Below are 121896 nucleotides of genomic sequence, written 5' to 3' on the forward strand. Positions count from 1 at the left end.
GTGCATGTGAGCATCACTGTGCATATATGCATGTGTCTGTGTGTGCATGTGAGCATCACTGTGTATGTGCATGTATGTGTGTGCATCTGAGCATCATTGTATGTGTGTTTGTACATGCCAGTGTGCATGTGGGCGTGCATGTGTGTATGTTTGCATGTGGGAACATGGCTGCGCGTGTATGTGCATGCGAGTGTGTGCATCTGAGCATCATTGTATGTGTGTTTGTACATGCCAGTGTGCATGTGGGCATGCATGTGACCATGATTGCATGTGCATGTGTGTATGTGGGAACATGGTTGTGTGTGTATGTGCATGTGAGTGTGTGCATGTGAGCCTCGTGTGTGTTTCTACATGCCAGTGTGCATGTGGGTGTGCATGCGACCATGATGGCATGTGCATGCATGTATGTTTGCATGTGGGAACATGGCTGCGTGTGCATGTGCATGCGAGTGTGCGCATGTGAGCCTCATCGTGTGTGTTTGTACATGCCAGTGTGCATGTGGGCGTGCATGCGACCATGATTGCATGTGCATGCATGTACGTTTGCATGTGGGAACATGGCTGCGTGTGCATGTGCATGCGAGTGTGCGCATGTGAGCCTCATCGTGTGTGTTTGTACATGCCAGTGTGCATGTGGGCGTGCATGCGACCATGATTGCATGTGCACGCGTGTGTGTTTGCATGCCGGTGTGCATGCGACCACGACTGTACGCGAACGCGACTGTGCGCACGTGCCGCGTGCCCGTCCACCTACACGGGCGTGCACCGAAACGTCTCCGTGCCCCCGCGGCCCCCGCGCGTGCAAGCCGGGCCCCCGGCCCGCGCCGCCCCGAGGCTGCCGGCGGGGCCGGGGCCGGGGCCGGGGCCGGGGCGGCCCCGCGCGCGGCTCCTCCCTTGCCACGGAGCCCCGGGCTGCGGAGAATTAAAAGAGGAAAAAAAAAAAAAAAGGCGGGGGGGGGGGGGCGGAAAAAAACCCCCAGAGAGAAAGAAAGGGAGCCTCAGCCAAGCCTCCCCCAAGGCCTCCCTCCCATTGGCTGCCCTCCCCTTTGTGTGCCAGGCAGCTGCAGCCCCAGCTCCACATTTGAATGTATATAGGGGATTGGAAGGGACCATTTCCATGGGCCATCTGTCTGGCAGCCAGCAGCAGCCGCCGCTCCCGCCGGAGCCGCCCCACGCGCACCTCCAGCGCCGAGCCGCCGCGCAACAAAGGCGCCGCAGCCGCAGCCGCAGCCGGAGCCGCAGCCGCAGCCGGCAGGATGGTACTTGTGCACGTCGGCTATCTTGTTCTTCCAGTGTTTGGCTCTGTACGAAACAGAGGTATCGCTTTATCCTTCGGGGCTCTTTATTCTGGTGTTGCAATGCACAGTGCTTGATGCTGGTGATGGGGGGGAGGGGGGGGCTGGGTTTTTTAGGGGTTTTTGGGGGCGCTTTTTGAATGCTGAATTGTCGCGTCTACTTTTTCCTTGAGGAGGAGGGTGGAAAAGACAGAGAGACAGAAACCAAGCGGTGGATGATGCGAGATCCTTTTCCTTTAACTGCCCGGATAACCAAAATCAGCTTCTTCCTTCTCCTCCCCCCACCCCAACCCCAACTCCTTGCTTTTCCACCTGACAAATCTAGATCTGGGGTTAAAAAATTAAAATTAAAATTAAAAAAAAAAAAGCAAAAAAAAAAAAATTGATGATAATAAAGCAGAGCTGTGTCCTGGTCAAGGTGCTGGAAGGATTTTTGATTTGGTGCCTCTGGACGGTAGGGAGAGAGAGATACAGAGATATCGATACATCTCTGTACGTCTGGCATCTGCTCTGTTTAACCATCGATTTGTGCTTTTAATATTTATTCCCCGGCGGAGATCGATCCCTCCGTAGCTTATCTCTGCCCTCCCCCCACTCCCTTGCGGACTGAGAGCATGTTCAGCCTTCTTAAAGCTTTTTTTGTCCCTTGCTGTTTCTTCTGTAATGGACTAAAATAGCGGTGGGATTAGCAGACTGTTTTTAGGGTGGCTTTTTTTCCTCCCCGCCATCTCTTGCTGGACAATTTCCCCCTCCCCATAATTTTTCCTCCTCTGTTGGGATTCAAACTGTTGGTAATGCTGACTCCGGAGAGCGCATCCATTCACCGCCGCGCCATGCTCCATGGTGCACTTATGGCTCAGAGACATTAGAAAAAAAAAGCATCAGCTTAATTCTTTTTTTTTTACAGAGATTTAATATGGGATGTGTATGGCCATTGCATATTTTTTTTTCCACCTTCCCTCGGTCCCACCCACCACCCTACATTCTGCTACGAACAATGGACTTGAACCTTTTTAGTTTTTGGTTGTTTTTTTCCCCCCTTTCATTCCTTCCATTTTCTTCCTCTCCCCAAATCAGGATGCATTTAGATTCATTATTAATTTGAAATCAGCTGCAATCTCCTTGCATTTCTTTTCCATGGAAATGTTTCCCCAGCCCCTCCCCCCCGGCCTATTGTTGGTCATATCCCTAGAGTCTAACAATATCGAATGTTTAACTGTATACATGCATGTATGTGCATATATATATATATGTATGTATATATATATGCATATATATATATATAATTCCCTCTTAACAGATGATAGACTGCTATAATTACCATTCAGATCTTGCCCCCGGGGACCCAGTAAATCCGAATTAAAATCTAAAACAATTTGAATCCAGATTCTGCTCTGAATTACAGGGCTGCAAATGCGGAGTAGTCCCAGGGACTGAAAAGGCACGGATGGTTTGGGATGCGCTGATTGACACCCGGGGTAACTCAGATCAGAATCTGGCCCTTCTCCCCCGCTCTTGCCCCGCCAAGTGAAAATAGATTGCCCTTTCCCGTCTGTGTCCATACAACATAGGTGGAACATGTGGCATTTCTGAGTGCAGTCTCTATTGTGATGTTGAGATGATGACATTTTGCATTTATCAAATCTTTTTTTTTTTTTTCTTCATTGTGTAGCACAGTGAATGGTCAACTTGCTGCTGTGTGCTGTAGCCCTCTGCCTCTGCATTTAGCTGTATTGTGACACCCCTCTCTTAACCATTTCCTGCATCCATCTGAGGAAGGCATTGATATTTAAGCTGCAGTATCCCCTCTCTATGGGCTGCCTGTCAATTAAAACAAAAAAAAAAGAAAGAAAGAAAGAAGGGCTTAGATTGATGAGATTTTGCTGTCACACTAATTTTTCCCCTCCTGCTCTGTAATTATCCTTTATTACTTGAGAATGTCTAGGATTTTTTTATTATATGCTAGGCATACATTAAAAATCATTAAGAATGATGGGAAGCCTGGAAGTATAATTATCCTGATTAAATCATTATGATCATTAATACCCCTGATCTTTAAATACCATTACAGGAAGCAATTTAATGTTTTCAAATTCGGATACCTTAAAATGAGTTCTAGTGGGTTAGTATTTTTTTCTTTCTCGCTCCTGCCCCTTGAAAAATTGGCGTGCTGTTTTTGACTGCCCCTTTCATTTTCCTGGCTGGTGAACACCCCCCTCCCGAGAACCGGTATAGGGGCTGGGGATGTCTGACCATTAAATCGAATCATTGAAGTGTAAGTCCTTCTGACAGAGGATACTAATGCTTAAACCTGAAGTCTAAACCACAATCTTCTTGTAAAACTATTAGGCAGACTGTAAGCTTAAATCTGTTCTTTTTAGTTTCACTGTAGTAGTATAGACAACAGGCCATTTCAGAATAGCTGTAGATAATAACAGCCATTTTTGTATCTTCATCTTGTTTAGCTAAGTACATTGCACTGTAAATTCCTGTTAAGTGGATTCATTTTGCTTTAGTTGGTGGATGCAGTATCTTGTGGTTTTTCTCCAGTTATTTAGGCAAACATGGTTTTTGCCATGTAGCAAGCAGTCGTGACTAAACAAATTGCAGTCGATCCTAGGCGAAACAAAACAACCCCCCCCCCAATTAAATTCAATGCAATTTGTCTTCATTCTGGGTCGGGGGGGGGGGAGGCTTTAAAATAGTTGGAGGATCAGATCCGTGGTCAAACGGAAGCACGAAGGAAAATGAATGTCTGCCTATTCCTCTACCCTGATTGTTAACAAGGGTTACTCAAAGGCTTTGTAATACAAAAGGGGTACTGCATCTTTGTACATTATGTGTCACACGCACTCCTGGCCAAAATTACACCACTTTCAACAGCTGGTCTCCATCTGTTTCTTTGAAAGCTGAAACATCCAGTTTGTAGAGTTGCCTGCTACACAGACTATCTAAACACTTTATTTAGTGTGTGTCAATTGGGCGCAAACATTTGATCAATTAACACACCTCCAAAGAAGTGAATCAAATGCCAATTTTAATTGAAGTATTTTTTTAAAAGAGAGAGAGAGAGAGAGAGAAAGACTACTGGCAAAATGGTTTTCCATTAAACAGGGATAACATTTTCTGCTGTGCTAAATTACTTCCTGTTCTTATTTTGTGGGTAATTTTCTGTATCAAATATCCTTTGGTTGTGTATCTTCACCTTTTTCTTGTACTAAAACTAAAGCATGGTCTGTATTTTTTTACATTACCTAGTTTCTGATGTAAATCTCTCTGTAGAGACATACCCTGCTGAAATGTAATGTGCTGTAGCCTATACATCTGCTCATTGTACGCTGCTTTTGTTCTGTTTGCCCCTCCATGGCATGGTGGGCCTTGCCTTTTTGTATTGTGTGCATGATGACATTGTTACACACAATTCCACTAATACTAATATACGACTCTCAATAAAGAAACTAGTTTTCCTATATTAACCTAGTGTGCTTTTTCTATTGCTGTTTTCCCATTTATTGTCGTATCCTGCTGTTTAGATTTTTTCCTTGCTTTCCCCATTGTAAGATTGGAGTGAATGAATTTTTCAGCACCACAGATATGGGGGCGTTTAATATTTTCTGTCCCATATCGATATCCAGCATTAGTCTGTGTATATACATTTTATAGATACACATCCTGTATTATCACTGTGACCATGTATAATTCTGTTTTCCAACAGAATGGCAAAAAACGTGTATAAATACACACACATCAATAAGGGGGAAATGTTTTATATATATATTTATATATATAAGGAGCCTGCTATTATTGCTTTCTAATTACAGTGCTACATACTGATTACAATATCATTCCGGTAACGAGCGGTACCATACCCAGATGAACGAGGGGGAAAGGCATTTTAACGGGCGAGTTTTAGCAAGGAGTAAATAACAGTGAAAAATAATTTTCCTCCTTTTTTATAAATCTGGCCTTTGGATACGACTGCTCTGCCCACCATCTGGTAGGAGAGGAATCCTAGTGCCTAGATACTACGATGACGGGCACACTATAAATACCTTAGACAGCTGGAGAGCTAGGGGAGAAAGTGTTGGAGATGCTAGTGTAACTATACTTCCTGCTTGCAGCATAGCACAGAAACTTGAAAGCCACGCTCTTTGGAATATCAGATTTGATTGAAGATGTAACTATTTGTCTAGAAACCACAGGAATGATTCATGCACAGGGCAGCACATAGGAAAGCTGAATTAGCTCCCCGCCTTCGTTAGCAGGGGTTTTTCCTGCAAGCACTATGAAATCCTAACACAGGTCACCCATCTTGCTTATCTCACTAGAGCCCCTAAAGAGAACCATTTCCCAGGAAGGAGCTACTACAAAATACATCAAAAATTGGTTATAGTGTGGTACTTTGGTGTTAACAAGTGCCAACTATAAATAAAGTCAGCACTTCCAAAAAAAAAAAAAAAAACCAGCCAAAAAAGAGGTGAAAGGCTCTCTTGCACTAATTGCATTTGAAAAGGAAGTGGTGAAAGCAGGATGGGTATTTTATTTGCTATGAGTGGAGCAAGGGTTTAGCAGTCACACCTATCCTAATTTCTGAGAGAGACAAGTAATCTTACAGTGGTCCTGTAGAAAGAGACACATTAGAAACCACCAAGTGATTAAAAGGCCCCTCCACACTTAAATGGTCATCATTTGAGGAGACTCATCATTTTGCAAGGCAATGCCTTTTCACTTTTTTTCCCCAGCCGTATCCTGAGTTTTTTCCTCCTCCATATTCCTTTTCCATGTATCTTAGTAATTGTTTGGCCATCATGTCCCTCCTGTATGACCACCAACAGTATATATTTCTTTGCTCCCCCTTCTGGATGTACTGTATGCCGTGGCCCTTTGTTCTCTGCTCGATCCTATTCCAGATTGGAAAGCTTAGCCGTGTGCTGTGACACATGTACACGTACACATATGTAACTAGGGGAGGCTGTGCTTTTCTAGCTTGCATGAAGGGAGCCCCGCATGCCTGTTGGAGCTGATCATTTGATGATGTGATTTTTCTTTTCACATGATACAATTCAGTTTTGTTTCTGGCATGGAGTTAAAACCAACCAACCAAACAAAAGAAAACACAAAACCTCATGCAAACCAAACCAACACTCCCTCCAAATCATACGTTTCCAACCCTGGCTGATCTGAAAGACGCAAGCAGCAACCCTTTTGTTCCGGGTAGTGGTTTCATCACAGCACGCATAACAAGCCACAAGATCCTCTGCTGCAAATTACTGCTAATATAGATCAAAACTGTTTGGTCAATGTATTTTGAAGATGGTTTAGTAATCTAATAATACCAAAAGCTGCTGGGTTAATGGGAACTCAAGCTAAGCAATTTATCATCTGCCATCATATTTTGACCTGTCTGGTTAGAAGCACATTCTTATAAGAGAAAACACCCCCCTCCCCTCCACCTTATTAGCAAGTAACCAAAAGGTTTTTTTGTAGTTCATAATTCATCAAATGCATCCACAATTGAATAACAAATTCCTTTGGCACCGCAATCCCGGAAACCACCTGTACAAAGAAAATCATCTTTCTCTTTCAGTGCCACAGACTTGGAAAACTTGAGACAAGTGCCATTGGGTGTGGAAACACACCCTGCTTGCTGCAGAGGGTAGGTTACTTTTGGGCATCAGGATGCACTAATGGGTTGGTTTGAATAACTTCTTCTTATGCCAGATAGGTCTGAACATGGACATAACTGGACCAGATTCCCATTCATGCCAAATCCCTTTATACTGCTCTGGTCATGTAGAAGGGTCTTAAATACATTTATATTCACTTTACAGCCTCGTTGTGCTATCAGAGAATTTCAAATGTGAATGGGGTCAATATAACTGCTTATACTGAACCTCAAACCAGGGTCATGGTATTACCACAAACTGTATTGATTTCCGGTTTCAGAAATACACGTCCTGGGCCAACTTCTGCTGTCATTTTCTCGGGTTTAACGTCAGCAAAGTATAATGAGGTTACTCTGGTTTCACACCTCCGAGAGCCGAATTGGGCCCACGGACACGTGATATTTAGCTACTAATGAATTACTTTGCAAATCAAGAAGGAAAAAGCAGCTGTGAAGAATAGGCTGAACTGTGAGATGCGTGCGGTCAAATCCAGGCCAAGACCTGACCTACCAACTGCAAGTCAAGTGGTTAAGGTTCAATCCTGCCAGGTGCTGAGTAAGTCCTGGAGAGGGCTGAGTGCTCTGTACTCTTTCGGGCTGTCACCTGAAAAAGGACATTGTGACTCAGTTTCCTGAAAGGGGATTTAGGTGCTTCATTTGAGGCACCTCAGGAAATGTCAACGGCATGCTAGTAGACGCGGCTCCTTGACGTGTTAGCTCTTTTCAGGTTAAGAAAGCCCAGTGCCTCCTACCCGTCCTGTCTCATTTAGCTGCATAATCTGCTTACACTCCTACAAATCTCTCCGTCCTCACGCTGCCCCATCCGCCCGGATGGGCCTTAGCCTGGTTCGCTGCAGCCTTCAGCCGTCCGCATGGCTGATCGGGGCTGCGTCCTGCTCTCTCCGTCACCCTCAAGAAGTGACCAGAATAATCCTGAGATTTTTTTTTGCCCATACAGCAGTTTTCTGAGAGCATAAGAGCCTCATTAGCAGGTAGGGTAAAATGTGAGTCAGAAAGTCCAAGCTGTCACATAAAAGCCTCATGTTCGTGCCAAAGAGAGCAAGCGTAACATTAAGGACCAGCTCACCTCTCATTTATTTTGGTGCGTTGGTGATGGAAAGAAGAGGAAAGCCTTCTCTTTAGCTTTACAGTGTGATAGGGTGAGGCAGGAAGACCACCTTTTACAAATGCCCTCATCTTTCCCTAGCTCTCACCCAGCCCTTGCATGCGAGGGCTCTGGAGTCGGCATGCTTTGACTTCAGGCTGGGTGGGGAGCCAGAGGAGAGAGGATCTCCAAGGCACCGTCCTTCTTGAGATCCCATGGGAACATATTTCCCAAGGCAATATAGGGCATCTTGATTGAGCAGAGAGGCTCCAGGCCTTGGTATGGCCATATGTGGATCTCCATGGTAGGGTGGCCACCGTAGAGGACAGCCCGGTTGTCCTCTGTCCTCTCTTGATACAAAACCCAATGCTTTTATGACTCTTATTTTTCCTTCAAGAGAAATGAGCTGTCTTCAAGAGAAAAATAGAGGACATAAAGGCGTCCGGTTTTGTATCAATAGAAGACAGAGGACAACCGGCCTCTCCTCTATGATGGCCACCCTACTCCATGGGCTGAGGGCTCTCCCGTCTAAAAACATAGTTTGCTGTGATCCCCAGAGGCCAGGACTATGTTGAATTCCTCACCCCATCTATATTTTCCACGGGTTTTCTTTGGGACGACGTGTGTTCAGGTGTGGACAGGCCGCGCTCCTTGTATGTACTGATTGTCGACGTGGCCCATGTACCGAGTGCGCTGTGTGCCGTTCAGATGAACAAATCAGCAGTTTAATGGTGTCATCCCCAGAAAAGCTAAGTATATAGTGTTGTTCCTCTGGGGCCTGGAGCGTGAAGGAGGTGAGAGGCCCGCACCTGGGAAGTGCTCATATATCAGAGTTGGAGGGAGCCCGGGTTGCTCAGCACCTCTGAATCCCAGACCATAAATCCTTCCCCTTCCTGTGAACTAAGCATTTCCCAGCCCTTGAGCAGTCCCCGGGCTGGTTTCAGTCACTTGGGTGCAAACAGCCCCCCTCAGTCTCAACGCTGTGGGATCCATCCTGTCCTCGGCGAGGCGTGTCCTTGGCGCACTTGCGTGAGGGCTCGGTTTGGCTCACGTGAGCTCACTGTGAGAGCCTGACCCAGTACGAGGGGGAAAAATAGTCCCTTGAGAAAAGAGAGGAAGGAAATAAGCCAGAGTCTGGATCTGGAGACCGAGATGAGTCAGCGGCTCTGTACGCTGAGCTGAGGATCACCTGTCTTCATCCAAAAGATCAACTCCTTCCGATATTGCACTAAATGAGCTGTCACAAAGAGAGCACTGACCTCCCGGGCTGTCCCGCAAGTCTGCACGTGCTTTCCTAAAAAAACCCTAAGAAAAGCCAGCTACCCTGACACGGATGCCAAGGGCAAGCTCCTGTTTCACCTATGAGCTGCCTATATGTGCCCCCAGTCCATGCTGCTCGAGTGTCTGAGTCTCCTTTAGTAACGAGCCTTCCTCACTGCCTGAAGACTAGTTCCCCACGAGTGATGATGCTGACTAGGAGGACCCACACACCTTTTGGGAGAGCAGTTTTTCAGAGACTCAATCAGGGTGGAATAGGATGATGCTTAGGCACCTTAGCAGCATGTCGGTGCCTCCGAGGTAGACTAGGATTTGGTCCCAAGTCTGTTCTTGACTGCTGTAACTCCATTGCCTTCAGTGGAGTCACTTCTGTAAGGTAAGGGCACAATCAGGCCCTACCGCCTGATTTCTGTGCTCCATATTCCTTAATCTGGTCCATGGGTCTAATTCTTCCCTGAGTGACATCTGCTGTGTTGCGTTCTGCTGATGTGAAGGGCGGGGGGAGGGGGAGTCAGTTGGCCTTGAGTAGATCACTGTAATAGGACAATGCTTTAGTGGTATAATTGCTGCAGCCTGGATCAAAAGAAGTCCACAGTGCAACATGAGTGCCTTTGTGTTCTGGGCAGCCAGGGCGATGGGGACCTGGGATAAGGTTGATTTAAGTGGGGACAAACCAGGCCAGGATTCAAAGAGTGCAAAAGCAGCCTACAGCCACTTTCTCTCCCCTCTTTACCAAGTTGCGCTGTTAGAATCACAGAAAATGAGGGCTGAAAGGGACCTCAGGAGGTCACATCTAGTCCAACCCCCTGCTCAAAGCAGGACCAGCCCCAGCTACATCATCCCAGCCAAGGCTTTGTCCACCCAGGTCTTCAAAACCTCCACGGATGGAGATTGCACCGCCTCTCTGGGTAACCTGTTCCAGTGCTTTACTACCCTCCTAGTGAGAAAGCTTTTCCTAACTCAACTTCCCTTGCTGCAACTTGAGCATCTGTCACCACTGGGAACAGTTTTGCTCCATGCTCTTTGGAAACCCCATCCCGGTAGTTGAAGGCAGCTATTAAATCCTCTCTGTCTCCTCTTCTGCAGACTAAATAAGCCCGGGTCCCTCAGCCTCTCTTCATAAGTCATGTCCCCCAACCCTCTAACTATTTTTGTTGCCCTTCACTGGACTGTCTCCAATGTGCCCACATCCTGTCGGTAGTGGGAGGCCCAAAACTGGACACAGGACTCCCGATGTGGCCTCACCGGTGCTGAACAGAGAAGAATCACTTCCCTTGCCCTGCTGTACTAGTGTAGCCCAGTATGCCATTAGCCTTCTTGGCAACAAGGACACAGCATTGGCTCATATTCAGCTTAGTATCCACCGTAACTGTTGCTGTAGGCCAAGGCAATTGTGCCCCAGCACTGACTTTGGCCCTGAACACTGATCACCAAGGAATGGCATTAGAGACCTCGTAAAGGAGGGTGTTGAATTTAGGTTGAACTTGCTCACACTGCCAGCGTATTAGGTGGATGTGACTCCACATTATAACCCGAGGACAGTCAATGGCCCTCACAAAGTTTGCATTCTTCTCAAAAGAATTAGCCTTGCAATTAGCCATTTTTGCTAGCTGGGGCTGTGCGCCAAAGCAGCAGCACACGTGTGAACCAAATTCTGATTTCAGGTACCTCCATGTAAATCCAATGACTCAGCTGAAACAAATGGCATTACCCTGTCTTTGTGGCACTATCACGGATCTCACAGAAGGAATCCCTTTTTGTAGGCAGTCCAGGACTTTATCCATCCAATGCAAGGGTGCTGGTATGTACTCTGGTTTTCTCAGGGCTGACTTGAGTTATGAGAGTTTTACCATTTAGCCCAGGGCTGTCAAGTGTACAGCCTGCATGCTGGATCCAGACCACGGAGCTGCTGTGGGCGGCCCACTGACAACTGGCAGCTGGCGGGCATAGCCAGGAGGCATGACCTGCTACAGAGTCTGGGCATGATGATCAGCAGCAGGAGGGCAAGCGAGGACACTTTATCTACCGCCACCACTGCAGCCTTTGCTTCTCAGCTGCTGGAGCTGCTGCACGGTTCACACTGGAGCTAGAGCTGCCACCACAGCTCATGGCATGTGGTGGCAGCATCAGCTCCAGCTCCAGCTCCAGCTCCAGCTCCAGCTCCAGCTCCAGCATGCAGCTTGTGGTGGGAGCCGGAGCTGCACTGTGCCCTGTGCCAGAGCCAGAGCTGCTGCCCCCAGTCCACTGCCCTGTGCCCTGGGTCAGTGCCAGAGCTGCTGCCGCATGCCCTGGACTGGAACCACACAGTTTCCCAGGTTGGATTTGGCCAGCAAGCAAGGAGCCCCCCAGTCCAGATCTGACCTGGGACACAAGGTGAGCTTGACACCTCTCATTTAGCCCCATCGCCTTTCAGTAAAGGCAGAGATCCACTTGCACTAGCAGATTCCATCAGGTGAGCTCCAAGCATTCATCATACTCCTCCTTTTCTGGCAATGTGGAAAGATGAAGGCAGTTGCTATTTGCTGGGGTGATTTTGCTTTAATGTTAAGACACAGTTCATTAAGCACCATATTCCAACACAACTCGGGCCAGGTACAGACATTATACTTTTATCGGTATATGTGATTGGAAAGGCATCTATACCTGTAACAGAACAGAAGTTCGGCACACAAAACCAGTCTATACCCATAACAGAGCAAATGTTCGGCGCACGCAGACTGGTATAAAAATGGTGGAACTCGACCTGAGATTTGCACTCCCCCGCCAGGGTGAATGTGTCCTGTTTGCTACTGATCTAAATTATGCCACTTACAAAAAATCTACATAACTTAGATCAATTCTGCCTTGGGCTTTTTGACTATCTGCATCTATCCTAGAAATGCATTTATTAGGTTACTGATAAAGGACAGAATCCAGAGACCCATGACATACATATATGCACGCACATGCGTACACATGTAAATACATATTATAAGTGTGTGCATATTATGTATCCGCACACCCCTAATATTTACAAGTATATATCTTCATTATTAACGTACCTATATGTATATTATATCTATGAACATTGGTGACGCGTAGGGGGTGCACGCGGGTGCACATATACCCTCTGAGATCGGCCGTGCACCCCCTGGAAGCTCCAGCCGTGAAACCGGAAGTGTATTTCCAGTTTTGCTGCTGGCTGGAGGACCCCCACCCCGGTCGGTGATCAGCCGCTAGATGACTCCCTGTGCCCTCCATCAGTGATCTGGTGCCCCCCCCCCCCAACTCGGGAGGCACCAGTCACCCATGTCTATGAAAGGACAGTGACTGGTGTGAATAACGATCACCCTGTCTCCTGGAACTGTCCTGGCACCATCTCTCCCTCCTAAGCTGTCAGAAGGCTCAAATCTTCTTCCTTAATAATGTGCGTGTGTGTCAATATTGATGGACGCGGGGAGACAATAGTGTCAGGGAAAGGTGCCAGACGGGCAGCCCTGGAGAACGGCGCGGGACGCGTACAGCCCAGGTAGCGGCTGCACAGACCCAGCCAGTGGGTGCGCCTGCTTTCCTGGAGGAGAAGGGAATAATTTACTACCTGTGCCCATTCAATCCTCAATCTCTGTGCTATGCTGGCCTATGTCAGGATAGGTTTTACGCTTTGGATATGAGGGACTGAAATGAGAGCCAGTAACTCATTTGATGTAGCCCACTCAGCATCTATCAGATAGCAAGAACTATCGGTTAGTAATGATCCGGGCGAGATGCCAACAGGTGACCGCGGGGAGAAGGGCTGTGTATGCTGTTACCAATTCCACCAGACATCTGGCTCCCCGGGGTGCTATAGTTTCTTCTTATTCCAAACAAATCAATGCAGAGTGTTCCCGAAAGGATTATGAAATTCACTCTGCAGTTCATGCTGCTCCGATTTAAAGTATTGCCTTCCCAACTTCTGCTTTCAAGCTTTCTCTAGGGAAATCTTGCTATGGCTGGGGAGAACACAATATTCCACTTTCTGATATTTTTTCTGATGTGTGGCCATGTCATCTTGCTTCCCCTGCTGTACCATATTATTAGGGGATATTGCATTTAACCACTCAGCCCAGAGCAGTAGGCATTTAGTAGCCCACTCTGTTTAGTATTGAATTTAAAACAATTGGAATATTTGGGCTTTAAGTGCTGAATTTAAAATATTTGGAAGTGGAAGTTTCCTTATTTCTTGGGGTCTTTTCAAATGGGCACAGGTTAGGCAGAGCTGGCAGCGGAAAAGCAATTCCTCAGGGACACGGGACATTCTCGCTGGAGAAATGTAAGTCGGATCTTACCAGGAATATGTGAACTCCCCTCCTCGGACCAACATGGCCACAAACAAAATCCCAGCTCCCCTCTATGACACCGATAGCGCTGCACGCCTGTTTAGGCAATGCAGATGACCACAGACTGATCGCTCCAGAAACCCTGAAGTCTATAGAGTCATTTATCAACACTTCAAAGTGACTTACATGAAGTACCCTTGGTATATCCTCAGCCTTTTATTTTGTTGCTGAGGATGGCTGGATGAGAGTAGCTAAGGAAGCCCTCAGCTCCTTCGCTGCACTGCTCAGGAGCCCTTCCTCGAGGGACTTCAGCTAGACTCGGAGAGGGGAGATACGAAGTCTGTCTCCCGTCCCGTTTGGTCCTTTGCCTCGCTGAGGAGGCTGCAAACAAGAGACCAAAGAAGAGTGGTTGTGGGGTGGGGGGTTGTGTGTCGTGCCCAACAAAAAGCAGACTCCCCCATTCAGTTCACCAAACAGGAAAACTCTCCGTCATGACCGACTGCATTGAAACCAGCCAGCAGCTCCAAGCAAAAAACTGTGCACGTGCTTGCTAGATCCCCAGGCCGGTCATTCCTGATTGCTTGACTTTTTGTTGATTTGAGCTTCCTTAGCCAGTGCAGCGGTCATAACTTTCTTTGTGCTCTGTGGCCCTTCTAATTGAATTTGGAAATCTTTTCTCAATTTGCTCATGAAAGCAAAACATCCTCTCTCTTGCCTGAGTCGCTCCTGCTTCTGCACCAGTCTCTGGTCCTCTCTGTAGTGTTCGAGGGCAGGCACCGAGCAAGCGCTGGTACACCTCGTTCGGTATGGACATCACGCAATGACCTATGGTCACCCCTTCTGCCTCCGCTGAGTGGGTGTCACCTATGGAGATGTGCTGGAGCCTGCCACGCTCCATATTAATTCAGATCGTGCTTGCCGGAGCGTTCTGGGGGCTTTAATCCCTACGGGCCTCCACGGATGAGGGTCGCTGCAAAACCTGCTCTGCTGCAGGTCACACGCAGCCTCTTAGCAATGGGAAAGGCAAGCCTCAGGGGGCTGAGACTGGACGCCCCTGTCATGAAATACATACAATGCACGAGTGTCCCGGGGACGTTCTGACCCCCAGCTGGGGCTCTAGGCATGAGCCCAGGCTCCCAATGCAACAGCTGAGCCTGCGATAGGGCCTTGTCACACATTACACGTAGGACACGAGAAGTGCACTTAAAATGCCAGCGTCCACGCATTCAAGCAGTAAAACACATGCTAAGTGCTACTGTACTGGAGCCCAGTTAGTGCTTTTTGCAGAGGGGTGTCTCCCGATGATATTAAGTAACATGGGTTCAGCTACGGAGCTGTTCCACCGAGACCGCGCTGGGGGCAGGTGCAGGCTGGGGGCTGAGACTGATGGTCAGTCGCTCAGACCGGACCCTGGCACAACACCAGAGCCAGCTCCGTGGGGCAGTGGCACCAACGAGCAGGGGCATTACCAGCGCTGCATCAGTGGTCTCACAAGCTGTAGGCAGGTGTTTTCTTTCTAGACCCAGCTTCTGGTGCCATGCAATTAGAAGAGAAGGCAACTAAAACAAGTCCGAGGTTTTTTATGCCAGGCTCAGGATTTTGAGGGCACTGACTCCTGCGTTTGAGTAGCTGGGGATGGTTGTACCACAGCAGCTGTTATAGAGCGGGGGTCAGGACGTGAAGTCCTCGGATTCTGCCCCTTAAGAGGGGCCAGGCAGTGAGTTTTCTTCTCCTCCCTCTACTTCTGTCCCTGCCACAGCAGGACAGAGGACAGTTTAGTGTATGAAAGTCCCGCCGCTTGCATTAGACGTGAATTCCCTAGAGCAGGAGGGTTGGCAGGGCCCTCAAGGCTCATCCGGTCCAAGCCATCAGAGCCAGCCTTGCCCTTATCTGCAGTTCACTGCTGCCACATGGGAGTCACGTGGGAGTTCTTGGAGTTCTCTGCATCTCGCACTTCCATTTTCTTCGGAGCAAAAGGAGCACTAGGGACAGCAAAAATTCCCCTTGAACCCCAGGCAAAGTCACACGAACTATCTTGGAGGCCTCTCAGCCAACGCCGGAGAGGTCCCTGCTGTAACGTGATGAACACTGCGTGTGTCGATCCACTGAAAGCAGTGGGGTCGGTGGCGCTTTCCGAGGTAGGAGTGACAGCGGGGACACACTGAAACAAGCCCCTTAGTCCAGAATCCTGTAACCCCAACTGAATCGGCTCAGTGAAACATTGCTATCCCATAGGGATGTGCTCCCAGCAAGCCTTTTGGGGTGCAGCCCTTTCAATTTTAGGGCAGCTGCAGCCCTAAAGTGGTCGCCTTGCTGTCGGCTGCTGCTCCCTAGGGAAGCCTCTGTCTCAGCTGGTAAGTGTTCATGCAGCTCCTATCACAATTGCCCTTTCTTGCTCCTAGGGACCAGGTGAATGTGGTGGGGAACCTGATTATTGGTTCTTTAAGGACATCGGTCCTTGTGATGCTTGTAAGGAGCAAACAAGACGCACGCCTGCCTGAGGGGCCGTTTATTTTGGATGAGAGGAGACAGCCACAAGGAGGAACAAGAGTAAGGTTTCCAAGAGAGAGCAGAGCATGCATGCGCATGTGCGCGTCGCAGCCAAGTAAGGTTTGTTTGGTGGGATTCTGGGCTTGCCGATACGATTGCCAGCTACACGGCTGGGAGCAGTTAGACAAGTTTCCAGGTGCAAAATGCCCTTCCTCAGCTCTGGGAAAGCCTCACGGTGTGGGTCTGCATCTTTCACAGGCCTAGCTTCTTGCACACGCCCTGGATCAATACGCTACCTCTGCAGCATGTCCCTAGTATAGTTGTGTGTGCAGTGACGGGTGGCAGCTGCCCTCATTCCAGGGAGGATTCGGTGTGCACCACCCAGGGAACAAAGGCACCGCAGTTTCCAGCTGCATCTTTCCAGGTGGATGCTCATTTTGCATTTCACATACTTTCCCTTTGTTTGCTCCATCAGTTCACCCTGCTTGTACAACATGGGCCTGATTCACTGCTGTGCCCCTGTCCAAATGGGTGACTTGTGCTACCTTTGACAGCGAGCAGAGCGTTCTCCTTTGGTGGTGGTTTAAATCCACTTGGGACCACACGAGATGCAAGGTATCAAGCTTTTTCTATTGCGAGCCTGATTCTTTTCTGATAGTCTGACAAGTAAGGGGCTGCATGGGTTAAACGCTAGTTTCAAGTCTATCCTGCCTGTAACAGATGGTAACCTGAATACAGATTCCTACCAGTGCGTGGATGGATCCTGGAATGGATGGCTTGGCCTAGGGTAGGGGAGATGGTTAGCAACTGGTAGCAGAGCTTAATAAGCCTATAACTACCAAAATGCTGGAGGAGAGGAAGAGTGGGCTGTATGTAGTGCGTGGTCAGCAGCATTCTCCAAAATTGGAAACGGTACATCCAGTGGGCAAGCTGCAGAACAGCCCAGAGACTGTAGAAGTCAGACGATGGGAGAAATGTAGTCCCATGGCACAAGGGCCATTGAAGAGGGGTGCATATGGGGTGAAGGTTTCTGGCACTCACTCGAGAGGTAGCTGCTGGTAAAGTCTGTGGGAGACACAGACTGCCTGGTGGAGGAGGCACATAATGATGAGACCAGGTCACTGATCCAGAGTGAGTTGGATCAATTTGTGTCTCCTATCCCCCACACCAGACCACCTCCCTGCTCTTTCTCTAGCAGAGACCTCTGCCTCCTGCAGCGTGACACTGCCAAGCCAGGTCCTCCCCCAGCACCATACCAGATAAACTGGGTGCAGTGAAACAACACGTGTTTTAACCTCCTAAAAGTAAGGTCAACTCTTCGAGGGGAAAAGAATACGCATTACAGTATATCGTGGCAGGCAGTGACTGTGAAAGGCCACTGTAACTAACCAAGTGAACCTGAGCTGCCAGCACGCTGCTGTAGCTAGAAGAGCTAATGTGATCTCTGGATGTATAAGGGGGGAGCATGGATCGTGATTAAGGATGTGGTATTATCTGGCGAGACGGTGACTGCAACACTTGACGTGCCAACCTTTTGAAAAGGGATGTCATAAAAACAAAGGGGCTGGAGGACTGCTTCAAGGCAGTTTTCAACATCTGGAAAACCTCTGCAAAGGGAAGGGTTGCAGTCTGGTTGGTTTACTAAAGAAAAGATCATGGGTGGTTTGGTTATGGCCTATAAGTGCTCTGTCTGGCGATAATTTGTCTGTACTAGATCTCTACCCCTTTCCCCTCAAATTAGCAAAACAAGACCCCGTGCCTCAGAGCTGAAATGAAGGATGTTTGAACAGGAAAGAAGATGCCATGCTTTAGCAGTGCGAGTCAACCATGGGTGGACGCCCCTTTGAAAAGGGATTCTTTAGTTTGACTGCAAATTGAAATTCTGTGCCTTGCCGTATGCAAGAGGTCAGGCTAGCTGCTCCCTACTCACCTCGAGGAATGGTAAAACGGTCTTGGGGAAGAATGACAAACCTTGTGTACAAGGACACATTTTTGTGCCTGTTTGGGGGGGGGGGGGTCCAAACACAAGGCACCATGTCATGAACTCAAGTGAAGACCATTGCCTTAGGTGCATTAGTGATCAGTGCTGGGTAGGAGGATATCCAACACATCTTACCACTCTGCCTTCACAAGGCAGCACCTAACAGGGGTCCGTGTATGAGACTAACTGATCAGACTTCTTGCCATCCCGCATCACTCCTGCCACTGACTTATTTTACGGCTTCAAGCAAATCAGCTGGGCCCAAAAATACATCACATTCAAGTGAAAGTGCGCTGGCAGTTCTGTGGACACAGTGTCCTATGTACGCCGCATGCATCTCGGTATTTGTGCCCACAAATCACAAGACTCACAAGACTTGTTGGTCACACTGGGTGTGTGCAAACTGGTACAGGTGCAAAAGTTTTGCTCATAATTGCATCTAGGTCACTCTTAATGACTTTGGTGAAGGGACCTATTCTGTCTTCATGCATGTCACTGAGAGCAGAGGTTGGGCCCTTGATTTCTTCTTCTTTATACAGTGCTGACTAATCAACTTCTTTGGTAATCAAAAGTACCGGAAATCACGGAACAGCCTTACCACACTGAAACACGGCTGGAGAATCCAAAGCGGCGTGGCTTGAATTTGCAAGCGACCCCTGCATACGTGTTAGATAATGTGGGCCTAGCTGCTTTGGATGAAATGTAAAGGCATCATTTAGCTACTCCGAAGGCCCTTGTGATAGAGAGAGGGAGAAGCGGGGGGAGAGAGGCGGAAGCCAAATCAAAACATCTTTCTTGATATGAACTGGCAGCCCTGCAGGAATCAAGTTCATTAGACTCTCATATGGAAAGGCCATTTGACTATTCACTCAAATGCACGGCTGACTCGATGAACTGAAGCATCTGTTTCGGGTTAGATGAGTTCTGACAAACAGCTTCCTTACATATGGGATATACAGGGGCCTTCTCTGAGCTTCCTAAGGAAACCCAGGGTTTCAGTTACCTCTAAGTGAATCCCCGAAGGGGGATTTTCCTGGTCTCCCAGAGGCAAGGGGCTGCTGACCCAGGTTAGTGTTTTCTAGCAGAATCTGCCTCCCGTTTCTATGCTGCTCCCTGTGACCTCTCCCCAAGCAGGTGATGATTTTACTTTGTGGGCCATTAACTTTGATGAAGCAGTGAGCAGAAGCTGCCTTTCCCTTGGGGGGGAAGTGCGAGGGGTGAGGCTCAAGGGAAAGCACTGAGATGTCACACCGTTTATCCCAGGGTAAAGAGCGCGGTGTTGTTTGCCTCCTGAACGGAGTGGTAGGACAAGCACATGCATTTCTGAAAAACTGGAGATGAGGCTGAGCCTTCCTTGGTCCTTGCATTCTTAAATCCGGTCTTCAAAAAGGCCTCAACTCCAAGTCCAGGTTTGTGCCTACCACCACCATCTAGCGGATGGCCCTTGAGGCCCCCTCCAACTCCATGCTTCTGTGATTTGCAGGGCTAATTTGACCCCCGACTTTGCAGGCACCGCTAGTGGCACTCAGAGCTGCTTCCCAGGTAGTAAGGCCAGGTCATTCCTGAGTCCTGAGCAAAGCTGGCATGGAAAGGAAGAGGAAAGAGTTATAGTCCTCAAGGTTTCCTGAGCTTTTCTGCTGGCATCACTGGTAGAGTTAGCTATGGAGGTCACTTCTGCCCCCACCCCTTGATGGGCCAGAAGAGCTAACCAGGCTCAGAGCAGAGGGCATGCTGCAACCTCTTTTTAGGGTATATCTTCAGTAGAGAATTGAACAATAGCTGGGGCTGAGTACAGGAGTCACCATATCCAGCTGTGAGCAGCCATATTGGAAAGCCCTATTGGAGCCCTATTTGTGTCCTTATGGACTCTTCCTTTTCTTTTTTTTGGCACTAGGACTTTTGGGATGCATCCCCTGGTTCTTCTAGTTATAGGACACTAAGCTGCTCCGGGATTGTTTCTTGTCTGTCCTTCTGGGAAGAGTCGTGGGAAGCAGCGGAGGTCTGTCAGTACTCGAATGGTTACTTGAGCAGCTCCTGCTCTGCCCATAAGCTGAGGGTAACTTGGGTTGAAAGCACGACTGCACTGTGTGTGCAGGAGAGGGCCAGGGCAACCTCTGAGCAAGAGCCTGGCCTCACTGAGCAGTAAAGACCTGACCTTGGAAGCTGGATGTCTGCGCTGTCTAGGCACAAAAGACCTGAGCAACCAGCAGGGATTTGCACCCATAGTTTCCACATATTCGGTTGCTAGCTGAAAACAGCAGGGGGGAGATTAGAGGCTTGTTTTTAAGGGATCTACATGTGCAGAAGGTGACGATTTACTCTCAGCCAAAGAAATAGCCTCCCAGGCAGGAAAAGAAAAAAGGAAACGGAAAAGGAAAAGGACGCTCAGCTGGAATCGCAGCCCAGGGTGCGTGGCTCTAGCGAGAACTAAATTTAACTCGCAGAAGCTCTAGGCATGTATTGTGCTTCTTCCTCCACTGCAATGTGAAAGGGCAGAAAAAACAGTCCAGTACGACCGGCTTTCCATTACCCAGAAACAGGAAGCGGGCGGTAAAACATTGGAGACCTGGGATCCTGCTTCTGGTGCTTGTTGACTTGCTCCGTGACCTTGACCTTCCTTTTGCTGTGCCTCAGTTTCCCAAACTGCAAGACAAACAGAGCCTCCACAGCCTGGAAAAGGGGCCCAGTGGCTAAAAGCACGTTACCCAAGTCTTTCCTCAGCTTCTTTATACTGAATGTGAGGCCAGAATTTGGCAAAGCCCAAGCTAAGGGTATTCTGGTCTCTAGGGCCAGTGGTGTGGTACGAAGGGCAGCCTGCCATGAGTACTTCCTAGCATCGTTGTGAAGGGGAAATCATGAATGTTTCGAAAGTGCTTTATGATGCGTCTGCCCATTCTTCCGTCCGTTTGTCTGCCCATCTCGTTGCCGCGGTCTCTGAGTGCTTTGGCTGGAAAGCAACGTTTGCTTAGGCTCTAAAGAAGCCAGCGCGGTTCCCTTCCCTGCGGTGGGTTTGGATACTGAATAAACCACCTCAACCTGCACTATCCAGTGTGATTCGAGCTGCAGGTTTGTTCTCTGTGCCCTTTTCAGTGTTAGTGGTGGGATTTAGTACAGCTATCTGGCTGCCAACTTTCAGCTATGGATGCTTTGGTTGAGTCCACTAAAGAAATAGGGCTGGATGTGACTGCTCAGTCCAGATCTGACCTGTCCCAGAGTTCATTTCTGTCGGTTGTTTCTGGAGTTTCCTTGGCCCCCACCTCTTCAGTGGCTGCACCTTTACCAGACATCTTACTCCAGCTGAAGGGCATAAAGGGTTCAAATAGGAGATGTTTTTGGAGCCGAAGTCCAGGGAGAAGTAGTTACAGCTAGAACAAGCCTTAGCTTCGGGTTGGAGCCATCAGAAACGCAGTCAATAAACAAGGCAATATATTCCCATCTTGGGTATAGACAGAAGGAAAAAAGATCCCATTGACTTCAAGAAAGTTACTTCGGCATACATTAGGTGATACTATAGCCTAAGACGTCTATCAAGAAGTTTGTCCAAGTGGCCATTGTCTAAAAGGGCTTTTCTGTTTACCAGAGCTTGGTGCAGAATTACAATCTCTACCTTTCTTGATCACATCCTACAAGAATCTCACCTTGCACTTGCCCCTCGTGCAGCATGTGCTGACCCCCTGTCCGGGATTCACCCTTCTCCATCTCAGCATGCACCTGAAGCTAAGCAGGGTGCCAGCATTTCAGAAGATGTCCATCTGCATCAGCAATCATTTCCCACATTCACCGAGCAGCATGCGCTCTGGCTGTCAGCTGCCTGGCAGGAGCGGGGCTGTGAAATGTGTGCATATTTTTTCCCTTGTTGTTCTTGTTGTTAAATCCACTCTTTTTTTGTTTTTTTTGGCCTGGTCTTTAATATAAATCTCTTAATTTCATTTATAAATTCACTTATAATAAGCTTTCATTAGTCATCATGTTAATGAGCCAGGGCAAGAAATTTGTCATTTGACGTCAGAAAAGAGATTAAGTGACTGTAGAGCCTTGGAGAGTAACTTCATTCGGTACTAGAATTATAGCCATTGGTTTGCAGGACTAATACTCTGTATAAGTCACTTCTGCTGCTGAGGGCATGAGTGATTATTTTATATATTTGGATGAAAGTAAGAGCATTTTAAAATCATGAATGGTGTTAGATTTCCTGCAAACTCTGCAGTATTATGAATCACTAGTCTATAAAAGTGTTGCCACCAACTGGCTCTGATTTTCATCACCATGCTGTGCATGGGCTAGATTCTGTCACGTTGCTGTCACTGAGCTGTGCTTTCCTCCACGAGGAGCTTAATTGAAATCAATAGGTTCATTCTCAGGGCAAGGTACTACTTGATGTCAGCAGTGATACTGGGATTCGTCTTCCATGTGTGTTAGGTTGATTGTGGCAAAGGCCATATCCACAGTTCCCACTGGGATCAAGAGGAATAGAGGGCCCTGGGCACCTTGCAGAGTTGGTATTTTGAGGCCTGATGTTGCCCTGGTGGGAATAGTGGGATTTTTTTGCTGTGAACGTCTTCAAAGCGAGAAGGATGATCTTCTACCTGAGCAGGCTTTGGGGGACTTCCCTCAGAAACAGGTTACTTGGGCACCAATGATGCAAGGCAGAAATGTGTTAGTTGTGTAGCAGTAAGGCCAGAAGTTTTATCTATTAGCACAGTTATTTATGATGCTCCATATAACTGCAGGGGTTGAGGTAAGGAAAAGTGTTGTTTGCTGAGCAGGGACATGCATGTGTAGCCTATGGACTGTTTTGTTTGCACGTTAAGCCTTTGATTGCAAGAGAAACCCTACTTTTGAAATGTCACATGGGAGCTTGGTGGCCTGAGCTCTTCTATGAAGACACGGCGGGGGCTGCAGTGGTACAAACCTTTTATGGTGCCCTTGTAATGGCCTGGTGAAACCACAAGTAGGAAAGAGGGTGTTCAGAGTCCATGCTCTACTGACACCGTGGTCTCTAGTGAATCTGTAAAATAGTACATTTTTGCTGTGCCATGGCACCCAGTATAGTAAATTTGGATTAGGAACTGGCTGTCAGAGCTCAGTGAAGTCAGAGGGAGAGTCTGAGCCAGGATGTAGTAACACCTGCATGGGCTAGGTACAGACAGTCAAAAAGCCTGAGGCTGGATCGATTCAGTCTTTGCAGATTCATCTAAACTGCACAGATTAAATTGAAACAGATGTGAACAGATATTTACCTTTGATTCAGGAAATGCAACCACATGCCTGCACTGGCTCAGGCCAGAAGCCAGGGGTGCTGCAGCAGGGTTCTCTGGCTGTGTGTTCACTTCCTCTTCCTGCTGCCCCTGAGATCTCTGGGATTTGCAGTCCAGACTTACAGTAGCAGGACTCTGCAGGGATGCTCATCACTTCCTCTTTCTGCTTCCAGGTGCTTCTGGGATTTGTAGTTCACAGTCACAGCCAGCAGTAAGTTTCACTAAGTTTAGCATGGCAGAGCAGCTCTGTACTTGGGGAAAGGTGGGTTGAACCCCCCTCCCTGGCCCAAACCCTAGCCAGGGTTTGCCTGTGGGGGGGAAGTCTCTACTTTCCCTCCCTGCCCCACAACCCTTCTCTGCTGGAGCATACAGTGTAGCCTAGCCCAGGGCTGGAAAACATGCTAGGGGACTATGATTTAACTTGAACCAGGAAGGAGTCTGGGACAGAAGTTTCATAAACCGGTTTGACCCAAATCAGTCTGATACATTCAACCAGGTTTATTTTAAACCAGTTTCAGCCATTTTGAAATTGGTTTATGTGCACTGAGCTTCTGCTCTGTTACAGGTTTAAACCAGTTTCTGATCACTTAAACCAGTTGATGTGTAACTTCTGTCACTAGCTGTAGTGTTTAGTGTATGGGAAGGTTTAGTGTAACCATGTGAAAAGTGCATGGAGAGGGAACTACATGTGAGATGTTTTGGGGCATGTCTCTGTATCCAGAAGGGTTGTTTGCCTGCCCCAAGCAAGAGTAGTGCTTAAAGTCTGTTGCTATGTCCTATGTTGGAGTGTACCGGAGTTGGGGTTGGGGATTTGGGAGGCCTGGGTTTCAGGCTCTTTCACTGGCTTGGTGGATAACCATGGAGAAGTCACTCTGCATGTCTCTCTCAGGGCCGACAGAGGTAAACAGCTGGGTGGAAGTGAGGGAATAGTCCTATTAAAAAACATGAGCATGCAATGAATCCCATAGGTGCTCTGTCAAAAGAGGAGGGGAGAACTAGGGGGTGCATGTGTTTCAAGAACAGGCAGCACTTACAAAAGGGGAAACAGGTGCTACATGATCCACCAAGTGAGTTATTCCAATCAGCCGTTTCCAAAGTATAACACAGCTGACCAAGATCAGCTACTGCGCAGCAACTGGCATCCTGAGCCCTGCCCTCCCCATGGGCACCCCATGCCCCTTTCTTCCAGCCCTCTGAGCAGTTGCCTCTGCTCTCCCAGGACTGCCTGCACATGCGCACTCATTAAGAACACCTACAGCACTTGCAGTCCTTACTCAGGCAAAGTTTTGTTGCAATCCAAGACTGAAGGATTCTGGCCTTTAGTTTGGCCAATGAGGATCAAACTCGTTGGGAAGTGTAAAACAAAATCCAGCCATTTAATCTTGCAGACATGAGGCTGGCTGTTTTATTCAGCCCTCGTTGGCTTACATGCAAGCTGCTGTATTCATCTGCAGTAATATATTGCATGTCAAGTCCAACCCTGGTAAGAGTCTGGATGTAATAACAAACCTGGGTTATACTGTGGTGTGAACATACACAGTCTGGCACTTTTATTACTTGTGTGTGAATCTTGGGCCAGTGAAAGATGCCAGCCTGGGTGACTGCTGGGGAGGAGGGTGTTAGAACAACAGGTCTGTCCCCTCCAGGGAGGGGAAAGGCCCCAGATTTCACAAATCAACTTCTGCCGAGGCACAAAGGGGATGGACCATCCTGGAGAAGGCTCTGCTTATTCCCAGACAGTTGCCATCACAGGTAGTGACAGTGTTGTCTTCACCAAACTGCACGGCCCTCAAGGTGAAGGGACCCCCGTTAAATCTGCAAAGATGATTTAGCTTCCAGACCTGTTCCACTCTGTGCTGAGACTGTTAACAAGGCCACCAGCCAGGGCCTGCCGTTGTGCTGGTTTTGATGATGCGTGTACCTGTCTGCTGCGAAAGAGGTCGAGAACATCCGCTTATGTCACACCACTCCCCTCGTAGTCAGAAGTGGGTAACGGCCTTTCTATCACTATTAAGCTAAGGATTTCAGCCGACAGGCAGGAGCTTCTATAGCCCATTGTGCATCTCCACACTATTCAGGTCTCCGTTTGTCTCTTTGTTTGACTTGTGCATTTACTACATTAATTAATGCTTCCCTATGCCTCTGAGGTCAAATATTCATTGTTCACTCACCCCCGCGTGTTGCAAAATGGCAGCTGATTAACAGGGCATAGAAAGGCTGCAGAGCAGCTGAGACAGCAAGTGCAGAACACGGTATCCTAACGAACCAGCAGGGAGAAGTTAGGCAGAAAGAGCGTGATGAAGAGGTTTGGAATAGGACATGGATGCCAGAATTATTAACAATCCAAGCCCTTATGAAAAATGTCATGGGATAGTTCCCCTTCCCAGCCTACTTTAACATTATAGAATCACAAGCAGCCATTACGAGCTAGTCTGCCTCCAAAAAAAGAAAAAGTTTGCTGCTGACCCGCAGCTGGTGTTTTAAAATTATTTCAAATGTAACAGTTGTTCATCATGTTGCCTCCAACATCGCCCTGCTGTGGTAGCATCTTGTACAGGGGTCAGATATATTTTTACAAATAACAAATCCTTTTGGCTCTCCCACTGAATCAAAGACTAGGAGAAATCTCCATATCAGCAATGACAAACATTCAGAAATTACAAGCAGGTGCCCAAAAGTCCCAAGAGAAAGATTTGGGCATTTTTTGTTTGTCTTCTATTTTTACAAGGGTTTTTTTTTTTTAAAGACTACAGCCATGCTGCATTTCTGAACTTTTCTCTGAAACCCAGAGGACCCAAAAATGATTTATTTCCCCCGCTCTCAAAAAAGCTGAGATATCACCTAGTCACATGAATCTGGGATCTGACACTTTAAGAAAAGCATCAAATATAGCAGGATGTTGTGATAAAAATGTGAGAGTTGGCAACACTGTAATTACCAATGTGTAATTAATACTAGACTGAGCCATGTGAAATGTTTGGGGTAATTTCTGTGTTTTATCCAAAGACAGTCTAATGTAAAATACATAAATTGTGCTGATAGCAGGGGCCATTTTCCCAGGCTCCCCCCATCCCAAGAGAGGGCCCTCATCACAGAGTTACTCTGGCTCCCTCGTGCTTGTTCTTTTGCTGGCCCAGTGACTCTTGCATTTCTTTTTGCCTGTTTGCCCACTTTCAAGAGAGGAGAAGGGTTTTGACCTCCAGCCCTTTCTGTTCCCTGGTGACTAGGCCACTCTCCTGGAAGGAGGGAGATGTCATTTTGAAGCTCTTCAGGCTAAGGGCCAGTATGCAGGTGTCTCCCTTCCTGGGTGAACGTTCTTAGGGGAGGGCAACTATTTCAGGTGGAGGGTCACTTACCAAGTTTTGGCAAGCTATCAAGGGCTGCATTTCCCTCTCCGGTGCAGGGAAGCAGGAGCAGCCTCATGGTCCCAGGCCAGAAGCCTCTGCTAGGCAGGGACTTGTGGTTGTGGGGGTGGGGCTGGGTGGGCCTTGCTGCTGGGTCCTGCTGCCAGCTTCCCCTGGGTCCTACTGCTCCTGCCTCTTGTCATCTTTGACAGGCAGCCATGAAGAAATAAATATTACATTTTCTAAATTTTTTAGGGGCTCCGCAGGCCAGATAGAATGGCCTGGTGGGCTGGATCCAGTCCCTGGGTCATATTTTGTCCACCCCTGTTCTAGCTACTAGGCTAGAACTGTCCAACTGGTGGCCTGTGGGCTGCAGACAGTCCCCAAAGGGTTATGTTGCAGCCCCTGGGCTCTTGGTCCAGGTGCTTTTAGTATTTCCCCCACTGCTCCGAGGGAGTTTCTGGGCTCCCCCTCCCTTCCCTGGCTTTTGCTGCCTGCCTCCTTGCTGGTCATGGTGCTGAGGGAGACCAGGGCTGAATGGTTTGTGGGGACCATGCACAGCGTAGGATGTGAGCGCTGGCATGGTACAATGGAGGGAGCCATGTGGCATGGAGCTCTGGTCACCTGGCATGTGTGAAATGTGACAGGGGCCTGCAGTCTCGGGTCACCCAGAAGTTGGACAGCTCTGCAAGAGGCTATTGAACAAATGGTGGGTGCTACTGCAGTCTATGTCAGCTAGGTGTGCTGTGAGCACACTTAATATCTCAGACCTTTCTGGGGAGGTTGGGTGTTGGTGCTAGCTCTGTTCCAGATTGCTATGGAGCTTCGCTGGGAACTAAGTGCCCGGTTGCCAAGACTGGGGTCATTCTGGGCAAGTGCAGCAGCTTAAGTTCTGGTATCCAGGGATATTTTTGGCACCTAATAAGTTTTATGGTTACTGAAATAGGATTGATCTGAGTTGCTTGTACTCACTTAAGTACCTAATTCCATCAAGGTACTGATTAGATGCCTTGTTTATTAGTCTAGATCTGGCCCTAAGTCAAACAAGCAGTAGAGCAGGGGGAGGCAAATACGTACATGCAACTCAATGGCTTTGTCTCCTAGACTATTTTGCAAAGGATGGTGCCATTAAATGCACATGGGGCTGGAATCTTCTCCTACTAATGGAGAACAGGGTCAGTCCCCTTTATTTGCAAGGCAGTATTGTAGCAAAAGAAGGAGTCTTAGGCTTATGTTATGCTGCATAGGCTGAAACGTTGTGATGGGGTAGCAGAGCTTTGCTACATGCCCTGAGGTACAGCATCACCTTGCCCAAGAAATCCTGCCTGCCGGGTTACTAGAACTCATGTGGGCACAAGGGAGCAGATTTCTGAAGTGAAAAGCTGGGACCCATCTCACAAGGTTGGATATTTGGTGTCAAAACAGATGCATGCTGGGATTTAAGAAAACAACAACCCAGGAAGGGCCAAGAAGCTTTTACCAACACAGAGGGGAGATTTTTTTAACAAACTGTTAAAATGGAGAGAGTACAAGAGCAGCAGCAAACTGAACAGAGCTGTGAGGAAATGAACACAGGCAGTCAATTGCCTTTCTCAGCTGGCCTCGCAACCCACCTCTGGGATTATGTTTAGGAATGTATGAATAATTAATATTTAGTTTCAGTAGCTGGGAAAGAAAAAGGTTTGGATCCAAGTGAAATGAGCGGGGGGAGGAGGAAAAACCCTGAAAATGAAAAATTGGGAAAAATGTTCTTTTGAGTCAAACCAGTTGTCTTGTTTGTTCTGAAACAAATCACTTTGAATCTGTTTCTGATGTCTGCACTGAAAACAAAGCAATGGCATTAAGGGCCAGACTCCAGATGAGGCACCATTTACCAAACAGGCGAGGAAGACAAGGAGTTTCCCTCCTTTCCCATTAGTTTTCCTATTCCCACTAGGTTAGGGTATCATCCGGAACATGGGAACCCTGAGTGAAATTCTGTTCTTGGGGTTAGGGCATGCTCATGGTGGGTGGGAAAAGCAGGTTCCCTTCAGATGGAAAAGGGGTGTCATATCCTAGATGAGTGCCTTTGTCACTGGGCTCTTTCATAGAAGAAACCCCACCTTCTCTTGTGTCCCAAACTCTGTCCCTCCCCCTCTGCTACATTTTTTTCAGTTATTCAGCAATTGTCTCCTAAGTTCACAAATAGGCTGGGGTCAGCTGAAACTAGAAACACAATGTAAACAAACCACAAAATAATTAGCCTGCTCTAGTGGCATTTTCTTCTTTGCCCTTCAAGTAACTGAATCATAGATTATTCATAGATCCTAAGCCCAGGGGGGTCCATTATGATTCTGGAGATTGACCTCCTGCATAAATTCGGCCATAAAACCTCACTCAGTGATTTCTACATAAAAGCTATCATTTCTGCATCACGCCCATGGTATTTAAAGCACAGAACATATGGATCTTTTCTTCTTGAAATGACAGTGAAGCATGGCCAGGGACATAGCACTCACTGACATCCCAGTTGGGAAAGGCTGGTCATTCCTTGTCTTGCAGTGGGTACCCCATTTCTATAACTCCTTCAGATCCTAGCATGATGGCTTCTGGCTCTACCTTGCTGTGACCATTTCCCTTTCTTTTCCAATGTTATTCCCTTCTGCCCCACTCCTCCCTCAGCTATTTTTACTTTAAAAAATCTTCCCTGTATAGTCCTCCTTTTGCCTTTTTATTTTCTTATTCTTTTTAGGGTTTTTTTTTCAGCCTGCACCTTGGGCTCAATCCTCTTCTTCCCTGCCCTCACTCCCCCTTGTTCTATTTTTCCCTGCTCATTTACCAGAAAGCTCTCTACTGCTTGGGGGCTACTACTGGCTCTATGAGGCCAGGCTGTATGTGCTCCCAGGTCTGAACTGAGTGTGGAAGAAAAGAGGCTCGAGTCAGAGATCCTCTGAGCTTGAGCTCCCGGTGAAGAGAACAGTGTGAGAACCATGTGTCAGAGAGTCCTAGCTCTATCTCACCCTGATGTAAAATGCTTTTGAATTCCCCAAGCTAGGCTCTGAGTTTGCTGGATGCTATGGCGCACGCATTAAGGAACATGCTTGGCTGGTGCTATGTGGTGGCACTCCAGTGAAGCTAATAGAGCTAGTAAGGGAGAGTAGGGACTGAGCTGATATGCTAGGACTTTTGAGAAGTTCAGAACCAGATGTGAATTTGGTGGGGGGCTTTTGCTGCTGATTTTATTTATATTGTGGTGGTCCCTAGGAGCCATGCTTCTGGAAAAACTGCATAAGGGCCAGTTACCATACAAACAGTGAACATCTCTGTGATAGGCTCATAACCACTATGTCAATCGATGGGCATGCACCACGTCCTTGGCTATGTCACACTGGGGTCTGCTTGCCCCCCCACAACTTTTTAAGTGGGGTTTTACTTCTGGAGGTGTTGTTCAGTAGCTCCCCTGGGGCCCCAGGTAACTCTGCTGGCAAGTTTTCTGTGGGGCTCCTCCTTCCCTACACCCCACCCCTTTCCACTAGGGTATTTTGTATCAGCCTGGATGATGCTCTGATGTGATGATGGGGTTCTCCCCTCCTGTGTTGAGGCCTGGTGACAAGGATGGCTGCAGGAGGCCTGGCTGTGACCCCGCAGAGTTGAAAACTACAACAGAACACGAATTCAACCAAAATAGCTCAGATGTTGCAGTGGGTAGGGCAATGATGCCCCCACACTGAGCACTTCCTTTCAGCATGTGGGGTCAGTCAGTGCACTGTGTACCCTTCTCCCATGTGCTCTCCACTCAAGGATGACCCTTTTCTGGGCCTGCTTCCAGGACTGTGTTCTGCACAGCCAGGTGCTATAGTGTTGAGAGATGCATCCCTCTGCACCCATATTCTGCTCACGGTTCTGCATGCCCTCCACCAGGGCACTCTGATTCCATGAATGCTTGATGGGGGTGTTCTGCAGCTAGTAGCATCCTGTGCCAGCTTCTCCCTTCCAGAGGCTTTGGCCGTGTCCACTGTACCCAGCCCCAGCTGACCTGCATCATCCTGAGAAGGATCTTATGGGTTCTGTGCAGTGGTATGGGGTTGTAGCTTCTCGACTCACCAGCTGCTGCAACTCAGCTGGCATCAGCAACTGTGTCCAGGTCTGCCTGGGCGAGCCAGGCTTTCCCACACTTTCTGGAGATTTTGGCCCTGGGAAGAGTTGCCAGCTCCCTTCTGTCAGCGGAATATGCCTCTGGATGATCCCCATGCACCCTGTTGGTGCCTCAAGCCCACACTGTTCCTCCTGACATGCTGGTCTGGAATGGCTGAGCTGGGTCACTTCTGGCTGTGGTAGGAGCTACTGGCTCCATTGCTGGTGTTCCCCTTTCCATCCCTGTAGGCTCTGCTTCTGGGCTTCTTTTAAGCCAAGAGTTTTTTGGCACTGGAACAACCAGCGGTGCTTCTTCCGGCTGCGTGGTGCCAGCCGGCTCCCCCCTAACCTGGCCACGAGGATGTCCACGTGATGGTAAATGGGTCAGGGGCCTGTCACACTTTGGGACCACTGAACATCTCCTGTTTTTGTATGTGAGGAAAGAAGCAGGAGGTTGCTTTCAGGAAGATGACTGACGCAGAGGATAAAGGACCTAGTGCTTCTAGCATCTATAGGAGTTCTGTATTAGCCACCTAATTCCTTGAGCTACACATTTCTGAATGAAGGACCAACTGCCAGGGATTTCAAGTGCCTCAGGACCATGTATAAACAATTCAGTAAAACCTCTAAGTATTTCGCCTGAAAATATGGGAGGGGAAGCGAGGGAAAGTTCAGGGTCTCATTCTTGTCTGTTGTCTGGGCTAAGTACAGACAGTCAAAAAGCTGGAGGCAGAATCGATTCAATCGTTGCAGGTTAGTCTAAGCTGTGTAGATTGAACCAATAAGTAAACAGACCTTCACTTTTGATTCTGGAAATGCAGCCACCTGCCTGAAGTGGCCCAGGCCAGAAGCTGGGTGGGAGGTGGGGTGTGCTAAAACATGCCTCCCTGCTTGAGTGAAGCAGACAGCTTGAGTCATAGTAAGCTCATCCGCCCTGTGAGGTGGGGGTTGTGGGGCACGTGAAAAGCATTTTGGGATGCTGGGGGACTGAGTTAACTTGAATCTGGAAGGGATCTGGGAAGTTCAATAACTGAATTAACTTAAATCAGTTAAGTCTGCTACTACATCCACCCAGGTTTATCTTAAATCAGTTTCAACCATTTTGAAAGTGGTTTATATGGACTGAATTTCTGTTGTGTTACAGATTTGTACTGGTTCTGATCACTTATACCAGTTTATGTGTAATTTCTGTCCCTAGGCCTGATGTCCACAAGGAAACTACATCTCCTGTAAGTCACTATGGCCAGAAACTCCATAGTGTCATGTTCCAAGGAGAAGACAGGGTAGATTTGCATTTTGCAGACTAACTAAATCAGACTTGTATATAGCATAAGGTTTTTGAGCCTGAACTCACTTCATAAGTTGCTGTGAAAGGAGCATCAAATAGAGAAAGTGATTTTTATATATAGCTTAAGCTGTTGTGAGCCCAATTTAGTTAGTCTATAAGGTACAAATCTACGCTGCCTTTTGCCTAACATAGCTAATGACCTCGCTCTCCTCACAGTCCAAGGATTCACAGCTTCCTCTAAGCCAGGGGTCTCGATGTCCAGCTTGTGGGCCAAATTCAGTCTGCAGAGTCATGATATCCAGCCACGGGACTCTCCACAGATCAGGAAATGTGGTAGTGGGGGACCAGTGGCAGTTAATATGGCCACCTTCCCCGCTGCCAAATTCCCAAACCCCAAGCCTAGACTGGTGGGTTGAAGCAGAGCCATTCCCCTTTCCTCCTGTGTGGCCAGATTGGGGCTGGGCTGTACCCCCTTCCCTCCATCTGGGCCATGCTACCTCCCCCTGGCTAGAGTGGGATCAGGCCATGCTGCCCCCTGGGAGCTAAGCTAAGCCTCCTTCCTCACTCGTCAGCCCCCTCTACCTCCAGTATGGCTGGGTGGGGCCCCACTGCACCAGCACTGAGACCAGTGGCTGGATCCAGCCTGCAGCCAGAGTAGGTACTGCCCATCTTACCCACTGGGCGATAATGTTGAGCACCGCTACTTTGACCTGCAGAGGAGACTGATGCATTGTGGGAGCTCTAGTCCTTATGAGATTCCTTGACTATAGAAGAGTATGGGGACAAGAGGAACAAACTGCTGTTCCCCTTGAAGGCCCTTGACTCCCATTTCTGTTTGGCATTTAACTGTGGATTTGTTTGCTGAACACAAAAAAAATGACTTGATGGAGGAGTAGGTCACTTCCTGATCAAGTGTGCCAGGACACAGGACTGTAAGGGCTCGCAGCACTTTGGAGGAGAGGATTAGACTTCAGAGGGGTCCTGATAAATTGGAGAACTGGGCTATAGCCTGCAACATTAATTTCAACACAGACAAATACAGGGTGCTGCACTCACGGGGGAAGCTCCCAAATGCGTATATACAGACTGGGGTCTCATTGACGAGACAGGAGCCTTGCAGGGTAGGATTGGAGAAGTTGTGGTTGTTTGTAGACTCGCCATGTGTTTGGCTTGATGTGTAATTCCAGAAAAAACAAATGCAACTTTGGGTTGCATTCATGTAAGTATTGGACGTAAGGTGCAGAAGGTGATGGGAGCCCTCTGCTTGGTTCTGGGTAGGCCTCAGCTGGGATGTTGTGTGTAGTACTGGGTTTCACATTTTAAGAAGGAAGTTGGAAACTTGAGGAAGAAACCAAGATGATACAGGGTTTGGAAGGCAAGCTGTGCGGGGAAAGGCTAAGGGAACTATGTGTGCTTAAGTTGGAAAAAAAGAGGAGGAAGGGGCACCATCACAGTGTTTCGGTATTTGACCAGGTGGCCTCAAAACCAGGGAGGACAATTACTGTCCTTTGCCGCACTGGGTAGGACATGAGGCAATGGAGTTAAATCTCAGCAAAGCAGGCTTAGATTAAATCACAGAAAAACCCTTCCTTGCTATCAGAACAGTAGGACACGGGAACAAGAAGTTGTGGTCTCTCCTTCCCTGGAGGTCTTCAAGAGGCTGGTGAGGCATCTGTCACAGGAGCATCATACGTCAGTGCTGGAGCTTGGACTAGATGATCTTTGAGATCCCATCCAAATTTCAGATTCTATGATTGAAAAAAATCTACTGGCCTTTTTTCACACCTGCCTTAATGCTGAACACCTTACCTCCAGCTCTCAGCACCTTGCGTGAGTAAGCCCTAGTCCCCATGTTGGGCTGTCCTGTTGTCAGCGCTTACATACAGTTCATGAAGCTGGTGAAATTGTGCTTTAAAGTCAAAGTTTGCACTGGGCTATAGAGCTGGGGTAAAATCTTGGCCCTGCTGGGGTCTGTGACAGAACTCCTCCTGAATTCAGCCACGCGGGGATTTCATGCATGGATTTTAACGCACAACCCACAAGCCCAAACACGAGCGACCAGATCTCTGTTCCCAGTTAAACAGCAAAAATAGGGGCCAGATTTTCATGAAAACCAACACGTCCAAGAAAAACCAAGATGGGTTGAGCATCTACGACTGGATGTTAACAATTTGCACAGCAGTAGCACTACTGTGCTAAGCTCTGACCCCGCACCGTGGAGATGATTACTTGAAAAGCTACCCATAATCCCGCAGGTGATGGCTCCCAGTGTTTTATACCTAAGTATATTTTTGAAATTCGCAACTGTGTGTAAAGGTATACACGCTGGGAATCATACCGGAGGCATTTCTTCATCTTTGCATGAGACAGCTTGATTCTTGGAAGCTCGATGACCTAGCATGTTATCCCGGATGGTCGTTCTTCCTCATTTGCAAAGCTCCCTGTCATCTCCAGATATAAAACGCAGGGCTGATTGCAAGGATTTTGGGGAAAGATGCAAATTTAGCAGCTTAAGACAGATGATAGTTGGGGCTTTAGCAAGGTGACTTTTGTTCTCTTGTCCCCACCAGTGAAGCATCTGGGAATAGGCAGGATAGTACACCAGGGTGCTATTCTGACATGCTAAGACTTATTTTACATTCTTTGTCCTTGAAAGCGATTCATTCAAAAATATCAAAATAGGGTTGAAGCCATTTGCCGAAAGGGAAATACCAGGGCATCTTCTTTTCATATACTCTGGGCATACCACTGGGGAAAAAATAAAAGGAAATGTTGCTTAAATTTGGGAAAAGGAATGAATTGGACAAAACCAAAATGGTGAGCAAACACCAATGTCTGGAGAAGGGGAATATTTAGTAACCCTTAGATCCTATTCAACACGGTGTGTAGGAATCCCAGACATTTGGGGATATGCATTGTCAACGCGTGCGCTCGTGCTGTCTTGGCTTGTCCCAGCTGTTCTCGTGAAGTCGCGGGGAGCTGAAATGCATGATAATCTACAGTGCAAGTCACAGTGGAGGGACGAAGCAGGACTGGCTCTCCTCAATCCGGCAGCCCGCTCGTTTTGAGTGAGCACCCTGATGCTTCACAGAAAATTGCAATCCCAGCTAGGCTCTCCTGTGGAAAGTGTCTTTCCCGACCTTCAGAGACAAGTCGTTTATGGGATCTGATCGCCTGTATTGCTGCGGCTTGCTTAACAATGGGATGTCTGCGCTTGCTCTTTGTGGGCACTTGGCAAGCTGAGATTTTATTGCTGTCCTCTTCTTTTGAAGGACTGGTCAGATTTTCAGGGTCTTTAAAAAGAAGTGTTGATGCAGGCTTGTGTGGACGTGTGCACCTGTCAGTCAATGGCAGTGACACCCATAGAGTCCCTTCACTCTGTGTGTCTTTTTATGTCGATGCTTTTTGTGCACAAGACTTGCACGTAGCAGCATGGAAATTGCCGAGCGCTGTTGTAACCCAATTCGGAGCCTATGCTGACAGGGTCCTGTCTTAGTCGGAGCCACAGACAGCTCAAGCCTAGTACAATCCCAAACACAGTGGGAGTCTCAAAAGGTTTAACTCAGGCTGTAGTAGCTCACATGTGACCCCGGGAAGACAGGGGCATGGGTATGGGGAGAATCAGTCTATGAGGTTATAGTGTCTCAAGACAGGGCACAAAAGTGTTCACAGGAGCTGTGGTGAAGATGGGTAACTCCCACCGGAGTCTGGTCTCCAGGCAGTTCGTACTCAGTGACAAGAAAATTTACTCGGTAAGACTTCTAGAGCAATAAAGGATTTTATTGTACGGGGCTGCTCCTTGCAGCCAGATGTGTGAAGGATCATCTGTCATGTCATTTTTTGTGCGTGTCAAATTGCACTTAAGTTTTTGAGAGTTTGACGTGGCTCTGCTCTTTGTGGCTTGGTGAAGCGCTTGGACATGAGAGATAAAGCGCGGTGTGTAATACATATGCCAGCAAAGAGCAATAATGGCATGGTACATCATTTCCTTTATCATGCACTCTTAATGATGGATGGGTCTTTCTGTAGGAGATAAACTGTAATTCACTTTCACCCTTTCTTTGCTTCTTGGCTTGTCTTCTCTATTAACTCTCGTATCGTAAAATGCATCACGGTTTCTGGAATCTCTCCGTACTGCTTTATAGAAAGGGACATCTCATCTTTGCAACAGGACAGGCTTAAACAACATCTTGTGGATGCAGCTCAGCTCCCCATGCGCGACTGTGTTTGTACCGCCTGAGTTTATGTAAAGCCTCTGCAGCACAGTCCATCGCAAGTTCAGAAATTCTCATTCAAGCCCCCAAAATGGTGAGGTTAGCTTTCAAATCATAGCATTGCAAAAATGGTTTTGTTTTATTTTTAATTTCTTTTTCTTTTCTTTTTTTTCAGCCTTTAGAGTTTGGGTTTTCAAGTTTCCCTCTGCAGCTGTAAAGGCTAGAAACTTACTTTCTGCCTCCAGATAAAATCTGTGATTCTTCCCCAGTCACATTGCTCATGCAGTGGAGCTTCAAGGAGACACAAAATATTGGGAGGCCTGAAATAAAATCATGAGTCTTGACCTTACAACTTGCCAGTATTGACAAGATGGGGGACTTGTCTTTGTCCTTAAATGCATTTCTCCTATACAATGTGCATCAGCTATGGGGCTATTTCGGGCAGGGCAGAAGACTAGTCGAGTCAAAGGTTGAGGAAAGTGGGATGGACTCTTCTGTTCTGATCTCTACTGCCTATTTTGTACCCCTTCCACATGCGAAGCAGCCTGGATGTCTGCGCAGTGGATAGGTCTCAAAGTCCCTGACTTTGTTCTGTGCCTGTCAAACCAGATCAATGCAAAGCACTTTACCGTCATGCGATAAATGCAGAGTTGTAACGCTGCTGCATCTGGGCTGGAAGCTGGTAGGCAATTAACCTGATGATGACGGGGAAGGGGAACTTGGTCTGAGCAATTTTGAGCAGCCTTCCTTCCTTACAAGAAGTGCCAAAGGATCCTGAGTCGCCATGCTGTTCAGACGAAGGTTTTGGATGACAGGCCTCTAGAGACGGTGTGTCTGGATAGTGCAATGCAAGGTGAATGAGTATGGGTGGAAAGCCACGTTCATGCGGCTGTACTACTGCCATTACCTGGGACAGCTTGTTTAGAGGGAGCATGACTATTTCTACATGGCGCATTATGCACTGTGGACCTGCTGAGCCTGTGTTTCCAGAGTGCCAAGATATTCATAACTTAAGACTCAGACCACTAGGTCACTGGTGCTAGCATTAATAGCATTATTAATTCTATAATAATGGCAGCTTATGTTACTAGCTGAGTGACCACAGTGTAAAATGAAAGGCCGTAAGTGCATAAACCCCTAGAGCAGAAAACTGATGTATTTCAGATGGACTATTCGTGTTCATTTTTTGGTCGTTGTTAAGACATCCTAGCATTGAAAAGTGGATCCAGGACTGGATCTGGATTTTGACATCAAACTCCAGTGTCGGGGGTGTTCGAGTGTAGGGGTACCACTTTGTGGGGACCTCTTTTGGCACTTTGTCAGCTGAATGGTTGTATTGCCTTAGCCAAATCCACACATGACTCTGGGGCCAGCTTTCAAACATGCCCCACGTTTCTGAGGTTTCTGGGTCAGAAAGCACCTTGCTGAATTGGTTTAATCCAAGTATTTCTAGATGATACATTTCCTTCTTCATAATTCAGATTGCAAATTAAATCACCCTTGTAATGAATCTGCCTGCACTTGAGGATCACGTGACAGCGTGGTCATATTGTGGTAATGTGATTTCTTTGTTAATGTCTGCAAGGATGCTTTTAGATACTGAATAAATGGAATCTGTGCTGCTTGGCATGGGTATATATCTGGCATAATTTCTCTACACAGTGTCAAATTCTGTCTCTAGTTTCGCTTCCGCTTGTTTTATACTGGGGGTAACTCTGTGAAGCTCAGTGAAGTTTCTTGTGATTTGAACAGGAGGAAGGAACAGACAGCAGCCTTCTGCCCTAGAGCGTTATCCTGAAAGTGGATCACAGAATTGAAATCCTACAAGCATTTTATCATTGCTCTTAGGAGAAAAAAGGAATTGAAAGTACACCTAAAATTTGCTGAACAGCTAAGTGACAGGCACCATGTAGGAGTCAGATATTATTATTATCAGATTACTTCTCCCTGGACAGAACTTCTCTTGAATACATGGCATGCATTTTTGGCTGCTTATTATCATAGGTTATATCACAGAATCATAGAAAATGGGAGTTGGAAGGGACCTCAGGAGGTCACACCTAGTCCAACCCTCTGCTCAAAGCAGGACCAGCCCCAACTACATCATCTCAGCCAGGGCTTTGTCTACTCAGGTCCTATAGATTCATAGATTCATAGAAGTAGGGTTGGAAGGGTCCTTGTAGATCTTCAAGTCCGACTCCCTGCCCTGGGCAGGAGAGAAAACTGGGCTCAAATGACCCCAGCCAGGTAGACGTCTAGCCTCCTCTTAAAGACCCCCAGGGTAGGAGCCATCATCACTTCCCTTGGAAGTTGGTTCCAGATCCTAGCCGCCCTGACCGTGAAGTAGTGCCTTCGGATGTCTACTCTGAACCTACTTTCTAACAACTTGTGGCCGTTATTCCTTGTTACCCCAGAGGAGCTTTCCCCACCTCTCTGGATAACCTGCTCCAGTGCTTTACTACCCTCCTAGTGAGAAACTTCTACCTAATATCCAACCTAAACTTCCCTTGCTGCAACTTGAGCCCATTGCTCCTTGTTCTGTCATCTGCCACCACTGAGAACAGTCCAGCTCCATCCTCTTTGAAACCCCTTTTCAGGTACTTGAAGACTGCTATTAAATCCCCCTCAGTCTCCTCTTCCCTATACTAAATAAGCCCAGTTCCCTCAGCCTCTCCTCAGAAGAGGCTCCAGCCCCCTCACCATTTTTGTTGCCCTGTGCTAGACCATCTCTAATTTGTCCACATCCTTTCTGTAGTGGGGGGCCCAAAACTGAACACAGTACTCCAGATGTGGCCTCACCAGTGCTGAATAGAGGGGAATCATCAGTTCCCTCGACTTGCTGGCAACGCTCCTACCGATGCAGCCCAGGATGCCGTTAGCCTTCTCGGCAACACAGGGACACTGCTGGCTCATATTCTGCTTATTGTCCACTGTCACTCCAGGTCCTTTTCTGCAGAGCAGCTGCCCAACCAGTCAGCCCCCAGCCTGCGCAGGACTTTGCACTTGTCCTTGTTGAACCTCATGAGATGTCTTTTGGCCCAACCCTCCAATTTGTCTAGGTCTCTCTGAATCCTAGCCCTACCCTCCAGCATATCTGCTACTCCCCTCAGCTTGGTGTATTCTGCAGCTCTATGCCGTCTTCCAGATCATTGACAAAGACATTGAACAAAACCGGACCCATGACCGACCCCTGGGGCACTCCACTTGATACCGGCTGCCAACTAGACATCAAGCCATTGATTACTACTCTCTGAGCCCAGTACTCCATCCAGTTTTCTATCCAGCTTAGAGTCCATTTATCTAGCCCGTACTTCGTTAGCTTGCCTGGGAGAATGTTGTGGGAGACAGTATCAAAAGCCTTGCTAAAATCAAGGTACACCACATCCACTGGTCTCCATGCATCCACAGAGCCAATCACCTCATCATAGAAGGCAACCAGGTTGGTAAGACATGACTTGCCCTTGGTGAATCTATGCTGACTGTTCCTAATCACCTTCTCTTTCAAGTGCTTAGAAATGGATTCCTTTAGGATCTGCTCCATGATTTTTCCAGGGACTGAGGTGAGGCTGACTGCTCCGTAGTTCTCTGGATCCTCCTTCTTCCCTTTCTTAAATATGGGCACTATGTTTGCCATTTTCCAGTCATCTGGTACCTCTCCTGATCACCATGAGTTTTCAAAGATTGCCTATGTCTGTTTTTTTATAAACAGTTAATTCATGAATGGCAGTGCCACTTGCAGTCACGGTTAACTTTACCTGATTTATTTTCATTCTAACTTTTGAGGAAGGTGCCTAGTCCTCCTGATGGGAGGGCACTATGAAAAAGGCCTTTCTGCAGTCATGTATATGCTTGCATACTTAGATGTGTTCTTGCATATAATCTACATACAAGGGCCGACACAGCTTGCTGTCATTTGAACAAGAGGAGGATCTCCTAAAGCTGTGGCTCACAGTTCCAATCCGGGCAACGCTGGACCCCCGCTGAACCAGATGGAACAACTGACAACTGATGCCCAGGAAAAAGACAACCTATTAAATGGGTACCTTGTGTCGTTCTTTCATCAGTCCCATGGGGCGCCCATGCCCATGTCTGCTCAGCTGAGCACTGGGATTGGGCATGCGGCATCTCCAGGGTCAGGACACAGCCAGCCCTGCCTGATCGGTAGAATCAGACTGTGGGGGACAGCTCCGCAGAGACCTAATTGGGATGCAAGGAATTTTGTGCCCCAGGTGCATCCTGTCATGCACGTTTGGCGTGCCATGTTTGCAATGGGGCAGAAAATCCTCAGATCCCAGTTATGCTATTATTTTAGCGTCTGCCAGGGGCCTGATTCACATACACAATAGCCAGCTCTTTACCGTAATTTGCACTTCTTTGAGCATCGTCCAGCGCTTTGGTGTGGCAGGTCAACACTGTCAGCAGAGCCAGTAAGAACTTGTCCGAGGGAAGTCCCATTCTCTCGACAATGCTGATTACCAACCTCTCTTAGGCGCCTGCACATGGGCGTGGAGGCTGTGCCGATGTGCAGGAATTCCAGCACGTCGAAGCAGACTCAATTAATCGAGGCTGTTGGAGTGTGGCAATTGCCGTGCTTGAGCAGCCTCCTGCATCTCGTGTATCAGTGTCCCCGTGCTTAAAAATGGTGGCAGGGATGCTTGAACTAAAGCACGTTGAATGAGGTTTAGTTTGGGCGCCCCTGCCGCCATTTTTAAGCATGGGGATGCAGAGACAGGAGACATGGCAGCGCTTTAATTAGTGCTAATTTAAAGCACCCCCCACCCCTGGAGCACGTGTAAAAGGACCCTTACAGCTTGTGGGCCTGAAATGTGTGTCCTGCCGGATGCCACACAGCTGGTTTGTAATACAGCCAGGAGCAGACGGCTCTCACCTCTGAGCCAGCGATTCTCAACCAGGCACCATGGCACCGTGGGGTGCCTTGCAATCCTTTCAAAGGTGGCACACAATGTTAGCACTGTTGGGTGTGCAAACGTAGTTCACAATATAAACCTATAGCTTGCAAATAGGAATCCATACTGTCAAAAGCCTTCTGCCCCGCTGTGGTCTTTCTGCATTGTTTGCAGCAGAAGAATTGCTGTCGTATTTTTCTGTAGTCAAAACAAATGAATGTAAACCAAGAGCTGGTATTTTCTGGGGCAGGGGGAGGAGGAGGGAGGGAGTCTCCATCCTATTGAGGGAGATCTTGAATCTAAAAAGGTTGAGAACCACTGCTCTAAGCTGCCGGGCATGCTCCCACTTCACCCGGCCTAGCCAGGTCTCGAGTATTAGCCATGGTTCGAGGAGATTGTTCATCCTGGGAGCCGGCATGTGTACGCACAGCTGTGTATGTAGCTGAAAGGCCAACAGTGCTGCACAATATGACCTGCACTTGCTATAAGTCACTAGAGCTTGCTACCTAGGCATCTGGGACCGCTTAGCGTAGACTAAGCTGCAAGTATCATTTCCTTCACAATTGGAGTTTCATGACTTTTTATTCCCTGAAGCAAGCTGGGGACTTTTTATATGAATTGTGCCCCCCCACAGTGATACATCTCTTGTTTTTTCAGAGGGGAAGAAGTTCATTCTTCCTGCTTTCTTAGAAGAACTTGAGTGATACCCCACGAAATCTAAAAGAGGGAGCGTCACGTTCTTTAGCCAAGAATGCAATATGCCGCGCTAAGGTTTTCTCTGAAGGCCCTAGGACTATGACCTTCTCTGTGCCTTCTGCAATGATGTTTAGTACATCCGTCTGACATCACTAATATTTTTATTAAATACTGGAAACACTGTAGGGCCTAGACATAAATACACGTGTCTGCATGGGTTTGGGTGTGTAACAGACAGGAAAATACATTAACTTTTCATCGCTTGTAAACCTCAGTTCAGAGCCTGAAGAAAAATGGGCCAGAGTCATCCCTGATGTAATTCCACTGACCTCAGCAGAATCACAGACAGGCTCTGGTCAAGGTCGAGCAGGGGGTCCCCGGCACAGGTCTGGAGGGGCTTTGGACAGGAGGAGCCAGAGGGTCTGTTGGGAGTCATATGTATCTGCAGTACTGTCTAGGGTCAAGATCTAGGGATGTCCAGATGAGTCCTGGCAGAGTGAACGACACTAGAAACACTCCCCAAATCCTCATCTGATATCCGTTACCTGGTGTTCGTTCTATTGAGCTTCCACTGTAAAATTTACTTAATGACCTGGACTGAAGCACTGGGGTTAGATTTTCACCAGTTGTCAGTGCCCACAGACATCTGCAGTCAAACTTACATAAACTTTGCTGGAAGCAGAATTGGGCCAGTGTAAGGTGCTGGTGACAATCTTGCCCTCCAGCTACATCTGTCTCAATTTTTATAGCTGCCTATTGTGATTTGTTCAACAAGAGATACTGGCCTTTGCTCCCAGGCAAAGAGATGTGTGCATTGCAAAGGCAAAGTATTGCATGCTAGATGTGTTCACTATGTAAGAAAGAGTAGGTGAAACATGGTTTCATCATACCTTAGAAATCCTCAGTGTGTTTGTACAGGAACTAGGGGAAAGGCCTTTCACACTGCAAGCTAAAATACTTTATTGTCCTGCATATAAGATGCTCCCATATATACTATGCACCTTTTTATCCCCTGAATGCCAGTCAAAAACATTTCTGCAGAGAAACTGAGTAGCAGTAGCTACAGAGCTAAGTCTACTCTTGAGCCTGCTGTAAGTCCTGTGTGCTGGGTGGGGCCACGTGACAGACCCATCCAGGACCCCATGCCAGGTCTGTCCCAGCGTGCTGGGTCCAGGGCCACATGCTGGGTCTCTCCTGGGGTGTTGGACCCATGGCCATGTACCAGGTCCATCCCAGGGTACCGGGTTTGGGGCCAAGCTAACTTGCTGGGTCCCAGCCAGCATGCCAGGTCTGGGGTTGCATTCTGGGTCCAGCTGCAGGTCAGCCCTTCAGGCCGATGTAACCTGGCACATGGAGTCATATTGTCAGGATGAGGGGCTTCCCATGAGTCTGGAAATTTGTCAGTGGGGGAGTGGTGGAAGAATTAATTGCCACCTCTCCACATCAGCTAATTTCTGGACCCTTGAGGAATCCATAGATGACTTCCTGAGGCCCCTTCCAACCTTAATTTTCTATGATTTTCTATATTTTTTGAATATAATGCACACCTCAGTTTCCACAAGCTCGTCGTTTGTTTGGTTTTTCATTTTTTTGGGCGGGGGGGGAGAGGGGGGGGAGATGTGCATTATATACCAGAAAATATAGTACCTCTGAAGTCAGGGAGTAACCTCAAATAAGGGAACTTCATTCTGGATTTGAGGAGGGTTTTTTGTGAAAAGGGTGAGTGATCAAAAGTTAGACACTCTATCAAGGGCAACAGGCAGACAAGGGTTGAAAAGGAATCTAGATCTGCGAGCAGGACTACCCTACGGAGACTTGTGGTTTGAGCAGAGGCTTGAGGTGATGCACACTCCCCAGTTCTAATCCTGTCTTAGGTGTCCTGTGATATGGGCAAGTCACTTCGCCATCTCAGTTTCTCCATCTCTAAAATCGGATAAATACAATCATCCTCATAGGCAAGATTAAAAGAAGTTTGTCTGTTGCTGTAAATTCTGTGAACAATGAAAGTGCTCACTGGCATAAAGATGCTGTGAGGCAGGCAGTGGGAAAAGACTGGGTTTTCTATTCTCTTTCTTAGGTACTCTGTTTCGTTTCCTTTAAGTATACCTTGCTGCACATGCTTTTCTCTACTGTTGAGTTTTGCCTGCGTTGGATTCTGTTCCCACCAAAATCAAATGCCATTTTATCATTGATTGCAATGAGCAGAGATTAGTTTCTGTTAAAGTTACTCTGGCCATATCTGAGAAGTCTTTTTTCTTTATCCCATCTCTCTATTTGTAAGGGTTTGTGTTGAATTTTAGAAAGTGCATCATGCGGGGACACTTGATCTGAGACTTTCAAACCAAATTCTTGGCCAAGGAGTGAAATGTTTTGCTTAAACTTTGTTTGCAGTGAAGCTCTGGTCAAGAAAGGATGTTTAAAATGCCAGTTTCTGATTAAATTAATCCAGTCCCTATGGGTATTTGTTTTATAGCTCATCACTTTGCAGGAAACAAAACCCAAGATTTTTCCTCTATTAAAGTTGTGGAGTCAGGAATTAAAATGGTGTAGTCAAGAGTGGGCTGGGAAAAAAACTGTTTTCTATTCTGTCTGACATACAGCCAGCAAAATTATCCCACAAATTCTGATGGCAGTGATGCTTTGTACCTGTGCAGCACTTTACAAGCACCATGTTAGCAAAACTGCTAGAGCTTATTGGAGTTTTAACCCCCACCAGAAAAGACAATTTCAACTCTTTCAGATGTTTCATCTAACAGTGTGTTTAGGTTTAGGTTTATGACTTTCTGAAGAAGGCAGACACTTGTCATTTTGATTAGTTGAAAATTCACATTCCCATCATAACATAGTTTCAACAGAAAATGTTGGCTAGACCTAATCATAAAAGTATTCACTGGTAAAATTAGTGCTAATGCCTAATCCTTTTAGGAATTTACCCAAGATCATATAATTGCTTAGCAATAGCATTAACTAGAGGACCTGCTTATCCTAACACCAGTCTGACTATTAGATCCATTTCCGCTCTGTAATTTGCAGAGCTTACTTTTGTGGTCCCAGACTGAATGTTGGCAGTGCTGGCAGATAGAGGGCCAATATTGCGGGGCTGTTTTATGCCAAAGAGAATTGGTCTAGCTATACAAATCCGATCTGAAGATACTGAAAGGGAATTCATACAGAATACCAGGATGTTATGTTTTACAATTGTTCTAATCAACAGAACTATATTTTAAAATTGATTTAAGTTGTTTTTTTAAACGGTAGAAAAGAAAAAAAAAGGTGTTTTCAGGTTGGAGATGTATTTTAGGTTTGGGGTTTTTTTAGTTATGCTCAAATGAAATTGTGGCAGGTTATAGTTCAGCAGCATGGCAATGCCCTCTCGTGACCTCATGACCCCAGTCGCTTCCTGTCACTTTTGCCTTGTCCTCTCACTTGCCTGCCACACCTTGATGTTGTCTGAGAAAACAGCTGGGAGGAAAACAGTTGGGAGGAAAACAGAGGGATCCTTGTCTATGGTCAGGATGTTTCTTATTGATGTCTCTGGACACCAGGTGCCTTGGGAGTTATATTGGTGGCCTCCAATCTGCCCTCTAGCCATGGCCATGCCTCACAGGTGTTACCAGTCTTTATCTTAGTGGAGGTGCTTGCCTGTTCACTATTTGGCCCTTCTGGCCTCAGTGTCTTTGTAGGAGCCTCAGTCTTCTGGCCTTGGCTCCTTTTATCTAGCTGGTTTCACTTGTCTTAGTCCCACCATCAGGTGACCTTGGCTTCTGAGCCCAGCCTCTGTTGGCCTTCTCCACTTCAGACCACCTCTGCTCCCTCTTTAATAGAGGATCATCCCTCCTAGCCTATAACTTACTTAAGTCCACCTTCCTCTGCCTCTCATAAAATTAGCTATGCTGTGTCTCTGGTCTGTGCTCCTGGCAGGGCTACCTGACATGGCTCTCTGGCACCCTGTGACTTCCACCTTCCCTTGAAGTCAAGGCCATCCCACTGGTTTAGGTTTAAGGTAGAGACAGGCCATCTACTTAACCATAATCTCCCCACTCTGGGTGGATGAGTGTCCTGAAAGAAAAAGGTGCACTGCCTTTTTAACAAAACCCATGCCCACTCAGGGTAAAATAAAATAAAGAAAAGGCAAGTTAGTGTCTTAACTCAAACATCCCTAGCTGGGGCAAATGAACATAAAGAAAGGACAAACTGTCACTGTCCCAAAAGACATTATCCTCCTTGGTTAAATGGCAGAGCCCTCCTCCTCCTGATTTCCCACCTGTAGGTGAGGCTTTGCAACATAGGAAGCCTCTTGAAATCTTCATCTGATTTTCAACAGCAGGGCCAGTGCCCAAGTTTTAGGTTCTAGTGAGCAGTTACAATGGGATTTTGTCATGTAACACAAGAAATTATTTGAGGTAGATACTTAATGCATTTGTGTCAGTTACTGAATATTGGAAAAATGAACCCGTTGTACAGGGAAGAGGTGCAGTGAAAGTACTGAAAAGAATCCAGAGGAAAGAAATGGGTATGGCCCTAGGACTGTGCTCTCACTAATGTGACCAATGCACTGTCTGTCACTGCTGGTATGACATTTTTTAAGTTCCTGAGCTCAGTCCTTCACAAAATAGCTTCACAAAATGGGCAAAAGAATGTCTACGAAATCTATGAAATAGCCATGTGCTGATTTCAGGTGGATTTGGCATGGAGTGTAGATAATGTCAGTACTACAACGTTTTGTGAATATGAAGATGTGGGGCCTGCTGATCCGTATTTCCTTAGTTGTATGGAGGGGACTGGAGTGGTGTGGGTGCTAAGACACACGGATGACAGCCTAGAGGCCTCCCCAGGTAAACCCTCCACTTCTTACCAGCTATTCCCATTCCCTTCCCCCCACCTACCGACCCTCTCAATTTACATTTTAACTGACTGGCTTTCTTGCACAGTACTGGCCTCTGGCTGCTTTACCACTCCATCCAGGAAGGGCACAGACCATCTGCAGATGCTTCCTCAGCTTGACGAGGCGTTTTTGTACCCAAAAGCTTGCAAGGAAGAATTTTTCCAACAATTTGAGTTGGTTAAATAAATGATATTGGATTTACACAAAGAACCTTGTTCGCCTAGAGGCCCCAAGTTCGAGGCCACAGCAGAAGCATTCGTGGCGTGGCCTGTCAGGTTCCAATAAAATCTGCAGATTCTGCTAAACACCTTGTCGCAGGGGCATGAAAAAGGAAAGGACTCCTCTGCTCAGAGTAATCCGGTTCTGATGTGGCTACCTGAGCGGCTTCTCCGGCCAGCTGCCCTGCCTCCCAGCCTTCCCCCTTATCTATCCCTGGGGTGCCACGGTATCAGTATCTGCTGAGTTCCAGGCCCCCTCCCCAAGGGGCTAATGAGCCACTAGATCCTCATCTGCTGCCCTGGTCCTCAACCCTTATCTCAGCCGCTTGTCTGTTTATGCACCAGGCTCCTTGGCTGCATTCCTCCCTTCCCAGTAACAGGGGCCTCTGGCTCTCTGTTGCAGAAGGAAAGAGCTGATTCCTTTTAAAGGGACACCTTTTTGCAGTTGGCAACGTGAATAGAAGCACCTAAACCACAACAAGGTGCAGAGATTATTAAATGGTCATCTTCCAATCTGAAACACGAGGTTTTCCACTGCTGGGGTGGCTGCTTTGGGGCTTTTCCCTACCCTAAGATTCCTGCTTTTTTAACAAATGTCCTGAAATAGTAGAATCTAAATTCTGGCTTGTTAGGCAATTGTCATTGATGGTTTCTGGTAAGACACCTGGGGCCTGGTTTAGATTCCCCATGGGAATGGAATTACTTCTGACTGACAGCTGTGCCAGTCTTCCTCTTTTGATTTGTTCATACTAATTTATCCAAGACCCAGCCAGAATGTAAAAGCCTTATACAGTCACATCCTGCACCGCATTGGTCCAGGAGGGAGTCAAGCCCTGGGCTGCATTCATGCATGTGTTAGTCTGAAATAATTAAATTAAAGAGCAGAATAAATATCCTTCCCTTTAAGCTCATCTCTGACATTATGTGCCGCGGCACAGTTCCACTCCTCCCTTGCTGGTTCTTTGTTCTGTGCAATAAGGAGTCAAATTCGGTTCCCAGAAAGCTGGCATGCTCAAGTCCAGCCATGCTTTTCCGGGCTGAAGCTTGTCAGCTTTGCAAACCACATCTCTTGCCAGGCTTGGATTTCATGCCAGCCTACTGTGTATCACAGGGACCTTTCAGAAGACAAGGAGCAATGACAGAACAAGGAGCAATGGTCTCAGGTTGCAGCAAGGGAAGTTTAGGTTAGAGATTAGGAAGACCTGTCTCAGTAGGATGGTGAAGCACTGGGACAGGCTACCCAGTCCTTGGAGGTTTTTCAGACCTGTCTAGACAAAGCCTTGGCTGGGATGATCTAGTTGGGGCTGGTCCTGCTTTGAGCAGGGGGTTGGACTAGATGTGACCTCCTGAGGTCCCTTCCAACCCTCATTTTCTATGATTCTATGACAAGAAAGCTAAGCTAGAGGGAAATGCTGTAGAAGCCTCTATAATCTCCACTCTGGCATGAGCCAAGTGACATCCTGGGTGAACCAGGGAGGGTTTTGAAAATCTTTAACCCTATTTATAAAGTGAGGTGCAGAAATGCAGTCGCCTTGCAGACAGTAAGAAGCCAAGAGTGAACCTGCCTGCTGAAATGTGACATCTGTCCCTGTGGCTCTGCCTCTACATCAAAACTTGCACTGATTTGTCATGGGTTAGAAGAATTTAAGCTGCGATTTCCTGGAAGATGAAGGGGCTCAGCACTGCAGTCCTGGGTGTCAGCGGGCTGCCAATCATGGAATACCAGAGTTAACTGAATGTCTTTTTTTCCCCCTCTGCCAGTGTCATTAAGAGGCTAGAAACTGTTCATGATATGGAAGCAGAATCTAGCTGCCTGTTAATGGAATCACGCTACCTGACCTTAATGTGTGACTGATATTTAATTTGAGGTTGCTATGGTCTCTGAATGCTGACGGGGGACAGAGGAAGGAGCTTCAGGCCAGCTGCAGCAATGCAGAGGCTGAGCTCTGAAGAGACTGAAACAAATTAAATTAAATAAATAAAAGCAATTAGCAAAGTCCTTGGGACCCAGAGGTCTCAATCAGAGATGGAGACTAGTGGATCTTTCTCTTTGAATCCCTGCTGCTGCACAAGAAGCCCATGAGAGAGTGGAGGTAGATCCCAGGTCTGCCATAGCTCAGAGCTACTGGCCCATCCTTCTTCCCTTCTTGTTCCCTGCTTGCAGCAGTACGTGGGGAAACCGCAAGGGCGGGCAGCAGTGCATGCAGGGAAGCTTGACCTTGGGTGAACTGATTCCTAGGATGAGTTTGAAAAGTGCTTCTAAGTATCCAAGTGCCAAGTCAGCTTACACAGCTGGAGGTCCATGCCTCCATCCTCTGCACAGTGCCCTCTCGGGAAATCTGACGGTGCTCACTGACACGGTGGGGCTAGCTAGCATCTGGTGCATCCGAGAGGGGTAAGCAGACCCTAACTTTTGGCATAAGGTTACCTCTTGTGATCATTGTGTTGGTTTCTTGTAGTTGCTAACCCATGGTAAGAATTTAACTGACCACATCAGCAATCCAGCTCAAATTCCTTTATTAAATCCATAGGCCAGTAGTGATTATACAGTTACTGTATTTCATGGTGTATAGGTGAACATGGTATATAGGTCGACTGCCGGCTTTCCAATCTGAAAGGTAAAGGTTTTCATAAGGACGGTGTCCAAGTCAGGGCTAGGCTCAGTGCTCGGATGATGGGGTCCCACCCCCTGCGAGCAGCACTGCCAGTGAAAACACTCTGGCTAGGTACAGACAGTCAGAAAGCCTGAGGCTGGATCAGTTCAGTTTCTGCAGGTTAGTTTAAGATGTACAGATTCAATTGAAACAGAAGTGAACAAACACGTACCTTTGATTTAGGAAATGCAGCCACATGCCTGCAGTGGTTCAGGCCAGAAGTCAGAGGGTGCTACAGCATGCCTCTCTGGCTGTATGTTCACTTCCTCTTCCTGCTGCCCCTGAGGTCTCTGGGATTTGCAGTCCAGACATACAACAGTAGGACTCTGCATCCTCTTCCTGCTTCCAGATGCCTCTTGGATTCATAGTAAGTTTGAGTAGCCAGAAGTAAGTTTGAGCTGGGTGAAGGAGTATTTAACTCCCCTCCCTGGCCCCAGACACAAGCTGGGGTTTGCTTGAGGGGGGCAGCGCCTCCCTTTACCCCACAGACTGGGCTGCATCCCCAGCCATGCTTGCTGCCCCCACTCCCCCCACCCCCCTTGTCAGCCAGCCCTCACTGCTCCAGCTAGGGAGCAGAGGGGCAGGGCCAGCCCTGCTCTATGGAGCAGACAGCACAGCACAGCACAGGACTGCAAAGCATGCTGGGATGCTGGGAGACTCTGATTGAACTTGAATCAGGAAGGGATCTGGGACAGACGTTTCATCAACTGGTTTTACCCAAATCAGTTAAGTCTGATACTGCATTCAGCCAGGTTTATCTTAAACCAGTTTCAGCTATTTTGAATCTGGTTTATATGCACTGATCTTCTGTTCTGTTATAGGTTTAAACCAGTCTCTGATCACTTAAAATGGTTTAGGTGTAACTTCTGTCCCTAGCCTCTGTGCTCCCCCAGCCGGGGCTGACTCTGGAAGAAGTGTAGCTGTACCCACACTATGGACCTGACTCAGCAGAGAGAATTGCCCCTGCTAGAGAGGTGCACAAATGTAGCTACCTGGTTCTGATTTAGGGGGTTGCCCACCTGGAGAGCTTGGCATGCTTGAGGACACTGCTGCAAGGCACTATGTAGGGATGATCAAGATGTCTTGTTGCTGATTCTGCCATTAAATACCTTGCTGAGCATTTCTTTTCCCTGTTCCTCAGTTTTCCCATCAATAACTGATAGTGAAATGCTTATACTTTGTAGACAATTTTGCAATCCCTATGCTTTCTTTAAGCATTTACCTTGTTGTCTAAAGAGTGCTGTGCTCTGCTGTCCTCCACAGCTCTTGCTTCCAACCTCCAGGAAGGAAAACAAACCCGTCAAATCTCAAACTCTCTGATGAGTGACTTGGAAAGGTTGTAACAGTACTGAGCCAGAAGTCCCACGTGGCATTGTCACTACTGAATATCAACCATAGGTTAGTCCATCCTCTATGAAAGCCTGACAGCTATAAAGGCTTTTCATTGTTTTCTGTCATGCAGTCAGGCCTTGTGGCTAAAAATGAAACAGGTCATCTGCCGAAGAGGGGTGGAGTGAGTGTTTGGAGAGAAAGCTTCACATTTTAGGAGATACTCCAATAAGGAACGTAAATGGATTTGGAGCATCTGTAGATGTTTAAGGCTGCAGGGGATCATTAGATCATAAGGCTGCCTAAAATAATTGGTTCCTTTACCAAGTTGCATCATGTATTTAATCAGCAGGTCTGCAACAGAAATCTACCTTTCAGTCTTGTGTCCTCATGCCTAGATTCACTGCTTGTCTATAGTGTCTTATCAATAAAAGTGCCCTGAGTCATTGCAGTTAAGATGTATAGACATGTAGGAATAGGAAGAAGTCATGCTTCAGCAGGGCTACATCCTGTTTAAGCAGCTGCTGGGAGGCAGCATTTGCCATATCAGACCAGACCTGCTGGGACTTCTGCTTGCTTTAGACCTGATGCGTCTTCAGGTTCCAGTTGCTCTCATCCTGACACCGAGTAATGGAAAGGTCTCCGATAGTAAATCAGTTGGCTCATGTACATATGCAGCAATGGCCAAATCAAACCAGTAGTCCATCTAGTCCCAATTTTGGTTTCCAGCTCTGGATATTTCCAGGGAAGGAACAAGAAACCCCATGACTGATCAGTAAGAAATAATCAACCTGTATAGGAAGGGAGGGAGGGGTTGCTAACTTCAGGCAGTTAATAGATGAACCAGGAATAGATGAACAGACCCCTTTTATGTGTGTATCCTAACTAGTGTAAGTAAGAATATCACTGTATCATGTAACATTAGAGACCGAGAGGAGCAGGGCTGTAAATCTATCTAATCTGTGCATGCAAACACCAGCATTACCAGTGCAAGCTGGGGATCTGTTCACAGACGGTTGATTTAGCATGTAGGTGGAATATTATCGGAATAAAGTAGAACCAGCTCGACGCACATTAACAATGCACGTTGCTCATGACTCCACAGCAATGCCCTGCTTGTCTCTCAGGCTTAGGCGCTTGATGCCAGAAATGATGGGGGTTGCTAGGGCCTACTTCGTAGGTGCTTCAGTTCCTAACCAATCCTATAAACAAGGAAGAAATAATCATATAACCCGTGAGAGCTACTGGGAAAAAAAAAGGAGAAACATATTTATAGAGAGAGTTGCCTGGGAAGCACTGGCTGCATGTGAAATCCAGTTTTCCCCAGCGAGGCTCAGTGTGGAAAACAAGATACTAGAAGCATCCAGACGCCATTTAAAAGCGTTCTCCAAGGGGGTGTGCTAACAGAAGACTACGACTGAGGTTTGAATACACTTCCTCTACATGCCGTGCCTGCTGGATATGTTAAATAGCAGCATATAGGTTTTTGAGGCAGATGTAATAAAACAACGTCCTCTTGGGAAAGGAAAATGTTTCTGTCTGAGTGGACTTTGTGAAGCTGCTGTCAGGGATGGTAAAAATCAGAAGAGGAGGTCAGGCCAGGTCCTGTCCACAGGATGTATTCATACACACAGGAAATGGAGACAGTCCTTTAAAACAAATGCTTCGTCAGATCCGAACCTGCCATTAGCTCAAGAGCAGGGACCGGATAGCACGATTTGTGTAGTCAGGTACTAGTCGGAGTGACTGGGGGAGAAATAGGTCCTTTGCTAATTTAGTACAAATGTGAGTTGTCACACCAGCCACCCTGGAGCGTGGTGTTGTTGCAGCACGCACCGAGCACGGGCAGCAACAGGGCCAGGTTTCCTCCCTGTGCACAGCCCCTGCCCTGGAATGACTGGGCTCTAGGGCTCAGGAGAGGGGACGTGCAGTCTGTTCAGTCACCTCTAAGCTGGGCTAAGCCAGAGTGCTGTTTTCATTGGGGAGGGCGATGGGGGGTGAGAAGCCCCCCTAAGACTCACCAGCTCACTTCACATTGTAGTGAAGGTCCTCATGCCCTCCTACCTGGCTTCTACGCCACCTTGTCCACACTGCTGATGTCTACTTAGCTGTGTGTGACTGGTGGTGTGACCTAAAAAGGAGGAATTTTGAGTCGGTTATTGATGGCCCACTCCCCCGGCAGATGTTCTACTCTTAAAACTCTTCCTTTAGTGTTTTAATTCTCTCAAAAGCAATGGCTTTCTCATCACTCTAGCACACCTGCTTCTTCCATGCCCAGGAGATGGATACAAGCAGCAGAAGAAACAAGGCAAAAGATCTCAAGTCCATTCTGTGCCTAGATGAATCATCCACACAAAGTTATTGTATACAGCATGTGCCAACCCTGTGTACCAGCACAATCTTACATTTAGTACAGGGGACATGTAGGCTGCAGGCCAGAGGTAAATGCAGCAAGTGTAAACATGCCTGAACTAGCATTAAGCTAGTGCAGTGGTTCTCATCCATTGTAGACTCAAGACACCCCCCTTGTTAGACTCAAGAATACCAGCTCTTAGTTTTCACTTGTTCTTTTACTAGTTTTTCTACTGCAAAGAGCTCAGGAAGACCACAACCGGTCAAAATGCTACCACACCCAGACTGAGAATCACTGATCTAGTGAACCTCAGTGCTGGTAAGAAACTAGGGGTGCCTATAAACATGCAGCAAGGCTGCTCTGATGCGCTGTAATTACAGTGTGTTGGAGTAGGCTCCATTAATCGAGTTTGCTGAAGCATGGTAATTACTGTGCGGTGTCTTGCGTATCAGTCTCTCCATGTTTAAAAATGGCGGTGGGGATGCTTTAAGTAATGCTTGTTGAATGAGTTTTAGTTAAAGCAACCCCGCTGCCATTTTTAAGCGCGGGAACGCTGATACATGTGACACTCTGGGTGCTTTTAGTGAGAGCTCTTGGAGCTGCTCTAATTAAAGTGCCACCCCATCCCTCCTCCCAGAGCACATGTATAAATGCCTTAGATGTGGTGGGTGACTTCTTCAGCTGCTGAATGAGTCCTGAGCAGGCCTGTGCATAATTTTAAAGCATGGACTGCTGTAGCTCTACTGCCATTGGTAGCTGAACTGGTTGGTTTTAGGCTAGCTTGGGCACATCTGGACGTGTCGCTATCATAACTCCCAACTGCAGAACTGCCCCTCAGATATGAGGGTCTAATTCAGGGGCAGGCAATTATTTTGGGTGGAGGGTCACTTACTGAGTTTTGGCAAGCCATCGAGGGCCGCATGACAGGCAGCCAGGGGCAGATATACATTAATTTTCTAAATTTTTTAGGGGACCTGCAGGCCAGATAGAATGGCCTGGCGGGCTGCATCTGGCCCACAGGCTGCATTTTGCCCACCCCCGACCTAATTTCTCACTTGTAATCAGTGGCATAACAAGCAGAATTGGTGTTTGGGGCAAGTCATGCAGGAGAGCAGGGTTGAGGGGGCAGCAGGCTTACCCATGCCAGGAACTCCTAAACGGTCCCTTGCTGAGCTGCAGCTGCAACAGCACCAGCGTGGGACTGTTTTGAAGTTCCCAGTATGGGTATACTTTGGGGCTGCAGACTTTGCAGGGGTGGGGGGCAATTCTGGTACCTCTTCTAATGTGGCACCCAGGAAACACCTAATGTCCCCCTCTTACCCCTCACTCCCTAGTTATGCTGATGCCTGTAACTCCCCTGGTACAGGGAGCAACCTAGCATAAAGGACAAGCATCTCTTTGGGGGAAGACCTGTTCAAGAAGTGTTCACATTAGCTTTTACCCATTTGTCCAGGGCATCAAGGTACTGCCAGTGACAAAGCTGATAGCCACAACTGTAAAGGACAGCTGAAAGGGGCCCAAATCTGCCATGTGCAGGCAAATGACTGCACTGCAGCAAATGCCCAAAGGCTGAGTCGTGGCTGCAGTCCTGCGACTTTTGCTGGAGCTACTGGAATAGTTGAGTGTGTGGTTCTGCCCAATGTCCTGCTGAGCCCAATGGGCTAGCTCACCTGCATAGACTTAATTGCTTTAGTGGATCAGGGTCTGGATGAGCACTTACTTCAGTGCACAATTGGTAGCAAGGTTATGCCAAGTATGATCTGGGTACTGGTGGGAGAGGCCTGTTTACAGTGACCAGTATAAGCAATCTCTGGCTTGCATGACCAAATGGGCTGCCTTGCACAGCTAAGCTCAATAAAGGATTCGACATGCAATATGGAGCTTTTTGAAGTGGAAATGTCTTAGCTCAGCCTGTTCAGAGATGAAGGTATGGTATGATAGGAGGTCTGATAGTGACATGTATAGATCATATCACTTTGGGTCCAGCTACCTTGTAGCTGAAGGTGTAACCATGTGTGGATCAACAAACCCAGGTTAGCTTTAATCTTCTGAGCTTGAGGTACAATAGCAATGGAGCTTTGATGGTACGGGCTTTGGTGCCGGTTAGCGACTCGGCTGCATGCCCAGGATGCCCTGTGGGTCTGAACTTGAGCCACTACTTTCTGTTGGAGCTCACACTGTCACATGCTGGGGTTATGGTGCCAGCTCGAATAAAAGTAGTATGGTCACACCAACCCCATACCACAATTGCACATTCAGCTACAGTGTAGACACACCCAGTGACTTGTGCCATCCTGATTAAGATGATGTTTCTCAAGGTGGGAATATCCCCAAGATGTGAATTTACCGCTGCTCAGAAGGAGAGTTGATGGAAGAGGATATTTTCTTTACGAGCTGGAGATCTTTGTTCCCTGCCCTCGTTAAAATCCTGCCAGGACATTATGGCTGCTAAAAGGTCCTACTTTGTGTCACTGAGTTAAGAAATGTTCTTCCTTGATTTACATGATTGCTGTGCCATGTTGGAAAAGTTTCATCCCAGAAGTGAAACCTTGCAGGGGTGGGTGGGGCGAGGCTTCTGGTCGTAGATCACTTTGCCAGAGGGGCGAGAGGTTCTTCAGCCATGCCATTCATGATTAGCGTCTATTAGCAGAAGCAGATCGGGATACTTGTGATTTATTCTGATTCACCACTAGCCCATTGAGTGAGTCACTTCACTTGCTGTTGCCTGTACAAATATAGCACATTTCCTTCTGGAGGCCACATGAACACAATGCACTCTTCAGGAGCTACTGGTAGGGCGAACACCTTCCACGACTCATGCAGCCCAAGTATAGAGCTACCTTGCTTCCAGCCAGCCCCTTCCACTTTTGCTTTGTTGTACCTAATTACTAGTTTTCATGTTGCCTGTCAGGGTGGCTGGAAGCTGCTGCGCACATTTTTAAAGAAAAGCTACATACGTAGATTGAGGCCTGGATATGACGTTCGGAAGCTGTTCTCAGGTGACGGGGGCTTGGGTAGCATGAGAGTACACCCCGTGTACAGTCAGAAAACAGGACCTCAGAACTAAGCTGAACCATTTGTCCTAGCATCCAAACTGGGAATGAGGAAAACTTCAACTCAGAAGGATCCCACCCATCTGAAGGTCTGGTATGTGGAGGGCACCCATATGTAGGCTCGGGTAAGAGTAGGTGGCAATGCTGGACCTTATCCCTTGATGACAGAAGCTTTTAAAAGCACAGCCCATTGTGAAGCTGACCCGTTTGTGAAGCTCACTGGCATTTATCTCTGCTGCATCCTTGAAACATGGCCAACCTCTCCAGTGCCGAGGCTGGCCTCGGGGGAACCACCCAGTGCCATGCTCTTTGGCAAGATGGCCTTTGGAAATCCAGCCAGCGGCTCTCTGCTGTGTTTCAGTTCGGGGTAACCCTGAGTAAAGTACCATCCCAGAGAACAGAACTGGCTTTTGGTTAACTAAATACTTCACTTAACCTTGGGTTGGTTAGCTAATGGTTGGACAGGCATAGGTGAGGAATAATCTATAGGTATGCCTATGTTCTACCATAGGTCTTTCCCATGCTTCTGAGTTTTGCTGGTTGCCCCATGGAGCTGGGAGAGATTTTTTCACCCCCTCCTGCTGCTATATGTGTCAGGGCTGTTTTTTCTAAGCCTTCCTCAGAGGCATTGGGTGTTGCCTGCAGCCAGGGCTGAGGATTTTGCCTGGGTGTGCCAATGCTTCTGCTGGGACTTAAGACTGGAAGTTCCTGGCTTAGAGGGGCTTGCCTGTCTGTTCAGGGTCAGATCTATTGCCACATTTGGGGTTAGGAAGGGCTTTTACCCCATGGTCAGATTGGCATGGACTGTGGGGTTTCTTCCCTTCCTGTGTCGTGGGATCCGTGGCCCTCTTCCTGGGATCTCTCGAGGATTTTTTAACTACATTTGCAGCAGACGGACATTAGCCATTGTAGTTCACCTGCTTTACCAGTGGCAGGCTAAGGTGTTATATCTTGTCAGGGTTGACTGTGAGGTTTTGCTAAGAAGTTAGGAAATGGATTTCTATGGGTTGGTTTGGATCGAAATGTTCCTGCTTTGGGCAGGGGTCTGGACTTGGTTAACTTCTCAAGGTCCCTTTCAGCCCTGCTTCTCTATGACTATAACTAGAGCTGGGCTGTAATAACTGTGTGAGCAAAACATGGTAGGACCCCAGAGAGGCATAATTAGTAAAAATAATAAATTATTATAAATAAATTAGCAACAGGAATAAGTACTAATCAAGGATGGTAAAGTTTTCTAAAGGGATCAGTCATTTGGGGTGCTCAAGACCTTCCTGAAAATTGAGCCCCTTTAAAGAATAGTTTATTGGGTGCTCCAAAGAATGAATAATTATTGTTCACCAGTTACCTCTGCCTAGAGGAATAGAGCTGGGTGGGGTACATACAGCGCGATGTGCAATAGCCGCTGATTCTTTTTAGACTGCACATAACAAGGGCAAGATATTTAACAACTAGTGTATTGTATTATACATATCCGACAAATTACCCTTCTTCCATGTGAGCTGCTTTTAAAAAAGTATCTGCAGGTGGAAAAAACATTTGTCTTGCCTCCTTTTCACATTCTCAGGCTGAAAAAAATGGCTTAGGAGATTTAAGCAATTTATTACCAAATAAAATCGCATCTGGGCTGAGTGTGCCAGGCCAAGTTTCAGCCTCGGGAGAACATGAATGTCAAGAGTTATGAGCCCCTCAAAAGTGAGGTTTATGATGGAAACATTGACTTGGCCTTAACTCGAGCAGCGCTGCCAAACACTGCTAGAATACGGTAACGGGCAGCGCTGGGAATGTAAAATGCTGCTTCTGCCATGTAACAGTCATACAGTTTCCCATTACTCTGTCTTCATAAGGTTGCCAGACTCACAGTGCCCATCACCAGTGGTTCCCTGACAGCTAGGGTGTTGGGGGTTTTTTGGTATCATATTTCTAGAGCATCTTTCACTGTAGAGGAGCTCTCTTCTTCATTGCCTCATTCTATTCTCATTGCTATCAGAGGCTGCACTCACTTTGACTTCAGGAAGGGAAATTATTAACTTGCAGAACAGCTGGTCTGCACTTTGTAACTTCTGTGAATGAGTTTCCTTTTGAATGAGAGTGTGGGCTTTGTAAAGAAACATCCCATCTTGATTTTAAAATGTCCAGAGATGGAGAATACATTATAAGCCTGGGTAAGTTGTTCCAGTGCTTCATTACACTCACTGTTAAAAATCTGCACTTTATTGCTTGTCTTACAGCCCAGGCATATGAACAAGTTACTGTGAGGTTAACAAGGGCGGGGATTTACAATGCACTTTTCACCAAGGGCTAAGCCACTACAGGCTGGCTTTCTTTTACTGCAGGGTGGGAGTGCGCACATGGATAATTGCCCAGTGTGGTTGACCTAGAGTAAATCCACACCTTTGTTTTCCTTGAGATAACCAGTTTGTCTGGTGCCTATGCCCTGAGTGTCCTTAGACCAACACAGCTACCACCTAGACCCTATGGGTCACAAACTCCTGCAAGACCGTTCCAGGCTGGACATAAGGAAGAATTTCTTTACTGTCCGAGCCCCCAAGGTCTGGAACAGTCTGCCAGCGGAGGTGGTTCAAGCACCTACATTGAACACCTTCAAGAGTAAATTGGATGCTTGTCTTGCTGGGATCCTATGACCCCAGCTGACTTCCTGCCCTTTGGTCAGGGGGCTGGACTTGATGATCTCCCGAGGTCCCTTCCAGCCCTAATGTCTATGTCTATGAAATCTATGCCCTGAATTTGCCTATTTTCCCCTTCCAGTCAGAAAACCCTTTACTATCAAAATTTTGTTCCCCATGGGATAACCTGTAGACTGGGATCAAGTCTTGACTGGGACCACGGGCTTCTCCATTAGCCCTTTGGAGCATTACCCCGGGGTGTTGTTCAGCCGATAACTCCCTATGACCTCAAACCCTTTGCAAAGGGCCTGGACACACACCACATTCACACCTCTGTAATTTTCATCAGCATACAGTGATAGTGGTTTGTTCAATGTGAACAGGATACCCTGGGATAAGCTGCAGACACATGCCATCCACACAGGTGCAACTCAGTGGGTCTGGAAAAATAAGGCTTCAACAGGTCTAGCAAAATAAATTACCTTACTTTTCCCTGGGTCATTTTACATTGGATTGAAGCAACTTGCACAGCTGTAGGCTGTCCATCTTGCTTTTTGCTCCTTATTTGCCCTGGTGTCATAACCAACCTCACGGGTGTGCATGTGGTATGTATCTGGGGTCCGACTCGCTTTTTCTGCAGGAAGGAGATCCCCATTCTATAAGTAGGGCCTGTACTCTATGCTCTTAAATGCATAGCTTTACCTGAGGCTGCATTAAAGTGCAAATTACTGGCCCATGTACAGATTATAGGCTCACTTGTATAAATCAGCACCCACCGCACTTGGGGCCATTGTACAAGCATTAAGTGTGCCAAAGAACTGAGACTTGAGGCTCTCTAAAATGCAAATGCTTCTCCCTCACTGACATGTTGCATCTGGTCAATGAGGCTCAACAGCCTCGCAACACTTGAGGGCAGGTCATCTGTATACCATAAATGTAAAGGTACAGGGAGCCAAGATCTTTGGTTCCAAAATCCCAGGCTCCTACCTCTTTAGAAGGGGAATCTCCATGACATGGTGCTTGTGAGGTGATATTTTTTCTTCTCTGTCAGCTGGAGCACATAGTTCACCCAGTGCACAGATTGAGTAAGAACACCATGTTGAGCTGAGGCTTCACAGTCTTCCAAGTAGGAACAAGCTGCTTTATGAAGTCACCCAGGAACATGCTGGTACTGGCACTGTGCAAACACAGAGTGACAGTCTGGCCTGGAAGAACTTGCAGTCTAATTAAACAAGACAGACACAGGGTGGGAGGGCAAACAGAAGCCTGCCGTGGGTTGGGGAACTTAGCAAATAACTCAGCATGAAGCAGGAGATGGCATTATGGTCCAAGATAGTCCATGCTCCAGCATAGCTTTAGGGCTGGTTTGCTGCTGAAGAATGGCAGGTTGTATTGAGGGTCCCAACTAGAGGCAGTTGTGCTGAAGCCAGCTGCTAAAAATGCCATTGCTCTTTTAATTTAATATGGCAGTCTTTGCTTTTTTACTTCAACTATGTGAGGGTTTCTGTGCATTGCTAAAGAGCTGCTAACTCCCACCCTTAAGATGGCATCATGGATGACACATTCCCCACTGAGGCGTGTACTATGGCGTATCCAGACCATTTTGGTTTTATTGAATAGAAGGTAGAAAATAAATGTCGGTCAGTGGCTGTCAGCACATCCTTGTTGCACGTCATCACAACTCATTGGCAAAGGTCCTGGCAAAGAACTTCCTTATTTCTCCCTGGAGGACTTTCACTTTATTCTTCAAGTCCTGAAACCATGAATGAGGTGGAACAGTCCCCGCTGAACCCTCTTATCCCCACTGCAGTGCCATAAGTGTCTTTATATAGGTACCCAAAACCTTACTTGTGTGACTCCAGTATTTAGAGCAGTTCTGCCTTCTTCTCCAGAATACCCTGGTGAGGTTGGGAAATCTAATTATCCCCATTTTTACATATAAGAACCTGAGCCACAGAGAGATGAAAGACCCACATCCTCAGTGGCACCTAGGTACTTCAGTTCCACACTGAAGAGTTATGTCTGCATGTAGCTGGGAGGTAGGCTTCCTACAAACTTAGGGGCCAGAGCATAGCTTACCCAAGCTCACCCAAGAAGCCAGTGGTGGAGTAGAGAGCTGAACCTCCCGGGTGCTAGAGTGAACCTTTCTGCTTCTCTGTGCCTTTGCCTCCAGAGCACTTACACAATACTATTCCTAAGTGACCTTTCTTCTCTTACCCTAGAGTGAGCTGTAGGACACAAGTCTTATTTATGCCATGCATGGGTGTTGGTCCTGGATGCTCAGCTCTTGTGTAGGTCAGATAGTATCAAGATGTATTTCCTTATGGAACCAATTGTTGTTTCTTCCATAATCAAAGTTCCTGCCAACACCAAGGGGTAGATCAGACTAAACTGAATTACGTAGGCTTTGTCAGCACTGATCCTTGTGACATTGGCCAGAAGGTGGATCTAGCAGGGGTCTTGTGTAACTTTGTTTTGTAGGGTGTTAACTGATTTCCTTCTAGCTTACTCCTGGTAATTCCCCTGAAGTCAGCTGAGTTATATTAGGGCAAATGGGTACAAGTTTGAGGAGCACAGGATCTAGCAGATTGAGATGGTATCATATATGACAGGAGTAGGTGCTGTCTTAATATGCTTACCAAAAGCACAGATAACACCCTTTTACATTTGCTCTTTATGCATATATGATGATAACATCCCAGGATCTCAAAGAACCCTGGGAATGTGAATCAGTTACAATGTCATTGCAAATATCATGCACAGATGCATTTCTACAGCGGTGTCAGCTGAACCACAGAAAATGGGACTGTGTCCATTTTTAGCTGGGCTTGCAAGCGAGCTGGGGTAGACCAAAACTGAGCACTCCTGAGAACTCCACTGTGAGAGGCTCTGACCTATCCAGTGTCTCATAGTGAGTGACAGGATCACATCATAGCTTAGTAGAATACCCACGAGTCACCGCTCCTGCTCTCCCATTCCTCCGCTCCAACCACTCCAAAGCACTCTGTGCTGATTAACTCTCGCTATTAATAGCAACAATAATTAGAGGGGTGGCTCTGTAAATAGCTGCGCACGGAAAGACATGTTTCCATTGGCACTGACACTTCTATCACTGCCTGCCCGACCTCTCCTGCCTGAGTGCATCGACATGGCCTGCTTTCTGGGGCTGCTGACTCTGTGAGTGATTCAGTGGCTGCTTTTGGCAGAAGGTTTATGTGGCACGACGTGAGAAGGGAAGCTGGGCTCAGTGACATGCAGCCTTGTCAAAAACGTGAGGCTTCAGCTGGGAGTTACCAGACAGCTGCTATAATCCAATGAAGAAGAACGGCTGGATTATGACCATTTCCCCCTTTTGACTGTAGAAATGCCATCACTAGCCATACAGAAATAACATCACATTTTTGAAGACAGAAGCATGGCTGGGAAGCCAGCAGCACTGGCCACTGCCAACAGCTGTGTTGACCTACCTGAGGCAGCCACGTAGATGTGGGCTTAGGCAATGAACAACCAGCAACAAAACTGGTGGTTAGAGCACAACATGAAACACAGGGGAAGAGGGTTAATGAATGCAAAGTGGAAATGAGCTACATTGTTACTGGACACTAAAAAACCCCTGGGAGAGAAACTGGTTTAGTGTCCCTTTTAAGGAAACACTTCATATCTGCCACAGGCCCTGACAGGGTTAAATGGGGAGGTGTGGGTGCTGGAAAGTGGTTGAGAAAGGGCAGTGACTTGGGAACAAGTTTAAAGCAAACCCATCTATCTATGTGCAGGCCCCTGTTGAAACTAAAGCTCCATCATGCCAGCTGTTGTACAGAACAGAAGGAGAGACAGTATTACCAAGTGTGCAGGCAAGAGAAAGGAGAGGTGCAAAGTACAGGAAAGTGAGGTGACTAAAAATAGGGCAGTGCCACAGCCAGAACAGAATTAAGGTCCCTGTTGGTGCCATTTCCACTGGTCCACACTGTGGTGGGCCAGTAGGGGGTACTCCTGCGCTGAGCTACCCACCTCACTGTGCCCAGCCACCTTCCAGGCTCTGTGTGCCTCCCTGGGGTTGCCTCACATCTGGCCAACCCCCTTCCTCGAGCACACCTGCTAGCCTGGGGGTAACCAACGCAGCCACCACCCAGGTACTGGAGTGATTCTGGTTCTGTGCCCCCTGGGAAACACAGGTCTAGTAGCCTTTGAGGCTACTTAACCCACTCAGTCTGAAGCACAGATAGTGGTCTCACTTAGTCAGCTGAACCAAGGGGACTCCAAGGCATGATCTAGACCCACTCCCAATAAGTCTTCCATGCTAGGTACAAAGGAGAACTTTATTGGTTACAAGGAGTAGGTTTGGAATAGGGTACAGGGTAGAGCAATAGCAGAGAAATCCCATAGAGCAAACAGGGTGGCTGGGTAGCCCTTGATCACGCAACTGAGTTACTGAAAGCTATACGTCTAGTTAGATCTCAGGTAGCTTACTCACAAGTATCATCCAGAGGCAGGTGGAGATTCCCTCTGGAGGCAGACAGTTCTTTGATCATGAGTTTCAAGAGAGAGAGCAAGTTTCAGATGGTCCAGCTTCTCTCTCTCTGAGTTTTCATCATGGCTACTGCACTTCCTTCTGGGTGGTCCTTAACTTATATATACCTTATGACCTCATTTACCTGGTCCAATGGAGGCCAGCACTTGTTGGCTGCCAGCCAACCAATTTGAAATACATCACTGGTTGTTGAGTAGACTGGCAGGGTCTCTAGCCCCCTCCCAGTCAGGTTTGCATTGCCTAGAACAATAGGGAGTTTCAGCCCCTCACCAGGTATGTGATGCCAGTCACATAGGCAGAGAGAGCAGGGTTTCCCCCTCCCTCAGGAATATATCCAACTCAGGTTACCTAAAGAGATGGGATGTCTGCCCTCTGCAGGGACCACGTTAACCAAATTGTCACAGAGCGGAGTTTTTGGGCAGAGACAGAGGCATCATTCTGCCACACACACAGCATTTCTGAACTGAGTTTCTACTTCCCCTCTTTGGATAAATATGGAGAATCTCAAATGGAGGTGCCGCTGGCCAGACCTTCTTGTAGTGAAGCAAGGTAGCTGAGAGATGTCTGATGTTTAGATAGGGCTTTGGAGCCAGAATTCCCAGTTCTGCTCCTAAGTTGCTTGATGTTCACTCCCTGGGCAAAAAAAGAGACAAAAATTGCTTGATTGTCAAGTGCATTAAGGATACTCTTGGATACAGGAGGGTGCTCTGTGTTTCTTACACCTCTGTGGACACACAGAACCGGCTGTGGTGGCATACTGCTTATTGTGTGCTAAATGATCCAACCCAAATACCTCCCCCGCGGAGCCGGTGAAGCACGGCAGTTGTGCAGACTGGAGGAGTGAAGTTAAGTGACTCATCAAAGGAGACTTGGTTGACGTCTCATTGCTGGAATTAGAACTCGAGCATTCAGAGCTGCCACCACCCAAACAGACCCCCTCCCTCTCTTCCCCTTTCTCTTCTGTCTGTCTCTCATCAGGACTTCTGGGTCCTCAGGTAAAAACAATTCAGTGTATGCTGTCAGGTCCAATGGTGCAGCCTTCCCTAGAAACAACACCGTTTTAAAATATCCTTCCAAATCTCCCAGCCCTTCAACATTAAGGCTGCAGTCTTGTTTTCTGACGTTGAACAAATGCAGTACTCTGCTGCCCTCCACAAACCCACACACACTCATGAAGGGTTTTGGACGGTCTGTCCCATTGTATATTAGGAGGCTGGCAGCTAGAGGGTGTGAGTGGGTCAGTGTCCAAAGGTAGCCTCAGATGTTCCAGTTGACATTTGAACACACAGCTTGGGAGGAATCTGTTCACTTTATATGGTGGGTGGGTCTCACGGTAGGGTCCCAGCACCCTTCCTGATGCCTGGCTATGAAGTTCTGTGGGCTCTGGGTAGGTCACACAGGCTTACCTGGTCAAGAGAGTCATTAGCACTGTGTGCTCTTGTCTGTCTTGAGTCTAGAGTGAGAGATCTTTACCATCCTTGCCATGCAAGGAGGGAATAGCAAACCCCTTCTCACCAGAGCCTTCTATTTATTTGCAATCACAATGCAAAACTCTTCCAGAACCAATGTCTAGATCTTTCGAGAAACCCAAGTGTCTTGCACTCTCCCCACTCCCTTTCTCATCTTAAAATTACTTCATCTGACTCCAGTGGAGTTCCAGAGGGAGGTGAACAGTATTTGGCCCATCACTGCAAATCACAGGTGTCTTTACAACATCCCTTCTTATTCTCATGAGTAGAAAACTGAGATTCAGCTCAGTCTTCAACACAGAAGTCTTGTACGTCTCATTCAGATCCTCTGCCCCATGGGTGACTGGACTGAGACATAATGTGCCAGTATCCTTATACAAATCTGGGATAAACATTGGGCCCAGTAGCCAATGCAGAATTCCACGAGAACAGAGTAAAATCCATATGCCCAGTGGGAGGGCAGATGAGTACAAATAACCAGGGATGGGGCTGACCCAGGAGGCAGACCTCTCTAAGCAGTGAAGAAAATTTCATAGCATCCCCCTAATTCCAGAGCAGAGAGATAAGTCTGCTGGAGATTTGCACCTTGCACTTTGGCAGTTGACTTGGCTGTAAATGAGATTTGGTAATTTGGGCTGAAAAATCAAAGGTGGCTGGATGTGGTGCTGGTCACCTTATTGCCTCACGTGCTGTTGACTACTCAGACTGATGTCTCTTAAGCACACATGATGGCCAGAGTGGATCAGAGATGTGCATCTAGCTCTGTGTAAACATATAGATGGATTCTGTTCCCATCTCAAGTCCAAATCTAGGAAAGACATGCACAGAACAAATATCCTGGGCAGCCATGAGCAGGAGGGAGTGTAGGATTGCATGTTCTTCAGACAGCATATTTATAGAATTGCCCAAGGAGGGTTTTGAGTCAGAGGAAGAAAGTTGTCTCATGCTATAAGGCACTGCTTCTCAAACTTTTTCTTAGCATGACCCCATTGATGACCCAATTTCCTCAGCATGAACCTGCAACCTCCCAAGTTCCCCGCCCCCGGTATCCCTCATTCCCCACTCACAGCCTCCCACATCCCCTCCAGGTGCCCCAGGTCCTGAGCCCCAGCTGCCACCCACAGGAGATGGATGCTGTGACCAGAATGGAGCACAGAGCCTGGCTTCTCCCCCATGGGTGGCATGACTGGAGTGGAGCCTGTGGGCAGGGGGGTTCAGATTAGGGCTTCCTGCTGGAGGACCTGGGGCAGGAGGGAGTGCTGTGCTGTCATGGCTAGCAAGCTCAGGCACCTCCTGCCCATTTGGCAACAGCAGGGGTACAACTCTGCACCGCTACTGCTGCCACACCTCACCTTGGTGGCCATGGCGGGATGGTTCTCCTTCCTGCTCCATGTCCTACCTGCTGGGCCATGAATGCTTTTCCTGCCCGGAGCTGGTTCTGCCCAGCTGCAGCCCTGTGCCCTGCAGTGGGCACAGAAATCTCAGGGAGCACGTGTCCCCTGGCCATGTCACATGTGCTCCCCTGCTCCTCTCTGTCACGTTGCCTGTGCTCCCCCACCCAGTGTTTTGCCTGTGCCCCCTCCCTCACCACCCCCATTGACTTACGTGCAGGAGCTACTCTCCATGCTGCCTGTCTGCCACATGCATGTGTATGCGTACACACACAGATGGTTCTGTCTGCCTCTGATCACCCTCCTGGCTCCCCCAACCCCAAGCAGATGCTTGCAGGCTGAAACTCTGCTGGCCTGCAAGGGGAAACCTGCCGTTTCCCATGGTTTTCTCCTGTAAAGGAGAAAATCCGTGGTTTTCCACAGTGAACAGAAAGCCCGGATCCTTGTATCGCAACCCCATCTGCTGATATTGCAACTCCATTTGGGGTCATGGAGTTTAGAAACTGCTGCTATAAAGTCTTTAAGTTGGTCACAGACATGACAGGAAGCCACAATCTTTGGAGCAAGTCTTGGATTTCCAATCTTCATAGGTTAGTGGCATTAAGATTCAGGGGGTTGATCTGGACACTCTCAAAAGTTAGGGGATGGCCGCAGGTTTTCTAGCTGAGACCCTGACATCAGAGGCCAAAGCCCACAGACAGTGTATTAAGTTCTGAGATTTCAGCCATATCCCACCCTTAAACGGGTCTGTGATGGATGGAAGGTGCTGTAGACAAGCAGAGTACCATTATGCCTAGCAAGAGCAATAATTAATGGATGCACAGTTTTAAGGATATCATTAGAGCCTGGGTAAGGGTGTCATTAGAATCCAGAGCTTCAGCAATGTCAGCTGGCCCCTTAGTATTTTGGGCACTGCAAAAAAGCAGTTTTCTGATGCTCTGCTTTATTTAAGTCCCTGGGTAAAAGAACTGGGAGCAGCTTATGGCTGCCTTTCAAATTCTGAGATGCTCACATGCAAGTAAGCACATTTTACATTCTGGCAGGGAAAGGACTAAGATCTAATGCTTCCCTATTGTGTGTATGCAGCTTCATTTATTCTGATGTTCTCTGCAGGCAGGTTTATTAGAAAATCTTCTTTGTCATAAACTTTTTTTTATGGTGAAGGATGAATTGTTTTCCCTGAGCTTATTTGCCAGGAACCAGCTTCAAAAAAGGCAACAAATAGAGCTGGGACACAGCAAGCAGGACCCCATGTTTGAAAAAGCATTAACATCTCTCTGTTCTGGATCCCTTAGGGTACATTCCTGTGATTTCCCTTCTGACTTTTCCAAGTGGTGTGTTTAAGAAAGAACAGGAGTGGCGGGGAGAAGATCTGTCATTTAGTCCATCTGGTTGTTTTATTAACACCACAAAGCAACAGTGATGGTTGGCTTGGCTGCTATGAAAGTAGGAATAAGGCAGCTTGTAGTCTTAGGGATAGTCAGACAAAGAGACTGGCCAGGTTTTGGGTCATAAGCTAAGCAAATATGCCGATAATGGTCAACAGGGTGTTTATAATACTCTTGTATTGTTGGTTGTAACCTTGTTGGTCTAAGGATATAGGCAGACAAGGTTCTTTGGGTAAATGTGAGCTCTTTTATTAGACAAACTAAATATTTGGAAAAATTGTTCTTTGCAAGCTTTTGAGCACAAACACCCGTCTTCCGGCACAGCCTAAGATGAATCTGTTGGTGTTTGTGTGCTCTCCTGGGTAGAATAGAAGCCAATATGCAAAATACAGGTCTGTGAAAATGCAAACGCATGGCTGTGAGGATCTGAGGGAATGGGAGACAACAGGTGTGAGACAGGTAGGTGTAGGGCAAAGAGGGAATGTTGAACTGGTATAGAATGTAGCTGGTAATATGTAGACAGGCTACCTGGGGTTATCAGATATCAGGTGTGTTATAATGTGCCATGAATCCAATGTCTATATTTAGTCCATTATTTTTTGTATTCAGTAGATTGATGACGTGAAGTTCGTAGGCTTGTCTGCAAAAGGTGTTTTGTAAATTCCCCTTGAGGATTAGAACTGAGAGATTGATAAGGGTGTGGCTGTCTTGTAGAAGTGTGCACTCACAGGTAATTGGGTATTTTTGTCTTTGATAGACTTTCGGTGTGCATTTATTCTAGACAGGTCAAAGCACTCTGGTTCCAAACCTCCATGCCATTCCTGGGAGCATTTTCTGTGCCAATTGTGCTGCTGCAGCCAAAGTTGAGAAAGAGTTTTTGTTAGGCCAGGGGTTCCGGGTTAAGCTTGGCAAGAGTCTTGTTTATAAATTTAATTTTCCTATGTATGGGTGGGATGATGTCATGTTGTAAACAGGAAGTAGTTAGAAGGAGGGTATGGGAAATGGAGGAAGGACAGACTGTAACTGAAGGGTGAATGGCCAGCTTCACCAAAACAGGCTTCAAGTTTGAGCCCCCTCATGTATAAGTGCTGGGGGTCAAGGGGAACTCAGTGTTGGACAAGTAGAATTCAGGCTTATGTGCACAGCAGTCATTTTGTATGAGCAAGTCCTGCCTAGATGCTTGTAGAGTATATATATGTTAATAGGCTTAGAGCAATGCAAAAGCTTCATGCCTAGGAATTATGCATGCAACTTTGGGTGGTGCAACTGGGATTTGTCCAGAGGAAATCTCCTTGCAAGCATTGATTTGAAAGAATGAAGAACACAGTGTAAGTGCATACCATAGATAATGAGGAGGAGGGGAAGAAAGTCAAGTCATTCATTTAAAACATCTGCTGTCTGGGGGGTTGGGTAGCATTTGGGCGGTTGTAACATGAGACAGAATTACAGCGTCTCCCTGGGTTGCTTCAAATCTAGCCCATACCAGAACTGGCTGAAAATTGTTACCATCCGATGGGAAAATGAACTGAAATTCTCCGTCTGTAATGAACAGGTTTCCAAAGCACAGTCTGCACCCTGGCTGGAAGTTGTCCTCTCAGACAAAACCAGAACTGAATTGAATGGAGGTTGAAATGCCTCTCAGCCATGGGAGGAGCTGTTAGCTTTGGAACTGAAATATGCTCTCAGGGTGAAACCTTGCCTCTGTTAAAATCAACGGCAAGACTCCTATTGACTTCCAGGGGAACCAGGATTTCATTCTTAGTTTAATAAAAGAACACACATGCTGCTGATCAGCAACAAACTGTGTTGGACTGATTTTCAGAGAAATGGACTCGGAAGCAGCATTCTAACTGTAATGCAAGCTTTCAAGGCAAGCAATTCAGGCTGTAATATCTGTAGTTCTCCGGGACTTCATATGCAGACTGTCACTGTGTAAGGTTTGCCTACACATGGAAACTTATCCAGAGAACACAAATAACATAATGATGCCTCTTTGGAAGTAGTTTAAGTTAAATTGAAAACATAATAAAACAAGCCCTCCCCCCCAAACAAACAAAAATCAGGCACTGTAAATACTGAGAATGAAGGATCCACAGGAAGTTATACTGCATGAGCTATAGCGGTATAATTATACAGGCATGGCTGTTCTGGTGCAATATCCTCTGTAGGCAAGCTCTTGGAATTTCACACCATACTTGAGATTGTCTAAAAACAGCATGGACCACTGCTACTTCAGCAAAAAAATCCCATTAGCTGCTAGCATGGGTAGTAGTAGTGAGTAGTTTTGATTCTGCCCAGTGGAGGGCAGAGTACATACTAGTACATACCAGTCAAGCAGTACATACTGGGCACATGTACATGTTCATTAAAGCACTTTTTCTTAGTACCTCCAATGTGAGGCACTAAAGAAATGCACGTTAGGCTGCTTTAATGCTCAGTAATGAATGTGCATGGTTTTTAAGTACCGTTTAATGCGCAGTAGCCTGTTTTACCGCATATTAGGGTAATCACAGTTTTTTACATAACACTTTAATGCGCAGTAAAATAGGCTACTGTGCATTAACATGCACATGTAGATGCACCTACTATGTAACAATGCAGTGACGCCAAACAGCAAATTCATTTATTTGATTTGATTTAAATGCTGCCCTTTCCAATAAAGGCTCAGGGACAGAGTTGCCAATACAATTTATTTTGTTTTACTGACAAACAAACCTTTTCACCAGCACATGCTTTTACTCATATATGTTTTACATAAAATAGATGTAACTCTTCTAACAGGCCCTGCCTTGCTGCCAGGCTCCAGATAGAAGGACTAGTTTGAAATTTAGGGATTTCATTTCAACCATAGGAAAAACAAATTTAAAAGCTTGTCAGTAAAAGGTTTGCAAAAAAATTGTCTTGGGTTGGCAACCCTACCTGAGTGCAGCAATGGCTTTACACTAAGTTGTCCCCCTCCATTGCTAGCAGGGCCCCGCTACCCACCTGCACAGCCTGATGCCCCCAGCACATTGTTAGAAAACACTCTCTAAAGGGTGCTGCACTCCCACACAGATGCCAGTTGCCTTTGCTCTGCTCTGCTCTGTCTGTCAGAGCATCAGTCAAGCTATGGTTGCTTAGTGTTTTTACTGATAGCTGAAGTATTTTATGAATTTTACTGACAGTGATTTTTTAGCCTGATGTTTTACTTGACAGTAAATTTAGTTACAGTTGGCAACCCTGCTCAGAGAGGCTTATAGTAAGAGGACAGAATAACTTGTAAAACACAATTAGGAATAAGAGAGCAAAACAACTTAAAAGGGGAACCAGAGCATCAACATAAGATTAAACCCTTTAACCAGTATCGCAGTTTAACTTTTATTTGCTAAATGCCTGCCCAAATAAGAAGGTCTTACAGTGCTTCCAAAGATGTCCAGGCTCAGGTTCTGGTGAGCCTCAGGGAGGGAACTCCAGAGCTGAGAAGTGACTGCTGAGCATGATCTCCCATGCATTTTCTCCAAGTAGACAACATATTCCTGGTACTTGCTGGCATTGTTCTTGGCTGACCTTAGGGATCATGATGGGATATAAGGGAGAAGTGGTTACTTATATATGCAGGGTCTGGGCAGTTTATGGTCATATAGGTCAAAACCAGCATCTTGAATTGTGCCTGGAAAGCTGCTGGGAGCCAGGGCCTCCAATGACCCACCCCTGTCAGAAGGCAGACCTAATGAGTTCTCCAGAACAAAACGGAGATGTATTAGTTGGAAATTAGCATGCATTGCTGTCACAGCTGTTCCAAGGGGAAATATGGTAGATTTTAGTTTGTTGGACTGGCATGACTATATCTTTCCTAAATACCCAAGTTAGCTTTTTAAAGTGTTTTTCTCTGATCAAGGACGCAGGTTGCAAATAAAGATTTTTTTGGAACTATTTAGTTGGACTAATAAAGGATATCATCTCTACCAAGAGTTCTGAATGCTCTTCCCTGATCAGCACTCCTGAGACTCTCAGTGATATCCATAAACAGACAACATAGGTGAGAAAGTTGAACTGCCCCACGAGTCAGATCTTTGACCAGTGTCAATTGGCTGAAGTCACTGTGGTTATGCTGGCTTCTACTACCTGAAATTCTGACTTCTAATGCTAAGAAGTTTAGAGATACAAGAGATAAAGGAGCTGCTCTGCTCTTTAAAGAGTCATTGTAAGGCGCTGAGCAAGTGGGAGCCATTTTTAGATCACTCCAGCAACTTCTCTTGGGTCTATAGCACCTGTGAATTATGCTGAATATTCTTGAGTGACATTTAATAAAAAGCAATTTCTTTGTAATAGCAGATAGGATTGGAGCTGTTTGGAAATCAGACTGTACATTCCATGGATAATTCTAATGCTTTGGGGATAAAAATATGCTCTGAACTGGAACAAAATCCTAAAATAGTTACATTTCCTATTAAATGAGAATTCTGAGAAAATTCTGTTCAGGACCATTGAAATAGTTTTATAAGGTTTTCATTTATTTTGTTTTGACTATGACCTTGTATTAACATATTAAACTTTTCATATATATAATAGGTATAATAAAATGAGTAGTCACGGTCACATGAATTAAAATGAATTTTCCAGTTGAAAACTTTGTCAGAAGTGACATGTGCCTGGAAAACATTTTGATTTTGACAAAACGGCAGTTTTCAATGGCAAATATTTCCATCAAGAAAAAAAAAATTACTCAGTTCTTTCTATGCAGACATCTCCTTTGTAGAACACTCTAATGACAAGTTCCATGGTGTCACATAACAATTAATCACTCACTCTTGCTGCTCGTAATTTACACTGTTCAAAATTAACTTCACCTCTTCTTTTGATCTTTAATAGAAAGCTGCTGCTAGATATTTCATATCAGTATTTTATATTATTTATTAAATGTGTAGTTAAGATCCCCAAAGGAATCTAACTCTCCAGGACTCTGTCAATATTCTGCAAGTTTTCTCATGATGTATTCTGCTGCTGCTAGACAATAATATTGGTGCTGAATATTGAAATGAAATGATTGTTCTGTTTGGTGTTGGGAAATATGTTGATTGCAGGGTGTCAGAAGGGTAAGAGAACTCTACGCATACTTAGAATTTGTATTTTTAATTATACTAATTATATATGTGTAGTGATGAACCTGTAGCTCTTTATAGTGAGTAGTGATGTAGTAGAGCCTGTTACTGAAGAGGATCTTCTGAATAGGCACTAGGACTCAAGACTTTCCTTCTTGGCTATAATTTTTGTATTAATATTTGTAGATTTTAGGGGGAAAAGATGAAAAACTTGACTCTGTAATTCAACCAGCCTGGACACGTGTGCTCTGAGTGGTCCGGTGTGAAGAACGTGTGACCCAAGGAATTGTAGGCGTTGACAGAGAGAGATGAATCAGTAGGTGGCAACGAAGAATCAACTGCATCCCCTTCTTTAGGGTATGGACACACATACATTTGGAGTGGTTTTGCTACATGTGTATTGTTCTTGGCTTGCCCACACTCAACTGTTAGAACGAAATGGCTGCTGCACAGTTCGGGGCAAGAGTCCCCTTATCTTTTGAAATGACTCTAAATATATGTGTGTCTGTATCTTTATTTTGTAGGCCTCCAGTCTGCGTCCTAGGTCAGATGAGCTCATTAGGTACGAAATTTTCAGGGGACAGTAGACATGCACCTCCAGCATGCACTTTAAGGTCACTTTTCAGAGGAAAACTGCACTCCGCTAACCACTGGGGTGCTAGCCATATAACTCATTCTCCTGAAGGACTGTGGTTTAACGATTATAGCAAGCGAGTGGGTGTCAGGACTCCTGAGTTTCCTGTTCCTCATTCTGTCACTGTCCTGCTTATGACTTTGGCCAATTCAATTTACCGCTCTATATGTGATATCCATCTGGTACATACGCATTGTTCCTGTTGTGGCGTGGTCTGAAGTTGACCTGTTTGTAGACTATGGGATTTATAAATTCTAAGGCCAGAAGGGAGTGGAAGATGATATAGTGTGTCCTCTTGTGTAACAGGCCAACGACTTTCACTCACTGACACCTGTATTGTACCCGATGACTTTTTTGGCTAATGCATGTCTTCCAGAAGGGCGCCCAGGGCATGCCCGCACAAGCAGGAATGTGCGTTTCCTCAGGAACAAACAGCAGTGGCATAGGTGCTGCTCCTACTTATCCCTGGGGAACCCCTGTGCAAACGTGCTCTGTCATGCACCACGTTGCCTATGGTGGGGTAGGGGAAGCTGGGGCCAGCACGTGGGCAGGCTTTACGTGGGGTCCTCGGGGCCTCTGGGGGCTGCAGCTGTAGCTATCTGGCTGCAGGGAGCCTGATTGACTGCCGGAGTGTGTCTCTGGCTAGCAAGCCTCTGATTTTGGGCAGTGCGTGCTGCCACCACGTGTGCCGCTCTGCTTTTTTTTAGGCATTGCTTTTTTGACACTGGGATCTCCAATGTCAAAACATGCCCCCAGTCTTGATCTGGAGTGACTAGGAGTCCATTGCTTCTCTAGGGAGAGGGTTTCACTGTTTGGTTATCCTCTCAGTGAATGATGCATGCCATATTTCTAATTTAAATTCATCTGACATGAACAACAAGGCCTTTCACATCAAGCTTTTGGTGCTTATTGTTTTTCTCTGTGGCGGAAAGTTGTTGTGTGCCTGCAAAGCCTTGTTTTTCCTTTTGGCTTAACATAGGGCTGTCAGACACTCCTGGGCTCCTCACAATCTGGATTCAGACCTGGCGGAAGGATGAGCAGAGGAGGTGGCAGGTTGACTGGGGGGCAGCCTGGGGTTAACACAGCTGTCGCTTCCCCTCACTTCCCATGACATAAGTGCCTATTGGAGCTCTGTGGCTGGGATTTGGGTGGCAGGCCCTGCCGCCACTCGTGCTCCCAAATTCCCGATACCTTTGGGAGCCCTGCCGGATGGGTAAAACAGCTCCATGGCAAGCAAACTACTGGGTAAAAACTCGGAATGTGCTCATCCCTCTAACATACTCCCCTCTCTGTAGAGCTTACTTCACTTTACAGGTCCACAAATGGGTGTATTAAAAACACATCATCTGTAGTAAAGGCTGGTGGGGTTTGGGGATAGAAACTAGTCTCTCATTTCAGATTAGTGAAACTGTTGGCTCTTGTTAAGAGTACTTTTACAAATAGTTGTAGAGGGTTAGGACATGAATAATGCCATGAATTAATATATTTTAAAAGTCATTCAGTCTGTGGAGTCCAACAGGTTATTAGGTTGCTTGTAACCATGATACGTAAACATCTCTGGCACCTATTACCAATGTGCTTATAACCATATAAAACACATGCTTCATATGAGTTTTTAACATCTGTCTGTTGTTAATAAATGACGTAATCAGTATTAATTACTAACCCTTTAGCAATGAGCTCTCAGTGGAACCTTAGTAGACAATGCAGAATGGCTAGTAGGGCTGTGTGAAACGGCACTGTTTCGTTTCGCCTTGTGTTTCAACGGTTCGAGGAAACAGTGTTTTGTCTCGAATTTCATTTTGAGTTGAAACACCTGTTCTGTTCCATTCCATTGAAACAGAAAGGCTGTTTTGACACTGTTTTGAGTTTTGCTGAGGATGGGAAGTCAGCCCAGCTGATTGCTAGATCGCGCGGGGGCTGGAAGGCAGCCCAGTGGGGTTGCTTCCCCATCTCCCGTGCTGGATCATGCCGGGGGCGGGAGGCAGCCCAGCTGGCGTGATCTAGCACGGGGGATGGGGAAGCAGCCCCACTGGGTTGCCACCCGCCCCGGCATGGTCTAGCGCGGGGGACAGGGAAGCAGCCCTGCTGAGCTGCCTCCTGGCCCTGGCATGACCTAGTGCAGAGGATGGGAAGTCAGCCCAGCTGGACTAACTTCCCATCCCCAGCCTATGGTTGAAACGTTTCGACCAGCCTTGTTTTGTTTTGAGGCTATTTCAGCGGCCTTTGTTTCATTCCTATTTTGCTGTTTTGACTTTGAAATTGGTCGAAACAGTGTCGGAATAAAACGGCTGGCAAAATTTTGCACAGCCCTAATGGCTGGGTGAGCAAAACCAACCAGGACTGGTCTGAAATAATCTTTTCCTGGGCAGCTACAATTACAAAGGTAACTGTTCCTTGAAAGACTTCCTAGCTGTACACAGCCGCTTTGAATCTGTCAGCTTTCCAGAGAGTGTTGCTGGCAGATACAGCCTTCAAAGTCCAATCAGAATGACTTCTCTGTGGAGGTCCTTTTTATCTTTTATTTTTGTAATGGGGCAGGTTTCAAGGCAGGGTTTTAAATAAGAGCAAGTGGCCAAGATGGAGATAAGCTGCAGACACATTCGGCGCTGCCAGCTCCCAGCATGTCTCCATCTCCAGGCTGAGCAGATTGGGAGAGAGGAATGAAGATCTGTTGCAGTTAACACAACCTGTCTGTGACTGGCCTGTGGGCCGAACTCTCCAGAAGCTGCCACTTCCCTCTTTCCTGTGATCTTATAGAGATGTACACATAGTACCTCAGCTCTACTCCAGCAATGCTTTCTTGCTAGGTTCATGCACGCATACACTCGGTGAACGCATGCACACACAAGCTGTTCATGTCTCTTTAAGCAGACCAGGTTGTTTTACCCAGGGGAAAAAATCACATGCATCACAGGCAGCTTAACAATATAAAGCAGACTTTGTTTCCAGTTAAATGTGACAGTCCTTCCCGGGCAGCATCTGCTTGAGCATTTCCTTTCTTTCTATCTATCTTTTTTTCTTCTTTTTTTTTTTTTTTGAAGATGTCTATTTTCTGTGCAAACTAAAAGCCTGATCCTGCAACTCATTAGTTACAGGAATAATCCTCTTCATCATGGACTTATTGTCTTCAAAGCATTGTTTTTATATGTGGAAGGCTTCAGGGTATGAGGGGAGTAGAGAAGGGGGGAATCTCGCTGTTTTTTGGACTTCTCTCTATAAAGCTTGATATATGTCCCTCTTTGGGAAATCCAATTGTTAGTTTTTGGATCATGAGCCAAATGTCTTCATTAATAGCTGCACTTCAACATCAATACATAGAATATTAGCTCTGGGTAATATTGTGCACGCTGTTCTTGGCTAGGGACAGAAATTACACATAAACTGGTCTATGTGATCTGAAACTGGTTTAAATCTGCAACACAACAGAAGTTCAGTGCACATAAACTACTTACAAAATGGCTGAAGCTGGTTTAATATAAACCTGGATGGACGTACTATCAGACCTAACTGATTTAGGTTAAATTGATTTATTGAACTTCTTTCCCATATCCCCTCCAGATTCAAGTTAACTCACAGTCTCCCAGCACCTCGGGATGCTTTGCACCTCCCCGCAAAGTCCAGTCCGCAGGGTGGGTGGCCTTGCTCTGGCCCAAGCTGTCTGCTCCAGCCAAGCAGGGAGGTGTGCTCTATCACCCGCCAGCTTCTGGCCTGGACCACTGCAGCCATGTGGCTGTATTTCCAGAATCAAAAGTGAATGTGTCTTTTCACTTGCTTATTGATTCAATCTATGCAGATTTGACTATCCTGTGAAGACTGAATCAATTCAACATCAGGATTTTTGACTTTCTGTACTTAGCCCTCGTTATAAGTGTTGGCTGTCAGTAAAAGATCACCCTGTAGATTCCTTACTCACACTGTCTTGTGAGTAAAGACTTGTGAAACTAAGTTGTTTCTAGAGAAGTACCGCTGAGTCAGAGGCTTATCCCTACCTGTTTCAGCATACTTAGTGATTCTGTGTGAATAGCTGAACTTGCAAATATTAAGATGAAAAACACTGGGAACATGGTACTGCCCATTGCCTGCACCATGATCTGGCCAGTTTCAAATCTGTTTTAAATGGATAGTTAATCTCCATTGTAAAAGTTGTTTTTAAACTGAGCTCAAATTTACATGATTTGAAAACTAAGGAAATTTCAAACCAGCAGAAGCATGAGGTTCTAGCACAGGCTTCCAGCAGGAATAGGAAAGGCAGAAACACTAGCTAGTTTTAAGGTGGAGTTTGATAAATTCATTAGTAGGATTATACTGTTGAACTGTTTGAACTTGCTGGTACTGGAGTAGATGACCGAACAGATTCTTCTAGTCTTGTCTTCTTTACTTTAAGATTTAATTTTTTTTTAGGAAATGCTTAGGAAATGGGACACCTCACGTCCAGCTGACCCCCTTCCCAGAGCACACCCACAAGCCTGGGGTCACTGCTGCCACCACCCAGGAGTCTTGATCTATCCATGGCCCTGTGCCCCCTGGGATACATGATTTATACTATATGTGGGAAAATAAATCACCCAAGATAATTTCCCTTAAATATCAAACTGGCCTACCCCAACATGCCAAAACACAAACACGACTAGGGTGCCACATGCAAACTTTTATAAAACATATGAATGGATTTTACAGTATCTTGGCCACAGGACCATGGACTTTAGGGAACTTATTGCAAAAAGTTCTTTCTGGTCTTTCAACAAACTTACAGAAGTGGCCTGTTTTTAAATTTCTGTTTTTTGAAGCTTTTAAATTCAAATATTATGGGCCTCATAAATCCCTTTCCACAAAACATTGTTTCCTTAGAAAATTTTTTACTGGCTTTAGCTGTAGGCTGTACTTGCACCTTTGTTAAAGGATCTCAAGTTGCTTCATCTATTTATATTAATCAGTCCTCACAACAAGCTTCCAAAGTATTATCTTCATTTTATTGATGGAGAAACTGAGACATGAAGTAGCTAAATAGCTAGTCTATGAATCCTACAGGGAATCTGTGTGAGGGATTAACCTCAGAATTGCTCACTTTTCAGTTCACCTTAACCATTCACAACTACTTTTCTTTGCTGTGATATTTGCCCTGTGCCAAACTGCATGGCAGGGAAAGTGGTAGTGTAAAATCAAGCATTCCTCAGATAGGACCTATTCCCATTACACTAATCCTAGCACTGCTGTTCCATGCAGATGCTTTGCTTTTAGGTTAGCCACTTTCTGCATTCCCCCAGGGTGGCTGCAACATGGCTCCAGAGAGCAGCTCTGTGTCAGACCGCTGGCGTAGTTAGCACTACTGTAATTTGAGCATGAACGCTTGTGTTGTGGACGTGAAGGTGAGTCAAATGAACTGGAATAATTAGTTATCAGTGTTCATATTTTGCAACAACATGAAGTAACGAAGTGCTAAATTCTGCCCTCTGTAATTTCCCTAAATTGACCTTCACTTTGCTGCTGAGGCAAGACCTGATAGAAGAAGAAGAACTAGGAAGTATTTTTGTTAGTGCTCCTATTGCTGGTATTGTGATATTATTCTACATCTTCCATTCAAAAAGCTAGAAGTACTGTTTTATTTTTATGAGTTCCTCTCCCCCATGAAACAGTTCACAGTTAGAGGCACTGAGGCACAAAAAAGGTACGCAGGCCACCCACGACTAGATTTCAAAGGACTGTGTGATCATGCTAGTGAATAAGAATCTCCCTTGATTCCAGACCTGTTGGAGTATGCTTAGATCAGGGGCGGGCAATTATTTCAGGTGGAGGCCCACTTACTGAGTTTTGGCAAGCTGTCAAGGGTCACGTAACAAGCAGCCAGGGGCAGTAAAATATTAATTTTCTAAAATTTTTAGGGGCTCTGTGGGCCAGACAGAATTACCTGGAGGCCCGCATCTGGCCTGCGAGCCACATTTTGCCCACCCCTGGCTTCGGTACATGATGGGTTGCTCCATCAGTTGAACATGTAGAAGACACGAGGGAAGTCAAGCCTTGCTCCCGCCTTTTTGACTCAGAGCCACTGGACTGCCATTGAGTGGACTGTAGTTCCCTGATGTAATTGAGATAATAGGAGAGAGATGTTTGGGGACTGGGAGACACTGGTCCTTATGGTTCTCTCACTGGTTCTCTATACCTTGCCCTGATTATGAGCAGTAGAGACAGGAAGTGGAATGCAGAAGAGCCAGAAGTCAGAAACAGGTAGCTGTGGTACTTATGCTTGCGACTGACTGGGTGGATTCCAGACACGTGACATGCTCCAGGTTACAACAGAGTAGGGACTTCTGGACTCGTCTACACGTGGCAATCTAAGGCACTTTAGCCATTTTTAAGGTGCATTAAGGGCATGGGTCTACATGTGTATATCCTTAATATACCTTAAAAATGGAGATTTTAGTTTAATTACACCTAAATTTAATACCTGCATAAAGCGCTTTAACCCATGTGTAAACACCTTAAGGTGCCTTAATACTGTCTATGTGACTGAGCAGGCTGAAGCTGAGTCTGTGGGGCACCACGGTACCACCCAGTGCTGCCAAGTAGAAGATGTGGTGGGTGCTGTCCTGTCCTGTATCCGACTGGATGAAACACCTCATGACTTGGGTCTGGTTCAAAAAAACTCCTGCATCCAAATATTTATCCAAACTATCAGTAGAGAAGAAGGATGGTTCAGTGGTTTTGTCACTAACCTAGGACTTAGAAGACCTAGGTTAAAAAAACTAAGATTGAAGACTTAGAGGGAGTGTCTACACATGAATTTAGGTGCGCCTAAACCCGCATTAATGTGATATAGCTGTGTGTCTACACATGACACCTTGAAGTGCTTTAAGGCAGCTCCCTGGGCACATGCATTGGCAGCCTTCCCTATTCAGTACCCTGGACAGCCCCCACAAGCCTGTGGCTGCATAGCCGGGTGGTGCAGCCCAGCGCCAGACGATGGGGTGGGAGCCTTCAGTTCCCCCGGACACAATTGGCCCAGCCCTGGCCCCGGACCCAGATGTTCCTGACTCCTCCCCATGTTCCTGACTCCTCACTGTCAGATAAGACCAGGCAGGAGATGAGCCCCTTCGGCCACTGGGTGCCGCCAAGAAGAAGACCCAGCGGGTACTGTTCTACAAAGTGCAGGTGCTGGAGTTGGAGCAGCAGTTTTGGCAGCAGCGGTCCCCGTTGGTATGCCGACCAACTTGGGACTAAGTTGACAGATGGGACAGGGGGTGCAAGGGCTCCTGCCAAAGTACAAGGGAAATCTCCCCCCTCCCCCCACCCATGAGCTCCTACAGAGGCAAGGGCAACGTAGCATGGGCAGGCTAGGTGCAACGTGGTTGGGGACTCGGCTCTCTCCTTGGCCCACCGTATTCAGAGCTGAGCCTGCACCTGTGTTGGGCCGAGCCTGCCTGAGCTGAGCTGTGCAGACCCCCAGGAGCTCAGGCCGCCTTTCCCATGGGCAGTGTCCATCAGGGAGGCCAGGCACTTGCCTGAGAAGGAGGTGGGTGGAGCAGAGAAAGCTGTGCCAGGTGCTGGGGGCAGAAGCAGTCCCAGCCCACCTGCTTTCCTGGGCAGGAGTCATAGCACAGGCTTCTAAGGGTGCCTGAATCCTGGGTGGGCAGCAAGGCATCTCACCCCTGCAGGGCTGCATTGCCTGGCCAGCAGACCTGCTCTGAGGGAGAGGCGCAGGGGAGATCCTAGCAAAAGACCTGTCTATGCTGCACTTCCCTCTTCCCCTGCAGGGAGTCATGGGGGACCTGTCTCATGCTTTGACAGGAGCCCTCATGTCTCCTGCCCCCTCTGCCGACTTAGTCCCAAGTTGGTCAGCACACCGACAGGGACTGCTGCTGCCCGAATGGCCACTTCAGCTCCAGCATCTGCACCAAGCCGAACAGCACCCACTGCATCTTCTTTTTGGTGGCACCTGGCAGCAGTGCAGGACACTATACGCTCAGCTCCAGCCTGTACTCACTTCAGCCTTGACACTAGGGAGGCAGGAACACATGCGGATAGGGAGGGGAGGTTACAGCGGGGGCCAATCACATCCAGTGCGGGCTGCACCCCCCAGCTATGCTCCTACAGGCTTTTCATGGCTGTGCTGACCAGGGCAGGCTGCCAACGCATAGAATAATAAAAAATTAGGTTTGGAAGGGACCTTAGGAGGTCATCTAGTCCACCCCTCTGCTCAAGGCAGGAACATCCCCAACTAGATCATGCCAGCCAAAACTTTGTCTAGCCAGGTCTTGAAAACCTCCAAGGATGGAGCTTCCACCACCTCTCTGGGCAGCCTGTTCCAGTGCTTTACTACCCTCCTTGTGAGAATATTCTTCCTCATATCTAACCTAAACTTCCCTTGTTGCAACTTGAGCCCATTGCTCCTTGTTCTGTCATCTGTCACCACCTAGAACAGTCCAGCTCCATCCTCTTTTGAACCCCATTCAGGTAGTTGAAGGCTGCTATTAAATCTTCCCTCAGTCTTCTCTTCTCTAAACTAAATAAGCCCAGTTTCCTTAGTCTCTGCTCAGATGTCCTGTGTCCCAGGCCCCTCATTATTTTAGTCACACTCTGCTGGACTCTCTCCACTTTGTCCATATCTTTTCTGTTGTGGGGGGAACAAAACTGAACATAGTACTCCAGATATGGCCTCATCAGTGCTGAATAGAGGGAAATAATCACCTCCATTGACCTACTGGCAACACTCCTCCCAATCCAGCTGAGAATGCCATTAACCTTCATGGCAACAAGGGCATGCTGCTGGCACATATTCAGTTTATTGTCCACTGTCTCCCACAGGTCCTTCTCTGCAGAGCTGCTGCCCAGCCAGTCAGCCCCCAGTCTGTACCAGTACATGGGATTGTTCCTAAGTGCAGGGCTTTGCACTTGTCCTTGTTGAACCTCATGAGATTCTTTTTGGCCCAATCCTCCAGTTTGTCTAGGTCACTCTGAATCCTAGCCCTACCCTCCAGCATATCTACCACTCCCCCAGCTTGGTGTCATCTGCAAACTTGCTGAGAGTGCACTTTGTGCCATCTTTCAGGTCGTTGATGAAGACATTGAACAAAACTGGCCCCAGGACCAACCCCTGGGGCACTCCACTTGATACCACCTGCCAACTAGACATTGAGCTATTGATTACTACCCTCTGACCCTGATGCTCCAGCCTGTTTTCTGTCCACCTTAAAGTTCATGCATGCCTGTACTTCCTTAGCTTGCCTGGGAGAATGTTGTGGGAGACTGTATCCAAAGCCTTGCTAAAATCAAAGTGTATCACATCCACTGATCTCCCTGCATCAACAGAGCCAGTCATCTCATCATCTCATCATAGAAGGCAGTCAGGTTGGTCAGGCATGCCTTGCCAATGGTGAATCCATGCTGACTGTTTCTAATCACTTTCTTCACCTCCACGTTCTTAGAAATGGATTCCTTGAGGATCTGCTCCATGTTTTTCCAAGAGACTGAGGTGAGGCTGACTGGTCTGTAGTTCCCTGGATGTTCCTTCTTCCCTTTCTTAAATATGGGCACTATGTTTGCCTTTTTCCAATCATCTGGGACCTCTCCTGATCTCCATGAGTTTTCAAAGTTGATGGCCAGTGACTCTGCAGTCTCATCAGCCAACTCCCTCAGCATCATGGGGTGCATCCCATCCAGCCCTATGGACTTGCACATATCAAGCTTTTCTAAGTAGTCCCTAACCTGTTTTTTCACCACTGAGGGCTGTCCTGCCGGTGCAGTAGTTTGGGAGCTGACCTCACCTGTGAAGACTGAGGCAAAAAGGCACTGAGCGCTTTAGTCTTTTCTACATTCTCTGTCACAATGTTGGCTCCCGTATTCTGTCAGGGACCCACACTTTCCTTGATCCCTGGCATCTGCCCAGTCAGCCATGTTAAGGCACCTTAAGGCATCCACGTGTAGACACGAGCCTAAATGACCTTAATGCACCTTAGGCAAAGGTGCATTAAGTTTAGGCACATGTACATTCACATGTAGACATGCCCCCTAAGTCTTAAGTCTTTGTCTTTCTAACCTGTATCTTTTAAGTCCTAGTTCAGTGCCAAAACCATTGAACCATGTTCTTCTCTATTGATAGTTTGGATAAATGTTTGGATACAGGAGTCTTTCTGAACCAGACCCAAGTCATAAGGTGTTTGATCCAGTCTGATACAGCACTGTTGGGCGTATGCAGAGCTAAATTGCCTCCTTGGCTTCAGTGGTGTTACTCATTGGAATGAGTAGCCTGCCATATTCCAATGTTGTATTGGAAAGGGATAGCTAGGAAGCAGCAAGTTTGTGCAATAGGAAAAGAGTCAGTGGTGAATGAGATGACTGAACATTAAAGGTGGCAAAAAAGAAAGCAAGGAGACAAAGGAAGAAGAAAGTCAGCTTGTTCTACCAACACACAATGTAGTTAGCCCCACAGATCTCTGATCCTCATGGCACTTGGGCCTTATCAGTCAGCTAGGCCTGGTGCCTCCATCTGCTTTCTGATATGTTATCTCCTCTGCTGACGCAGTCTCAGCATGCTGTTTTCATATATTTCATATCAGGGCAGCTGATCCAATATGGCTTCAAATTACTATTTAAATATCCTAGTCAGCTGTCAAAATAAGGGCAAGAGGCAACAAGGCAAAATCAGGATTTTGGCTGGTGGGGAGGTGGAGAAAATAATGAAGTCATTAAAGGTCCCAGAACCCTATCACGGGTCAGAGAGATTTGAGAGGTACTGGGATTTCCAGTTTGAAGATGCATGTAAATAGACTTACCACACCAAGGGAAGCCCTGTGGCTAGGTACAGATAGTCAAAACACCCACGGCAGAATTGATCTAAGTTGCATGGTTTTGTGTAAGCAGCATAATTTAGATCGGTAGTGAACAAAACACACATTTGCCCTTGCAGGGTGAGGGCAAATCTTAGACCAGATTCTGCCATTTTTAAACCAATCTACACGTGCTGAACTTCTGTTCTGGTATGGGTATAGACCGGTTTCCTGATCACTCATTCCGGTAAAGGTGTAATGTCTGCACCTGGCCTTCAAGGCTTGTCAGTCCACTGGGATGGGAGAGCTGGCAGGGCCTCATAGTGCCCTCCCAGGTTTGCTTGAGGGCAGAAGCCCTCCAGACAAATGATACTGCTTCCCCACCATGCCTGCATTGTATGGAGCTGATAAGGGCTGCATTACCAACCCAGTGATTGCTCTGAGCTTTTCCCCCTCTCACCTTATCTGGGGAGTGGAGAATAAGGATGTGATCTGAAGGCCAGTGGAGTTTTTGGGAGTCTTTCAGTAGGCTTTGGAGTTCTCCAATTAATTCTCCAGAAAATTCCCTAAAAAAGCAGCTCTCAGTACAGAGACTGGTTTGTTAGACCAGGGTTTCCCAACATTTATGTGTCCAAGGGCACATTCAAATTTAAAAGAAAAAATAGTGGGCACCAATATGAATACATTAGCAAAAAATATTAAAAACTTACCTTCTATAATTCTGGATGGAGCACGCACCCCCAAGAAAAAACTTTAAAGTCTGAGATGTGGTTGATCTGGAACACTTTGAACACGTTACACGTGGTTACATGGCTGAATTCAGCCGGTCGGTCTCTTGGGGCTGACTCGAGGTAATTCTGGATATGCGTATGTGCATAGTTTTGAGTGGCGCCACTCCGTCACTGCGTCAGGCAGACTGACTCAGTCTCATTTTGGTGGCGGTTGTGTACAGCCCGTGAAATTTTTTTTTGAAGTGTTGCTGTTCTGAGTTCAATCACAGTGACAGCATTTTTTGTTGGAATAGTGATTTTTACTGAGCGTGAAAATGCATGCGGGCACCTGAATAAATCTCTGGGGGTGCCATGGCACCCACGAGCACCACGTTGGGAACCGCTGTATTAGCCTAAGCTGGCTTGTCCAGTTGCTAGGATCTTTGCTTACCTGTCAGAAGACCAAAATGCCGCCTTGGAAATAAGGGAGTCCAACTGGAGACTGCTCAGGTGCTCGGACTTCCCATTCCCTTGATTTTGAAAGCCTGGCCCCCTTTTTGACTTGAAACAGGGGAGAGTATCTGACCCTCCATCTCCCCTCTCTACCTAGCATTGCACTTCTCTTCTGCGAGTTCCTGCTGTGGCGGATTATGGAGAATGTGGCATGTGAAAGATGCAATTAGTAGCTGTTGAATTTGACACACACATTTCCAGCATAATAATCTTTGCCATCAAAATGCCCGACAGGGTCAAGAGCTGCTCTGCAGAGTGGCAGTGTCCGTCCTGCTGTCATTATGGGGAGCACAAACGAGAGGCGGTGCGATGTCTCTGGCTTGCTCCTGCTTATGGATTTCTCTCTGCGGTGCCAAGTAGTGCTGTGGAAACAAAAGGCTACGGAAAAGAAGTGAATCAAGCTCTCAGTTCTCCCGATGCCTTGTGGGCAGTGATTTTAGGTTACAGTGGACATCTGATCCAAGGCTGAGGAAAAGAACAAATAATTGTTCCTAGATTAAATGTTATAGGACGTGGTCCCTTGCACTTCACTCTTGAGATCAGCCTTTGAGCTCAGTTAAGGGACTGTTGCCTTAGGTCCAGATTTTGATCTCTGGAGCTTCAGGATAAAGCTGGAATAAATCTCTCCCAGTGCTGTCAGTAGAGTTGCTCTGGATTTACACTAGTGTAGATAAGATCAAAATTTGGGCCTAAAGCTGAGGCACCTCAGTGAAGCTCCTAGTTAGTCAAGGATGGTGAGCAGAGCGGGCTATGCTATCGATGACACAGAACGGAGCGGGTGAATTTAACTGTCTTTTCTCTTTGTCTCTGTTTGCTCGATGATCCTTTCTGTGAACAGATTTATGTCAGTGTGGCACTCACTGTGGGGTGTCGTGGTAGTTATATTACTTGCTCGTGTTTCTCTTTCTGGTTGGAAGGCTGCTCCTGCATAGACCTACTGAAGGATTTCCCAATGCTTCTGCTTTTCCCCTCAATTACTCAAAGGAAATGAACAAAAAAGGATGATGAATTATAGCTAAACAAGCTTGTAGCTTTTATTTCAGTGAATGTTCCCAAATGCAGCTGGCAGGGATTTGCCCCCTCCTGTCTGAGCTTTTCTTAATCATAAGTGGAAAAGCATTGTAATCTGTTGTACACCAGAGACACCCAACATTTCTGTAACTGAACCTCCAGCCCTGACCCTGCAAAATCATTCAGGGTCCAGTTTTGTTCCAGCCACCAAAACCATGCTCAGATCGGCTTGCTCACCAGAGCAGGGTTTAAGTTGTTCACAATGTGGGTGCTTGGCTACATGGGTGTGTGTTCAGTCTTTTCTTTTGCTTTTGATCCAGTGGTGTTTGCAACTCTTCCTCTTCATTCAACTCTACTAGGCGTGGCTTGATTTTTAATGCAAAAAATCATTTTGAACTACAGATCTCAAATACATTTGCTGGTTGACTTCTCTCCCTGCTCCTGACTTCTAGCTGCACCCTGGGGAAGAAGCACATTTGAAGTGCTTTGTGTTTGAGTTCAGTGAACCCCCTCCTCCCCGCCCAAACAAATAAGTACAATAAAGCCATGGAGATACACATCCTGCTTTGGGGAAAAAACTGGATGTGGCTTAACTTTACTGTGAACTATGTGGCAAGGCTCGTACCGTGGCAAGGCTCGTACCGTGCAAAGCTCCGTGTTCACTATTGACACGTAGTACCATAAATCATTTGCAGTAAACTTCTTGTACAAGAGCATAACATTGGTTCACGTTCACGCCGGGTGAGACCCAGCTTTCTCTGAGGTTCCCAACCTTTAGCGAACCCGATCTGAGATTTGAATTTACAAGAAAAGGTTGACTCAGATCAGGTTTCCTGTAGTGTTTGGTTTCATTGTGAGCATTGTCTGGTGACGCTGTGATCATGTTTTATGTAGTCCATTGCACAGTTAAGCACATCGTTAAAGCTGCATGAATAATGTTTTAGTTCGATGGTCCAACAAGCAAATGAAAAAAAATTACTTTGAATTCACTTCAACACTTTTTCCCCCCCTTCAATTTTGTTTTTTTTCCAGTAGAATAGGAAAAACCAAAGAATGATTTTGAGTCTACCCTAAACATTTAATTTGCCCTAAAATTAAACATTTCATTTCATTGACAGTTTTAAACTTTCTCTTAAAAAAACAAATCTTTTCTAAAAAAAACAGTTGGTCAATTTCTTGGAAGAAACATGCCATTTAAAAAACCCCTCATTTTTTAAAGTCAAAATAAAAATGTGTAGGTTCTCAAAATCTTTTCCTCATTTTTATTGGTATTTGTACAAAATGATTTGCTGAATTTGAACTGAATTCACGAATAGTTTTTACCTTACTGAAGGTCCAGTTTTTGTTTACTATTTGGTGAAAAAAATTCTCAGGGCTCTAAGTGTAACGAACATGGACTTTGGAAGCAACATCCCCTGCTTTGCTGTGCAGAAGACCTGGAGTATTGTCAGACTCCAGACTTGGTAGTATCTGGAGTGGATTACCTGAGACCAACCCTGAGGAGTTGTGAAATGATAGGTTAGCCCTGCAGGGGCTATTAATGGATTTCAAGAGATAAGGAAGTGCCTGTTTATTTAAATGCCTATGGGAAAGTCACTCTGTTTTGTGCACTTAGCCTGCATGCAAGATATATGGCTAGCTTGTGGTAGACAAATATGCTGATATTTTGCTGATAATCTGCAGTGAGAAATTATTTGTATACAATGCTCAATGATGCTTTTTTTATTTTGCATGAGTCCATGTTGAACGGGCATGGAGATGCACCATCCCAGAGGAAGTTCCTGAAGCAATTCTGGGACTTCCTTTCCCTGAGGTAGCAGGGGGTCCCACCTGCCCCCCCTTCCTCCCAAGGGACCCCAGAAGTTGCTCTGCACTTTCCTGAGCATAGAAAGAAAGCCCCCTGCCTGGAATACATGGCAGCAGGTGGTGGGGTCTGAGGCCCTGTGTGCAATGCACTGCACCCTGGCAAGGCCCCGTGCAATCTTTCCTGGTGTGCGAGGACATTTCAAGCTGTCAGTTGTAAAGAATGGTAGTGAAGTGCTCGTCGCCCTGCAAACCCTTCATTCTTCATGGCTCTCTTTGCCCGAGGGCTGTCGATTCATTATTTCTGGAACAGCCATCCATTAGCAGCACTGAGAGCAAACAGCCCAGCTCGATTGAAGATGGAGCTTGATTATTTTATGAAAGTGATTACCCAACGTGGGCGTTGGTAATAGCAGGAGGCTGGGCTCTGCAACCCATGAGATTCCCTCCAGTCCCGTCTTCCAGTCTGGATCCTAATTATGCCTTTGCCATTATCTCCCTGGCTCCCTGGTCTCTTCAACGCTTCTGTACCTTTACTTTCCCTATCTATAAAGTAAGTCTGATGTGGTATTATCATCCCCATCATTTAAAAGAATCATGAGCCAGACCCACCCCAAAATCATGGTATTGGTATAAAATAATGAAGGGTGTTAAATGATAATTTTGGGAGGAGCTTTTTTATTCTGTTTCCAAGTCTTTTGGGTGCAGTTGAGTCTTGAATGTCTCTATACAACTGTGAGGTCTAGGACCTTGCCCTTTTTTGTGAACAGAGAGCTGAGCATTTCATACAATTACTTGAGGCTGGAAGAAAGTCACCAAATCTCATGAGATTTGTAATAAGATTATGAAAGCCAGCAACAGCAGTGCTCCCATCCACTTTACAGGAGAGTTGTGAGGCCAAACTAATTAATATGGGAGATGATCTGAGGAAAAGCACTACAGAAAGTGCAAATTTTAATTGACTGCATTTATACCTTTATTGCTATGGTGTCTGAGCAACTCGCAGTCTAATGCATCTGTCCTCACCCGTAAAGTGGGGAACTGCTATAATTCCTGCTTACTGAAGGAGAACTGAGGTGTAGAAATACCGAGCCATTTCCTTGACATCACATAGAAAGAATGTGACAGAGTCGGGAACTTCAGTCCCCCATTGCAATGCATAGGGGATGCATGCATGCAGGTGCACGTGCACCCCCTGAGTTCGGTCGTGCACCCCCTGGAAATGCCAGTTGTGAAACTGGAAGCGTACTTCGGGTTTCACCACTGGCTTGGTGATCAGCTGCTGGGCGACTCCCCTGGTTGGCGATTGGCCACCGGCAGACCCCCTCTCCCAGTCAGCAATTGGCCACTGGGGGACCATCCCCCCCATCAGCGATCTGGTGCCCCCCCCCCCCCCCAGACTCGGGAGGCACCAGTCACCCATGGCATAATACCCCAACTATCAGACCATCCCCTGGTTTATGACTAGCACCCCCAGTGGTGGGGGAGAGAGGGGTGGGAGGGATATTGAGGTGTTACTGGTGGAGCCATTTCTTTGGTTAGGAAAGTTCATACCAGTGGTGGCCTTGGGCTTGTTGGGGCCCTGGGCAAGAGAATCATTTGGGGCCCTTTGGAGGCTTAATTTTGATGGCCTATAAGCAAATCAGACATTTGTGGCAAAATTTTGGGGCCCCCTAAACTGCGGGGCCCTGGGCAGTCACCTGGTTCACCCTCCTTTAAGGCCACCACTGGTCTTACAAATGTTACCAAGAGCCTACATGGGCCTTCACTAGGGCTGAACGGGGGGTTACATTAAAATATAAGAGATTCTCCATTTTTTCCTTTCTTCTCTGTGCTGACTTTCTTCTCTGTCGAAAAATTTATCCTAATGAACTTACAAGAGTATTTCATTGACCCACAGCCTTGCATTATGTTACAGACTAAATGTAAGTAACTTAGATGAGGGCCTTTTAATTCACTACGTGATGACAACAGAACAGGAGCATTCACTGATTTTATTGAATGCTTTAAGCCATTGCACTCATATAACACTCTTTATTCAAGCTTCTTCAATCTCTTCTTAAGTGTGAATTAGGTCCCACCCGATGAGAATTGTGGGGTTCTGTTTCTTCCAGGAGGAGAAAAGTCCAGCATAGGTTAACTTATTCACCAGAAGGAACACAGCAATTGAACACCAGGAGTAAAGATTAGTTTCTCCATGTCTCAGTTTGGGTTTGTATCACATCATTGCAACTGGGGTCCAGTGGGCAGCTGCACCAGTTACAGAGCAGAATAGTATAGATCACCTTCCCCATTGGCTTTCATTCCTAAGGGACCACATTCAATACTGGGTAGTGGACTGAGCACAGATATGAGTCAGTGCACAAAGACTACTTCTCCCAGCTACGAAGAGGTTTCTTCTTTAGAGACTTATAGTTTGGAGCTGAAGGGCTGAGGGTTCCAGTTCCAGCTGCACATGGATATGTAGTTAATAAAGTAGTTGAGTTGTTACCACCTAAACTACGCTACTGTCTGCAACGTGCATTTGTAGCTACTTTACAGGGACGGTCTAGCAGACTAAGGAGTTCATACTTGTGGGATGCACAGTATCTTGTCAACCTATATTTTTTATCCACAGATGTTCCCTGTTCAGTCCCTTATACTTCAGGAAAGCTAGCTGCTGTGACATGCGAATGTTCAAGAAACATAGGATCAGAACAATGGCCATCTAGGCCAGGACCTTGAGTCAGCTGGCAGCCTATGTCAGATATTTCAGAAGATATCCATGGTGGAGTAACTCCTGCCATTTAATGGCTGACAAATCGTGGAACAGAAGAGTTTCGTGTATGGTTCTGGCTAGAAGTCTACTTTTTTTTCCTTCTAAAAGAAGTATAAAAACCACAGTTGATTTATAGGCAGGACTGATCTCTAATCAAGCCTCCAACAGTCTTGACTTTTGTACTTGCAGCATGTTTGTGTATGTGTAACCTGGGGACACCCAAGTGTGTGCCCCATCCTCAATTGGATAGGATAGATGGGCAGGCAACAGTGTTGTGAGAGGGATGCTGTGACTTGGGTACAGATCCCTCTATTGTCTATAAAGCCACACCACACAAAGGGTTCTTAACTATATACAGAATTTATTTAACATATAAAGAATTATATACAACTGTATATATGTATGTATCTATATATATATGTATATATCCCACAGCAATAGATAATATTAGAGAAAATTAACTGCTATACACTCTTATAAATACACATACTTACAACAATATTTGGGAATGGGGTTGCACGGGGTATGCTTTGAGAGTGGCTCTCTTACCCAGGATCCTGAGATCCTTAAGGTAAGCCACTAGGCCCACAGGGCGATCCTGTGTGGGCCTCCAGCAGGTAAGTACCTGATTCCCAACATAATACTTAACAAATTAAACAACAAGAAAAACAGATTCCAATAGAAAAGAACAACCTTCAAATTATTTACCCCAGATAAAATATAACATAACTCACACCGTACAACCAGTTTACAAAATATTAGGTGCAGCTCCGCATTTTGCAGGGCACACTCTCACCCCATTTTCTGAAAGGAGGAGGGTGTGGGGGGGTCTCTTTTCTCTAGCCCCTCCCCTGCAAAGCCCCTATTCCCTGAACTCATGGTTGTCCTGAGCGGGGATGTGGTAGGCTTGTTTTCCCTCCCTGTGTGTACCCGGCTGCTGCTCCAGCGTGCCGCAGGGGGTTTCTTCTTTGTAGGCCAGGGTCCGGCCCTGAGTACCTCCAAGGCCCCGTCTTCTGTTGAGGCAAGGGTGGGGCTCAGCCCACCTTTTCTGGGCCCAGGCCCAGTGTCCCTGTGGGAGGAGAGGGACTGGTGATGCTCCAAGACTGCCTTAGGGCAGGTGCCCCTTGACAAGGCCCGAGGGTCTCTCCCTGCTCCCAGGGCCGAGGCTCCAGCAGTGGCTCCTCTAGCAGCGTCTTCAGGAGCCTAGGGCTATCGCACGCTGGGGCAACTCTCCCAGCTTTTCTCAGCTCCGCTCTCCTTCTCGTACCTCGCTGGTCTGGTCTCCCAAACAAACAGGCCGTTCTTTTATAGCCATCCAGGGCACAAAAGGTCCAATCAGAGCAAGGGGTGGTGAAAAGGTCACTGGGGCCCCTCCTCCTGTGAGCTCTGCTGCCGGATCGTAAACGCACCAATCAGGATAAGGGGGAGGGGGTACCCTTTCCTGATTGGAGGAAGAGATTCCACCAATAGCTTGGTGTCCTGCTTGAGCCGGCAAGCTGAGCGCAAGCCGCGCTGCGACCGGCGTGCCCTTTACATATGCAATAAAAATACCAAGTTGAAGTGTTTTCAGTACTGCTGTGGTATTTTGAGTGTTTTTAACCCTTTGGGTCCTTTCCGTGATCATTCGATTCTCCTGTGGGATTTTGTAAGGGCAAGAGCAATTCAAGGTATTTTATTTTTAGCATACTCCTTATATTCAGGGGAAAAGCTGGTTTTCAAAAAAATTGAACCTGAAAGTACAGGGCCAACCTATGCCAGGTCAGCGTATAGTTGAAACAATACAGTATATTTCTTTGTCATTCCATATCCCATTTATTGAAGCTATCCATTTGGTCCACTCATCATTCAAAGGCCAACTTCTGTGGAGACAAGCTTGGAAATCCAGTCATGCTTCCAGGTGATTTTCGTCATTGAGGTTACAGATGGAAGATGCCTCCTGCGTCATCTACTCTTTCCTTTAGTCAACAGGGGGCTGTTCTGTTTGAGCTACTATTAGGAGTTGGGAGGAAAATGAAGTTTTTTGAGTCTGTTAGAATATTTGAAATCCCGCCCCCCCTGCCATTCCCCTTCTATATCTGCTGGAAAAGTCAAAACCTTGACACTTAATGCAAACTGAGATCACTGAGAAACACCCATTTGGCTCAATCCAAACATTTCACATTTAGGATTTTGAAAGATGTCATTTCAGTTTTGACTTTTTTAACTTCTTCCTTAGTAAACATTTTGAAATCCAAAGTCACTGTAAACCATAAAAAACAGTTAGTTTCAACCCGTTTAAAACAATTTCAAAGCTTCATCCAGTTTTGGGGTTTTTTTAAATTGGGAAATCCACCACAACAGGCTTTCACTGAAAGTGAAGTGGTTTCCAGATGTTAGGTCTTTTTGGGGGGCAAAAAAATACTTTTTATGGGAAAAATCCTGACAAGCACTGGGCATTAGAAGGTTTTGTTTTTATTTGTGTTACCTTACATCTGTATCGCTGGGGCTCCATGACAGGCTTGATGGTCTTCTCTTCCAGGTGCTCCCTTTCAAAGGTCTCAGCATCCTCATGCTACCTCCTGCCGGCACTTCCATCTGGGCCCCCAACCTCAGATCTCAGCTGACTTCCCTCTCCCTCACCCTGTCCAGCCACAGCCAGGGCTGAACCCTCACATGGCGACAGCTCACCAGCATAATGGCTCGCTGCACCAGCCCCTACCACCTATGCCAGCCCTGCCGTTTCAGGATGTGACAGGACCCTCCTTCCTACCTCAGGCGCTACACCAGCAATACCTCCTCCAGCAGCAGCTCCTTGAGGCCCAGCACCGTAGGCTTATGCCTCATCCCAGGTGAGCTATTCTGCAAGAAGCAGAGGAACAATAAGTTAACCCATGCCAGATAGCAAACAGCTCGCGAGGGCATCTTCTCTTCTTCCGTGCCAAGACGCAAGAGAAACTCAGTGCTGGGGCTGGTGCGCGACTCCCAGTGCCATTAACAACTTGCTTGGGGCTGAATTTGGCATGGTGTCCAGGTCATGATCTGTAATAAAACAGTGGCCATTAAATGTTATGAGTCCAGAGGGAAGCTGAATGGCACTCTACCCAGTTCTGACCTGCTTCAAGTGGTAGGTGCCTGGGGCCTGATTTTTCCAGGGGCTCAAGTCCCAAAGATTTCTAGAGTCAGGATGGAAGGAATTTCCTATCTTCTTAAATTCTGGGAAGTGGCTTAGTGTAAGTAGTATCGTGGAGTAGTAAGGAGCATCACATTATTCTCTCACTTGCTGCCAATGGCATAATCTTTTATTCTAGCTGTCAATGCCACAGCTTCAGCCTGGCACCAAGGGGATCATCAACAGGTAAAGAATCCACAGCACAGATTGTTAACTTTGCTAATTTGTGGGGATTGCCATAATGTCTCGCACACCACAGGCCCCCATATATGACACACACCTTGTTCTGAAAGCAGCATGCAGAAAAAAAAATTGTTTTTAGAGCCATGGCTAAATGCTGGCTGCACATAACAGGAGCAGAGGTTTTTTTCCAGCATCACTTGCCATCCTGTGGCTAGAGGTTTAATCCCGTTACTGCCGCTGCCAAATAGGCAGCAGCTTTTGGCTCAGCAGCAAGTGGAGGGCCGTGCCACGGGAGGGTGGACTCTGCCCTCCTCTATGCATCACAGAACCCAGTACAGCCCCAAGCAGCCATTCCCCAGCGTCCCCGTGCTTCTGTTCCAGTGCAGAAATCAGCTTCACTGATTTTGGATGGCGAATTTTTGGGAGAGATGTTCATGTGGTATGCACATCAGTACACTAATAGTGTAAGTACCTCCATACAGTAGGAGTGGTGGATGCTCAGCTGCTTTAAAATGAGCCACTAATTTTTGTACAGGTCGAGCTAGACCTGAAGTGGTAGGTACAGTTTTGACTACATATGAAACATTTGCCAATTGAAAACACCTGATGGATGTGCCCACCACACTCAGAAAACACACGCCTATTCAAATAATTCATTTTATGCACATCTAATGTGTATAATGCTTTTGTATCAATGCATTAATGCATACGGGAGATTAGAATTGTGAACGATCGCACAAAGACACTGGGGAAAATATTTGGCTTCTTAATTATAAACACAAATTTAAAAGTACCAAGACTGCTTCTTGTGTCATGCCAGAGTAAATCCAGAGTCACATGGAGTTCCTGCTGTAAAAGACAGGAAAATCCATACTGCACCATTTTAAAATTGTAGATAATCTGTGCTAAACTACGGAGAAAATGGTACGCTAGACCTACACGTTTCTCTTCGAGGTGTCAAAGCCATATGTAACTCTTCATCTAGATATTCAGGGACTGTTCAGTAGTATGTACAGATTGTGGATAGGCAAATGCTCCCTGTTCTGGCTTGAGATTTATGGCTGTAATCCGACTGAACGTAGAATAAATGAGGCTGTTGATTTGCTGAACATCCAATCAAAGGAGACAACCTGGATTCAGGGGAGACTGCCTGCAAAGAGAATTATTTTAACGTAGCAGAGGTGGAAGTGGATGTTTAGCTTGACTCGGATTAAATTTCTTGAGCAAGTCGTTTATATAAAACAAAGGATGGAGAGTGTGGATTGAAAACACTCAGGAATCATGTTGTGGGTTACACTAATGGTATGAAACTTTGCAGTGCTGCCATGCCATGGAGTGAAGATTCATATGCTTTGTGCCTTTAAGTCATGCATCTTTCTCATGCTTGTTTTGTTTTTTAGGTGGGTTTAGTCATTAGCAATTGACTTGCAAAAACATTTGGGGATGAGGTAACGGTGATGCGTATTCATTCCTTATTGCACCCAGCAGAGACCTTTGGCTGCGGTTCTACATAGCAATTCTGATGCTGAATTAGATCATTCTCATTGATAAATGAGAGAGCCCGCCTATAGTGGCAGCTGTCCATGGGGGAGAACTGGTAAGAGGAGGAGGGTCCTGCTGTGGAAAAGGTGAAGACCTTCTTCGCTAGTCCAGCATACTCTTTCTGAAAACAGCTGTCCCAGTTGGGGACTGGTGAAGTACAGCTCCTGTTTCCATAGCAGCTTTGCTCTGTTTTTGCTCCTGAATTTCTACCCCAGAAAAATCAATAAGTGGGACTTTGGCTAAATAAGGACTGTGCAAAGAGCTGAGGATTTGGCCACTATTTTCCCCAGTGTCTTTGTGCAATTGTTCATAATGTTTGATCCCCTGTGTGCATTAATGCACTGATGCCAACACATTAGATGTGTATATAACAACCTCTGGCATATGCAGAGCTACGCTAGATACTTGAGGCCTTGCTCCCATGTGGTTTTAGGAAATCTAACTATTTTGGTTAGAAACTGAGGTCATTTAATTGGAGCGAAAACTGTCCATAGACCAGTTCTTAGGGGCTCAAAGGAGTTTTTGCTGCTTTTTCTTTTTCTAAGTTGTATTGTCTTTGTCTTTGCAGAGCCATGGGAGAGCAGGCTGGATCGACTCTAGCCTGTCTTTTATCAGGAGAATTGTTGGCTAAGGTCCCCAGCCAGGACCACAGGCTCTTCAGTCATGCCCAAATGGGGCTCCCCAGATGTTAATAAGCTGACCTTGGAGACACCTAGGTTACTGAGATGTAGGCAGTTTTGGTCGGTGATTCCTTGTTATGACGGCTGATGCCCGAGTCAGAGCGTGCGTGTGTTGACTTGCAGACCTCTGGCTGAATTTATGATGCTGATAAGAAGAAAATACATTTCTTAGAACAGACTAGCCAGAACAGTCCATGGAGCAGTCAGGGATGTATCCTCTGGCACCTCTAAACCGATGACGGTGGATGTCAGGGAGGCTAACCAACATGGGAGGGGACTCTCTAGATATACCCTGGTTAGCATTCTCCATCTAAAGCATCCAGTTTTGTCAGTCCGGGGGCAGGATACTGGGCTAGATGGCGCTTAGATAGCTATTTATGTACTTCCGAGTGTGTTGGGAGCATCTCTAGACATGGGCTCAGACATTTTCCTGGGTCTGCTGCTGATCTTCTCATTGACCTTGGGCACGTCACGTCAGCACTCTGTGCTCCTGCTCCCCCTCCATCCCATCCTCCGTAGGCCTTGCCTCTGTTGACTGTCAGTGCCTAAAACTGGCCATTTCTCTAGCTGCTGTTTTCTCGCCTTATTTAGTATTATGGGCTTAGGATAGTATATAGAAACAATACAAATAACACTCTGTTGGACAGCGATATTTTCGCCCCGCTTCTTAGTTGCAGGAAGTAGGGAGTTGCTCATCCCTCTTGTGGGAGTCCTTGATGGCCGTCTGCCCAGTGCTTAGCCCAGCAGAAGTTTCCCTTTCCCAGCTGCCGGCACTCAGTCTCAGCCGCCTTGTCTCTCACTACCCCGCTCTGCTTTTCCCCCCCGCAGGCGGACTCAGGAGCGCATGTCTGTTCAACCTCATCGGTTACACCCAGGCTTTGACTTTGGCCACCAACTGCAAACTCCTCAACCCATGGGGCCGCAGCCCAGGTACTTAGCTGAAGGCACAGACTGGTAAGTCTTTCGTTTTGCTTGGACTGAGGCATGCAACCACGACTAAAGACAACTGTGGCTATTCAAGCTTGGGGCGCCCAGGTACTACAGTGAGAAATGAACACTGCCAATCCCCACAGCACTGCTCACAGCATAATGCCACTTGTATAGCAAGGAGAAGGGCAGGCTCAGCAAGCTAGCACCACACCAGGCCTAGTGATTGCCTTCTCCCAGTTTTCCTCCCCTGTCAGTTGTAGCTGAATTTAGCAGATCAGATTCTCTGCTGCAGACAGCTGGTTTGAGTGCTGCAGACTGCCACTGAGCAGTGACAGCTCTCTGAATCAGAGCTGGAGCCTGGTCTGAGCTGTCCTTGCTGTCTGGAGGGCCCTACTGCTCCGTGTCCTGGCCACTTGCCTGCCCCATCTTGCAGTCTCAGCTTTGGGGGCTACAAAGAGGAGAAAAATGGGGCCAATAGCGGTAAGGGAGCAAATTGAGCCAGAGACGGAGATGGGGGGCGGGCAGACAGGGGTTGGGCAAAGAGCCTGTATAAGGTTCTGTAGAAGAGGGTGTGTGTGTGTGTGTGTGTGTGTGTGTGTGTGTGTGTGTGTGTGTGTGTGTGTGTGTGGGTGTCTGTGAACTAAACTAGGATGAGGAGCCCAGGGAGGGAGACTGGGACCGAGTAGAGAAGAGAATAGGGGTGACCCGCCCGAGGCTGGAGAGGGAGAGACAGATCAGATGAAGAGCCAGGAGCGGGGAACTACAACTAACAGGGGGAAGAAAACTGGGGCCAGGGGCTGGGAGAAGAGCCTGACGGTTGGCATGAGAGTAGGAGTGACAGCCAGCAGGAGTGTGGAGAGACCAATTAGATGAATAGCTGGGTCCAGGGAAACTGGATGGGCAAACAGGATGGGAATGAGGAGTTAGGTAGAGGGTAGAGACAGGAGAGTTGCACATGGGGAGGGCATGGGGCAGAAAGATTCAAGTTTGGGGGACGGGGCAAGCAGAAGGGCCAGGGCCTATTAGCTCATCCTCCCCTTCCAGGACCTGGACTGGAACCAAGATGGCAGAACGTCGCCTTTCTCTCCCATCACCACCCATCTGTTCGACCCACCGGCACAGCTTCATAGTTTCATAGTTGGTCGGGTCGGAAGGGACCTGAGCAGATCATCGAATCCGACCCCCTGCCATGGCAGGAAAGAGCACTGGGGTCAAATGACCGCGGCGAGGTGCTTACTTAGCCTCCTTTTGAAGACAGTGTGCATCTCCTACCCCCAGCGCTGGTCCACACAGCGTAGCAACCTACTGCTGCTGCCAGCTACTCTGTTAGCTCAAGGGACAGAGGTCTGTGTGGCAGACCTGAAGGGACCTATGTGAATGGCGCAATAAAGACACATGATAGAATTTCCAATTCTTTACCCTTGTATTAAAAAAAAACAACGAAGAAGTTGCACACATAAAAAATGGCATTAAAAACCTCTTGTTAAAGTTGCACAGTCCCTTGGACGTTCGGAAATGCTGCTTGACTTCCATGTGATTTTAATTTTGTTCCCACTGGGGATAAGCTTTGTGGGATCACCTTAGCTGAACGAGATTTCTCCACAGGCCCCCTGCCTCCTTCAGTGCACACGCAGGTGGACCTGCTCCAGGGGAGAGCGGCGGCTGTGAAGCGAAGGCGGGTGCAGCCTCTTGCAAAAGGGGAAGACGTGGAGCGAATGAGGCAGGGACTTGCGAGAAGAAAAGGGGTGGTCTCAGTGCTAAGACAGTTGAGTGCTGCCCTGCAAAACTGGTTTCTATCCCTGCCTCTGACACACAGCTCCTGTGTGATGTTGAACAACTCAATGCATATGGCCACTCATTTGTGTTCTTCCTTTCCTGGGTGCTTCACATGAGATCCAAGGGTTTGACTTGAAGTGTAGGGACCCCAAGCCATGACCCAAGTCAAGGGGAGTAGTGCTGGAACAGATATACTGCTATGTGATGCATAGCAGTCCTGGAAAGTCAGGGGCTCAGTGTCTCCAACTGGACCCCCAAAATGAAGACACTTGACCTTAATGTATCCATGCCTCAGGACTCAATAACAAACTTTGGGATGATAATACCCCCACCCCTCACAGAGTGTTATGGAGATTCATTAATATTTATCAAGCACTCAGATACCATAGTGTCAGCCCTATGAAACCATTGAGAAACGGGGCTGGAAGGGGCCTCAGGAGGTCAGCTAGCCTAGCCTTCTGCTGGAAGCAGGATCAGTCCTGTGTTAACCGTTGCAAGCAATGGTTTGTGTAACTGGCTCTTACGAATTTCCAGCGGTGGAGATTTCACAGCCTCTCTAGGTGATCTCTTCCAAAGCCTAACCACCCACAGAGTTAGAAACTTCTTCCTAATATCCAGCCTAAATTTTCCTTGTTGCAATTTAAGCCTGTTACTTCTTGTCCTGCCCCCTGCAGCCACAGAGAGCAATCTGTCACCGGCCGCTTTGTAACAATCCTTTATTGGAAGACCGTTAGCAAATTCCTCTCAGTCTTCTCTTCTTCAGGCCAAATAATCCCCGTTCTTCCAACCTTTCCTTGTGTTTCTGCCGAAGAAAATCAAATCGGACAAAACCACCAAAGAAAAGCCCCCCACCATAGGAATAATTCTTTCTTCAGAGGAAAGTTTGAATAATAAGAAAATAAGGCACAAGGGCACGTTCTGAGGAAAACCCAAATTTTGAATAGCTGCTTATTAATTATCACCATTCCTTCTGTGAGGTGAACGAGGCAGGGGCTCCTGTGGGAAAAAAATAGCATGCAATCATGTCACGAAAGATGATCATAATGCTTATGCACAAGGGGGGTCAAATTAAACTTGCACAGGCGACCTTAATTATGGCGTTTGGGAAATTCTGAGTGCTTTGCTTTGCAAACTGTGAATGCTTTTTTAACGTAGCTGTTTCATGGGTAATTATATGTAATAAAAAATAGGGCCAGATCCTTCCTGTTCCTGCTCAAGCATTTCTGCAGATGCCAGTGGGACCCGAATGCAGCCCATGCAGCGTGGCTTATACGGGTTAGGAAAGTGCTTTGACTTCTATCTGGAAAAGAGCGTGTGTGTGTATGAGTGTGTGTAAGTGCACGCATGCATGTGCATGTGTGTGTGTGTGTGTGAGCAGTGTTAATTATGATCATTATTAGTATCTCACAAAGCACCACTTACCCTCTTCCTATTTTTCCCTTGGCCTTATAAAAACCGAGGGAGTGGATGGCAGGAAATCACATATTGTATGTACATCTTGGTGACTCATTTCCCCTCAGGGTGCTTGTACTATTCCACCCCAGTGACAGATGTAAAAACATTTCTCTAATGTATTAATACATCAGTGGCGATTTGTACTTGCTCAAAGGTAACCGAGCACTTTCGTACACAAGACAGGGACGGAGGGAAGGGTGGCAAGAACTCAGATCTCTTAAACCACCAAGCCTTTATTAAAATGGTTTGGTGCTTAAACCAAATGAGAGAGAAACTCCTTTTGTTTCCTGATATACCATTCTGAACATGCATTAAGCGAATACAACCTCACCTGTTATCTTGGCTCTAATCCTTCAGTTATTATTCCTAAGTGAGATGCCTCCTGAAGGCAAAACAGTAAGATTTGAATTCATAATGTCCGTACATCAGCGCTCTGCACCAATGCTTGGGGGGAGGGGGTGTTAAACATGTAATGCTAGAATATTGTTTGCTTTGACTTCCCTAGCTGGTTGGTCAGATGTATTAATTCCTAGACACCTGGGGGAACATTAGCCAATACAGTCTGCTGATTAGGGACCTTGTGCAGATCTAAAGGACTTGATAATTTTTCCTTAAATTTTATTTTCCAAGTTAGTTGCATAGTTAATTTGGCACCACGAGGTAGAAATAAAGGCTGATGGCTTATTCTTTCATAGTACATTTCATCCATAGGTCTCGAAGCTCTTGCCAAAAAAAGGGGGGTTCCCAAGATAGGAATTTACATGCTAAAAGCCACTCAACAAGTCATTGCCAGAATTGGGGCTAGAACCCAGATCCTCTGCTTCCCAGCCCGTTGCTACCTACTAGCAAGGAGTTTATAATCTGTTGCCATTGCAGGCTGCCATAGCCAACCTGCCCCATGCACAGGCTGCAGACCTCTGCTGTGGACCCCAATCCCTGTCCTGAAAAGCAAATGAGTGCGGGGGCTCTGCAGAGGAAATGGATAGTACAGGCAGAGCTTCATGATGCCACTCAATGCTGCCATCAGCCAGGTGACACCTCTGCGCACTAGAGCCAACATCTTCACAGGCTGGATCCAGCCCATGGGCCATAGGTTGCCAAGCCCTGCACTGAGCCATGTCTTGCAAAGGTGTATAATGTTCATGCATGAGGATGTCTGCCCCAGTGGTAGGGACCAGCACCCTGGGCTCCGTTCGGGCTCTGCCAGTGACCTGCTGGGCATCCTCAGATAATCAACTCCATCGCTGTGTACCTCCGTCTCCTTGCCATCATCTACCCTTCTAGCCCTTGATGTCTTGAGGAGAGAGTTAGTGGCACAGCACCTGGCACAGTGACAGATGCCTCAAGGCACTCCTGTAGTTTAAATGATAATAATAAGGGGCTGGGGCTGGGGCAGGGAGGGAAGTTTGGGCATTTCTGTATAGTCCTGTCATGAAGTCATTTGTTTGCTGTCCCCTATGTAGCCCTGTGGTGACAATGAGCTGTCAGGGCGGGTCTAGGTTTTTAGAGGAAGAGAAATGATCCTTTAAATGATCCCATCCTTGGGTGCTTGCCCCACCTCCAGAAGCTCCTCCTGCCTTTCAGCCCTTGTGATGAAGTCCCAGCGACTTACATGTCACCACTGTCTGTGCCAGGGGGAGGGGGTGGATGCCCAACATTTTGAACCAGGCGGGCATATTTCAGTGCCTGGCTCAGCGGTGTAAGCACCCTGAGTTTCCATCAACCCCAAGGGAACAGTGGGTGCTCAGCACTTTGTAAAACGAAGCCACTCCTGTCTTTGCTCAAGTTTGGGTTTTGCTGCTTAGCTGTGGTTACCAACGTTTGATATTTTTCACTGTAATTTTCAGAAGAAATGAATGCTGAGTTCCTCTGACACAGTCCTGAGCCCTTCTTGTCAGTGGTGCCTACAACCACAGGGGCTGTTGAAAACTCAGCCCCAAGAGGTCTTGTGAACTAAGGTCGGATAAGGAGCCCAGGGTGAGAGCCTGGGACCCAGTAGAGAAGAGAATAGGGATGACCTGAAGCTGGAGAGGAAGAGGGATGACCCAGAAGCATGGCATAATGGCACAGGCCTTGAGCCGGGTAGGGCACCCAGGCAAGCAGCCCCTGCTCCTGAAGGCTGGTTTCAGTTCTGGTGGCTTTGGCCAAGAAGGGGTCTTCTTGGCCAGGTGCCTTTGGAGGAACAGGGATTCACTTTATAGACTTTCATAGACATTAGGGCTGGAAGGGACCTCGGGAGATCATCGAGTCCAGCCCCCTGCCCAAAGGGCAGGAAGTCAGCTGGGGTCATAGGATCCCAGCAAGATAAGCATCCAATTTACTCTTGAAGGTGTTCAATGTAGGTGCTTGAACCACCTCCGCTGGCAGACTGTTCCAGACCTTGGGGGCTCGGACAGTAAAGAAATTCTTCCTTATGTCCAGCCTGAAACGGTCTTGCAGGAGTTTGTGACTGTTCGACCTCGTCATCCCTTGGGGCGCTCTGGTGAACAGACGTTCCCCCAGATCCTGATGGTCACCCCTGATAAACTTATAGGTGGCCATCAGATCACCCCTGAGCCTGAGCTTTTCCAGGCTAAAGAGCCCCATGGCTCTCAGCCTGTCATCGTAAAATCTGTTTTCCTGACCTCTGATCATGCGCGTGGCTCTCCTCTGGACTCTCTCAAGCTTCTCCACATCCTTTTTGAATTGTGGAGCCCAAAACTGGACGCAGTACTCCAGCTGTGGCCTCACCAAGGCCGAGTACAAGGGGAGAATGACGTCCCGGGATTTGCTCGAGAAGCATCTATGGATGCACGCCAGCATTTTGGTCGCTTTACTAGCCACAGCATCGCATTGGAGGCTCATGTTCATCTTGTGGTCAATGATGACCCCCAAGTCTTTTTCTTCTGTAGTGCTAACCAACGTAGCACTGCCGAGCCTATAAGGGTGCTGCAGGTTTTTCCTCCCAAGGTGGAGAACCTTGCATTTTTCGGTGTTAAACACCATCAGGTTCTCGTCTGCCCATTTGCTGAGCTTGTCCAGGTCAGCCTGGATCACCCGCCTGTCTTCTGGCGTGGATGCTTTGCCCCAAAGTTTGGTGTCATCGGCGAACTTGGCCAGTCCACTCCTGACTCCAATGTCCACATCGTTAATGAAGATGTTGAACAATATGGGTCCCAGGACAGAGCCTTGAGGGACCCCAGTGGTCACAGGGCACCACGATGAGTGACTGCCATCAATCACAACCCTCTGGGTCCGACCACGAAGCCAATTTCCCAGCCAGCGGATCGTGGTGGAGCCAAGGCCACAACTGGGCAGTTTGGCCAAGAGGTGATCATGGGATACCAGATCAAAAGCTTTTTTGAAGTCAAGATATATGACATCAATCTCTTCTCCCTTGTCCAGGTGATAGGTCACCTGGTCATAGAAGGAAATGAGATTGGTCAAACAAGACCTACCCGCAACAAACCCGTGCTGGCTATCCCTTAGGATGTTAGCCTGGGCCAGTCCCTCAAGGATGGCCTCCTTAATAAACTTTTCCAAGATCTTCCCCAGGATAGAAGTCAGGCTAATGGGCCTGTAGTTAGCCGGATCCACTCTCCTCCCTTTCTTGAAGATCGGCACCACGTTGGCCTTCTTCCAGTCTTCGGGCACTACACCAGAGTGCCAGGAGTTTTCAAAGATCCGTGCCAGGGGCTGGGCTATGACGCTCGCCAGCTCCTTGAGTACCCTGGGGTGCAGGTTGTCAGGGCCAGCTGACTTGAAGGTATCCAGCTTCTCAAGGTGTTCCTTCACGAGGTCAGCATTAATGGAGGGTAGGGGATCCCCATCACCCGGATCTCCCTGTCCCATAGCAGGCATGGGCGCCCCGTGGGACTGATGAAAGACTGATGCAAAGTACCTATTTAATAGGTTGGCTTTTTCCTGGGCGTCAGTTGCCAGTTGCCCCATCTGGTTTAGCAGGGGTCCAAGATTGCCCTTGCTTTTCCTCCGGCTCCCCACATATCTGAAAAAGGACTTTTTGTTGTCCTTGATGCCTGAAGCTAGTTGGAGTTCAGTTGCAGCCTTGGCTTTCCTGGTTTGGTCCCTGCAGGACCGGACCAGCGCGGAGTAATCCTCCTTGGAGGTGAATCCCGTCCTCCATTCTTTGTAGGCTTTCCTTTTTAGCCACAGTAGGTCTGCTAGGTCTCTGGAGAGCCAGGGGGGCTGCTGTGCCTTCTTGCTGCCTTTCCTCCGTGTTGGAATAGATTTAGCTTGTGCACTGAGGATCGCTTCCTTGAGAAGCAACCACTCTTCTTGAACTCCCATCTCCCTGGGGTCATGGTCCCTGAGGGCCTGACTGACTAGCCTCTTGAGCTTGTCAAAGTCGGCTTTTCTCAAGTCAAGGACTTCTGTGTTGCTGACTGACTTGCCAGCTTTACAGCGGATGGTGAAGGTGATCAGCTCGTGGTCGCTGTCACCCAACTTCCCATCAATCACTAGGTCGCCGATTAGGTCGTCCCCCGTAGCCAGTACCAGGTCGAGCAGCGCTTTGCCTCTCGTTGGCCTATAGACTTCTTGAGTCAGGTAGAGGATATCCACGCATGAGAGAAAGCTTTTATAATAATCTCTGGAAGCAAAAGCTGTCTCGTATGTGCCTGGTTGTCCACAGCTGTCGCTGTCATGTAGATGTGTTCCCAGAGCACCTTAAGACCAGGAGGCAAAGCAGAGCTGAAGTGACTTGCCCCAAGGCCACACAATATTTCAGGGATAGAGCAAGGAATAGAAACCAGGTCTCCTGAGTCCCACCGCAGGGCCCGATCCACCGGGCCATACAGCTACCCTTTAGTTCCTAGTCTTCTTCTTTTCATGCAATGGCTTTCGAATCTCTTCTCAGCTGGAAGCCCCCTCCCCTTACCCCTTTATTGCTTTCCACTGGGCCTGTTTTTGGCCCTTTCTCCATAGGAGCTCACATATAACAGAAGGCCTCAGACAACGGAGGGAGGTGAGGTCTAGGCTGGAGAAGGGGTTGATGTGCTCCAGTGCCCACGCTGCTTGGGGGCCCATGCTGCCAGGTATTGTTTCCTTGTGTCTGTCATCCACTGCTGAGCAAGAGCCACTTGGAGAAATGTTTGACGGTTCATAACAAACCGCAGTGCTAGCTGCTGCCTTCCTCTGCTTCAGGGGAAAGAAGTTTTGAAGATGAAATGAATGGCAATTTCTCTGTTCTAATGAGCTTTGCTTTGGTAAATGCTAAGACAATGTTTATTATAGTGCCTGCTTTTGTAATTAGGGGGAAACGAACGGCATTCAGCATTTATTTGTGAAGAGATTGCTCTCTCTGGAGAGACAGGGGATCGGTAAATTGGATTATAGATGGAGATACTGTCCTCGCTCTCCTCCCTCCAACTCAGACCCATGGGGATGGGGCTTGCCAGCATGTTGCAGCTCACTGGCTTGTGCCCGCGTCAGTACAGAGGGGATGTGGTACAGAACGATAATTAATTTCTGCTGGGCAGATGCATCAGAAATGCAATGCAGTAAGTTTGCAGCCTCCTCTTTTGAGAGCGGTGGTGGATTCTGCATCTCCCAAGTCTTCAAATCAAGACTTAGGTGTCTTTCTGGAAGACAGAAAAGCATCTGTTCGATTAGAGGGGTTCTAGGCAGGAATAAGTAGATGCAAATTTATTTTTTTTTGTGGGGTTTTTGTGATCTAATTAATAGGAGCACAGGGCTCCCAGAGTCCAGCCTCCTGCTGCCGGAGGTAACCAGTGGAGTTACTCCACATTTACACTGGCATAAGGATAGATGCTGCCCTGCGCTAACCCAGCTGGTTCAGTCTTAGCAGAGTTACAGATTTGTCACTCATCCAGTTATGAAGCCAGTCGAACTCAGGTTTGTGCTACCCAGCAAAGAACGGTGCAGTTATTTAGCAAAACAAAAGCAGAGCAGAGCTCTTACATGTTGGCGAGGAGAGGGCAGAGGGCCAATCCGGGCCCCCTTGATCTCTGTAAACCCTGCTGCACTGATGTAAATCAGAAATAACTGAATCAATGGCGTTAAGCTGGATTTGAATCGGAGTAGCTAAAAGTTAGAGCTAACGCGCTGTGCCCTTTTGCTTCTGGAGTGTGGTATGGATTATGAATGGAACGGTAGCGGGGAAATAAAGGGATGCATTGCAAAAAGGTGAGATTATTGTTATATGCCTGTTCTTGTGCTTGCAGGGATCTCAGTGTTGACGCTGGCCTGACTCATGCCCAGTTCCAGGTTAGGACAGTTCCTCAGCCCTATCAGCATTACCTAGCTACACCTAGAATGCACCATTTCCCTAGGAACACATCCTCAGCGCAGATGGTGAGTGAAATGCTTTTGCTGGGAAATGTTTTTTGCATTGTCTACTAGAAGGAAGCCAAAATAAAGGCTGCTATCTTTCCATCACCTGTCTTCCAAGAGTCCTACTTATCTCTGTCCGTGGGAGGGAGTCTGTCTGAAAAGATAATGTTGCGTTGTTATACTCATGGGGTAGGAAACGTTACAAGGAAGGATGCGTACTAGCTGAAGATGGGTTTGGTCTGTTATCTCTAATGGAGCTACATCACTTTACACCAGCTGATAAGCTGGCCTACACGTTCTAGACAGAATGGGAAAGATCCGGCTCATGCTATTAGGCATCGAAGCAAATTCAGCTCTCAGGTGAACGAATGTCAATCCAAGTTAACTCTGCTGAAGTGGATGTTGTTACTGCAGATCCCCCCTTGTTTTAACTGAGAGCACACTTTGAGTCACTGATCTTTATTCGTATTTCCACTACTTGCATGCCGTAAAAGAGCCTTACAGGGGATTTAAATGTAATTTAACCAATTTATAGGGCCGTAAATAGGACTCCTCATACATAAGAATCGGGTCCACTGACCCTCTTTTCACTCAGAAGGATCCTTGACCGCCTCTTCCTGTTTTCATTTAAATGGGCACCTGAGTAAACTGGGGGTTTTCACAAAGCATCACTGCAAACGGTTAAAACTCAACAAAAAAAATCCCAACTCACTCTTCACTATTGACACAGTTTCCCCTGAGGTCAAATATAATTATTTCAGACATTTCCCTCCAAATTTTTGCATTTAAAAAAAAGAGCATTTGCCTTTGGGCGTGTTCTGATTTTTGCAACTGTAGGGGAGAGGCCCAATACTACATTGGTACAGGGGTCATTTCAAGAGGAAAGCTCAAACTGGGTGTGTTGACATAAGCCATTAACATGAAGCAATAAACCACAAAGCTTATTGCTCCTCAGTTAATTGCTCCTGGGAAAGCTCCCGGGTGTGCAGTTTACACGTGCACCCAGAGTGCAGCACATTGAACCAGGCTGAAGCAGCCCTGGCTGGCAGGGGTCCGGGGGGTCATGCTGCCAGCCTGGAGCTGGTCCAGCCAGGCTCGAGGTGGTGTGGCGGGGCTGGCTGGGGCACGAGGGTGCTTCTGAGCTAGCCCCAGCCAGTCCTGTCAGTCTCTGCACGTGTGCTGCTGTGCACAAAACACCTCCACAGCAGAGTAAGCCTTGTATTTCCAAGTCCTAGCCTGCTGTGGAATATATTAGTTTCAGGCACCCTTATCAGGGCACGGGCAGACATCGAGACATTTATTGCAGTTAATCAGTCAACTGCACAAAAACCATCTTGTGTAGACACACCCACTGAGATGCTAATGGGATTTGGGTGTCCACAATCCTCTGAGCAGTTTTGGAAATGTCAGCATTGCCTCTCAACTTTTTGTACTTTAGTCAGCCTGGTCCATGAACAAAGCCTGGTCACTTCATTGACGGGTTTGCTCCCATTCGGAGAACACTGGATTCTGGGTTGACCCACATAAGCATTGCTAACCCACGGCAGTTTTATGGCAAGTCTGACAACCTTTGGTGCTTTTCTTAAAGCCCTCAGGTCCTGGAGTCAGGTGAACATGTGAGAATCTTAGCTTTCCTTAAAAAAAAGGCAACTCTCTACACTTTGTGGTTGCAGAGAAATTGAAAAATGACTCAAAAGTTTCAGAAACACTTAAAAGATCAGAGAAAAAACAAGGAGAACCATAAATGTATTTCTGAAAAAAAAAGCCTCCTATTTCTTAAGTCAGTCTGGCAATGTCTGAAGCCTTTGAGTTGGCAACACTGCAGAGACCACAGACACACTATTACAAATAATTGAACTGAAATAAAAATAACTATGATTCATATTTATTAATAGAACTTATTAAAGTCCTATTATTTCTTTGTTTTTAGAGAAATCTTCATTTTGGAGGCTAAAAGCTAGTTATTAGGCTGCCCTTTAAGTTTTGTACTTTTTAAAAAATGGTTTTATTTGAAGTCAAGGCAGTCAGAGGAGCAGAGGTGCTGAGATGATTTTTCTTCCCTATCCTGCACAGGTTGTCCATGAAATCAGAAACTACCCTTATCCTCAGCTTCAGCTACTTGCTCTTCAGGGACTAAATCCGAACAGGCACACATCTGCCGTGAGGGAGAGCTATGAAGTACGTACCTTCTGACTTAAGTGGCTGTTAACCCCAGGAACCTGCAAATGTTGTAATGTAAATTGTTACAGCTCCTCTCTGGAGCACAGCTGGGCTGCAGCAGAGTACCAGGGCCGTGCAGGATAAGGCCCGAGTGCTACACGCGTGCAGTTGTAGTTGGAGCTGAAGTCCATTTGAAGTCTATGGAAAGATGCCTAATGTCATCAGCGGGTTTAGGATCAGACTTGTGGGTGTTGGCCCACGAGAGCTGCTTCCCCACAGACAGCAGGCAGGAGTTATAGCTTATCGGGCATGTTTTCATGCAGCCGGTGTTGCAACGTCCACCGTTGTGCTGCTGGGCGGTGGTGTGAATCTAGGAAAGGCCTTGTGCCCTATTAGAAAAGCTATTTTAATTATTAATTTGGAATAATGAGGTCTCGCTCCCAGACATCAGAAGCGGTCCCACTGCGCTGCTCTCCATCCATGCTGTCCAACGGCCATGGAAAGCAATGAGCGGCGATCCACCGTGACAGGAGCACTGGAGAGGGGCCTGGTTAATGCCTGTTTGTGCGGTGATGGTTGCAGCCAACCTCTTAGTTGGAGGGCAGCCTAGCACCCGGGTCTTTGGGCTCCCAGACAGGTGCCTTAATCACTTAGCCACTGGGATGAACACTTAGGAGTGCTGCCCTTGTCCCCCCCCGGCTTTTTCCCTGATTTACAGCCCTACCTCCCATCTTGTGGGTGCCGCCTCTTGTCCGAGAGGCTGGTTGGTGTCGGCGAGATGGGTGCGTGACTGGCTGGTGCTTTGTGTTTCAGGAGCTGCTGCAGCTGGAGGACAGACTGGGCAGCGTGAGCCGGGGAGCTGTGCAGAACACCATCGAGAGGTTCACCTTCCCACACAAGTACAAAAAGGTGAGGGCTGGACCGCCAGCGTCTCCAGGCGGCTCCTCAAGCAGTCCTGGCTCACCCTGCCTCAGGAAGACAGTGCAGCAGCTAGAGACATGGGGCCACCCTTGCTAGATAGGACAGTGTGCATGTGACAGGGTAGACTGGAGCCCAGAGCTTCAAATCCAAACATCCCCAGATTTGGGGAGGAATTTAAAATCCAGAGGCCACCTCTCATTTGGAGGATGATAACACACAGCGGCAAGCCTAGGCTAACAGGCCAGGGTGGTCTGATGGTGGCTTTCTGACTTCTAGGCTCAAATCTGCAAGCCAGATTTTCCCGCTCGGCCAATGCAGCTTTCTCTCAGCATGACCCGTGCACATGCTTGCAACAGCACTCGTTTTTATTCAAGTATTAGTACCCACAAGTTAAACCCAAAAAGTTATGCGGTGTGCAAACCATGTACAAACCCACTCCCATGAGTCCAAGCTCCATTCCTGGAGTGCAGGGGGAAGCTTGTACTCTCCTGTCCGTGAAAGATAACTCTCTTCCTCGACTTCTTTTCGTGAAACCTGGTCGCCTCACTTTACACTGGTGTGAGAGGAGGGCATATGATTTTGAATGCTGAACTGGATTTATGCCACCCTCACTCAGGAAAGGGAAAGTTTCTAAACCTAGAAGCTGAGGCAAACCGTTGGGAAAAAATCCTGGACCAATTTGTGCCCTTGCTGACCGTGGGCTCTATTAAACACCCTTTCTCTTCCTATAGATCTGTGCAGTGTCTAGCATCAGGGGCACGGGGCTGTCAGCCCTGTCACGTTAGCGATAGCAATTGCGACTCTGGGAGAATGGAGGTGGCGAGGTGTTTTTTAAGTGAGGCATCGGGTCATGTGCAGTTCGCTCCGGGGGATTCTGAGCTCTCCTGTAAAGACGATTGCAGTGATGAAGTCTGCAAGAAAAAAACCCCACAACCCTCGAAATTCAGGCACACATATGCAGGTGCCTACAGGGACAAATGATGCCTGGATTAGATAAGGCGGTGTTTATGGAAGCCAGTAGGAATCACGGTGTACCTGAGGTTTGAATCCAGCCCCTTGCACATAATTACAGGTCCCAAAATGCTCAAGAGACTGCGGAGACTTAATAATCAGTGTGACATTAATCACAGGACTCGGGAGGAAATGGCTTCCTGGCTTCTCTGCTGACATTTATTCTCTCTGCCTCTCCTCTCCCGGTACATTTTGACAGTCAGAACATTAATAGGACCTGGCATCCTTCCCTCTGTAGGTTTTTGGCTGGGCAGACTTCCCTGACCTGGTGGGTCTATTCAGTTGACAATGAAGCGCTTATTATTCGCGTTCCTCCAACTCAGGAGGCTTTCGAGAGCATTAGAGAGTCGTCAGCTCTCCTTTTGTAATTAAATTATGTCTTTAACCTTGTCACAGAGAAGACCACAGGAAGGCAAAGCTGAGAAGGAGGACGGGGAGGAGTCGGATACCGATGAAAAATGCACAATCTGTCTGTCTATGCTTGAAGATGGAGAAGATGTGAGGTATAATCATTCCCACTGAGAGCTCCGGCTCTCCCCCTCTGCCTCTCTCCATTCATTTTCTGCTTGGTTTGTATTTTATTTATTGGAAATCATTCACCACTGCGTGGGTCTGCTTCCAAGACAGGGCTGTCAAAGCTCCTGTTCTGGTGAACTCTCTGAGCATGCAGGGTGCAGTTTGTCTGCAGAAAGCTCAGCTTGATTAGGACTGTCTCAAAACACACTTTATAAAGTGTGGATAAAGAGTGCAGCGGGGTGGGAGGCTGGGGGCAAAGGGTTGTTTTTTCCTCAGCAGTGGCCTCTGGTTTCTGTCTTCTTGTCTAAGGTCCCTCAGCCCTGAAGACTTTAGCACAGAGGAACATTTGTGCAGCGTTCGGTTACGTTGCTGGATGCCAAAATTCAGAACAAAATAGGTTTCTGAGTTGGAGGCAGGTCTCTGATTCGGGGCTGGTTTGTGTATTAGGATTGAAGTCGACCCATTCTGACGGGAGTGGCCATGGGAAGACCTGAGGTTCAAGTTCAGGGGGTCGGGTCTAGGGTTTTGCTTCAGGTTCTTTCTTAGTCCAGCTTTGAGGCCGCTGTGCCCAAGTGCACAGGATGAGAGCTAGGGTTTCAAACTGCGCGCCTGAAATTCAAGGTTGGGTTACAACCCTTTTTTGGCCATTTGGCTCTGTTTGCTAGTGACCTCTCATTCATTAAGTTCTAGCTGCCGCTGCAGAGAGGCGGCTGAGGAGCACGACCCAAGCTGTAACAAGATGACTCCGGCCAACCTTTCTCACTGAGGTCCTGTCTTGTATCACAGCAAAAGCAATGCTATCAGTGTTCACTTAAGTGGGACTGGAGCCAAGGTTCAGACACACAGTGTAATGACTGAGGAGGTCGGGCCCATAGCCCTTCTCCTAGCAGTTTTATACCCATGTGTGAAGAGCACGAGCTTTGGTGGGTTTACTCAGCTGGTGGGAGCCAGGAGTCCGGGCTCTGACAGGCTAGCCCTTTGTGGCTTTGGGACAGTGATGCCAAACTAAGGTTTGGTGTTGTTTTAATGGCAGTTTTGCAGTGAGTTTAGCTTATGGATTTGTATAGGCCGGTTTGGAGAGGCATGGTCCTGCCTTGAGTAGAGGGCTGGACTAGATGACCTCTGGAGGTCCCTTCCAGCCCCGCTTCTGTATAATCATATGCTTTAGCTGCAGGCCTTGCTGGGGAGGCCAGTACAAGTGGAGCTCGGGACAGGATTGTGTCTCATCTGCGAGGAGATACTTTGACTAGGAACATACAACTGGAAGAGGCCTCCTGGGTCATGGAGTCCAGCACCTGCTATTTCAAGCACCTGTATCATAGCATCCTTTTCTAAACTGAGTGAGCCCTCTCCTGAAACTGCTTTGGTGGTTTCCCCATTTGGGAGGCTATTCCTTTTTCCCCTGCTTTTCAGCCTTCCTTTATTCCCAGCCAGTTTATACTGATTTGCCCTTGACAAGGGGGTAGCTTGCTTCCTTGGGTGAATCCAGATCAGGCTATGCGGCACCATGGGCGCTCAGCTCTGCCTCCTCCCTTTCTCTTGCCTTGTCTTTTGGGATGACTTTGAACCCTCAGCGAGCTCACGGAGGAAGACATCCCAGTGATCCACCATAGATTAGCTCAGGCGAGGAGCCTTGGCCCTTCACTCCTTTTTTTTTTTGCTCCATTTTGCCTTTATTTATGTTGACTGGGTGGTTGTGAAGTACACTGAAGTGCACAGAGCTGACTGTCCTCACAAAGACGGTGTAAGATGTCAGCTGCATTCAGGCAGATCGGGATGGACAAATTTAACTATACTGAACTGCAAAAAATAGAGAGGCCAGCATGTCGCCAGTGAGGGTAATTAGCTATGGGAACGCCATATCCTGAGAGGCAGTGGATTATTCTGTCCCTCGATGTCTTTAAATCCAGCCTGGCTGCCTTTCGGCAGAGATGTAATTGCTCAAATAGAAGCTGTGGATACGATACAAGAGCCACTGGCTGAGATGCTATGGTCTGTGCTATGCCTGAGGTCAGATCAGACAATCATCACGGTCCCTTCTCACCTTCGAATCCACGAATCTGTGAAATACGCTGAGCGCAGCATGCGCGACTCTCTCGTCCCTGCCTGTAGGTTACTGGGTCAGTGTCTACGTCTCCCTCGAGGTTTTTCTCGTTGCCTTTTTTTTCCCTTCCAGCCTCCTTGAAGTGCATCCGTGCATGGCCCTAACAGGCGTGTGATTCTTCTCTTGCAGGCGTTTACCCTGTATGCATCTCTTTCACCAAGTGTGTGTGGATCAGTGGCTAGCCACCAGCAAGAAGTGCCCAATCTGCAGAGTGGACATTGAAACACAGCTTGGCTCCGACAGCTGAAAGAACCAGCTGGATGCACCATTTTCCTTACCAGGTCGTACGGCCATAAACCCTTGCAGCAAAATTTTGCCTTCTGAGCCATTTGATTTAGAGGAGAAGTCTGCAAGCACATTAGCGAGGAGGAGGAGGAGGAGTTGGTGGTACAAAATCTAGGGGTAGGAGAGTATCCTAACAGCCATATTGGCCCAATGCATGGGAGCTGGCATTCCCAGAGCTTGAAGGCCCTGTGCTGCAGAAGATTTAGTATTGAACATGAAGGAACTAGTTTGTGGTAGTCTGGCTTGTCAATCCTGCATCTCATGAGGATTGTATATATACCTCTTGACTAAGTAGAAACATGTTAGGGGTTCTTTAGCTATTTCTATGGATGGCAGCTGGAGCATGTTAGCTTAAGAAATGTTGTGTTTGATGCCCTAGTCATCTTGTGGTGGACATGTCGCTGTTAACCTAATTTGCACCAAATATTTTTTCATAGATTCCTTATTTTGGTGCCTGATTAAAGCATTGCAGGGGGGTGGGGAGGGTGGAGGGGGCAGGGCAGGGAGCCACAAGTCAAATCTTCCCATCTTTAGGAAAAACAAAAAAAGAAGAGGTGAAAAAGCAAAATCCTGTTTACAGTTAGAAGGATGGTGCTCTTCGCCTCGGCCGCATTTCTTTGCTTTTGCCGTGTTTACAGCGTGTTGCAAATTCAGAGAAGCCTCAAAAAAAAACAAAACAAAAAATTGGAACGAAATGGAAACGAGAGCGAGAAGCTTTGTTCTTGCTTATCTGCTGTTGCTGGATGCTTTTCATGGGGCACGATCCTGGGATCCTTCTTCTGTATCTGAACTGTGTACCTTGGTATCCGGCGAAGGCTGCGGGATGCCTTAATGTTGTGCTTTCTCATGCTGCCGCTCTCCGCTACATTTGCCCCAGCCCCTGTATTCAGTCAGGATGGTTGACTTGCATGGCAACTGTGGGTACTCTTTGGGTTTTTTTCCAGATGAGGCCCAGGATCCCCCAGTGGGGGTGGACATCAGGCGTTAACCTGACACCAGGCTCGCGGTGAAAAATCTATTGTTTGCCTATTAGCCAAAGAGCATTTACTAAGCTGGTCTTAGGAGCTAGACCCTGCAGTTGTGCTTTGGAGAACAATTAGCTGGGAATGTGACGAGATACGCATTGCATTCCTCCTCCTCTCACGGGCACAAAAGCCGTTCTCATGCTAAAGACAAGGCATTCAGAATGGAGAAAATCGGACCCCACTAGCTTACTGTGAAACTCCTAATCTCATGGCCCTCTTTGGATGGCAGGCTAGGAGATTTCCGATGATCTCATTAAGCCCCACTGAGCTGTGTTTCCATCTCACCTTCTTTTCAGGATCCCGGGGTGGGGGGGGGGAGGAGGAGGGGGTTTGATCAGGTTACATCATGCACCAAATTCTTTTCTTCTGTTCCTTGCTTTGTGACTTACGAGCAAAAGCAGCAGAGAGAAAGAATAGCAGAGGAGATTACAGCTCAGGTGGAATTCTGAAGTCTTTTTTTAAAAAAAGCCCATTTTTTGGCTGGTGCTAGGGGGAACAAAATCTTTAGTTGTTTTGATTACAGATGGGGTGGAAAAAATAACCAGGCTGATTCGGTCCTATTTCACTTAGGACCAGGAATGGGATTTCAGTCAAGGAAGGGGATTTCAGTTGATCAGAGTTTAGGAGCTACGCTGAATTTTGAAAATATGTAAATATATGTACCTGTGCGCACACAGGCATGCAAGTATGTACAGAGCGATTACTAAAATGAAATGGATACGAATGTGTCAGGCTCTATTATATTAGTGAGAAAAATAAAAGGTGGACTCAATCAGCGAAGCTCCCAAGTAATGGAGCTTTCCTGATCCACATTCCCTCCAGAATAAATATTTGGTTACTTGCCACGAGAGATGCTGAATTAAGTGCATGTTGACTCTACCCAGTCTCCTCTATCTCACGCTGCCCTGGAGGGTTGGAATCAACAACCAAGACCGCCAGGTTTTTAATCGTTTTTATGTCGTAGGGGAGCTGCAAAGTAACTAAAGGTTTGTGGTTTGTTGTTTTTTTTTTTGGGGGGGGGGGGGATTTTTAATCAGGAGCTTGTATATAAGGATGTAAAAATGGAAGGTGATTTCTTGTCCGCAAGAGCTGATTTCTTGTCGTAAGAGCCAAGAGCTGTTCTGTAAGTGGAGATGAACATAAATTACAGTTTGAGAGATCACCAAATTCCTGTGAGCTGTAATTGAAAAATGCAGAGCTCCCAGATGCCCAGGATATCTTTTTTCCAGCTCGAATAGTGTTAATGGTGAGACCCAGGGTGAGTGACTGCTTCCTTTGCACAGCAAATGCCCTCCAGTTCGTTGTAATGCCGTCTTCAGCCAGTTCACCCAGGGGCACCATTGCTTCACCTGTCTTGCTAGGTACAGGCAGAGGTATGGGAAGGAAGGAAAGCCGAACCCTTCTGATGGCAGGCAAAGAAGATGCCGTTTAAAACCATTTATTTTGAACCATCTGGTCGTGCGTGTGCTGGGGACGGTCGAGAACGGGCCGGGGGAAGAGGTGCAGACAGCTGCGCCTTCAGACCTCTGCTTGGGCAAACTCGAGCGCCGTTCACGCTCGCCTCGAGGGGACGAGACCTTTGTGGTCGTAGCTCTCTTATCTCGTTGGACTTGATGGTCCGAGCCCGAAGATGAGGAGGGCTGAGTGCCTTGGGGCAATAAACTGCCTGGCAAATGCTCCAGCAGCAGCAGATTCATCCATCGTTAAAAAGTAACGCCAACGAGCCGACCAGGATGTTGCTCAGAAGATACGCTGTAATCCACTCGATCCATCCTGCAGGTTGAGTCTGACCTGGCGTGGGGCTGGGCATTCCCGGGGAGGGGCGAAGGTCTCCAGCACCTGACAGGGTGCTCAGGACCTATCAGGGCTGGAGTCTTTCTCGGAATAGACCATTCAACAGGAAGGATAGGAGCAATTCTCGCCCTTGCTTGGAACAACCCAATCGGCGTGGAGGAATTGCTTGGAACAAACCATTCAGTGGGGAGGAAGGCTGCTCTTCCGAACCACGTGTTTTAAGCCTATGCGAAAGTATTATTATTTGCCTAATGAACAAGCACAGTTTTTAAAACGGTGAAGTAAGCACCAAACTCCTGTGGTCTTGTGTGAATGAGTGACGTAGTCGCGCGCGAGAGCTTGTAATGCTTGAAGTTGCATTTGGTGTGTCAGGTTCCCTCCAGTTTTAAATAATTTCTATGAGTAGAATGAGATTTGATTTAAAAACAAAACGGAAATATCTCTAGAAACAAGACATTGATAGTTTACAGGGTTTTGTGAGTTTAAATGCCTTATATTTAACAATCATAATTTATGACTAACTTGTAGATATTGTGGGTTCTTATTTAATTATTTTTATAGTTGTTTTTTGCATTTTTAATTATAATTTATTTATTTAGAAATTAATACTAATTTTTTTTATTACTCCTATTACCTCATTTTTGCATTGTTTCTGGGAATGGAATGCTTTGCATGCGTTGGTACTTTAAAAAAACTTAAACTTGGGGTGTGGGGGAAAAACGCTTATCTTGTCAAAAAAAAAATCAGGGTGTGTGATTACAAACTGTATTACTGTGGTGCTGTTACCTTGGATACATTCCATAAAAATGCAAACCTTTGATTCTGTATGCTGTGACATAGTGGAAAACTGCAATATAGTGACTGTGTTTAGCACATATATATAAATATTATTTGCACTCATAAGCAAACTCTGGTGATCCTTTCACTCATGCCTTTATGCATTGGAGGAGGTGTGAATAGCACTCTAGAGAACCAAAAAAATAGGGTTTGATGCCACAAACCCGACTAAGTAATGAATTGTGAGTTCCCTGCTCAGAAGGCTGGCTGGTTTGGGACTATTGTAACAAAATGTAGACCTAGGATTTGAGAGCAAATCACCTTGGTGCAATTATCCCCTTTAGCAAATGAGCCTGTACAGTCCATATTCATCCCAAGTGGTCAGCGGTTGTTATTAAAAGTCGGTGTGTGCCCTTACATGTAATTACACGTGTGTATCTGAGCCACCAGCCATTTCTGCAGCCCTTTTTCTCATGGATGGACCTGCTGAAGGTGCGGTGATACTTGAAGGAGTAAGAACAGCACTGCTGAACGGAGAGAGCTCTGTCTCCAGTGCAGTGGTCTGGAGGCTGCTGGCATTATCTGCACGATGGTGGTGTCTCATGGTAGCCCCCAATCGAAACTGGAGTTCAGTTGTGTCTGGAGCTGTACAGTGGAAGACACTCTGGTCCAAATTGCTTAAGCTCTAAATTGGTAAGAGATGCTGGGAGGGGAAATGGGCACAGAGATTGTTTTTTCACAGCGACCACTTTGTGAGCGATCAGTCTGGCCTTGGCTATACCCTTCCCTGTAAGCTAACCTTTTGTGGCCTTCTCTTTCTCTGTCTCTCTTGTATGAGGTATATCTGCATTTGTGGGTGGTCGTCTGTCCAGCATGCTATGGATCTGACCTGCTAAGCATTTCAGAGGGGACAAATAAGGCAACTTGCTCAGTTTCTCTCTCCAAGGTGGTGAAACCAGGTACTTAAGGGCAGGCTCTAATCTTTTGGCACATCCCACGTGTGGGAGTTTCTTGACATTGATGACTTCAGCTGGAGGTCATCCTGGGGAGCAGAATAGCAATGGGCCTGAGACCTGACCCATAACAGGAGATGCTCTGTCCATATTTCCATAATTTCCTAGCTGAACTTGTAGGTGGAATTGGAGTGCTTATTTATTATAGATGCTTTTTGAACGTACCACTTTGTGGTTTTGCTGTGGCATCAGGCTGCTGCTGAAGTCCTGGAGGCATGTTGGGGCTGGAGCCCCTTACTCGACTGTGCCCCAGTCTGCCAAACAAACAGACTAGGGCACCGGGCAAGCCGGACTGTGTGGAAGGACCATGGCATAGAAACATCAGTTGTTTCTGTGCAGAATGTAGAAAAGAACTGGAGTAGAAGGTAAACTTTCCCCCTGTAATTTTACTGTATTATTGTTCAGAGCGGAGCTGCGGCTTATGAGCTCAGAACGCAGCACAGTTCCACGTTGCCTGTAGACCCCAGGGAATGATTAGTCCTTAATACCGTAAAAATGATGATTATATTTTGTATTACCATAGCCCTTAGCAACCAAGCTGGAGGCAAGCACCTTTGTGCCAAAAGTATTCACAGTCCCCTTCCCATTTTATTTTCCCCCTACCAAAGGCATCCTGGGTGTGTCCTAATACCACAATTTCAGCAGGCATTTTCACAATGCTTTTCCTCAATCGTATTCTCAAAGCCCCTGACATCAGTGTCCCGTTAAAGAAAGTCAGTGAGCGTTTTGCAGTTAGCTTCAGTAGAGCTTGGGTTTGGAAGAAAAGGACCTGTTGGTTTTGTAGCTTAATGGCTGTTTTCTTGAAATTTTCATCCACATCAGGCATCTAATAAAGACCTTTATTATGGCTCTTCAGACATTGGACAGTGCTATCGTAGCTCAAGTGGTTGAGTCTCTTGACAAAAGAGAGACCAGTGCTAAAACCATTATCTGCTTAGACCAAACTGGATGACTTGTTTCAGAGTTTCCGAGTTGTTAGGCACTGGAAGAGACCTTACAGATCACCTGCACTTTGGCTGAGATCTGCCCCCATACGTTGGAAAGAATATTTGCATCCAGATTCAGGTGGCTCAATGGCTACAGGTCACTTAATTACAATAAGTACCAATTTTGCTAGGGCAAAAGAGAAACCTTTACATCCAAAAACAGTCAGAAACATTGGATACAGTTCAGCCAGCAAACGGATGCAGAATGCAAGACGTTAAAAGGGGGGAAATTGCCAGCAGTTTCACCACATCCCCCTTAGTGCAGAGAAGGAAATGGTGGTAAATGCTGACAAACATTGAACCTTCAATGGGAGCCAATAGGGAAAAAAACCCTCACACCTACCAGCTGCATTAAAGATAATTAGGGGCTTTCTTAAAGGGATTGGAGGCCTGTATTCCTTAGGGATAACTCAGCCTAATCATTTCAGCTATTTTTGGGTTGAAAGTTTGGCTTAGGATTGTGCTCTTGAGCCCCCTATCCACACAGGATGCTCATGAAATCAGGACTGGACCAAGCTCTTTGGTTCAGGAAAGAGAAATGCTTTTGGGCTGCACTGAAAACAGAAACCCCAAGAAATGTTGTTTCAGGTCAACCTGAAATGTTTTTTGGACCCACAGCGAACCAGGTCATGATGTTTGGGGAGGATTTAACCCTTTTTAGAAGCTTTTTTAAAAAGGTAGAGCAGTATTTCAACAAAAAGTTGCCCATTTCCACATGAGAGGTCAAAGCATTTTGTTTCAAAAACAAAATGTTTCACCTTTTTAAATTTTGCCTTCTTTTCAATTCTTTTTTTTCATCTAAAAGTTTTTGCCAGATTCATGAATGGTCTCAGTCCTGATGGAACTGATATTTTTTTTCCCGGCAAATGCATTTGTTTGCTAAGAAGCTTTTCCCCGTTTTAACTAGGAATGATGGCTCTGCCCTGGGGAGGCTACCCCATGTCTGAGTCTGCTGTGAAATGGACCCGCACCCCCGCCCTGTCCCCTGCACAATCGCCAGTCGAAACCAGTAGCGCTTTCCGTTCCCTGATAAGGATTCAATGCAGCTCGACCTGCTCCAGCCCTGCTGACTGCCCCGGCAAGGACTCAGCAAAGCCGTGAACAGCCTGCGCTTACGGGCCAGTTCAGCTGCCACAGCAGGGCCATGAAGGGGGTTGGGAAGGGGGCTACAGCAGCGAGTGCACTCATTGCTCAAGACGACGAAAAGGTGTGAAACGGTAACGTTGGGCTGCAACAGCCACAGGAAAAGGGGCTGAAATATGTCAGCGAGAAAAAAATGGGTAAATGGGTTCTACAGTCAACTTTTTCCCTAATAATAATTCAGATGTAGCTTTAATTTGGACAGGAGAGCACAAACATGACGATACCTTATTCTGCTCCTTTTTTATTTCTTGTCCTCTTAAGGTGCTGCTTAGCTGGCTGGTTTTTTTGTCTTGTATGTGATTAAGACGTGTCCATCTCTTTCTCACTGCTCTTTAATGCTTGCTACTGGAATGTGGATATGTGGTGTGAGCTTGGTTGATTGTTTTCTTTTCCTCTAAAGGCACCAACATCATGGAGAAAACTAAAAGAGCAAAAAAAAAAAAAAGCAAAAAATCAAAAAAAAAAAGCTGGCAAACAAAAACAAAACCCTGTCCTTTAATGGCATGGGCAAGTGAAAGGATTATCCACGTTTTTGTAATCCTACTGCTGTTCTGTTGTGCTGTGCAACATTTTGCTACATAGACTATTTTATAGAAGAAAGCTAGAAAAATATTTATTATTAATATTAAAGCAATAGTGCATCGGAGAAATGAAGAGACATTAGAAATTGTGTAAATGCTTAGATTCACTTTTGGTGGATTTTTTGTACTTTATTTATAACTAATAAAATGAATTGCATTGCTAACTACAACCCTGATCCAAGTGGAACTTCTTGTTTTTATGGTTATGTAGGGCAATAGAGGTTTTTAAGGGTTTTTAAAAACCTCTTAGCCCCTGCGCTGTAGCTTTAATTTCTCTCCTACAACAGTGAAGGCTTTTGCACTCTGTTCAACAGCTGCTATATTTCTATTGGCAACTAATGTTATCCCTGCATTTGAGTCCTGGGCCAAAGCCCAGTGAAGCAAATTCTTGGGAGACTTTGCAGTGAAGTCAGTAAGTTCTGGATGAGGCTCCAATTCTGCATATCCTTTTATGACAGTTGAGTATTTCCAGGTCCTGTAG

At 46.9% G+C, this 121896-nt stretch overlaps 1 protein-coding gene across 1 annotated transcript; it reads left to right on the plus strand.

Annotated features, from left to right (window-relative positions):
* The first annotated feature begins 866 nt into the window (after nt 1–866).
* ARK2C (arkadia (RNF111) C-terminal like ring finger ubiquitin ligase 2C) lies at nt 867–121580 on the plus strand. Its single transcript, XM_090037740.1, has 8 exons — nt 867–1317; nt 93613–93922; nt 97476–97601; nt 106991–107120; nt 109173–109277; nt 110073–110168; nt 111588–111694; nt 113941–121580. The coding sequence occupies exons 1-8, from the start codon at nt 1086–1088 to the stop codon at nt 114056–114058; spliced, it is 1224 nt and encodes a 407-aa protein (XP_089893866.1). The 5' UTR covers nt 867–1085; the 3' UTR covers nt 114059–121580.
* Nucleotides 121581–121896: the final 316 nt, after the last annotated feature.

Source organism: Crocodylus siamensis, chromosome 3 (assembly GCF_052110815.1).
Source record: "Crocodylus siamensis isolate JL-2025a chromosome 3, ASM5211081v1, whole genome shotgun sequence".
Classification (NCBI taxonomy): Eukaryota; Metazoa; Chordata; order Crocodylia; family Crocodylidae; genus Crocodylus; species Crocodylus siamensis.

Coding starts and splice junctions, on each gene's coding strand:
- ARK2C (XM_090037740.1), top strand. CDS start 1,086: ATGTATATAGGGGATTGGAAGGGACCATTTCCATGGGCCATCTGTCTG. Junction 93,923..97,475: donor AGGCTTATGCCTCATCCCAG/GTGAGCTATTCT, acceptor TCCCCCCCGCAG/GCGGACTCAGGAGCGCATGT. Junction 107,121..109,172: donor ACACATCCTCAGCGCAGATG/GTGAGTGAAATG, acceptor TATCCTGCACAG/GTTGTCCATGAAATCAGAAA.